The sequence below is a fragment of the Cygnus atratus genome, chromosome 1, assembly GCF_013377495.2.
Source record: "Cygnus atratus isolate AKBS03 ecotype Queensland, Australia chromosome 1, CAtr_DNAZoo_HiC_assembly, whole genome shotgun sequence".
Taxonomy (NCBI): domain Eukaryota; kingdom Metazoa; phylum Chordata; class Aves; order Anseriformes; family Anatidae; genus Cygnus; species Cygnus atratus.
This window is the reverse complement of record NC_066362.1, coordinates 103,429,342-103,572,690: the sequence shown is the minus strand read 5'-3', so window position 1 is coordinate 103,572,690 and position 143,349 is coordinate 103,429,342. Positions and strand designations below refer to the sequence as shown.

The 143,349-nt window shown below is 42.1% G+C and overlaps 3 protein-coding genes and 3 long non-coding RNA genes across 11 annotated transcripts in view; 3 read left to right on the top strand and 3 right to left on the bottom strand.

Moving 5' to 3' along the window:
* The window catches only part of LOC118247684 (uncharacterized), an 18,067-nt gene extending 7,115 nt beyond the window's left edge, over nt 1-10,952 (bottom strand). The window contains exons 1-3 of one of the 2 annotated variants that reach the window (XR_004778521.2): nt 10,783-10,952; nt 10,511-10,672; nt 9,812-9,898 (exon numbers count right to left, since the gene is read on the bottom strand). This is a non-coding gene — a long non-coding RNA (uncharacterized LOC118247684). Of the gene's footprint in view, nt 1-9,811; nt 9,899-10,510; nt 10,673-10,735 lie in introns of both variants that reach the window. The other variant, XR_004778520.2, reaches the window with a different exon arrangement.
* Nucleotides 10,953-40,545: 29,593 nt separating this feature from the next.
* On the bottom strand, nt 40,546-44,933 carry LOC118247743 (uncharacterized). Of its 2 annotated transcripts, XR_004778545.2 has the most exons (4): nt 44,574-44,933; nt 43,510-43,597; nt 41,792-41,989; nt 40,546-40,701 (listed from the first exon to the last, which is right to left on the bottom strand). It is a non-coding gene; the product is annotated as an uncharacterized LOC118247743 (long non-coding RNA). The 2 variants fall into 2 exon arrangements; XR_004778544.2 differs by lacking the exon at nt 44,574-44,933 and having other exon boundaries at nt 43,510-43,838.
* A 342-nt stretch (nt 44,934-45,275) lies between these two features.
* CCND2 (cyclin D2) lies at nt 45,276-86,943 on the top strand. The gene is made up of 6 exons (XM_035545974.1): nt 45,276-45,529; nt 46,601-46,821; nt 48,314-48,529; nt 51,213-51,372; nt 62,782-62,930; nt 82,105-86,943. Exons 1-6 carry the CDS (start codon nt 45,409-45,411, stop codon nt 82,258-82,260), a joined length of 1,023 nt encoding a protein of 340 aa, XP_035401867.1. The 5' UTR covers nt 45,276-45,408; the 3' UTR covers nt 82,261-86,943.
* An 8,460-nt stretch (nt 86,944-95,403) lies between these two features.
* TIGAR (TP53 induced glycolysis regulatory phosphatase) lies at nt 95,404-106,239 on the top strand. Of its 4 annotated transcripts, none has more exons than XM_035545930.2 (6): nt 95,404-95,511; nt 97,444-97,481; nt 99,276-99,397; nt 101,680-101,757; nt 104,189-104,299; nt 104,731-106,239. In XM_035545930.2, exons 1-6 carry the CDS (start codon nt 95,480-95,482, stop codon nt 105,187-105,189), a joined length of 840 nt encoding a protein of 279 aa, XP_035401823.1. In that variant the 5' UTR covers nt 95,404-95,479; the 3' UTR covers nt 105,190-106,239. The 4 variants fall into 4 exon arrangements, with proteins under 4 accessions (XP_035401823.1, XP_035401825.1, XP_035401824.1 ...); XM_035545929.2 differs by lacking the exon at nt 95,404-95,511 and adding an exon at nt 97,157-97,209; XM_035545932.2 differs by lacking the exon at nt 101,680-101,757.
* Nucleotides 106,240-118,855: 12,616 nt separating this feature from the next.
* On the top strand, nt 118,856-123,470 carry LOC118247710 (uncharacterized). Its single transcript, XR_004778525.2, has 3 exons — nt 118,856-118,959; nt 121,327-121,411; nt 122,554-123,470. It is a non-coding gene; the product is annotated as an uncharacterized LOC118247710 (long non-coding RNA).
* A 350-nt stretch (nt 123,471-123,820) lies between these two features.
* On the bottom strand, nt 123,821-127,546 carry FGF23 (fibroblast growth factor 23). The gene is made up of 3 exons (XM_035545928.2): nt 127,242-127,546; nt 125,218-125,321; nt 123,821-124,747 (listed from the first exon to the last, which is right to left on the bottom strand). The coding sequence occupies exons 1-3, from the start codon at nt 127,462-127,464 to the stop codon at nt 124,310-124,312; spliced, it is 765 nt and encodes a 254-aa protein (XP_035401821.1). The 5' UTR covers nt 127,465-127,546; the 3' UTR covers nt 123,821-124,309.
* Nucleotides 127,547-143,349: the final 15,803 nt, after the last annotated feature.

Sequence of the window (143,349 nt, the reverse complement as noted above, 5' to 3'; positions counted from 1 at the left end):
TTTTGGGAGGCCAGGAATCTTGGAAGACCCTTGGAATCGATTGTCAGTGAAAATCTGTGTGAGCTCTGTGCCTAGAGGATTTCAACGGCTCCAGACTCTCAACCTTTTGCATGGAAAAGGACACTCATTTGGGGGGAATTTAGCTCTTTGTGAAGAGTTTATGTGACAGTTCTGCAAATCTCTCTTTTCTACCAGGCCTTTTGGGACCTCTTCATGAGATCATTTCATACGTCAGAAATTGTCCTTCCTTTGAAAACTTTGTTGTTTGAAGGGGACTACTCACTCCACTTGAACTCCTCTTTTCCTTGAAAGTCAGTAGGCCTCACAGCTTCAAGCCAGCTAAACAGCACCACACATCAGCAGACCTCCGTGCCCAAGCAAAGTACAGATCACAAACAAGGAAGACATCAGCAGAGCATAACCTGGTGCTGGCCCTTTACCAAAAATTAATTCTGTCCCTGAAGTGCACAATGACAAAACACACTGCCTTTCAAAAGGGCCATCTACACAGCACTATACTAGGCCATATGGGGATAATCAAACCAGCCTGCAAGGCGGTCAGGATATCCAAAGCAATCTACCTTCTACAGTGCAGTGCTCGGCCTGGGCTCACACAACCTTCATATCAAAGAAATCCAGTCCTCTGAGCAGAGCCAATAAAACTGAAGAGGAGGGTAAGGTGTATGGTCTGTACCAGGCCTGACACCCATGCTGACTTAAGTTGCGGGATTCTTCTGCACAGCACTATATCACATGATTTTAGCTCTTCTGAGACTAGTACATCAGTAAAAAGGACACTGGAGCACCATCACCATCCATGCACTTGGCCACAAAAAACTGACAAATGAAAGCAGTAGGTCTTCTCACATGCAACATGCGTGACTGCATTTCATCCCTTTTGACTTGTCAACAGCTATAGCTAATAATGTCCTCTTTGGCTATTACCAGCACCACAGCAAATATGCACTGTATGATGTGTGCAGTGCTCTTGTAAAAGTTTTTTTGTGCTCAGTTTATCAGAGATGATACTATTGGTATGAGCTGCAACACCAATAAAAACTAGACACTTTTAGATAATATCATTGATGGCTGTTGTATAGTTAACACTAACTGGGTTCCTAAATAATGGGGGGGGGGAGGGTGCAGGAGGGGCGAAATTCTTGTAGCAACAGGATGCAATTGGTGGGGGTTAGACCATGCTTTAATTTGTCACTTAATACTCCCATGAAATTGATTGCTTGGGGCACATCAGAGAGCAAAAGAAGTTGCTGGAAAAGATGTTTCCCAAACTTCTATTCCTGTGACTTGCTCCACTGAAGCCAATGAAAATACCCACATCAGTGGTGGAGTTGTGAAATCTGTTTCTTCCTTTTGATTAAATTAGACAGAGAGGAACGTATGCTACAGGATGATAGTATCGATTCTCCAAAGCCAGCCACTTCTCCCTTGATATTTGACATGTTGGCTGGGTATTTTTGCAAGATTTCTTATCTCAGCAGCCTTTAGTCAATCAGTGGGAACTGGGAACAAAGACAACCAGGAAAGTGATGGTACCGTTGTTTCCCCCTTTGAATTAAAGTCATCTGAAAGGCTAGCTGATGGCTCAGAGTACGATGCTGAACTGTGTATTGCTCCATAACAAGAACAGCAAGCCTGAGAGTGTTTGCCTCTGCTGCAATTCAATCAGAGTGCCTTGCAGCTCGAATTGCTACCATTTTGTGGGTCACTACCTCCTCCAATATTCTGTGTGCCCTCTCTTGTTTTCTTTTCATTTGCTATGCAGGCTCGCAGACCTTCCTGCTAGGTTTTACTTGGGAGGCCCAGAACCCCTGTTCTGCAAATCCTAACAGGACCTTGATGGATGCTAATGTCTCTGCCTTTCATATCATTTTACCAGTGAATCCTTTGATCTGTCAGCAGTCTTTATATCAATGCAGTCATCTCATAAAATGGAAAATATGACAAAAATATCTGTTGTGTTAACATAGAGTATTCCCCCCACCCCTCATAAAAATGCAGCATTAGGGAGTTTACTTCAACATCTAGCAGCCAGATGTACTGTGAGGGTAGAACTGGGAGCTAAAACTTTATTTCGTTTTCTTTTTCTTTTTTTTTTTTTTTTTTTTTTAAAAAAAAAAAGCAGTCTGGTAAAGGAACTTGTAAAGCAACAAGTACTGTACATTATGATTCAGAGCAGCAAGGGACAGCTGGAGGGACTTGATTGGCTCCAGCCCAATGAAACAGAGGCTTCTTGTGACCAGCTGCTGTGCTGCAGCATGAATGACAAGGGTAATAATTGATTACTAACTGGCAGCTCAAAAGGAAGAAAGAATTAACAAGAGTGATGAGGTGCTTTACAGCTTGGTAACTGTAAAACCAGTAGAACAATTAGGGGAAAAAGAAAGGGTTTTCACTTCTTACCTTAGAGTTACAAGGACAGTGCTAGTTATTGTAAATTGCATGACAAGCAAGCCAGAGGGGCAGGTCAGTGAGTTATATGGGGACTTTGCCTGCACAAGGTCCTGCAAAATCATTCAGCAGATTTATCAGGAGCTCCTAAAACTCAGTCAAAAGCATCCAGCCATACCAATTACATTGGTAGTCAAGAAAAGGTCTCTGAGCCGTCAGCCATAATATCATAGTAGATCTGAAACCCCCAGCGAATGGTGCATTGTGACAAACCAATTATTTGCCTTTCAGTGGGTGCTCGATGGCACATACACTCTTTCTGCCCTGAGAATAAACACATGCCTTTTTCTTTTCCTTTTCGGCTTCTCTACCCCCCCGCTCTCTCCCCCCGCCCCCCCTTCCCCCCAATGGCTTTTGTGTTCACCAGTAAATGCACGGGATGCATTGTTGCTACACCTTTCTTCAAGGAGCTTGTACTGACCTCATGCTCTGGGCCATGTAAAGCCTTCTGGTCACTGAGAGCCAGGCTCTGCCCCTTTTTCATGCAGAGTAGCACCTCACTTTGGGCCAGATCATGGCCAGCATGCCAATGCAAGAAGTAAGGGGCCATTGCGTGTCCTGTGTCTTGCTTCTCACACACAGGAGAATAATAGCCTCTGCCGCCTATGCCCTTTCCTTAGCCCAAGTGGGAAGAAGGAGAACTCGATGGATCCCTCATTTCCTTTCCCAAGGCATCTGGCAGCAGGAAGCACGTGCTGTGCCAGCTACAGACCCATCATGGTTTGCTCCCTTCCCAAAGCAGCAAGGAGACAGGTCTGTCCCAGCGGTAGCTCAACAGTGTGTGGCTCCTTTCCTGGGGCTGAAGCACCACGGTATGGTCTAGCTCTCTGTGAGCAGAGCTGATAAAATCAATGGGACTAATCATGGGGAAAGATATCATTCAGCATTAGCAAAGCTGGCAGCCTCTGGTCTGACATATGGAAAATGCTCTTCTAGCTGGTCAAAGCCTCTTCAACCCAGCAAACTCTCACCCCTCCTCCCACTCCAGAATCTGCCATCCTTGTGCTTATAAAGTCACTTAAATATATTTTCTACTTTCTATTTCCTATTTTCCAATTCTTTCCTATTTCCTATTTGATATATTATATATTATATATTATACATTATACATTTTATATTATATATTATACATTATACACATACACATTATATATTATAAAATGTATAATACATATTATATATTACATTATATATTATATAATATATTACGTATTATGTATTAAATAATGTATATGTTTTATATTATATATTTTATATGTGCAAGATTCATCTCTCCTGTCCTTAGCTAAAATCTAAGTAATGCATCCAAAATGGATTTTTAGCTACCTTCTATGGTCAATGCAATGAAACCACTCCCTCCAGAGGTAAATTTCTACTACCGACCTCAAAAGCCTATTATAGGTTGGGCTGACTCTGTAGGTGCATCATCCAGGAGGTGCATCATCCATGTTTTCCACTGCCCTACGGACTTCTCTCCACATTTATTTAAGAGCTGACTTCTTATTTTTTGGAGGATAAATATAGGAGAGACATTGTCATGCCATGTTCAGGGTCTTACTCAGACATTTGAGGCCAACAAAGTCAATGAGTAATGCATTAAGGGGATCAGAATCAGTCCCCTCTGCAGCTAGAGGCATGGCTCCTTAGGCTGTGCGGGAGGATGGTGGGATCAGGTTGCTAATGTGGCGTCCCACCAGCAAGAAAAGCTGCCGTGACAGAGGGGAGCTGAACTGCTCCAGGGCAGGGGTAATTGGGGCTGTCCTTACTCACGCTGAGTGGAACACTGATAGAATGAATTTCAGACAGAGGATACTGCAATGGAGCTCAAGATGTACAAATGCAAATGGAACAAGAGGCATGTCTTCATTGGTCCACCCTTGAAGACTCCCCTAAGGACACTAAAGGGAACTTTACTAGAAAATCTACCAAAAATTCAAGGCCTGGGGGTGGGTTGGCAGGTCTGGTTTTTTTTGTTATTATATACATAGTGCAAAAATGTGCTTGACTAATCTAAACCTTGTGCTGCGTTCTTATACTGCTAGAGCAATTGTAGCTGAGAAAAAAAAATGGATAAAAAAACACATCACCCAATATGGAAATACTTTTTTTCATGTTTGACATTTTTACATTTTTACTGACAGGGCAAAGCCTATGATTTAATCGGTCTTCATTTCCCATAACTGCTGAGAAGGGACTGGCCCCTCCTCCACATTTCTCAAAGGGCTGATGATTAGAAAGAAGGCCATGCAAAACTCAACGAAGTTAACTCCATCATGTAGCACTATTGAACTAGGAAAAAAAAAAAAAGAAATACTTTCTCCCAAATGTCTTGGTGTTTGTACTACAGAGTACACAAAGATTGTGAGATTTTTTGGTTGGAATGGTGTCCTTTTGAAGAAACAAGGTATTTTTGCTATTCATTCAAGAAAAATGAGAAGCTCTTCTGCTTTTCTCTTTTTGAAGCACATTCTTTCCACACACATTTTTTCACTTACATTACTCTTTTTAAAAGCAATGCCACAGCCTCCTAGGAAGAATGAAGGAAAGAAGAAGACCAGGAGGCCCCACTTCTGCTCTTCTCAAAGGTGATGGACCCACCTCAGCATGTCAGGTAAATTGCCTTCAGTATGGACCAAATGGAGACACAAAGCACCAGAATCCTGGTCCAGAAAAAGACAAGTGACAGTGCTTCCTCTAGAGAAGGTGCAGAGAAGCATCTTCAAGTGAGAAAAATAAAATAATCAGGTTATCACAGATACTATAGAAACTGGAAACTGAGTGCAGATTTTGTTGTCGCTGCTGATTAAGGTTTTTGGAACTTTGAAAGAATTAAAAAGTAGCCTTGATCAGAAACTTATCTTCTCCATCCTGTAAGAGTACAGTTAACTTTTCCTTTCAGCCCTTCCCCATTCATGCTGGCACTATCCCCTTGTGCTGCTGTGATGTCTCACAGGAACAGGAAGGTACCACAGGTGACCAGAAGAGATCTCACCATGTGGAAATGTGGCATAAAAGTGCTGTGAGCATCTAGGGGCAGCCAGAGGTAAGATGCCTACTCTCTGTTCATGTGGAAACTCCTGATCAGCCACTGAACAGTAGTTTTAAGTGCTGTTAGCAGATAAGACCTTGCTTTCACTGGCTTATCTCTTCGCCACCTGACTAAGTTGGGGTTTTATCTGTGCAAGAGCTCTGGATATAATGGAGGGGGAAAAGGAGAGTTGTGAATCAGTATTGATTTAGGATTGAGACATCAAGTCTTGAAGGAAACTCTAGAACTGGATGGGCAGGAAAAGAGAGATTGGTTGAGAGGTCTGGAAAGGAAAACTGGAACGGTGATTCACTGACAGTGTGTCTCACAAAGGATAGTATTTATTCTTCTTTCATTTCACAGATGAGGAAACTAGGTCACAAGGACATTAAGTAACTTTTCCAAAGATATACATGTAATTAGAAAGATAAATTTCTTTGCATCTCCACTCAGACACATGAAGATTGGCGACTGCCGTGTGACCACCCTTCTTTTTGATACTGGCCTTTCATAATGAGATGAAGGAAACTTGAGTTTTTTCTCTGAGCTCTCCTGCTGACTAGAAAGCAGCACGAGTCACTCGCTTCAGCCTTCTGGGGTCCTCTTACTTGTGGCTGTCAGGACAACCTGTGGTACACCAAGTACCTCACTAAAGCACTGTACTGTAATAGACCAAGTCAAGCCCCAGAGCATGCCCCATCAGAAGGAAAGCAGTGAGTGAGATTTTCTCATTCGGTATTGACTGCTTACAGCTCAGAGGTTTCAGGTTTTGGTGCAACACCAGAATTCACCAAAGTAAAACAAACCAAAAAGAAACAAATCTGATAGTCTGTAATATTAAGGATCCTGAAGAAGAGAGCAAGAAAAAGAACTACCTACCTGCATATGTATTCTCCTACCTTGCACAGCTTTATTTATATAAATGGGCCTGGCTCATGTGGCTTGTTCAGACAGCTCCAGTGGGACTTATTTAGTGAAAGGACAGCACATGAAAAGATTTGTAAACTCTGGGAGAAACACAAATTCCTGTTTAAAGCATCCTTGAAATCTTTCAATAGCTTTCCAGTAACTTGTCCTACTCATTGCAGGTTTCTAAAAAAGCACTAACAAGGGGACAATAGCTTAGCAGCAAGCAGACTAATTTAAAAAATCATTTATTATTATTATTATAATCAACATTATCATCATCATCATCATTGTTACCATTATCATCACATTTTTATTCCACCAGATCTACCAATAGGGAAGGAAGGGTAATTCCTCTTCATAAATTATCAACTGCTGCTGTAAATACAATACTGCCTCATAGAAACATCCACACATTTACTCTACTTTTGTTATTATGTGTTAAATGCATTATGATCCACCATGCACCTCTCCAATTTCAAATTTATTTTGTGACTTCTGCTGTTCTACAAACATCAAATATAAAGCATTAGAAATATGCATGGATTTTGACAATAATATTCCATACCCCCATTTGGGAAAGAGGAGAATAATTGGGTATCATTAGATATTAGGAGCTTGTTCACAAGGCTGTGGTATAAAGTGGGTAAGTGCCTTGTTAGACTGCAAGCAGATTAAAATTTCTTGTGATTCAAACTGAAAGTAAAAGGCACTGATGCACTCATTGCTTGCAACTGAAATGCGCATCAAAGGGAGTTAACATTATTAAGCAAAACTGAAACTATTGCAAATGTAACACCTATTCTGCTCATCCTCTGGTTAGACATTCTCATTTCTTCCCTTCACCTACATATGTGCAGGGCTTCCCCTCTGCTGCCATCAAACTTTCAGAATAAAAATTATTACCTTTAAACCAATTTAATTACGGTAAAAGTTAGTAGCACTAAATATGAGACCCTGGGAAAACTGTTCTGAGAAAAACATTGGTACCGTAAGATTTTGGTCTTACGGTAAAGCACTGGACAGAGACTTCTGAAACAAGTGCAGCTTCTGGGTCCTTGGTAGGCTTTCTGTGTCTGATCAAGTCATTTAGTGCACCTGTGCTTTAATTCCCAGACATCAAGAGCGGGTGACACCACAGTGTTCCTACACTCAGTTTGATGGGACTGTCTCAAGTACATACTTTGCAGGTTGTCTGAGACTTCTGTTCTGCTTGGTCTCTCGTCTTCATGGCCATGTTGCCCCTTCTCTTGTTCATTGCCAAGGAAGGCTCACCTGGAGATGGAAAATGTCCTGGCCCTTAACAAGCTACTGCACATCCACAGTGTAGTTGTTCTCTGCCTGCACGCTCCCTGGAACAATTTACCATGCGTGCAGAATGAATTTACAGCAGAACTACCATGACTTGCCCTTGTGATCCTGGGGCCTACACAGCAAAGAATGGAGATTCCCAAGGCTAGAATTAAATCACATGGAGGAAGAAAGTTTGAGAATTAGGGCACATAGTGGGGTGGAGGGTGGGGGGAGAGCGGCTGGGGTGTGTGGATTTTGTCTTTTGCCTTGTGTATTTTTACATTAAATCATCAGCCTAATCTTCAGAGTAAAATAAAGGAACAGTCTTGGGAGCTGAGATGCATAGAATAACCTTTGTATTAACACAGTTTGTGACAGCCAAGCAGGTAGAACATTAGGTCAAACTAAGGAGTCTTGAACTTTTGAAGACAATGCTGACCCTGCTCCTTTGTAGAGTGTTTTGAGATGAGATCTACATGATCATTCCACCCTGCCTGCCTTCCTGAACTTACCCCTCTTCCAATCCTTCTGCTGAGCTGCCAAGCACATTTGTGCTTGTGTCTCATCCAGGCCAGGGAGATATATTTTGCTAAAGATCCCCCCCAATCCTCTTCCCTTCAAACAGTGAGAGCAGTAGAAAGGAGCCATAACACAGCATGGAACTGCAGCCTTCAAGTTTAAGACTACATGAGGAAGAATAAATCTACATTCACACTAGATTCACAGGAAAACAGCCTGAGAAGTCTGTATCAATTGATACTATGAATAAAGGAGGAATAAAAAGAAATACAATTAAGCTATCTGGTTGGGGAAGAAATAAAAATTTCATACAGAAAGGCACAGAGTATGGACAATGGCTTTCTGCTATTACTTGTCAAAAAGGTTGAGAGGCTAATATTAGTGGTAGGGGAATTTCCCCACCAGTGGGAAAACCGCAGCAAAATTTCACAAGGAGAGGATGTGCGAGAAACAAGTTCTGATCTTCACCACCACCTCATCACACCTTAAATCCCTCTCTTGGAGGAAAATCTCATGTCATGCAATGTTTTAGCATCATGAGGTCACGTGCAACAGGTAGGAAGAGCTACACACCAATTCTGGGCAGTCCCAGCCCTACAAGTGCCTGTGTGCCACCAAGAGCCTGCTCCATACTCTCTCATAGCCCTGCAGACCTGTCCCATCTCTAGTCAGGGGACTTCATGCTAACCTTTGGTCTCATGTGCTTTGTAATACCTGGCATCCCAGCATTTTTGTCTGTGAATGAGCGATATGGGAACAATATTCAAGACATTCAAAGAAAGAAATCAGATTCGTTGAACCTTTTAGAAAGGGATAGCTAATGATAAATGTGGTATTGCTTTGATTTCAGGGGCATCAACACAACCCCCTCAGACAGAGCAGCTGTACTAGGCTACTCAGGCCAGAGGAGCCCTGGCACCAAGCTGCAGGTCAGGATGGGGCTCCCTCTCTATCCATGGCACTGGTGGTTCTATAATCTCCGGGAAGAGGTGGCTGTGGGTATCAGGGATGGAATGGCAAAACGGGTGCATGCTGTTACATCAAGGCTCTGTGTGTCCGGAAGCAAACCCAACAGGAAGGATATGCTCTTGCAGGATACGTTTGTCATATTACTTGAGGTTTTAAAGACTAAATTAGGTGAAAGGCATCTCTTTCACTCAGATACTCCTCCATGAGCGGGGACCTCACGCTACCTCAGAACAGTGGTGCAAGCACAGAACTGTCTCAGCGCAGCTACAGAAACGCCACTGATGACAGATGCAATGTAAGTGAACACAGAGCAAAGCTCTTTCAGCTCATTAAAGTGTAAGCCTTGGAGCCTGAAAGAGGGGAGGTTGGAATCAGCCCTATGGAAAACTCCCATGGAATTTAATAGAAAAAATATTACAGATTTTGAAAGTTTATTGGGAATATTCCTTCCTCTGAAAAGGTTTTGGGGTTTTTGCACTGGTTTCCTTGAAATCTCTCCACACATATTTCTGTGGACCCTCCTGGTTTCATACCTATTACATTTCACTAGAGTTTTCCATGCAGACATGCAAACTGAAACCACAGAAAATATTTTCATGCACCCTCCACCCTCCAGAGCAAACCCACCACGCTCTCCCCGACTCCAGCGAGGTGTGACGTGGCAGCTTCCTCAGAGGTGCCAGCCAGCTGCAGCAGGCAGAGAGGTAGCACAGCCTGGGTGGAGGAGAATAAAGCCAGCTTTTAGTTTAAAAGCCTGCATTTGCTGCCTTTTTCCTTCTTTATTTTGCAGACTAGTGCTAAACCAATAGACTTGCAAGTCTGGGGAAGTTTATAAGCTGCTCTCAGCAGAGATCAATGACTATCCTTAACATGAGGTGTCCATGAGTGAGCAAATCTGGTTCTGGTGAAAGTGAGCGCACCTCCTATTGAGATCAGAGAGAGCTGCTCCCAATTACACTAATGCTGAATATGGCCCCATTACTGACTTTTTCTATTGTTGGACATTGTTAAAAAAAGACACTGGAAAAATGTGCATTCTATCAAGTGTTGTGAAACTGTGTGGGCTGGAGAAGGCTCGGTTTTTAATAAAGGAAACATTCATTGCATCCCATTTCAAGGACTTCTGTTAGATAGAAAGGAGGCGGCAAGCAGGCAGTTGAAGCCTTTCTCCTGCTAGTTCTCCTTTTGCTATCAAACAATAACAGTTTTAATACAAAAAAAAAAAAAAAAAAAAAAGGAGGCCAAGAGTAGGAAATCCCTTTTCTTTTTTCTTCATTCTAGAGACTGCGTACAGATATACAGGGAGGCCAGGGAAAGTTTCCTTACCTGTGCAAAGGTCAGAGCCTGGCATCACAGGCTGTGTGGGAGTGCTGGGTGCTCAGCTGGATCTGTGGTGATCCCAGCTGTGTCCCATGCACAGGAAAAGATGACGGACTAGCTTTTCCAAGTACTCTCAGATCAACTTTTGAAAGGTTCCTATGGAATTTGCTAAAACAAAAAACAACAAACAAAAAAAAAGACGAAGAATTTTAAAGGCAGATTTAAACCAACCTGAAAACTTTGCATACGGTCCTTCAGCCATGTCCAGGTATACCTACAGTCTTCAGCCCTATTATATTGTCAAAGTCATTTTCCACCAGGATGGCATAGGCTGCCGGAGTTTTAGGTATAGTTCATTCTTCCTAACTTGCCTCTACTTTGCTTTCCTCCTTACTGTTTTCAACTGCTAGTACATCCCCGCCTGATTTGTCATCATTTCATGTTGACATACTGTAGTAAGACAATTGCAGCTGCTCTCTCTGAAGAATGCAAACAGGGATCTGTCATCTTTCCCTCCCCTTCTCCCTTCCTCCCCCTCCCCCTCATAGCAGGGATGGATTTCACCGGGACCGACCAGACTGCTACCGAGCAGTCCCTGTGGTTTGACTGTACAGAGGGATGGCAGATGATCCCTTGTCAGTCAGATCTTTGTTTGGAAATTGCAGTTTATGCTCAGGCTAAATGCTCGCCCATCCAGTGTGTATATGTTTATGCAGTCAGCTCTGGGATGCAAACGGCATTCCTCTTATCATACAGAGAGAGGATGTGAGCTCATTCATAAGGAATCCCAGCTCTGGGGTGCCCCACTCACTTAATCCAAGCATCCCCTGCATGCCCCTTCTTCTGAGAGGGTGGAAGAAAAGCAAAGCACAGTGCTATTGGCTTTTAATAAGTGGGATAATATATTTCAGAGAGGAGCTCAGACAGGAGAGGAAATGAACTTGGCTAGACAGTCACTTACAATAAAAAAAGGGGGAAAGAACTTTGCAAAACTCATTCCATTATTTCATGTAAATATACTTGGCTGGGTTAAGACAGGCTGATATAATCATAAGATGTTGAATAAGACTAAAGGCCATTTCTCCCCTTTAGACAGATTTAGCAACGCAGCAACGTTTATTAGTCTGCTTGATAAAGAAACAAACAGATTATTGGCTTGGCAATTGCTGACTGTGAAAATAAGTAAAGCTTTAAATGCTGTACTGAGCCTCTGATCCTGCTCCCCAGGAAAAAAAAAAAAAAGCCCCAGGACTGGCACAGCACCCAAGCTGGCTCCCTGGGGCTCCAACCAGGCAGAGGGATCAGCTTGTGTGGTACACTTTGCAGGTCTGGGCTTAAAACAGAAGCGATGAGCAACTCATGTTGTAAGCATGTGACTCAGTGTGCACACAAGTATGAGAGTAATTGAGACAGGAAGGTTTTCTGCCAGGGCTTCGTCTGGAAAGCATAACCCCCAAGTGGTGAAGTAATTCATAAACGAGATTTAGGTGGGAGAACAACAAGGGAGAACAGGGAGAGATCTGTTGCCATTGGATGCGGTGTTCCTATTAAAACAGAGGACATTAGAAAGCTGAGAATGGTTCAGAAAAAAAAATCTGCAGTGGTCCTCAAAACACGCAATGAGATCAGAGCTGGCTATCACCATAGGCAGAGCAGGAAGTTACCAGCTAAGAGAGCAGCCAACCACAGGAAGCACCAGCTCTGCTCAGCTTGTGCCAAGCTGGCTGCTGCCACTGCTACTGCAGGAGATGGCAGGGCATGGCTGCGAGTGTGTTGGGACATACATCTCTCCTGCCTTTTTGGCCCAGCTTCAGCCCTTTGCTCTAGTCCTCCCTTTCCCTGGACAAAAAGGTCCACCTCTGACCCCCTGCTCCATGACGAGAAAGCTCATCTCCACATGCAGCAACACGGTGCCTTGAACTCACCCTTGCAAAATCGTTGTTTGACTTCAGTCTGTTTACTCTATCTGGATGATGTGTCCAGGCAGAGATTTCTAAGTGTCTGCATGGAAGGACCACACAGCTCTCACCTAACAAGACCTCAGATGGTGTCATATTTGAAAGCAGATATATTTAGGCTCGGGGTGAATTACCCACTCTAATGAGAGTTATCCACCAGAACAATGCACACAGGCATCAGGTGGATGCAATATAATGTGGTGTTTTTGAATCATGGTGACTTACTTTCCCTCCTCCAGGCATAGTCAAATTCAGCCTCTGGGTGTGAGGACTTGACACAGGAACTGCTGGACAAGGCATCTTTTTCACTATGATCAAGGAGCTCAGACAAGATAATTTCAAAAGTCTTTGGCGACTATAGTGCCAGAGAGTCTCAGAGCAGACCCAGTGGAGTTAGGACACTGTCTCAAAGTAGACATGTATGAGAATGTAGAGAAACAGAAGCTGCAGAATGTAGAAGAAACAAGGTGGTGTAATCTGCAGATGACTGGAAGACGGGGATGGTCAGAGCTGAAGGAGGCTGATAGTATCTCAAAGCGGATACCAGCACCACTCAGTTTTGCAGTGCTGAAATGAGGACAGAGAAGATAATGGGTGAACCTGCACCCAGAACCATGTTCACCCTGTATCCATGGTATCTGGTGCACTTTGCAAAGGGGTTAGTAAAAGGTTTCTTCCCAAATCCTGCCCCATTCCACCACTCCCAGCCACCAGTCCACAGGCAGTCCACTGGGGCATCTCCATCGATCTTCATCTCCTGCACTCTTACCAAAGGTGCTGTGAAGGAGCACAGGCACAGGGTTATGCTGTCACATTCACAGGTTTGTTCAAGATCACACAAGAAGCCTGTGTGAATTCAAAGTACAGACACAATCTTCTGAGCCAGTATCTAACCCATGGGGAATTATTTTTTCCATTGGGATTTTTTCATAAAAAGCATGCCTGAAAAGTTCCCTTCTTCCTCCTGCACAAGACAATGAGAAGTCTAATTACTGTCAGCAGAAACAGGACCATCTGTGTACAGCACTGAGTTAAAACATTAGAAATAGAGATAGCTACACGTTACAGTGAAGGTAATTTAGCCAACACATGGGATTTATCATGACTTCACAATACTTACTCTTCTGCTAAAATGTCGAGCTCCTGAATATACATGGTGACACAAGAAACTCATTGGTATTTTTTTAAGTGAATCTTCAGCTCTTGTTGATGAGAAAGCTCAAAAACATAACAAGAGATGAATGAAAACTGAAAAATGTGAACATAACTTGAACTACTTTCTAAATCTCATTTTTCAGCCACTCCTGTAAATACTTGTAGTCTGAACTTTTGGCTCTGGCAATATTTCTTATGCTTATGCTTTAAAGTGTTGGGTGCGGATTATAGTCTTTCAGAATTAATGGGAATTTACTATCACAAAAATGCAAACACCTTTTCTAAGACTTGCAATTTTGTAAGTGGTTTATCATTTTCAAAAATTACTTTTAAAACATTTTCTTTTAAATCTCATGATGAGATTAAGCTGGCCCCATTCTTGACTAACATCTTCTACCACATAACAACTGATAAAAATGATTTTAAATGAATCTGAAGGAAATATATAAATTGAACATGAAGATTATTTCAAAAATGTTAATCATATATATTCAATTTCCAAGTAATTCAGCTAGTAGTTTTGGATACTATTTTCAGAACCTAATCTTGAATTAATCAAAAGGAGCTCCATTGTCAGAAAAAATTCAGTTTCAGCTGTGAACATGCAGCACACAGAAAATCTAGTCCCTCTGAGGTATCACATTATGAACAGCTGGAAGCAAGACACAGAAGTTCGCTAGTCCATTTAAAAACTCTTACCCATAATGAATTGCTGTACTTATACTGTGTAAAGGGCAGAGGGTTGAATACATTCATGCCATATTGCTTTTTTAATGTACATAGTTTCTTCAAATTCAAGCCAGACTTGCCTCTAGCAGGACACCACACATCTGGGAACACCTTTGACAAATTTGTAATTCCAGCTCTTAGCCAGAAAATGCACGTGGTAGTAGATACATTTTCCTGAAAGCATCTCTGACAGTATTTGGGAAGTACTCATGGGACAAGGATGGTGAACATGATGGACAATCACCGGAAGGTGGAAATAGCTCTCTCCCCACAGCAGAGTTCAAAAGTGGATGGTAAGGTACAGGGCTGTACAATGACCCTGGTGATAAAACAAATCCTGAATATCTGCCTACTGTGCAAGCATGGTGGGATGGGACTGGATGTTCATTTCTTCAATCACTTCCCAGCCCTCAGAGTACCTGCATTTGGTCACTATGGCATTTCTTTTCTCATAGCACATGCTGAGAATAGATAGCTGAGAAGAAATACTTCCCCCTTAAATAAATAAATTAATAAAATTGACAAAGTAACTTTGGATTTTCTTGTTTTCATCAAAAAAAAAAAAGACTCAAACATTAAAACATTATACTCTTCACTCTGGGGAGAAAATCCCATAAGCTTTCTAGAAACAGTTTTTGCATCCAAACTTCTGCAGAAGTAATAAGCTGCTCTATCAAATACATTTTAGTAGATGATTTTCAACTGTATGCTCAATTAACACACGTGCTTGTACACAAAATGGTCCATATTTCTACCCAGTTGTCTTGCAAAAGACTAGAAGGCTAGTATCAGCTCCTTTGAATGCAAAACAAAGGGCATTGCATCCATTTTACAGATGTGCAGAGAGATTAATCAGATTTACTCAAGGACACACAAGAAGTCTGCACAACAGCTGGGAAGAAAACCCCAAGCCCTAGTCATGTGCTTTAGCCACAGAATTATCCTTACTCTTGGAAAAGCAGAGGGGTGCTTTTGTGGAAAACAATGAGTTGTAAAGCCTGAGGAAAATAAACTCCCCCAGGCTTTTTCTTAAGCAGGGCTGAAGAAAGAATTTGTCATAGAGAGGTTTCTTGTAGGGATGTTTAAATGCAGATTTTGGTCCTGTTTGCAATCTGGTTTGCTTTAGTAAATAAATATGTACATGTGTTTAGGTGGGCTTGAATAAACCTCCATCAGTGAAAGACTCCTTCACAAAACCACTGGTGCAGAGAAGAGCCCAGCTTCTCTCTGCTCGCATGCAACTCCACGCCCATGCCACCCCACTGACGTCATAAATGCTAAATTCTTTCATAGTTGTTTGAAACAAGACCTCCATTATAAGCCCAATTTTGACTCTCCCTGTAGACAAAAAATAATCAGCCTGAACTTTCACAGTCATGATATTATCCCAGGGTAGAATGTTCTTTTAGGAAATCTGAGGCTGACTGAACAAAGTTTTCAAGAGATTTAGGGTAAGTGAGGTGGGGGAGGAGGAGAGTGACAAGGAAGCATACAAAATTGAATAGTTTTTGTTTTCCTAGCTTATAGTTTAGGAAAACACTTTTGGGCAGGAATAATATGGAGGAATAAGGCAGGTTTTCTTTTCCACGTGGAATCATGAGTTGCATACACTGCAGCAATAGCCGTAAGCTCTAACTGACCAAGTAACCCCAGAGCAGCCTACTCCAGGAGTGGTGACACAGGGTGGAAAACAGCCTTGCAGGAGCTAGAACAACCTGCACCAACTTAGAGCCGCTGACTAATTCAGCTGATGAGGGACCTCAGGGCATCCTGAACCCAACTCCTTGCTCAGAGCAGGACTAATTCCAAAGCTAGTTGAAATCTCAAAGGGCTTTGTCCAGTCAGTCTTGAGGCTTCACTGTCACACTGCATGGAAATGATGAGGTGTGACTGCAGCACGGCCTGATGGAATTAGAAGCAGCTAGCTACAGTGACAGTGGAGTGAATATAAGGACTTCGTGGACTTTGCCATGGGCTGTCAACTTAAAAGCTGCCTTTAGCAGGCTGGGATAGCCCACATTGTTGTTCGTGTGCTTGCTACTGTATTGACTCAACATACCTCAAGCTAGCCTGCTCTGGCTGCAGCTATGACTTCAGACACAGGGCACACAGTCATGCAGAGAGACACGATGGAGAGCAGAAAGGCAAATGCCAGTTCAATGCCCCATCCTTATAGTCTGGAAGGGGATCTAGAAGGACAGTTCTTCCTAGAGTTGGCACAGAAAGCACCTTCTTCTGCTTCTGCTCTGCCTAGAGCAGTCCCTCCCTATTTCCTTCCCAGGTCTCTCCACAGCTACTTCCAGTTTCCCAGCTTCAGTGATATACCAAACGGGTCAGATTCTAGCACACTTACTGACACAAATAGTCTCCCTGATCCAGCAAATCTCCCACTGCTTTAAGGGAGACCGTTTTAGCAGGAACAGCAGACTAAGCTCTGTTAACATTGGCTTCCTTTTTTTTTCCTTTTTTTCTTTTTTTTTTTTCTTTTTCTTTTTTCATAGAAAACTCCACTGGCATTTTCAGCAATGAAAACCAGCTTTGCACATGTGTAGTATCTGAAGTGTCTCCCCAAAGAGTTTTCTAGGTGGCAGGCTTTCCACCTTGCTCAACTCCATCATGGTCCAATGCAGAACTCAGTGTTACTGCAGAGAGATTTTTCTTGCAGAGAGAGAGCATGTAAAGAGACATCAGGGCAGCACAACTGAAGCAGGCAACTGCATAGCTCTGGAGCTGGCTGTTGTGCACCAGAGAAATAAACTGTGGTTTCTGAAGGCAAGGTGACACATGCCAACAGCTCAGTGGTATCACAGTTATCTACAATGTACTGCGTGAAACTGCCTTTCATTTAGCCCAGGGAGGGTCTTGGGCACCAGAGGTGGTTGAGTTGTTCAGTTTCTCCTCCCAGCTACAGGGTGGACAGAAAAAGGAGTCACAGTCAATATGTTCATGGGTGACAGTTAAGCCTTCCTAATAGAATTGCTTTCTGGAATCATTGATACAGGGGATAGCTGAAATAATAGCTCCCACCAGGGGAGCTGCCTGGTTCTGGATCTTAAGAATGGAAGGAGTCTTTTTGTGACCTTATTTTTCCTGCATAATACAGGCTGTAGGCTCTGACTGTAGGTGAGGACTAGGGCTTTGGTATCTCACAGCATTCTCTCCTTTTCTCAAATAGTTCAAGTAAAAAGTATTGACATGAGTTTTTGCATGGAAACCATAACCTAAATATGTCTGGTATGCAGTAGAGATAATCAGAGTAATACCGAAGCAACGTATGACAAATTTTGTCTTTTATGAATCTTTGTCTAACTCCCCAGCACTTTTGCTGTCTAATCTGTCCTCCACAAGAGTCCTGCCTAATCTCTGTGTTGCTTCACAGTGCCTTCTTTTAAAAAACAGAACTTGTCAGGGGAATATTTTTCTATTTCCTTCAAAAATAAGATACCCACACACCTTAAGAAATACAGCATCCAGAAATGGAGAAGCAGCAGTGTGGAGTCTAAGCCCAGTGGCAGACCGAAGACCTGATATGCTGCAGCAAATGACAACAGAAATCAGATCTTCCTTCTGCTGAAAACAGGGAATTTACAGATCCACAGCAGAGCATGTATCGTTTTCTTCTACCTCCAGAACATCCACTGACAATAGGCTTTTAAAAACACAATGTTATTCTGTGTAGAAAATCTATTTTAGCATTTTGTTATAGCTTTCTGACACACATCAGTCATAAGGTCTTTCTCCATCTGAGGCCTATCTTGTTAGAGCCCCAGTAAGTAAGGAAACGTGGCTTTCCAAACAATAGGTTATCTAAAGCTTTGTAGTCTTTGCAAGCTTTGTCAAAGTTTTCTATAAAACTTTGTTTTTAATAATCAGAAACGTTATTAACATGACCTTAAGGACTTATCAGCACTTCTACAGAACAAATCCGTACACTTTGTGCAGGTCTTCAACATCCATGAGTAGTAATGAGGCATCACCAGCCCTTCTGTAAGAGTTTGGTGCCAGACACCACTGTCATATATTTTCTCACTCTCATATATATGCATGTGTGTGAGAAAACCCCACCTTCATATATGGTATGTCTTTCTAGAGACATTTTCACATGAGAGAGGGAGGCTGAGGTAATCTTATTATCACCAAAACATTGTAAAAACAGCAGAGCATTGGAGAACTTTAATCCTTTTCTAAATTATGGACTGAGAACATTACAATCGTGCTTAGCACAAAGGCAGAGATGTAACTTGACAGGCTTGTATAATTTATAGCCTCCATAGTAAAAGAGGTGTTTTTATTAAATGACTGCTTGAATTTCTACAGCCATTTCAGACTTTGATGATACTGGGGAGGCTTGCATTCTGCTGCCATCATTCAAATCCTTCCCTTTCACCACATGAATATGGCTGAGAGTCCAGCCCAAAAACTTTATACAGTTATTTATCTATTACTGCTCATCAGTTCAGAGCTGAGGCTATTTATACATGTACTTCATTTCACACACCTCAAATAGATTTTCTTTCTTATTTTATAAAGCTGAGTTTTCATTATTGAATAAACATAAAACATTAACTAAACAATACACAAGATCCACTTATGAACAGGAAAATGCCCCTTGCAAAGAAAGCCTGTGTTTTATGTTCATTTATCCACATTTCAATTTAAACTAGGGTAACATATGACAAATAAAGAAATGAAACTCTTTTGCTAACCAAATATTCATTTGACGTAGATGTCTAACAATATTTTTCCCTTCTGCACTGTATAGAGAAGAAGAGTATTTGTACAAAGAAAGTGGTAAAAAAATATACTTTTATCAGCATCCACTACGGAATATTTTTGCGCTGATAAAATAAGACCAGGCAAATAGGGTGGGTGACTTCAATCTCAACATTACATTGCATACTCTAGAAGGATGTTTACACTGCTGGAATGAAAACAATTCATAACCAAGCTTTTAACTTAAAATAAGTAATATAAATATTTATCAGACTGGTGTTTTAGGGCCTATATTACTAAACTATTTCTGTATTATATTGGGAGTGACAGCTATTGTTAAAATTGAAATGCTTTTATAGCAGAAAATTAACTGAAATCCATTTAGCCTGCATGGAATTTTGCATTAGTGAATATACATCTTAGAAAACTCAGGTCAGAAGTTTTAGACAGATAGACCTTATCCTGGGAATGTTTTTGTCTTAGCTCGACCTCTTCTGTGGATCCCACTGATATTTAAAAGAGAATCTGCATCCCTCCCTCTTTCAAGGCAGATCCTGGGGGATGAATTTGGGATACCGTTCCACAGTACATAAGCAGCTGATGAGCTTTAAGCCTGTGAATGCTACCACTGACTCCAGATGATGACTCCACAGACGCTGTTATCCTTAACTCTGCCTCATTTGATGTGCAAACTTTTGTTAGGTTGCTTTTTTCCCCTCTGACTTTTCTACAGCTGGTGCAGAAATGCTGGTTTGAAAACAGGTGTTTGAGGAAGAGACATTAAAGGGAAAAAAAAAAAAAAAAAAAAAAAAAGAAACATTTTGTCAGAAGGGACAGAGATAAAAATGAAGAGCAATGATGTGAAACAGTGGCAGGAGGGACAAAATGTGCTCCTTGTGCATGACAGAAGAGAAGAGAATGTCAACTCTGTTATTATTTCCCTGACTTTACATGTCTAGATGGGGTATACTGCATGTTGTCATAAGCCAGATTACCTCTAGTGAGGCTTTAGGCAGCAATTTCTGTGACTTTTTCACCATTTAAGAATAAGAACTGCATGTAGATGGATGTGGATGGAAGAACCTTGCACTGAGGAATATACCCCCAAGCAACACCACATCAGCCCTTCTTTAACAGCAGGTCCACAAGCCCTAACAAAAAAAAAGCACTGCCATTGTAATCCAGGATTTACCAGCTACAGGGGAGTGTACCAATGCTCGTCCCAGTCAGCAAGATCTGTGTGCACTCAGACCCATCAATAACATGAAGGTGGTGTTGCTTAGTTACATCATGGATAATAGCTGGAAATGGAAGGAAATCTAATTTCAGTTTTAAATAAGCTGTTAAATCAGGAAAACTAGCATCCAGGACTCTAGTCATTTATTTATTTATTTTTATAGACTATATGCATATATGAATAAATATATTTATATATATATGGATAAGTAGTGAGTTTTAAAACAAAAAGGATTGAATTTCACACAGCATCTAATTTCAAAGACTTTCTATGAGAGTATTAACAGAAGAAAAAAATCTAAAAAATAAAAAATTCCAAACTGCAAAACAAATGTCAGAGGGCATTATAACTAAACTTACACAAAATTTCACACCAATTGGCCACCAGTATTAACAGAGGAATTTATGCTCCATTTTAAGACCATTTCATGACACTGCTCTAGCTTTGGAGTCATTTCAAGGTACCGCTTTCATGTGCTTGAACAGGGAGAATTGCATTTGCCCACAGAAAGTCACACTCCTGATTGCTTTTCCATGTGGCATCTCAGATACTGTGTCTGGTATCTAAGGGTGTCCCAAATTTCGGCAGACTTTTAGGACTCTTTCTATATTTGAGTCCTCTGATATTTAATAGAAGTTGAAGCTTTTTGGTTCATTTACTGTGATTGTCTCACCTGAGTGTGTCATGGTGGCTAATGAAGTATGAAGTCTTACATGGGTGTTTCCATAGGAGGTAACTTTTACAGAAGGCATTGTGTTGCAGGCTTCTTTAAGATCTTCTTTGTGCAAAGTTTATACTAATAGTTTCCCCCAACAGGAGGAAAAAAGGGGGGTAGGGGGGCAGTTCATGCCAAGAAAAGTGGCAGAGCATGAGTCCTCAGAGTAGCACAAGGACAGCATGTCTATACGACGTGCCTGAGTTTATAGGACAGCACAGCTTTTGGACATTTCACGTGGTGCTGCTCTGCAGCATGGGGATGTACAAGTTCCATTGGGCCCAAGGATACTTTTTGTAATATCTTTGCTATAGGACTTGGCAGGTGGTCAACATGTAAAAGGCAGCATTTGTGGGTTTTTATTTTCCCACTCCATGGTCTCTTTTTTTTTTTTTTTTTTTTTTTTTTTGTGGAAGTTTCTGAACAGACATCACTGTATAAGTTCCTGGGGATCTGCTTCATTCAACCTTTTGCTTGTTTTACACTTTTTCACATATCCTTCTTTTCTTCTGGCTTGCACTGTCAGAATTCTCTTCTGTCACAGGTCTGGCAAATGTTCCCACTGGAGTTTCCTCATCTGGCCTCACACAGTTTTGCTTTCTCAAGAACATCCTATTGCAAAGGACCTGCATTTCAGTCATGATGTATTGGATTAAGAATAGATTTCTCCAGAAATGATTTATCTCCTAATTGTTACAATAGGAAATCCTGGAAAGGAAAAACATTGTGAAGGGTTTCTTATTCCCCAGAAACATTATAGATAATTTTTAAAATCAGTTTTTAAATTCCTCAAAATATATTTTTCAGATGGAGGCCTGAAGGAAGCCTAAGCTCTGCCACAGGACTCTTTCAGAAGTCTGGTTAGGCATTCAAAGACATCTGTGAACAGAGCATTAATTATTCTAATGATTTTGGGAAGGGGAGGGGCCAGCACATCTTGTTTTCTTGTGATTCATCTCTCTATATGCAAAATATGAATTATAATCTTACTCTCCCATATTTGGTCTTTTTAGTCCACTTAATCTGTAAATTACTGAGGATGAGAACTTTTCTCTCTGCTCAGTGGACTTATGAAACTAACAGGAACTACTAACTGTGAAAAAATGGTTCTATAATTCTGTAAAAAAAAATATTAACGGCATTTTTATTTTATTCTATATTTTTCTTTATGTTGTCTAGTTTTTAGCCCTTCCAAAGAAACCAATATTTCTGTCCTAAATACTTCAACTGCTGAAAAATAGTGAGTAGGGGAGAGGGGGATTGCTTCTCCATGGTAAAAACAAAAACAAACAAACAAAAAAAACCCACACCTGTTCATAAAAATTTTTGTAATATTTTACAGAGAAAGTGTTTTAAACCAAAATGTTTCAAGAGGCCTCAGAATATATTTCAGGCCAGCAAAATGAAATAACAGTGACAACCAAGTCTTTTCTCAGTTTCCCACTCAAACGTGCAGGACAGAAGGTAGACAGATAAAGTCCTTATGACAGAATCAAACTGAGAGAAGTGCAAAACTTAGATGGCTCACCTGATTAGCAGGAAGATGAATTCTCCATGCCCTCTGTATAAAGAATAAGTGAGAAATAAATCAATTCAAGCCAGAAACAAGAAGAGTGTGAAGACAGATGATAGCATTTCTGCAAACTGTTTGGGTTCTCACTTGTTCCAGTCTCACCTCATCATGCTCAGTGTTGCAAGTCTCACCTCATCAAGCTCAAATCAATTGACCATCAGTCATAAGACAGACCTGAGAAGTATTAGAAGCGAACACCCAGAAAGCTCTGTAATCTCCAACACAGCAGACTACCAAAAGCCACCACAGAGCTGAGCTCCATGTTAGTGAACCCATTCCCTTGAGTGAAGACAGTAGCTTGGTGTCTCTAATCTAATCAGGGTTAACAGTGACCAAAAATCATTACTTGACAGCTGATTGCAAAATCAGGTCTATCAAGGTCAGTGCAACACATTATTGAGGAGTTAAATAATATAACTCTCTACAAAAGGAATCCAATTCCAGCCACCCCTTGGGGGCAGATATGTAATTTTTGAGTACCTAGTTGACCACAGCAAAACCCATTTTACCCCATAGTCCTTTCTGGACAAGACTTTTTTTTTATGGATTTTACTGTTAGAGGTGGACTCAGGCACAGTATTTGGAGGGAAAAGATCCAGAATCATTACAACCACAGTCTGAGACTGTTCAGATCTCAGACTACTGCACAGTTTACCTCTTAATCACAGACTTTTACTAAGTTTCCTGACTAAGAACTACAACTATTACAATAGTGTCTTTTATCATGTTTCCTGAGTCAGTGCGTAGAGGTTCATACAGCTCCTCTGGTTTGGGATTGCTGGTCTTGGAGGAAACCTGACAATGGTAAAAAGCACAATTTAAAACAAAGATGAAAGAACTGACACTTGCTGGTCTACCCTGGCCTATAAGATCCTTGCACATTTACTATCCTTTCACTTCCCTGCATCCCCACTATTTAAAGGTGGTAGAAATACAGAACATTCATGCAAAATATTTTCCAATCAGATTTGGTAACTCAGGCTGCCACAACACATTTCATGATCAATAGCTCTGATACTACCACTCCCTCCAAACCTGTCTGCTTTTATATCATAAATGAGGAGAGACACAAGTACTCCCAATCCTTGTAATACCAGGGCACCACACACATCTGAGAGAGGTTTCAGCATCATAATACCACCCCCTTTACAGACAATGGAGACATACGAGACATACCCCAAAGTCCCAGGGTCTGTAGCTAACTAAGGATGGAACAACAGCTGTCCACAACCTGGCTGAGGGCTAAGTAAGCCTGTCAAGGTGTTCCCAAGACCCATGACCATGATAGGCAAATACATTTGTTGTTCTTGTTGCTCTAGAGGTCTAGGTGATCACTGTGGCTGCACATGGAAACAGCTGCCTGGGATTCTGCTGCTGTCTTGCCCCCCGAGATGACTTTTTTGTTTACTCAGTGAAAAAACAGCTTTTTAAAATCAGTCATGAATCTCCCCACCAAGTCACCAACTGACCATGCAAAACCTGGGAGCTGTAATCATCAAAGTGATGTTGTCAAGGCAGGGTGGCAAATGTTGAGTTTTTAATGACACCAACTGCATGCAAAGAGCCATGGAAACCCTCCTGGGTTATCCACATGCCAACCATGACAGCAAGTGCCTGTCGTCCTTCAGCAGATGGGCAGTCCAGCAACCCCTCTGCTGTGGCTCTGAACCTGGCCCTGGAAGTAATTTTCTGGATGTAAAGTACCAGACAGGCTTTGGTCTGTTTGTATTTTAACACTGTTGTGGTGGCAGTTTGCTGCCTCCAGGAACCGCAGTGCTATAGACAATTAATCCAGTCTTCAGCTTTGAGAGAGAGAGGCAGCCATACACAAGCAGACCCAAGTGCTGCAGGCCTGCTTTGTGTTACCTCCTTGTCAAGTCTTGAATTGCCTGCACTAACCCTGGGATATACAAATGACCAGTTGGTCAAACATTTCAGGATTTTCTGCAGAAGAAGGGGCTGTTTGCCCTGTGCCAACCCAAGCAACGATACAGAACACAAGGAAAGCTCCTGTAAGCATGGAGCCAGGTAGGGGCCCAGGCAGGAGAAGTCCTCCAACATGCTACCTCCCCAGCCCCACTGCCACTTAGCTGCTTTCAGCCTGTGGCTGGCTGCTGGTGGCAGGGAGGACACCTGGCCAGCAAGGATGGTAGCCCGACTACCCTGAGATATTATAGCCCTCTGGTCCTCTCTGCCACAAGACTGGGGCCACTGCAGATAACCTCTTTGACTGAGACCATACTGAGGTTGTTAAAGGTTGTAATTTCACAGCCCACAGAGACTTTTTATTAAAAAAAAAAAAAAAAAAAAAGTTCATGTGTTACTCTACCTCAGGAAAACTGGCAGAAAAGTCTCACCTCAGAGGCAGAGGAAGCCCTTAATCACATCCAACCTGCCTGCCAAGGGCTGCTGTGCTTCAGAAACTTGCCGACTTAAGGATCTCTCTGTGCTTTTATCCCTGTTGTACTACTACAGCGGTGTTATTATTTGCATTACAGTGGTGCTAAGAGACCTCAGCTGAGGCATAAGTCTCATAGCACTAGACACAACACACTCGCACTGTTCCCGACTGCCCCTTCTCAAACACATCATCATCTAAATGGACACAGCAGACAAAAACAGGCAGAATAAAACACCAGTGAATCCATTTTATATGTGGAAAACTGATTTCCATTTGTGTCAAGGCCACTCTACATCACTGATAGCATCACAGTAAATAAGGCTCATCCCTACTTTCAGGACAGTTTACTGGAGTAAGCAGAGTATAAATAATAATCATATCCAGAGAAACTGAATAATTTATCTCAGGTCACACTAGAACTGTGTTGCAGAGCCAGGACTTCAAGCATTCAGGATGTGTTTCTGAAAGCAGTATGTTGTTAAGTACAGATGCACCATGCAATAGGATATGAATATATAAAAATATATAAACACTCCTCTTTCTTTTGATTATCACTGTCTATAACAGGGATACCCCAAATCAGATTGTAGCCATATTTTCTTGGGATACCCTACAAACACCAGGAAGCAACGTTTTAATTTCTTCTTTGCATAAATCTTTCTGCTGAGAATGAATTGGTTTCTGCACTGGTACAAAATGTCATTGAATATTTTGTTTTTATTAAAAAGAGTATTTATATTGTATTTGTGGAACATGATTTATTGACACAACAAACAACTCCCACCTTGGCTCTGCTGAGGCAATTCATACATCACTTCATTAACAAAAGCAGTAAGCGAGATCGGAATCTATGCTAAATCATCAAATGTGCAACAAGGGTCAAATTTTACCTTGTTTTACAGTTTAGTGTTTTATAGGCTTGATACACCAATCACATTTCTGTGAAGATGTCCTAGATTTATGTCGATATGAAAGTTAAGAAGATAAGTTCAGGATTCAGAGGGGAAGCACATATTTTGGAGGGCAGGAGAGGGAAGGGCAGGGTTTATACTTTGTACTTCTTCAGATTAAAGAACAAGCTGAGCCAAGGCAATCCTCTTGCCAAGTTTGATTTTTACTCCTAACACCTTTTCTGAATGAAAGATCAATAATACACCAAAGTGTGGTCTTCATTGTAAAGGAAGTGAAGACCACACTTTCAAGCCCAGCTGATCATTCCACATAGAAACCTGCATTTTTGTGCAGGAAAATTAACAAAACACTGGAGTGAAGACTGAATGGCCAAAATACTTTGCTCCTTCTGCTACATATGGGGTCCAGCCTTTAATTACATTCTATTTCTTGATCACTACAATAGAATGTAAAAATCCCTGTCCCCACTGAACTCAAATAGATTTGTCACCTTCCAACTGAGCTGCAATTTCAAAGATTTTCTTTCCTATTAGTAAGTAGTGATTCCTACTAGTGATTCACTCCTGAAAGATGCAGTATTATTTTGTAGGTATAGTATTTTTCACACTGTGCCAGTACTGATTTCATGACCACTTGTGACAGAGATGAGGCAGTCTTCCTGCCCTCCTCCAGACCTGTGTGCCATGAGCTCTGGAGCTCAGCTGACCTCCTGCTGAACTAACCTGGGGTGGGGTGAGGGAGGTGGTGGGAAACTAGTGCAGCTGAAACAGCTGAACAGGTTCTTTCTGGGTAAGGTCCCTACACTGGCTTGGTGCCTGACCAGGGAAACTCCACAACTGGCACAAGAGAGTTGGTGGGGTGATGCAACGGGGAGAAGGAGTGCCCTATTAGGTAGCAGCTGGCTGTTTGATCAGCTCAAAGCATACCACACTCTCAGGTACGCTAGCTTAGCCTTTTTCCAGTGGAGACAGTGATTTTTAATATTTTTCCAGCTGTAGATTTCCCAGAGGAGTGGTGAACCTCAAATGCAAACCAATGCTGAGCAAGCATTAGCCTGCACTGGCTCCCTGGAATTAATCTACCAGTGCCCCAGGTGGACATTGATAGATCAAAATGGCAAACGGTATCTATCATATGCCTTCAGATCAATGCCTGTCTCTTCTTCAGCATGAGAAGGTTGCCAGTGGGCAGAAAGCAAGCACACCCACATCCTGTGCCACCTCCTAGCAACCCTATAAAAGACTGGATATGCACAGCAGCGTAACGCAGCCCTTGGATAGTGCTCCAGGCACCCCACTTAACTCGGGCAACTCTTCCTATTTCATTCCGCACCTCGAGTACTGTGTTCCGCACCTCGAGTACTGTGTTCAGTTTTGGGCCCCTCGCTACAAGAAGGACATGGAGGTGCTCGAGAGAGTCCAGAGAAGGGCAACGAGGCTGGTGTGGGGTCTGGAGAACAAGTCTTACGAGGAGCGGCTGAGGGAGCTGGGATTGTTCAGCCTGGAGAAGAGGAGGCTCAGGGGAGACCTCATCGCTCTCTACAGGTACATTAAAGGAGGCTGTAGAGAGGTGGGGGTTGGTCTATTCTCCCATGTGCCTGGTGACAGGACGAGGGGGAATGGGCTAAAGTTGCGCCAGGGGAGGTTTAGGTTGGATATTAGGAAGAACTTCTTTACCGAAAGGGTTGTTAGGCATTGGAATGGGCTGCCCAGGGAAGCAGTTGAGTCGCCATCCCTGGAGGTCTTTAAAAGATGTTTAGATGTAGTCCTTAGTGATATGGTTTAGTGGAGGTCTTGTTAGTGTTAGGACAGAGGTTGGACTAGATGATCTTGGAGGTCTCTTCCAACCTAGACGATTCTGTGATTCTGTGATTCTGTGATTCAATATCGTTCAAATTTGGTGAGGGAATTTAGGAGCACAGTTTCAGACTTCAATTTCCTCATCATTGATTGTACCAGATGATCTTAGAGGTCTTTTCCAACCCTTATAATTCTACCTCTGGGCACAAAGCCTTATCTCAGCATACTTGTGTTTGCTATTGGAAAAACAACCAGACAGCAATATCATCAACAAACCCAAGACTCTCTGAAGTCTTTGAAATGCATTCAGCCAGGTGGAATTAGGTCATGTGGGAAACATCTTAGGCACATTAAGTCTGTATCTAGTCTAACTGTGCTGCACAGATACTTCAATTTACTAAAAACCAACAAAAGTATAGAGAAAGTCTAGTATAAATTTTGCAAATTTATTTTCCAGAAATCTGTGAGCATCCGTGATTTTTTAAAGTGATTAAAGAGACAACTCCAAGAGAACAGGGAGAAGTACAGCTCCATTCATAGCACTGCTACAGTCTCTCTCCATGGAAAAGGTCTCATATATGTATTATTTGACTGAAGGTCCATTGGTGGCATGGCACATGAAAGGCCAATGTATGCTACATTTTGTACCAGAGTCTACAGAGTAATGAAACAGTCTATCGGCCTAGATATATTTGTGAGTGGGCTTGGAAAACAGAACAGTACAAAGCAATTGGCCACGTTCTTGGGTACAATAAAAGTCACACTGCTGCCACTTACCAGTTAGATCTTGACTGGTACAATCATCCACCCACAGGAAGGCAGGGTAAAAGTTCCGTGTTTGGCTCTAACTCATTTCCCAGAGTTCAGCAATGCAGCCACAAGGTTGTATTTAAATAGGCACCCATTTAATCAAATGTAACATTACCTGATAAAAGGCTAAAAACAAACAAACAAAAAAACACAAAGTAATGACTCTGAGATTTAACCCGCTGTTTAAAGTCTTAAACAACTCTCTCTATGCTTAGAATAAATATTATAGATTTCTTCCAAGGTTTGGAGATGTCTTTGCAAACACATGGTTTTGGAGAGAAGTGGAACTGTGGTTTGGCATTCAGAGAAAGCAGATATGCAAAGATGCAAACAACTGCATGCCGGAAAATGAAATAATTTAGAACTTGAAAAGCGAAGAGCTAGAAAATTCCAACATCAGGAAAATATAATAATTGTCCTCCTGCCTGCAGACAGATTCATCAAATGCAATAGTAAAAATATTGCACAGTAACTGAAAACTTAATTTTGTCACTCCGTATCAAAACAAAACTAAAAAAAAAAAAAATCTGCATCCCTTGACGGATATGTTTTGACTGGTGTTGAGCTCATCTTTTGTGTTTCATTTTAAGTTACACCAACATCTATCAGCACTTTTCAGTGGTGCTAGGATGCTGCCTCCAGGTTCTCTTGCCACACGGGGTTGTGCAGTTCAGTGTGGAGCCTCTGTTGGTCAAAGTATCTGGAGCCACTTTAACAAATCAAACTATTCAAATTCAGGCTCACCTGAAACAGAGCACTGTTGGAAAACTTCAGATCTTTGTGAAAATCTCAGCAAAAAATCTCAGATTTAATTTTTCCCTTGGAATAAAAGCAATGTTTTGTGGTCACTGAATTGTTATCAAGTATGCAATGCAAGGAGCTCTGTTGAAGCACCACCACACATGGACAAAACTCAGTACAAAATGCCAGACATACAATAATCTAGTTTTGTTTCTCACTTATCTCTACCAGATAGTTTTATATCACATCATTGACCATGATTTGCAAAGCACCAAAAACATAGCTTTTTTTTTGAATTATTATTAAGATTTTTTGCTGAGCTTGATACCTGTTAAAGTACATTCCTCTTTCCATACAGTCTTTCCTTTTCCTCATCATTTGCAGACTGGCAGATTTTACAGCTTTAGTGGACCCTTTTGATTCAAGCTTTTATATCTCATCCTTCCTCACACTGCAGTGGCTTTTTTTCCTAAGAAACCTTTCTAAAGGAAGGGTTTTTCTTAGACAGTTTACACTCTCACTCCAAAATACGCATTTGCAGCCCTAGCTGAGGCATTGAGGCCTTTTTCAAGGTAGTTTTAGGTGTAACAATGTAAATAACATACTATTAGCCAATCCACCTCTGATCACTGGGTCTTTTCATACAGTCAGTGGGAGACAAATATGTCCGAAAGTGACAAGTAATTTTGTTCACATTCCTTTTGACTGCTCAGTGTTCATACCTACCCTTTTGAAAGTGCCTTTTGAAAAACAGACCAAGGATGACAGTGTGTAAAAGTACTCCAAATCACTGGTTAGTTGGCTGGGAAGTCTTTCATCTGGTGATGCATCCAGTAACACACCCTTCCAGGCAGCAGTCCTTCCCAGAAGGGCTTACAGCCCTGTGCAATGCAGAGTGGCCACAAGAATCCTTCATCCTGTAAGTCTAGCTTTTATCCAAAATACAGTATGAAAACAACTTGGGGGGTGGAAGAGGGAGGTGGGTGTGCATCATTAGACATCTCCAGGGTAACAGAATTGTAAGAAATAGGCAACAAGAAATTTAATTTTATTTTTTTTACCAGCCATATTTGATTAATTATTTGGATGTATAACACAATTAGTGCGTGAAGAGAATACAAGACATACAATGTGTTCAGATTTTAATAAAATATTTGACAATATGTCCCATGAAACCATCAGTGGAGAAATTAGTCCAAATTGGCTTGGAAAAAAGTATTAACACGTGGACTGCAAACTGGCTAGAAGACCAGAAGCAAGGGGTAATGATAAACAGCAATGAATCAAACTGGAAGTATTAAGGGTTTTCTTTACTTTCCTGAGGTGTTAGAAACAGTTGGTGCTAGTACTAGTTTTATTAAACCCGTATTCATGATGTGATCAAAGATGAATGAATGATTTGTGCTGAAATTAAGTTTGCAGGTAATCATAATTTGGAAAGAAATAAAGCAAGATATTTAAAAAAAAAAAAAAAGAGAGAGAGAATCAGAGGACTCAAGGAGTTTCTGCTGGAGCCTGGAATATAAGGGGGTAGGAGAAGAATCAGTGGGGATCTGGACTAGGGTTGTGATACTGGGGAGGATAACAGTCTGAAACTAGCAAATTAAAAATGGACCTGATGCCAGGGATGCCTAGCCTTCATTCAGGCTTCATGCCAGCAGAATTCCTAAGCAGGTGCTCAACTTTAGGCATGTAAATAGTTATTGAGTCACTGAGAATGAAACTAAGCCTTCTAAAATCTTTGCTGAATTGAGACCAGACTGTTCAGCACACTGAAGACTGAGTCTTCTTCCATTTTTTCCCCATGACACATCCTTCATCTGCTTGATACACGTTTAGGCTATTTCTGTTGGTCAACTCTTTTGAGGAAAATAAAAGAAAACAAAACAAAACAAAAAAAAGAGGGGAAAAAGAACCTTAGATTATGAAAGAATTTTCACCTTCACAAAGAAACAAACAAACAAAAAAAAAACTTGAAAGTAAAGCTTCAATGTTCAAAATCAAGAGGAATGAAATGTACTACTGCTTTTAAGCTCATGCATTTTGAGGGACCTTTGCATGTGGTATGTTAAGGTTGATGCTGGCAGCGTATTAACTATCACTCCAGGATGCCATCTAAAAACTTGCTACATTACTACTTTACCCTCAGTAGCTAACACTGTATAGTGTTTTGGTATCTCGTGGGCTTTATACTGTAGGATGTTGAAGAAAATTCTGGGCTTTGCTTGTCGTCCTGAATCCATCCACACCATTTTGTCTTCACTAGAATTCTGCTTCAGGATTTCTGAAGACCACAAGTGGTTAAGACACTGGCTACATCCAAAACAATGTGCCTTCAGGGGCACAGACACTATTTTTGTTTCTAATGTTTTAGAACCAACCAGAAGGAAGACAATTTCCAAATCCCTAGCAAGACTTCCTCAGATAACTGAAATTTTGTTTGTTTATCTCCCATCCAAACAACAACCAAGACCTACCTTGCTGGACTCCCCAGCCATGCAAGAAGGTACAGGTCAAAGGCATGAGGATGATCATTCAGTTACATTTTGAGAAAACTGCAAACAGTTAAAAGCTTCCTGGAAGGTTAAAAAGCACATGATGTGTCCAAGCTCCCAAGACAGCTTTGAAAATTTTCACTCATGGCCACTGCCCACATTCTAAGCACGCTGCAAGAGGACAAACAAACATTGCAGAATAAGATGTGCCCTTCCTCGATTCCTTCTGTCCAGGAGCAATAAAGATTTAAAATAAATAAATAAATAAATAAAAATAGCTTGCCCCCCTTCTTCTCTAATCCACAAGGAGTTTGAAACACTAAGAGGGAAAAAGAAACAGGTAACTAGTTCAGGAAGGCACAGCAGCAACCTATGCAACAGAACCTCCCTGGAATCTTTGGTGGTAGCCACCTCTCCTTCTGAGAGAGTAAATGAGCAGGGCAATTCTCAGTTCAAGTTCAAGACCAACTCAGTTTTCCCTTGCCTCCCTGCCACACTCCATCTCCAGTTTGGTGACAGAAGATAGGACAAGCCCAGAACATTGGCTCATTACCTCTGGGCAGAGGTAGCCATGCTCACTGGGAGCACACAGCTGGGCCCTGGCCCAGGATAACCCAACCCCAGCCCAGAGCTGCAGGGTTCCTGGCCCTGAGACTGCCAGCTGGGAACGCACCCCCACCTGCTGCCCTTGCCCTCTCCTGTCCCCACCAGAAGGTCTCATCTCCACCTGCTATCCTGAAGTCCCCAGTGCAGCTCTGCACCAAACTCCAGCTTGAATGGTGCCACCGCTCAAAGAAACCTTCACTGCTCAGAAGAGAACACAAGCAAGAAAGTCTTGACAACGTCTTGGAAGCTCTTTGTTCCCCACACCAAGGCAATTTTGAGTCGATGGTGACCCAAACTGTCATCGGAAGACTTCTCTGTAGAAGGTTTATGCAAATAAAGCTCTACCACCAACTATCCCTCCCTCAGCCACCAACAGGTGGGAGCAGAGAGCTCCCTCCCCAAAGCCCCTGCCAGTCCACCACTGCCTCACCACCTCCCCCCGGTTCCTGCCCATCTCCCAGGTGGGTATCTTCACATCACCCCAAGTACCAGCAGGTGCAGGCTAGCTACTGTAAGGCTCACAACGGATCCAGATTGTGATCAGTAAGTGGGAAATTGGTGCCATGGCACTACTAAGGCAAATATGGAAAAAGCTTTATCAAAAATGTTACACAATTAAGCACTCCAGGAGTCGCTAAGCCTGAGCAGGATGGTGTAGAGTCTTGAGGGGCCACATCAGGACACCTCTTCTTGTGCACTAAGTTTAAATGCAATCTACTCTTCCCATCTTCTTCCCTTTATTTCTCCCTAGATGAAGCCTTAGAAACTTACAAAGAGGAAATGATGACTAAATGGAAGAACTCCCAGAGGGAGAGAATTGTGCCTTCACATGCATAGTAGGAGTCCATAGATGTTAGCATCTCCGTGAGAGTTTGCAAGAGGATTGAATCATCCTTTGTTTGCACCAGCTGATGAGCTCTGTGCTTCCATGAAAAATGTTTTTTGCCTTTCCCTGATCAACCACAGCTTGAACAAAGATATGGGTCACCCTGCAGGGCTCTTCAGAGCACCAAAGCCTCCAACACTCCTGGACTGTGGCTATACTGACATTCTCTGAACATAAGCAGTCTTCTGACTGACAGAGCCTTTGGAAGCTGCTTGATGAAGACCCAATTTTTAGGATCAAGAGGGAAATAAAATTATCTGTTGGTGCAGGAGCTGACCATTCTGGCAAAGTCCTTGATCTGTCCCCCTGCTCTATGAAACGCTGTTCCCACGGCTTTGCTTTGGACTTTTCCTGCAGGTTTTTCTTACGGAGTGTTGAACAGCCTTCTGAGCTGTGGTGGAGTCATTGAGAATAAATGAAGGGTGAATTCTTTTGAGCTCAGTGCTTCTGTTCAGTGGCTTCTGATTTGCAGAGGACTTGCCCTGGTGATGCAGGTGATCCCTTCCAACCCTGTGCTACTTTAGAGTACTTTTCTTGCCCACTTATGAAGTACTGTGCTCATTAATAAGGCTTTATAGATCACAGTACTTCCTTGGTACAAAATATTTTCACAACAGTCACTCTGTAAGCAATCCCCCACAACATACTTAGTTTTCTTCGAGTGTGTAGCTAAGAACATTTTATGATGCTTGGGTGGTCTCTGATACTGTGTTCCTTCACCTTAGCTTCTTGGTTTGCTCAGATTGCTGCCAGATTTCTTAATTCCCCCTCATGCCCACTGAGATGATGTAGTATCTCTGGGCCAGTACCATGCTGCAGCCTGTCAAAAATGTGACGGAAGATGGCCCTGAATCCTTTCTTGACTTAAACTGCAGCTGTCATTTTCCATCAGTGCCCACTGTTTTAGCTTAGCTCCTGTTGGCACAGTATGCTGTGCAGAGTTTAAGCTGTGCTTTTTGCTGCACGTCTCCACTTTTTTTTTTTTTTTAAACAGAACTGACACTTTTAACTCTCTCCCACCTCCAGCCCCCCTAAAAAAACACATTCAGCTTCCTCTTGCTCCTCTGACTTTTCTTCACTGGTTCTGTTCCCTTTCTACTTAAGGTCCCAGGCAATTGTCTAACGTCATGCACATTGCCACATCCATGCTTTCATCACAATAGCCTCCTACATTAAGCCATCATTATTAGGAATAGAAAACAAAATGATAGAGAACATCTTCCTAGGCTTGCAGTGTCAGATGACAAGTATCTGCAATATGTTAGGGCTAGCAGAAACTTCTCCCCAGCATGAGATTCCACTCTTAGGATGACACTTCAGCACTGGCTAGGAAGCACTGTCCCAAGTGGGGCTGGTAACCACAGCCCAGGCTCCCACTATGGTACCGGACACACATGCAGCATTACGATGAGAGGCAGCAGGTGGGTCTGAACTGAAGGGCAGGGAGCCCAGGGAAGAAATTAGATGGTACCATTCAGCATGCTGAGCAGCAATCACAGGACACCAGATGCATTGCCACTGCCAAGTTTCTGTAGGGACTGAGGAAGAGAAAAGCAGCATGGAAAGGTCTGAGGTACAGTGAAGAGGTTCTGCTATGATTTATATGGAGCACTTTCCTTGTATAAGGAACAAAGGAGGATAAAACGTATACGGTTGGAAAATGTCCGCGGTGGACTAGCTATGTCCCATATTCCACAAACCCCTTTACCCTTCTTTTCCTCATCCCTTTCAGTTACATGTCTTCATCTCACCAATAAAAATAGGGGAAAAAAAAACTCTTCCAGAGCAGAAGCTGCCTCTCTGGCTTTTTATCGGTCTACATGAGAGCTAACTCAGTCACAGTATTTCAGTTTTTTTCAGTCAACCACAAGATAAATGTCTCTCAAGCCTGACTTTTCTCCACAAGGCCATAATGCTCACAGACCTACACGAACAGAGCAATGCGCCTTGGCAGGCTGACATCTGCAAAAGGCTGGCTTCACTGGCTTAAGCTGTTAAAATCATGTAATAACTTCACTCTGATCTTCTCTAAGCACTTCGTATAACAGGTGAATGCCATGGCCACCTTAACATTAATTTTTCCTTGCAGCTCTCCTGTTCCTGAGGAAGTAGAACACAGGTGTAAAATGACCAGCCTTCTCTAACAGAAGGTATAGCAGAACCCAGGTCTTCTTGCTGGCACATGAACACGAGTACATGTGTGTCTGACTGACTCACAGGAGTGCCCACTGTCTGAACTGCTGCACGAACACAAGTCCGTCGAATGATCTTTTCCCCAGCAACCTTGCAATATCACAGGTAAGAGACAGAAGGAGCAAGGCAGGACAACAATGGGATATGGCTGAGCCAGTTCAGACCAAGGACATGCCAAGCTCCGTACCTTGTCTACAGCTATGCCCAGCTTTCTTTTTACCTCCTTTTTCTCCTCCAGCATCAAGCCTGGGTTTGGTGCTCCCCCCCCACCTCCCAACCACTATGCTCACCCCAGAGCCCATCCTGGCAGTGTCCCAAGCAGCTGTGACACAGGGCTGTCTCACTGAGGCTGAGCAGAGCTGGGCATAACCCCGCTACTCTCCCTTGTCCATCTGTCTGCATGTTCCTCCCCCCACCCTGAGCCCACACTGTGTCTCCCTAACACACACAAATGTCCATGTTGGCAAAGCCCCTTGGCAGAGGGGGCAAAGGGTGGGCAGCTCTGTGCCAAACCCATCGTTGTACACCCTGGCCTTCCTCTTTCCTCCACAGAAAAACCTCCTGCACTTCAATCAGGATGAGCTGGCCAGGGAACCCCACATGGCACCCCCTCCCAGGGCACCAGGATGTCTTTGTCCTTGTGTCCACTTGTACAGAAGTGGACAGTGGATGGTGCCAGCTGAATGAGTCAGTCACTACTGTGTTTTGTTTGTTTTTCCCCAAGTGTGGAAGAATTACTTCAAGAATGGAAAAAAGTTCAGGAAACAGGGGGTGGAGGGGGGGGGGGGAGGGTGGGACACCAAAAAGCAAATAACGCTGATGTCCCCAGCGTCCACAGGCAAAAGCCAAAGCCCAGTGGCTGTAAGGAAACATGAGAGAGATGCGAGAACAGGACAAGTGTACGTGATATTTCCCCATGTACACTCCTATTACTATCCCACTCCGGACACAATGGCAGTCAGTGTGCCGGGCCGGGCCCGCCGTCCTACGCCTGCCAAACAGCTGGCAAACTTCACTGAATCGAGCCTCGTAACGCGCCCGAGATGGACATATCTAGAGATAGCTGTATCTTCTTTCCCTGCAGACAGAGGGAAGCTCTGTGATTTGCACATGTCAGAGCTGGAACCACCCGGGAAACCCTGACCCGCTCTTGAGCTCTGAACGCTGAGAACAGGACTCCCATTAGAAGGGAACACGCAAGTTAAACGGCAGATAGAAATGTAAGCATCGGGCTGTGAGATAGCATTTCCCTTTCTGTCACATGAAAGATTAGTTCATTATAGAACATCCTCTCTCAACCCTGCAGGGAAAAGCTTGGAGGTTCACAGATAAAACAGATTGAGTTATGTCTTCCTTCGCTTTAAGTGAAGTACAAGTACAAGGATTTTTATTGTCTGCGATGTTAGCAACATTGCATCGTCCAAAAGACCTTGTTCATTTATCAGCTTTCTTTAAAATCTTTTGTTCACAAGCCCGCTCGTGTGTGAACACAGAAAAAAATCAGCTCTATCTAGTATCAGCCTGCAGCTGTTCAGTGACAGAAGGACTCAAAAGCTACGGATATGAACATGGGAAAATCCACCCAAAGCAGAAGGAAGACACAGTAAGCAACAGCTGCATGACAAGAATATGCTGTTTCTGTAGTGTGAGAAAAAAAAAAAAAAAAAAAAAAGCTACAGTTACAATAAGCATAAGAAAGTTGTCAGCAAACATTATAATTGTGATTCAGTTTAGAAGGGAAGCAAAATTATTTCTCCTTCTAGCTTTCTCTAGGTATCTGATGCTCTTCTGGACATATGCTCTGATTCCCAGCAGGGTTTGGAAAGTCTGAGCCAGGAGCTGGGTCCTTTGAACCATCTTCTAAGAGCTGGAGTCAGCAGATTTCAATCTGTCCCTGACTTTCACAGGAAAAAGTACAAAATGGGCAAGAAACCCCACAGTCCCCCAAACCTGGTAAATCCTTTCAAAACCTGCTCCATTTTTACTCTGAATATTTATACTACTGTGTTTGGGTCTCAGCACGTTGGACGTGCTTTTCATGCTTCCTTACACCAAACCGAGTCACTGCTTTAAACAGTAAACGTCTACGAATATTCTCAGAGTAAGTGCCTTACCTCAGATACTTCATCCTGAGACCCCACAGCTAGAACTAGAGAATAACACATTGGCCTTCCTAGCTCTCCAGGAGTTTCAGCTTATATTTCTGCATGCACTCCACATTTGTGGGGCCCTGCTGCTTTATAATTTACCACCTCAGAGATGCAAAAGAGAATATATAGAGCTAAAAAAAAAAAAAAAAAAGCAATAGAAAATCCCATTCGTACTTCCCTGTCTCTGGTTCTTCACCATCCTTTGCCTCACTTGAGTTCTTCTCCAGGTCCTCTCAGAAAAGGCCTTCTCTCACACTTGCACAAGGTGTCTCTACATGAAATTGAAGTCTTTCTCTTGCAGCTCCTATTCTCAGACTCTATCTCATTAAAAGTACACACTTTTTGCAGAAGTATGTTTCTCTCTTCCTTTTTGTTTTTTTTTCCCTCGTTTTCAATCTTTCTTTGCAAAAGGATTCTTAGCCCTGCTCCTAAGGGGATGCTTTTCCCTCAGTCCCTGCCTTTCAGAGAAGCTGGGTAGCACTGACTTTGTCCAGAGCAGAGCAATTCCTTTGTTCTCCGAAGGTAACGAGCCCATTCAGGTGCTAACAGTCTCTAATGATCCATCCATTCATTCATGAACAGAAGAACTGGCACCACTCCCTTTTTCCCTTGTGCAATGTTTCTGAGATAAGGGCAAAACAAAAGACAGCCTCGAACACAGGGGTGGAGAGCGTATATAAAATGAGGCTGGGGTTCTGTACTGTTAATAGGTGCTTTAAAAATGCTACGAAGCCCACGCATGCTGATGAGGGAGATGTTTCTTTTCAGGTACTGCTCTAACATCGGACAGGCAGCACTACTGTGAAGACCCTGTAGGAGGTTGCTTTACATCCTAGTGTCTCAGCTTCCCATTAGTAAAATAGAAATAATGGTTTCCTACCCCACAGGTCATTGTGAAGCATCTGTTCTGAGAACGACGATTTCTACCAATGAGTTCTATAAATAAAAATTAGAACCCCACCCCAAAACAAAACAAAACCAACAAAACACCACACAGCTCATATGTTCATGTCTGGCCGTCACAATAGCCACTCAGGCAAAAGGTCCCCGAGCCCAGTGCCAGTGGACAGAAACTGGGGAACAATAGTAAGAGGAGGAGGAGACAGCAACATCGCCCCAGGAACTAACTCCCTGTTCAAGCTGGCTACTGCCATGTCACCATGAAGTGAAAGCCCAGGTGAGAGTTTCCACACACAGAGAAGTGAGACTGTAGGACAGCAGGGTTTTGCTGGTGGGTATATGTTTGCAAATTCAGGGATGAGGAAAGAGCATATAGCGCACAACAAGGAATGGAGTCAAGGGAGAAGACTGTGGAGGAGATCTGGAGGTTGCACTCTGCTCTCCTTCCTTGAAACATGTGCTAGTGATTTTCTCAGTTAATAAGGCAGTTTAGTTACATTTACCAATTAAACCCACATTCTCTGCCCTACATCCTGACCTATGTATTATGGAGCTATGTCAATGGACAGCGAGCACCTATCATTGTTTCTTGCTGTTTTTTGAATACTCAGGAAAATTTAAGGACAGAAGTTTCAGCCAGGCAAACACTGACTGGACAACAGGGAAAACGGTTTTCTTCCCTGAGAGTGGTGCAGCATTGGCACGGGTTGCCTGAAGAGGCTGTGGGATCTCCATCTGTGGAGATTTTCAAAACTTGGCTGCACAAGGCCCAGAGCAACCTGATGTAGTTTGGAAGGTTGCCCTGCTGAGAGCAGTGGATTGAACTAGATGACTTCCATAGGTCCCTTCCAACTACAGACACATTAGTCTGTGTCTAATGTTCGTTTCTCTCAGAGTTGTATATATTTATGCTCAGTTAGAGAGCTGAAGTACAGGTGAAGAGCATCAGATCATACATACAGAGTTGTGTCTGACCCTGAACATGAACTTCCAGAATCAGGGAAAACAACTCAGTTGCTGCAGAGAAGAGAGGAGATTCCTTCTGATGGCTGTTGGGAAGAGGTGACCCACAAATAACCAATCACCATTGCCTGGCTACTGCCAACGTGTTTTGTCCTTGTGGAGCATTGGAGGTGATTTGGGAGCCCTCCAGGAGCAGCAGCAGTGGATTTCACGCAGACCTGTGAGAATTTCTTTCCACTTCACCAGGAGGGCAGCGACCAGTTCAGATGTTTTCTTGTCTCAGTCCCTGCCCAAGAGACCTTCCTACCCATATCAGCCATAGTTTTGCTCAGACTGAACAGGAACATCTTCAGACTTTGGCTGTATCTGACAAAGCAGGCATGACTTTGACCATGTCTAGCAAGGCACCCTGGTCAGACAAAAACTACCTGCATGAAAATGGCAGGGGTTTACACCTGAAAAGGTTGTGAGTAGAGCTTAAAAGATGTTCATTGTCCCATTGGACAAAGACAAGTGGCTAGTCCCTGAAGTCTTCTGTCACTGTTACTTGTGCAAAGCCTAGCAAAGCTTCAGTAATGGCAACAGCTCCTCAAGAGCAGGGGTACCAAGTGATGTTAAGGAGCTCACAGGCGAGAAGGGTTTCATACCACCTAGAGATTCTCACTCCTTAAGAAAACTGTCTTCAGTAGCCATGCGGCACCTGGCAAGTGACTGAAGACTCCAGCTGTAATTGCCTCTGTGAAAAAGGGCACAGCCTTTTAAAACACTTTCATATCATGGCTAATGTTAAAGTGTGCACTTTTTCTTTTGTAGCACGCTGGTGCCAAGGCACACCATTACAGGAATAGTCATAAAATATTGCATTCCCAAAAGAGGAGGTGAGGAAAAAGAAGCAAGTAATAGCATTGCATTCTGGCAGTCATTAATATTATATGCAACATAATAGTTTAGGCTAGCATATTTTATAACTGATTAATTTTCTTAGGTGTGGAAGTAATTGACAAAGATCAGAGTGGTAAAATATCTGAACTATTTATCTGTGAGAATAGGTTTTAATTCAGAAGTTTTGCAATAGGAAATGAATAAGTAAAATTGTTTACATCAGTAAATAGTATTTATTTAAACTGTTTTATTTTGGTTTACTTTATTTTTTTTCTTTCTTTTAAATGTGCCTGTCAGGCAAGTAAACTCTTCATTACATTCACACTTGACCATGTTCAGAAGATCAAAGTCACCAGTTCTAGTGAGTGTCTTCTTGTCCCTGGAACGATGCAAAGGGAATATCCAAAATACTGTATCAATGATTATTTAAACCAGAATAGTTGTGAAACTAGTACTTCCTTACAGATAGTTTATGATGTTTTTACAGAGGATATAAGCCATGACCAAGGGGGAAAAAAAAAAAAAAACACAACCTAGCTTTTCTTCCATTTAAAAAATCCAATTCTTTTGACAACTCAGATGTTCTCTATCCACCTGAACCAAACGAGAAGCCCAATAACATTACCCCATAACAAGTTGTCCCTTAACACAGTCATTCATGTGGCTTCTAAAACAAAATTTCATACTGATGTAGCTCACTATACAATATCTTACTATTTGCCAGAAAATACATACCTAGTTCATTTCAAAAAACTATTCAACATGTAACAGGATAATTCTCTTACTGGAGATTAACAAAACCATCATATTTGCCTTTAAAATATAGCTGCTTGTGGGAATAACTTTCATGATTATTTACCAGCTCACAGCAACATGAGGACAACCAAGGCATGAAGTATCCTTCCCAACTCCCCATAAAAGCCACAGTTTTCTCTGAAGGTTTTCCTTCCTCTCTTGTTCCCTGTTTGTGATAACCTGGGCATACTATACATACATGTACATTAAATATAAAATCTTTGCTTCAGTGTAGACAGAAAGAAAACAAAAGGGAATTTAAACCCCACATTTGTCTTGATAAGAGTGAAACCATGTATATTGGATCAAGACTTTGAGACCACTGAGAGAAGTCAGATCATTACTTTTGAAGGAAGGTGTGTGACAGCAAGATGCTTCAAAGTCAAAGATCAGCTGAAGGTTTGGGGACTGAGTCTTTTATTAATCTCTCATTATAGTCTGGGAAGAAAATAAGGTTGAGCATTTAATGTTGAAACCATCTTTGAACTAAGAACAACCCAGAGGGCAGGGAAATCACACAACGGAATGCAAGAAGTTAATAACAGCAAAGTAAATTTCAAGTAGAATAGTGCAAAAGAATTCAAAAGCAGAGCAAAGGAAAAAAAAAAGATTCTGTTGCCATGAATCCCCTTCGTACTACTGCTAATGATAAAAGAAATATCAACGGTCCATACCTGTAACTCATCAGAATGGTTCTTGCTCTTTCACATTTCTCCTTCAAAAACCAACTTTTCCACTTCACAAAAAAAAAAATGACAGAGTTTATGTAAGGTTCTGCATACCAGGGGCCCAATCCGTTAAAAATATCAAGAGCTCTCCGTTTCAATTGATTTCCTGGTGTGTGGGAGGCACCTGTTATGTGTTCCTGCTCCCTGTAAAAGAATGGCAGCCTTATCACTGGGTTCACCAAGGAAAGGATCAAGTCTGCAGCACTCACTGGAAAGTACATGGCACCAGGAGAGTTAAGTAATGCAAAAATTTCCCCGTGTCCTGTATAGTGAGAAAAATCATAATCCTAGACCTCCAGCTACAGCAGAAACTTCTTATCAGTTTCAGTTCCCTTGCTCCAGGAAAAACTGCAAGATATTGCCCTAATTCTGCATGTACCTGTGCTACTAGAGATTATAGGTTCTACACAGATTCACAGATCCAGAACATTTAAGGACAGAACACATCGCAGGGATTGCATATCAGATTTGTGTGTGTGTGTGAGAATGGTCACAGAACATCATCACATAGTAACTCCTCCTTCCACTCTGACTGCGATTTGTTGTAATATATACTTTTCAGGCTTTAACCTCATTTTAAAATGCAGCCCTAAATGAAATATAGATGGATTAATTAAACCTACAAAATTCTTTTTGTTGTTAGCCTAAATGTATCCGTCACCTCTACTTTCCTAACTTCCTCTGCTTTTCTTTCAATTTCTCTAACTATGTTAATGTCAGACCAAGGAGTGTCTTTGGGCTACCTGTGGTGAATTTACAAAGTCTTTAAGCCTGAAACATGATTTCCAGGTACACAATCATTCTTGTAGCTCTTTTTTTTTTTTTTGAGTCCCTTCCAAACTCACCTAATAAAGAGATTTATAAGTGGAGTTGAGCACTCCTCCCACTGTACACTGCACACAGTTTATAACTATTCCTCTCAAGAAGTTAAAACTAAGGAATGAGAAAGGATAATGAAGAAACTTTGCATAACAGAGAAAGGAGCGAATAATCAAAAATACATTAAGCAATCACCCAGAACTCATTAGTTAATGCTGTAACTGTTATACCTGCATAAAATGACCCTCTAAAGGCAAGTGCAGTTTTATTACAGGATATATTTCACCTGCTCAGTGATTATGTTGTTTCAGGGGGCAGTTAATGATAAAGCTCTGACTACACAGATATTTAGAGTTGAAAATTTGCCCTTATAATTAGAAATCTGCTTGAAAATACATGGGAAACATGCAGCAGTTCCTTTGGTACCCAAATCCCTTTCTAACCTTCGATCAGAAACCAGAGGAAATAAAAGAATGATTTTTATCACTTTGTTCCTATTGTGCTCCACAGTATAAACTTTATCTTTAAAAAGATAAAAATCAGATATGGGAGAAAAAAAAAAAGGGGGGGGAGGGGGGGAGAGAAATCACCAAGACTGGCTGTTTCCAGTGACTGCAGCTGGACTAATTTTCTTTTGCATCTAATACATATTTTATTATTTATGGTGTTTATTTGCTTTTGGGGCTTTCCTCAGCTTGGACAGTGGAAATACATTCATCTGTTTCTTTTTTGGCTTCCAGTCGGTTTCACTTTCAGATTCTCGTGTTTCACACTCCAGTCTTCAGGTTTCAAGCACTGCAAGGGAACACTTATTTCATTTAAGCAAACAGAAAACCTGCGCTCACCTGGCGTGCACACACCATTGCTATTGGTCAGCGCTTCAGATGCAAAGCTTGATCCGACGCTGTCCCTGGAAGCATCTTCAAGATGGTTCTTTGGGATTTTCCAAAGAAAAAGAAATGAGCTAAGTAACAGTGATGAGGAAATGAGGATCTACCAAAAAAAAAAAAAAAAGGAGAAAAGAAGGAGAAGGAGGAGGAGGATGAGGAGAAGAAGAGTCACCGCGTTTTGCATCGCTCTGGGACTGACACTAATAAAATGCCATTACACATCAGCGATATCATGATAGCTGCATGTTGGATTAGCAATCAGGAGCCGTGGCATCGACCCCATCACCTGAGGAACCCGGGTCAGTCCGGATTTGCACGGCGCGGGAAAAGGGAAAAAAAGAAAAAAAGAAAAAAAAAAACACCGGCAGCGCTGGATTTAATAATTTACGCTTTTAAATGGCAGAAGCAGCGCGTCACAAGGAGGGGAGCGAGGGCGAAAAGTATATATATATATATTTTTTTTTTTTTCCGGAGGGAGAGTGATATTTAACATATGGCACTCGGTAATCTCTCCACGGAGGCTGTTAAAACATCTGCTGCCTCCAGTCGCATGCGGCAGTGCCCGTGGGCACGGGGACAAGGCGAAGGGGCAGCGCGGGGGGGACCGGGCGCGTTTTCCTTTTGGGAACGGTGACCCACCATAAAAGCGGTCGCACCGGGGAAAGGTGTGGGTTGTTTCTTTATTTTTTTTTTGTTATTACGTCGCTGCAGATCAGCGGCACCTCCGCGAGTGCAAAGCTGGCGTACTTCCATGGACTGATTTAGGGGGAGGTTATTCTTTTTAAAGGAACCCCCAAGCAAAGCGGCGGGGATGCGGCAGCCCTCGGGCGGGCGGATCTCATCGCGGGGTGCGGGGGCCTCACGTTCCCCGCCGGCGCCGTGCCCCAGACATCACCCAACTTCCCAAAGTCGGGGCTGGGCAATTAGGACTCCCGTGTCGCCCCCCCCCCTCCGCCCCGAAACCCCATAAATCACAATCGCCGCATTGTCGGGCTACAAAGCCGGACGGGAGCGCTTACGAATTTAAGTTTGGAGAAGGAAAAACGTGCGCTGCCACAACACGCTCCCTGTTCGCAGGAGTAGCCAGGAAGGGGAAATGAATGGTGGAAGTTAAAGAGCCTTTCATTGCGGGGCACGCCGCGCTGCTGAGGGTCCCTGACCGACGTACGGCGGGGGGTACCCCCCAGGCAGCCCCCCCCGCCTTCCCAAAACGCGCCCCCGTCCCCAACGAGCCCTCGCCTCGAAGGGGCGGAGGGGGCGAGGGGCCACACGCAGCGCTTCAAGGACGGGATGGGACAGGACGAGGGGCGTGCGACCCTTCTTGTAGGGCAACGCCGGTACTAGCGCCTTGGAAAGCCGGCTCCAGGCGGTGTCACCCGCCCAGGGGTCACGGGGCAGGGAGTCCCGGCAGCTTTTTGGTAGCCAAAAAGCCACGTTTTCCCCGACGGACGGGGAGATGCACCCGGCGGGGAGGGGGGGGGGAGGCAGAGACGGTCCCATCCCTCCCGTTGCTCTGCAGAGGGGCGACGGCCGGGCTGGGAGGGGGCAGCGCTGCCCCCCGTCGCCCGAGGAGGCCAGGTGAGGGGGTTGCTCTTCGCCCCCGCACCCCCAGGGCCGCTCTGGATGCCGGGCAGCAGGCGTCCTTAAAATATAATCTGCCCGGTAACAATCAGCGCGCAGCAGCGAGAGCCCCAGAGCTATTGGCTATGCAAATAGAGGGAGGGGAAGCGGCGCCCCAAACTCCGCACTCACACTTTTAAGGCGGTATTTCCCCCCCCCCATCCCCTCCCCTCCCCTCCCCTCCAGTCCACCCCCGGGGGGGCGGCCGGCGGCCCCCGGCAGCGTGCTACCCGCATGCACGTCGGGGCCGCCCCCGAGCAGCTCTTTCCCCCTCGGGAGCCCCCAGCCCGGCGGGGGCTGCCGCAGAGACCTCACAAAGTTGACGCGTTTTTCCAGCCGGCTGCTTTGCCCGGAGGTAGGCGAGGGAGCAGAGCGCGCAGCCCCGGGCTGGGGCAGGGGGCTCCCGCCGGGGGCAGCGGGGCTGCAGCCGCGGGCGCCGACGGCGGGGCCCGGGCAGCGCCTTGCCGGGGGGGGGAGCCCCCGGTGCGGGGCTCCGGCTGCCCCCAGCTGGCCCCCGGACCCCCCCGCGCCGTTTCCTAGAAAGTTGCGGCCGTGCGCTGCTGAAGCACTTCGCCTGCTCGCGAGGCGTGCAGACCGGAGGAAGTGGCGGTGGGATTGTTGCTAGATTGCACCCTGAAAGCATTGCCGAGCGCTCACCCCTCCAGCACCCTCGGCATATCTTACTTTATTTTATTTGCTTTTTTTTTCTTTTTTTTAAAAATATTTTTGCTTTTTTTTTCTCTTTTTTTTTTTTTTTTTCGGGTTTGCTCTTAGGCTGGAGCTAGCAGGGAGCTCTGCACGCCCCCCCGCTCAGATTAAAGGGGGGTAACGGAGGAGGGGGGGGGAGCGGGTCAAGGGCTCGAGGGGGGGGACACTGGACGTGCATATGGCGCTCCGCCAAGCAGGGGCATTTCGTCCTTAGCCCTCGCAACCCCGGTGGGTGCAGAGGGGGAGCCCGTAAGTCCCTTGCGGCCAGAAAAGGGGGGGGAAATAGACGAAAGGCAGGCTCCCGCGGGAGGAAAAGTGCGGAGCGGATTTCGTTCGGTCGCTGTAAGGGAGAAAAAAGAGAAGCTGTCATTTGTGTGTGTGTGTCCCTATACGAGGGCCTCCTGGTTCCTTGTTAGCTTATAGAGAGGAAAAAAAAAAAAAAACCGCGTTTGATGTTACGTCTGACCAGCTGCTGTTCTCCATAATAACAAGAGAGAGAACTGCCTGCCCTGGCGAGTTGCGTCACTTTGCTTCAACTTTAGGCTAGAAATCAAGAGAGAGGGAGAGACGAGTTTCAAGGAAGGCAGGATCGAGCTGGAAAGCCCTGCCGCCTTCCTCCCACCCACCTACCCCTCCTCCTTTACCCCTCTCCTTTCCCCACCCCCTTCCCCCCCCCCCCCCCAAAAAAAAAAAAAAAAAAAAAAAACTTTTCCATCAGAGAAAGAGGGAGATCTCTTTGGAAACATGGAGCTGCTGTGCTGCGAGGTGGATCCCATGAGGAGAGCTCTGCCTGACCCAAACTTGCTCTACGACGACCGCGTTTTGCACAACTTACTAACCATCGAGGAGAGGTATCTGCCCCAGTGCTCCTACTTCAAGTGCGTCCAGAAGGACATCCAGCCCTTCATGAGGAGGATGGTGGCCACTTGGATGCTGGAGGTTCGTGTTTGCTGGCCACCCTGGCCCCTCCGAGCCCCCTGCCCGCGGGGTCCGGGGCACAGCACCCCTGCCTCCCCTCCCCTCTCCTCCTGCAGCCCCTCGCCCCCCCGGTCACCGTGGGTTTTTTTTTTTTTTTGGGGGGGGGGGGTTCTTTCTCTTTTTTTTTTTCCTTCTTTTTTCTTTTTTCCTCGGTGCGGTGGGGGAAGGGGCGCGGGGAGCATCTCGCAGCCCGCCCTGGCAGTCGCCCTCCCAGGGGGCTGCCGCTTCTGCAAAGTGGGGTGCAGCGAGGGGAGGAAGTGGGGGGGAGCTGGGCAAGTCATTTGCAAGTAAAAAGAAAAGAAAAGCCGCCTCCGGCTGCAGGGCGGCTGGAGCGCCTGAGATTGAGGCTTTTCTGGGAAAGGGAGCTGCGCCCGGGGCAGGGCGAGGGGTGGGGGGTGACCGGTGCCCCCCACGTTTTGCCCAGCGAGGATTTCATGCCCACGTATGCAGTGGTTAGGACGTGCCTTTTTTCGCCATGTTGAGCTGCGTGCAACTGCTCGGAGGCGCTGAGCCCGTCTTCACCCTCCTTTCCAAGAAGGGGCTCGGGGGGGGGCCCCGCCGCTGCACCCCCGCCCCCCCAGATGCAGGCGGGGGCTGCAGGGAAGCCCGAGCAGGCAGCAGACACCCCCTGCACCCCGATCCCTAGTGCGGGGCGGCAGCGGGCCCGCAGCCCCGCAGGCTTGACTGCCTTGCCCTAGCCCCTACCATCATCATTTGCCCCCTTCGGATCTCCTTTGGGGGGGACTTTTTCCAGACAATCCCCCCCGGGTTGGAAAGAGCAGACCCTCCGCTTGATTTTCATGTGCGATTTGTGCGTTTTCTCTGCACCTCCGATTTTTGGTAAATTTTTGAAATAATTTTCTCGCTCGCTCCTGCTTTAAGGATTCAGGCTGCTCGGGCTCTCCCCACCCCACCTCGCCCTCACTGTGTCTCCCGTCCTTCCCCCCCGCACCAGATCGGGGGCGCAGGGCTGGGGGATGCCCCCCGGGGGAATTTTTGCAATTGTCGGAAACGATAGGGGACCGCCCCGGGATGTCACCGGCACCAAAACCGGGACCCCCAGGGGCGTTTTGATATTTTTATCGATTTTTTGAAAATATGACGAAATCAAAAAAAAAAAAAGAAGAATTGGGTCGCAAAAAAAAAAAAAAAGTCGGAGGCTGCTCATTGCTGCTGGATGGGGCTTTTCGGCTCTCCCACACAGTGTCTTGAATTCATTTCTTACTGAATGAACTAAAGGAATGTGAAAGCCGATTGACAGCCTTCCCAGCCTCTCCAGAGATCTCCCCCTCCCCCAAAATTTAGCTCCCCGGGAAACAAAAATAGCAGGAGCTGCAGCGCAGAGGCAGTAGTGTGTTTTGTGGGGTCACTCATTTATTCATTTTTTTCCTTCTTGTCTCTTTCTCTGCCCCCGACCCTCCCATCCTCCCCTCCCCACGCTCCTTGCTTGCAGGTCTGTGAAGAGCAGAAGTGTGAAGAAGAAGTTTTTCCTCTGGCAATGAATTACTTGGACAGATTCTTAGCTGTGGTGCCCACTCGAAAGTGCCATCTGCAACTGCTGGGGGCAGTGTGCATGTTCCTGGCCTCCAAGCTGAAAGAGACAATCCCCCTCACAGCAGAGAAGCTGTGCATATATACGGACAATTCCATCAAACCCCAAGAGCTGCTGGTAAGCAGCCCCCTTCCACCTTCAGCACACCCATCCTCTGTGTCAGCTCTCGCGCTGACAGCTGTCCCCTTCCCTCTCCCTCTCTTCCACAGCCGGCCACCACTTTTGCCACCCCCGCCCCCCCACGCTCCCCCCTTTTTAAAATCATGCTTTTCACTTTTTTTTTTTTTTTTTTTTAATTCCACGCGCTCTCCTGAATTGTCAGAAGTGCTTAGAGACACCCGTGTGATGGAGAGGGACCGCCCCAAACCTGCGAGTGCACCGTGCCCCGGGCTGGGGGCTGCTGGCGGTGGCGGCGGGGGTCCCGGCCTCCCTTCCCGCAGCTTCTGCCCCCACCTCCGGCACCCCCCGTGCAATTCCCTGGGGCTGCCCGGCTGCTGCTCCTGCTGCTCCCGCATTTCCCTGGGGGAGCCCCGGCCCCACGCGTGTGCTTGCCCCGCGGCGGGGGCGCTGCTGCGGGCGGCGCGGCACGGCTCGGCCCGGCGCGGCGCTGCGGCGCCACCTGGTGGCAGACACGCGGAGCCGGGCATGACTTCACCCCTTGAACCGCTGCCAGGCGGCCCCAGGGAGGGAGCGGGGAGGGAGAGAAAGGGGGGGCGCAGCCGGGTTTGGGGCCCCGTGGCCATCCTCGCCCGGTCCTGCAGTGGCGGGGCGCTGCGGTTAACTGCAAGGCTTGCTTAGCTGCAAGTGGCGGGGTGCCGGTGTGCAAGGTTGGGGTGCCAGGTGCTGTGCGGCTGATGAGCGGTGGGTTCGGGCAATGTGCTTGTGGTCCTGGGAGGTGGCGGGTTGGTTCGTGCAGGGCTGGTGGCCAGGAGGTTCTCGGCAAGGCAGGTGATGGGATGGGAGTTCGACCCACGAGTGAAAGGGTCTCGGCGTTGGGGAGTTCAAACCAGACACTGGGAAAGCAGACACAAAAAGAATCACGATTATTCAGGGGAATACTTAATATTTGCAGTGGCATAGAGCGGGAGTTTGGAGCAGATGATCTCGGAGGTCTTCTCCAAGTGTAAAGACTCTTTTCAGCCTGTCAGTGGGATGCATGCTCAGCCCGGTAGCTTTGTTCTCACAGACCCTGGTGGATATGCATAGCGAGCCGAATCCCACGAGAATTTCTCCTATGAATCACTGGGTGAAGCCAGTGGGAATTCCCCCTGGGGAGGGGCCAGGAGCTCGTGCTTCTGCAGAATAAAGAGCTCTGTGCTGCAAACCCTGCCGTGGCTGTCACAGGCATTAGGTGTCCCACTGGTGGCACTGGCTGTTACAAGGAAGCGCTGTGGACCCTTTGCAAGAAGAGGGAGAACAATGTGCCTCCCTCTTTATGTCATGTCCATTTAAGCTTGCATTCCCTCTACCCAGTCTTCCAGATTGCACCATTATGCGCTTTTCTGGATCAGAATCTGTTGTGTTGGGAAGATTGGACCTTCGTTAACGTAATTGCCATTTTGTTAAAACATCTTAAATTTTTTTGGGGGGGGGAAGAAAAGAAACATCTAGTTTTTGGGCCCTGTAGGAGTAGGTACGTGAATGTGAGATTTCCAAGCTATGGAGGGCTCTGTCATAATCCAGTCGGAATGTCTGTAGGAAAGTAACTTGCTGTTAGAGCAGACATCTATTCAGAGAAACGACTGCAGAAATGGCGTTGTGGGGTCCATGTTTATGGTTTCTCAGCAACGCTGGTTGACGTTTCCTCGGCTGCAAAATTAAAGGACGTTTTTTTCAACTTGCCAGCTCTACAAACTTAGCTGGGGCTTCCCGCCACGCTGGGCTCCATCAGGCTAACGCATCATCAGGACTCAAGAATCAGTGCATGGAATTTAGTTAATAGCTAATGGTTGATGCATGAGACAGAAATGAGTCCAAGGCCTGAGTTCTGTCTGCTCTGCGGGGCGCTGTAAGGTATTCAAAACTCATTTTAAACGTTTAAGTATGCAAACCTAGCCCCACGGTCAGATCTGTTGATGAGGTACTGTTCATGTTTGTCATCACATTGCAGGGAATGGCCAGTAGTTACATAGGCGCCCGAGTTTTCCTTTGATTTCACTGGGAGTTTTGGGCGTGCAAAGAATGTGGGACTGGATCCTACATGATTTATTGGCATATAATTTACACAGGCTACTTCTTGGCTGTGTTATGTGCATTTCCTTTCTGCAAAGCCTGTCTTAGAGTAGTTTAAGCACCATCAGATTTATCTGCAGGAGCTTTTGAATGCGGTTTTGGAGAGAGTGCCATCAAATGAACTTCCCCTGTTTTGAAAAAGAATGTATATCTAGGTTATTTTTGTGCGTGGTTATCTCGAGGGCTTTAAATGGCTATAAAGTAAGGACTATAGCCATTTAAAAGAAGTTACTAGGAAAGGACCACAATGACCTTGGCAATATCTGATTGCAGGCTAAACTTTCTGGGTGGGCATTGAGCACTGGATACAAAAAAAGTAAAATCTTGGCAGGAGCTGCCAGGTCTCATTATTTTCAGCAGTGCTTGACATTTGCAGTGGTTTAAAAAAAAAAAAAAAAAGAATAAAAAGAAAAAAAGCCAACAACTTCAAAGCAGTAGGGGCATACTGAAAAAAATTGTTTGATCAAAACCAATTTAGCAGTGGTATAATTACAATCAGATAAATAAGTGTTTTCTTCAGACTTGCTTATGGCTTTTCTTCTTTTCTTCCCCCCACAACCTCTTGCAGGAATGGGAGCTGGTGGTGCTGGGGAAGTTGAAGTGGAACCTTGCAGCAGTCACCCCGCATGACTTCATTGAACACATTCTACGGAAGCTGCCTCTACCTAAAGACAAGTTGCTTTTGATCCGGAAGCATGCACAAACGTTCATTGCCCTTTGTGCCACAGGTAGGCCAAGGTGCCCTGGGTATGTCTGCTTGAGATGTGATGGGAAGATTAGTCACTGGTGGCACGAAAGCTTTTCATCCCCTCCGTCCTTAGTACGGTGTGGGAAGAGCTGTTCAAGCCAGTGGGACTTTTGCGAAAGGTGTTGTGCATCAGGTCCTCATACTGTGTATCAACAGTATTCTTGTAAAGCACTTGCAGTCCTGTTCCTACGAACACACATGGTGTTTTTGCTGTAAAGCCAATAAGGCTGAACACAGTTGATTTTCTACTTTGCCTCATTCAGTAATGTTTTTAAAGAGCCACAGGTCATTTGTACGGACAGATACGGGATAGCCAAAATACTAGAAGCTGTAACAGCACGTTAGCCCAAAATGAATGTTGTGTTCTGTAAAATGTTGTTAACAGGACACTGGTTAACCAGTGAGATAGAGATTGTATTTTAACATATATGTGATCTTACTACAGTACTGGAGCATAGGGAATAACAATTTAAAAAAGTAATTACTTTTTTTTTAAAAAACAGTTGGATTCTTTCTCTTAACTTGACTCCAAGCAAGCAGTGAAACTACTCCCTTTTGTAGGGAACCATTATGCTTCCCTTTTGTCATATTTTTGACTGAATACAGTTTCTGAAGGCTTAGATAAGAAAAATGGCTCTGAAGGAATAGAAGCTTTTAATATATATTTATATGTAAAATGCTATTGTTGTTATTTTCTGGTGACTTTTAAAGGCTAAGTGTACTTTAATTTTCAATCCAAGGATTAACAGTTAGACCATTTTATAGGAGCTAGACCTAAAGCAGATGAGCAGCATGCCATGTTTTACAGGGGTATTTCAAAGTAGTATATGGCTTAACATTTTGACTCTCTACTGTTTGATATACCTAACTCTTTGTGATGGGATCTGTTCATTGTGAGAACTGTTTCCCCCTTGTGTTTGCAGAGGCAAAAGGAAAATCAGATGCAGCTTTTGGGTAATACAAGCGTATGACTGTTTACTGCTATTTCTGCTTTTCAATGTTTGAGACTGTTCTTACAATGTAGGTCAGTTTTTGCTACCTCAGTAGGTCTGTTTTAGAGAATGCTTATATGGACTTTCTGAGGGTAATTAACTTTTTGGTTACCAAGATGCTGAAGCTTTTCCTTCTTTTCCCACTGCTGTGTGATCCTTTTAAGGCAGAAGGCCACAGAGCTCAACAGAAATATTGCTCAGTGCCTGCAGGATCACTCTTGGTAATCCATCAGATATTTCTGGTCTAATTAGTAACTTATTTTAGTACATCAGCTATATATTGGCTTTGCATTTTCCCCCTACCTAGGGTTCATTAACACTGCTCTTTTCTTCTGCAAAAGGTGGTCTTTTCAGGGGTCAAAATTATTAGGATCATCATAACATCAGCTGTCACTCTCCCAACATATTTGTGTGTTGTCTTCTATACCAGCCCAGTTTTCCCTCTTCCATTGTTTTCACTTCCTAAAACAGCGTTTTGTTTTGTTTTAAGAGGACATTGTCTTGAGTAACGTAGATTCCATTATGATTTAACTTTACAGATTCTAGTCTGTAATCCTTTGCTCGTGAAGTTTTCCAAGTAACCATACCATTGTAGGAGTGTGGGCCATGAGGGAGTTTCCAACGGCCATGGCTTCTTTCCATTCTTTGTCCTTGAGTTCCTTGATGGTTGGTTCCATGCTTTACTAGTCCATTTACTGAGCTCCAGAACAGCATTCTCTTTCCGACCCTTGGTCCAGCCATGCACTTGTCCTGTGTTTCCCCTGTGATCTGCTTCTCATGGTATCAAATGCATGAACTGAAGTCCTCTAGAGTTTAAAGAAGCAACAAGTCAAAGTTTCCTTTTTTGCATGTGAAAGATGTAGGTATGGAGCTTCCTGGAAGAGAGGGCACCATGGCACTGGCTGCAGTTTTTCTTTTCTTCACGCCCCGTTTTCCACAAATTGCTGTGGTGACATTTACTTCTGAGGCGGACCCACAGCCCATTACAGCTTCAAAAGCAGATACCTTAACCAAGCCCCTTTTTCCAGTTTTCTACCTTATTCTCAATTTACTAGCAAGCTTCAACACTATTATTTGCATTATGGAAATGCCATGTTATTATTGCTTTATTTCCCTTTCACTACCACTCTTCTCAAAGCAATTCTTAGCCTCCTCTGTGAAAAAATCCCCTTCTCATCAAACTTCCTTCCAAATCCAGTTGTCATTTCCTTTTCTTGTCTTATTTGTTGCAGAGCTCTCTTCATCAGCCGCTGCATTTCTTCTTTCCCTTTCTCCCTCAAAGCTTCTGCTCTCAGCCAGCTTGGGTTAAGCCTGTTGTTTCATTTCCCCATTTGCCTTCTTTCAGCTAGATGACCTCCTTTGACATGTGGATGCCTCTTCCTTGCTCCCTCCATGCATGTGTTTAGCCCAGTTTTGGCTCTTCAGTGTTACCAGACTTGACCTTGCTGGCTGGCTAATGGCTTTAGTCTTGGGCATGGCAGTGTCTCTTCTTTTACTTCCTGATTCATCTCAATGTTGCTTTACTCTGCTCTCAAGTACTTTTTCTTCTTTAGTGTGTCGTGTAAAGTCTGACATATTTTGATCTTTTCTCCCCTACCTTGAGTTCTTCACCTACTGCTCCGTTTTGGTTTCAGCAAAAGCTTTATACCAGAAATTCCCAAGTGTTCCCTGCCTTTGCAGAGCCAGCTGTGGTCTCAGTCCTGTGAGACTTCATGTCAGCAGAGATGGAAGCAACCATTAACAGTTCTGGGAAGGGGCACTGATGGGTTGCTGGGTTGAGCTGGATGTTTAGGATCACTTTAATATTGATTTCTAGTCTGATTTCTGTTTGAATACTACACAAAAGGAGAAGACACTCAGTTCTTTTGTATTCTTAGTCATGTTTTATCATTTTGGTGCTCTCTGTTTGTCTGTCTTCATTTCAAGCCCGGTTTCTGAAACAAGCTGCATGAATATAAATCCACAGCCTCTCCCCTGTCATTGTAGTGAGTAATGATTCACATGAGCATGACTGAAACTGGAACATATCCCTCCTTGCTTTTGGTTCCATCTGAACTTATTACTTCTAAGCAAGACAGAAGCTTATTCCTTGAACAAGAAGTTTTCTCTTTTCCCTGCCCTGCCCTTGTAACACTTTCTGAAGCCTCGTTCTCCACCAGAAGGATCTGAAAGTGGAGCCACCCTCGGCCCAGCTCTGCCTGTACTTGCAGAGCTGTGGCTGTGTACACAGGGTACTGGCAAGTGAGCAGAGCACAATCTCTTGACTGGGAATTGCCTGTGCATAGGACAGCTTTCTTCAAGCTGCCTCGCTCACTGCACGATGACACCGTATAGACTGATACGTGCTGACATACCCTCGTCTTTCACAGTGTCATTTGTTTTCTTACCCTGCTGGTGGCTACCTATGTGAGCTAAACTCTTCTTCAGGAGCCCTGTGGATTTTAAAGGCACTAAAAAGTTAGTGCAGCAAGACTCCCTGCCCTTACAATATAGCTTGTTAAAACAGATGCTTACCTCTTTTTCAGCTTGAGAGGATCCTGTTTATCTGCTTGTCCAAAAGAGACCATTCTTCTTTTTGCTCTCTTAAGTCATTGTCATTTGCTGTTCTTACCCTACCTCCTGTCTGTTTGTTGCTTTTCACTATTCATTTGTCCTGCAATGGGCTTACCTCTGTCTCTTCCCATAGCACTCCACAGTTTGGAGATGTTTCTATGGGGTCATCCATTTGCTTGTGTGTGTTGCTCTCCAAGTCATGGAGTCACTCCTGGAGGAGCAGGAAAATGCCCTGGCTGCAGAGCTGCATGCAGAACATGCCACGCTGCAGATGGAAGGAGGACCGTTCATTATTTCCTTGACTTCAGCTTGCACTCCATTTCTTCTTCCAGGTTGTTCAGAGTTGCAGATGCTTGACTGCTTCCTTAAGTTACGCTCTCTTGTTGGAGGCCGTATGTGACACTGTTTTGGCACAGGGTATATATATATATATGTTTGTCTCAGGACCTACAAAAGAATGGGTTTTGAGGGAGGAGAGGCTGTGCAAACCAGGATTCAGTAAGAGGAGCTGTGCTTCTCTGGGCAGAAGCAGTAATGGAGAGACTAATCCCAGGAGGTTCTCGGTGTTTTATTTAAGTGGCATGGAAAACTTGGAAGCAGAAAGCTTCGTGGACTTGCAGAGACAGAAAGCAACTGTGTAGATCCCTAGACTCAGTTGTTTGCACATTCTCTTTTGTGCTTCAGCTGAGTCCTCTGGCAGGTGAGATGTTGCCATAACAAATACAATGCAGCATCTCATGACTGGTGGCTTTCAAAATTTGTCTAGAATGAGCCTAAGAAACAGGAGGAAAATTTCAGCTTTAAGTCAGTTTTGTACTGTGTGCCAAACCTCTGCCCACTGTTTCTGGGACATTAATAATCTATATTTGAAAGCTGAGAAAGCTTTTTTTTTTTTTTTTTGAACTTCGGGGCCAAATCTGGGATCCTTACTCAGACAGAAGTTCTGTGGAAGTCAATGGGAGTGTTGTATAAGCAAAGACTGCACAGTGAGGCCTATAGCCATGCTGATCTAGAGGGTAACTACACAGAATGCTGTGTAACACCAAGAGGCATGTTTGGTCCTCAGGAGTCCTGCTGGGCAATGTGCTATGCATCCTTACCCTTTCAGCCAATGTAAGACTTACTTGGCTATGTCTGTGGGGAAGACAAAGGTGTGCTATGCATTTTAGCCAGGACCTGTTCTTCACAGAGGGGAAAAAAAAAAGTCCACAGAGGCTTTGTTAGATGCATTAATCTCATAGAAGGAAAATACGCATTGTAAAGTGATGGTGGTTGCACAAATGCTTCTTGCATTACACGTGTCAGAAGAAAAAATAATCCGCGTGATTTTACTGCCAGACAAAAGAAGGCTTTTGCTTGTTCCTGGGAGAATATCAGTATAACAAGCTCTCCAGCAGAATGAGGACACAAGAGCCATCACAGCTCCATTAGCAAGTAGGCAGGGCCTGGGGAGTATTTCATATGAGCAGGCTCGCTCCTTAAGTTGTAGGACCCAACAAATCTGGAAAGATGAGGTGGAATGAAATTGAGGAAGAGAGCCTTTGCTGATACAAGCTAGTATATTTCCTGGCTGTAAGATAAGTTGTCCTTCTTCCTACCAGCTGCACATCTGATCTTTTGATGGTTCAAGTGCTAATATAATCCTGATCTTGATTAAGCTACCTTATTGAAATTGTAGAACAAATGGCAATAATAATCAGTACAAATAGTTGTTCAGAAATAGTTTATGATTTAATCTGCAGCTAATCAGTGTGCTGAATTGAGTGCTTGTATACTTTTCTATGTAGAGTGTTCAACAAGTTTTCCTATCTATACTTCAGTCAGAAGGTTATGTGATAACGTTAGCATTTAGGATACTTCAAAGTGTAAAGTCCAATCTTTTTAGCCTTACTGTAGCCCAGGAACAGAATTAGGTGTCTTCCCTGCCACCTACTCAATGGATAGAAGCACTTACATCTGCATCCTATTTTACTTGATAGTTTTTTCTTTTGTCATTCTTGGCACTGGTATACCTTTTTTTTTGTTTTTTGAAGTGCTAAGGAGTCAGTTGGTTTTGCTTTTAAAAGCAGAAATTGTTAACATTGGGAAAAATTGTTGTGTCGCAGAATTACAGGAGTAAGAGATAAAATGGGCAGTGCAGTTAAAGCCAACTGGATTAACACGTGAACACAGGAAATGCATTTGGATCAAAACAGGCAAGAATTAAATGCGTGACTTATATTGTTTCCCTTACAACTTTATTTTAAACTTACCTCCTAAAATAAAGATCCATGCTTGTCCTCACAGTAAAATCATCGGCTGTGTGACGTTTGACGCTGAATGAAATTGGGCTGTTAAATTTTGATAAGCATTTAAATAGCAATTTATAAACTGATGTTGTTGAGGGTCATTGTTGTGTTCTCCTGATGGAGATAACATTCCTTTTTTTCCTCCCCCTGTGATGCGCCCCCTGAGAAGCGTTGCTTTCCTCTAGGCAGCGCTTTCCAATTCTGCATTTGCAGGTCTGCAAACAAACCTCTATCAAATCCTAGAGATGAAAACTGGCTTTTAAAATAGCAACCTGCAACCAGAACAGTAACAGGGATCATTGTGAGAAGGTGGAGTTCCCACCTGGCTTTGGCACACGGAGCATGTCCAGCCTGGGTGTTTGTCAGTGCTCTTTTCCTTCCGGCAGTTTTCCTTAATTGGCTGCGAGTTATGGCTTCCCCTTGCAGGACCTCTCTGGGTTCCTGCCTCTCGTTCTCTCCTGCTTTAGTCTGACTGTCAACCTTTCATTTTCCTGGCTCAGAGGTAGTGAAGTCCACTGGATCTGCCTGCAGGAGTGAGCCAGCAAAATAGCTCAGCTGTAGCGTGCAGGGTCCTAGCACCTGACCGTCAGTCACATTTGCTGCACGTGCAGAAAAATGATCTTGGCATGTGCATACATTCCTGCCCTGGCTGTCAGTTCTAGCTTGGGTGCAGAGTACGCCGTCTGAAAGAAGAGTGCTGATTGTCCTCAGTACCCTGAATTTGCTCTGGTTGTCTGGTCCAGAGGTGGCTGTGTTTCAAATGGCACTTTCTTGTATTTGCTTTTTTTTTTTTTTTTTTTTTTCCTCCAGTACTGAAGTTACCTGTAGGAGTCAGTGGGGTTGTGCAGGGTTGGTCCCAAGTTTTTAAGATCCTTTACGCAAAAAGGTGGCATGGAAATGGTGATGGGATGGTTCATGGCATTTATTGCCTGGAAATAGAAGGCAAAACAAGTCCTGCTTTCTAACAACCCATTTCTTTCCTTGAAGTGTTTGCATGTTCTTATTCTCTTAGGCTACGTGTTGTTGCACTACCCCTCTGACTTTCGAGACTCTTTCGTACTTTGCTATGGAGTTGCATAAATCACAGCAAAGTTAAGAGCCAGAGCTGTACCTTGAGTGAACGCTCTGGGTTCCCATTAACCAGGGTTGCACGTAGGTCCATAGCCATAGCCTTGCTTCAGGTGTACAGTGCTTTTTGTAACATTGCCCTTGTAATTCAGGGTTCATTGTCTCCAGCAAGAATTTAAAGTAAAAGTATATGTCTCAAATGTTTTAAATTCTCTCTCTTCCCCCTTTTATTTTGATTTTTTTTTCTTAAATGTCAAGGCAAGCTTTGGACTTAAATCTGGGGGCAGTTTTGCCTATGAGTGAGGATGGTGAGTTTTGGCTGTTATCATGTGGGAAGTGGGACAAGAGCTTATAATCGAGAAATCATATATAGAAAACTTGTTTTAAATTTCTTGATGGAATGTAAGAGACTCGGAGGGGGGTTCTGCATCCACTCAGATATGGTGTTTAATATTTATGCTTTCATTGCACCTTGACAAACACTTCACGTAGTTATTGCTTTGCTTGAATATGGAAATATGTTAATTACGGCCTTTATTCCACTGCCTGCTCTTTTCCTCAGCCTTTTCTATTCAACCCTCTAGGTGGCCCAGCACAATGTGGCTTCTTTTCTTTCAATGAGCTCTTTCCACACTAATAGGGTCCAGGGTGATGTGGAGAACCATGTGCACAAAATTGGTGCACCACCCCCCATCCCTTTGTGGGCATGTCAGGTTAAATTCATATCAGCAGGAGGGTCACTGCCATGATTTTCAATAGCGCGAGATGAGGTGATGACTTCAGACAATGGCGCCACACTCTCCAGTTGGAGACACTTGCCTCACCAGTTGCAGTAGTTAATTAATATGCTAAAAATAGGAGCCAGTGATACAAATCACTGCCTGTTGTACAACAAAGACTGGGCATGTGTAGCTTTGATAGCCAAGTTTATGGTGCTTGTTATGGAGGGAAGTTAGTTTAGAGCTAGAGGCAATGTAAGACTTTCTGGATGCTGAGCTTTAGTCACTCTGGGCCTCTGGCCATTCGCTCGCTGTCTCATTTGCATTATGAATGACATTAAGGGAACTAACAAGGTTATTGGGCATAGAAACGTTCTCATGTGACCCCACGTGGAAGCAGACCTACAGCAGTGCTAGTTGGCAGGGGCACTGTGGCTCTTTATTCAGCTTCCTAGGAAGACGGTTTCTGGGAGTACATAACTTGTAGGTATAAAATCAACCACGAGAAGACCGGCATTCGAATAATGTGGAGGTCCTGATGTAAGCCCCTAGGAGGCAAGGAAGTGCAGAGGGGAGGCTGAATGCGTGTTTTTCGCTCAGCTCATCGAGCCTGGGCTGTGACGAGCGTTGGGTGTGAGACCTAGGAGCTCCCTGTTGATGCGATCTCCTCTGCTGGCCACTGAGAGCTGGGGGAAGCTGCTCTGTGAGGACACTTGTGAGGCATGGGTCCACCTGGGCCTCCAAGGGGATCTGTTTCTCCCAGCTGCAGACACAATGGGTGGGAGCAGAGGCATGTTGTTCTTACCCACTGCATTGTAGTTTCTGTATGGACTGCCCAGACTTTGTTGGAGTTATCTTTTTCCAAAAGATAACCACGTCTTCCCAAAAAATTGTGGCAAGGAGGGGTAAATTATGGAAAATCCATGGCCACTGGTAGGTCTCTAGTTCCCATGCATAATTAGGACACAGTTTGGTATGTCCAAAAACCAAATGCTGGAGTTATATTCCAGCTTATGGCCACATTAGTCAATTGCAGCCTCGTTCACGCCACCATAAGCACACGGGGTTTGCACTTGCCGTGTTTCTTGTCTTCTTCATTTTATGCTCACATGTACTTCAGCAAGCATTGTGCCACAGCCTGCTTTGTCCCCTGTGGTATCACCCAGGAGCACTGTTAGTTCCCATGGCTTTGTGCTGTAAATGGAGGTGAAACATGCTGAAGTCAAAGGGCCTGAACTCCTTGTTCCCAGTTGAGGAGAGTTCCTAGCAGAGCTAAACCCAAGCAGTTGCAGTATGTAGAAGGGTAGAAACAGATCCGTGGAGATGCATCCTTCTTTAATTCATCCATTTCTACAGAAATTAGTGGGGTTGCTCATGAGTTGCTGTGTGGGAACAGATTTTTAGGATGCTAAGTCTGTTCCATAAATGTTGTTTGAATATTTTAAAATGTTACAAACATTTGTTACTTGCTCCATGGACTGGGAGAAGACTCTGGACAGTAATTAAAGCACATAAACATTTACGAGCTTTACAAAAACGCCTCTTTATTGGAGTCCTGGAACTGTTCCTGGTTTTCATGTTGGACTTTGTAAACTGGTGGCCCGTTCTTCTTCCACGGAGCTGCTAGCTACCGGATTAGTCCACAGGAATGAGCTACAGCAACAGTCACCCAGAGCTGAGTCCTGGGGCTCCCAGTAGGTAGCAGTGAGTAAGAAAAGAGGCAGCATAGCACAAAACAAGGGCCATTTTGAACATCCGTTTTCAAGCAGGATGAAAGAAGAAATGGTGAGTTCTGGTTAAAATCCCACTGTGGTTATGGCCTGCTCTCAAGGTCTGGCCCAGTAATAACCACAACAGCAGGCAGAGGCACTGAGGATAGCACAGGCTCCTGCTGAGAGTGCATGTGCTCTGTATCGGGTAGCACTATTTGTTCTCCCTGGTCACCCACTTACAGGCTGGGTGGGGCTCTCCCTTGCAGTATAAATTCACATGAGGTAAATATGAAAGATTGATTTTGATGGTGGAAGTGTAACTCCTTTTACATTGGTGGCGTCATTTGTGATGCATGCTGAGATCAGCATTTACCAGGCAATGTCCAGCACTGACAAGTAGGGGGGTCAAGACTTTCCCGATGACTTAGTTGTTAATTTGGGCACTATTATGATTTCCAAGGCCATTTGCTTTCTTATACATACAGTGGGTTACTACTACAGTAGTGTAAAATTATTATTTTTATAATAATAGCAGTCCACACTAATTGTTTTTGTCTGTGGGAATTTGCTCATTCAGAAGTGTTTGTCTGTGTGTGATGTCTGCTGAGCTTTCCTGGGAGGAAGGACATGGGGACATCAGTGGTGGGCAGTGATGGGCTTGCAAGTGGTCATCTCCCAGTGGCTCCATGAGACAGATAAGTCTGTGTGAGGGTTTCAGCTCCTCCCTTTTCTCTCCCCGCTTCTAGCATTCCTCCTCCAGTCTGTATGGTTGAATGATATGACAAGAGTTCCAGTCTTAGGTGAATTCTGCATTCCTCTTGGATCCCAGGTACATATTACAGCCTGGAGAGGAACATGCCATCTTCAGATCTATTCCTGTGTCTGCTCTCTCAGCATCTGGGAGACTGAGAAAGAAACCTCTGTGTGTTTAAAACTTCTTTGGTTAAACAAAAATCAGCAGGATTACAGAATTTGTGCTAGCTGAAGAGAGGAGACTTGGGATGTGCCCTTAACGGAAGGGCAGTTTTCTGTGATATGTCTGTATAAATAGAGTGAATATACTGATAGCATTTCTGTTATATTTTTATTGGGATTATTATTATTTTAAAATTTTGGGAAATACTTGGATTTTCTCTTCTTTCTCCTTCAGTCCGTACAATCGAAAAGTGATAGAGAAGGGTTTGATAATGAGTTACTGTTGAACCAAACAACTTGCAAATCAAGTTTCAATTTAGGAAGATATTTATAACCTAGAAAATCTGGGAATGGTGTTTAGTAAAGGAAATACAGGTTACCAAGCATCTGTACAGTATGAAAAAGCATAAAGTGGCCTTAGAAAGGTCACAAGAGCATTCAGTTTTATTTTCATTTCTCTCCTGATCTCAGCAGATGTGTGAGAACTTTTGAAATGCATTTTCAACCTGGTTGTTAAAAAGTAGTAGTAATGACAAATGTGATCTTTGTTTTTTCTTTGATCATATAGCTATGGGCTGTAAGTGTTCTTGCTTACTAATTGCAAAGGTGTTGAACATAGAGCAGTAAAGATGAATTGTTAATTAAAATCTCTTTCCCGGACAGTTTGTTAAATGCTGGAATTAATTAAGTCTTTAAAAATTGACGTGATTAAAAAAAAATCTCAGTTCAGTCCTTTGTGATACCTTATTCCAGTTCGTTTTCTGATTGTACATAGAGCTCTAGTGTGACCAAGACCCAAATTTCTGACATAAATTACAGAAAGCCTCCCTCTTCTTTTTCCTTTTTTTTTGTAAACTAAGAAAAGACTATTAAAAATTGTCCAGGTTTACTTTATGCATCAGTGAGAATAAAAGACCAAGCTGCATTTCCATCTTAATTTGTAGATCTGTTACACCTCCTTTGACTACTTGTGATGAGTAGTGTGACTAATGAGCTCAGTCGGACCAAAAAGAGTGGCACTTTTCTCTTTCTTCTACTTCCCTGTTTTTTATTCTTGGGTGTGGTTTTTATGTTGATTGCCTCTGATGTTTTGCAGCTTTTCTGGTCCAGACTTGGACTAATTCCCGGATCTGTTCTTGCAGATTTTAACTTTGCCATGTACCCACCGTCAATGATAGCAACTGGAAGTGTGGGAGCAGCCATCTGTGGCCTTCAGCTCGATGATGGGGACAGTTCACTCTCCGGTGACAGCCTAACAGACTTCCTGGCCAAGATCACAAGCACAGATGTGGTGAGTGTCCTGGATTCCTGTTCTTGTTTCACTTCTGAGAGCTCTGAGGAAAACTGGGCCATCCATCAAATGGGGTCTGATCCTGAAAGCCCACTGGAGTGAATGGAGGGAATAGCTCCTGGAGAGAGCAGGTTGTAGGTGTGGGCCCAGTGCCTTGGTGGAAGTGCTCTGGACGTCCAGAGTTCCTTGGCCTCCTGTGAATCACTCTTCATTCGTGCTTTGTTCAGCAGCTGTGAGGGTAGAGCCTGCTCTGCCTTGGCTGGTCTGAGTGCTTGGACCCGCTCTGCCTACCGTGAATAATGCTCAGACTTGCTATAGTGGGGAAGCCACCTTGAGTGCCCTCCAGGCAATGGCATTGGAAGGCAGACGGCATCCCTGGTGGCATAAGGTAAACACAGGGACAGTGGTCCTGTGCTCTCAACCTTGAAACTGCTGGTCTGTCCCTCATTGAGCCATCTCCTAAAAATCCTTGACTTAAAGGAAGTGAATTCTGAGCTTATCTAATCCTCCAGCACTGGCAAAATATGAGGCAGGTGCAACCCTGGCCATCTGGGTTTCTGTCTATAACCTCGCTAAGCGCTCCCCCTGAAGGGAATTTCTTGTATTGTCAGAAAATTTGGTTATCAGTAGGAGAGGTGAATCTGATGGCAGTTCAGTGGTTCCTGACGAGTGAGTTTAGCTTCTGGTGAGTACCTATGAAAAACCCAAACCAGGCAGCTCTGCTTGGCAGTCTGAGCAGAAAGCTGAGAGGACTGAAGGGAGTGTTCAGGGCACCTTTCCCTCCAGTTGTAATGCCGTGTTGGTGGGTGGCTGCGGGTAGACTGTATGCTGCACTACGGGATAATCAGGAGCTTCACCTCCCGGTAAGCTGACAAGTTCTGCCACAGTGAAATACACAGAAAAAGAAAGAAATTGAGCGAGAATTTATGAAACGCAGGACACTAATAATGCGTTTTTACCATAAAAGTATCAATTTCCAATGTGTCAGCCTTAACATGTGTTAACCATAAATCATTTTACTGCTTTTGCTTTGCAGAGTAAATACCCTGTGCAATTATTAGATCTGTGATACCATTGTCAAAAGAAGGTTTGTTTTTTTTTTTCCGACAAACGTTCTGAATTTTGGTTAAAAAGGAATAGTCCAGTTTGACAAAAAGGGAATTTCACAATTTCTTTTTTTCTTTCAATCAGATTGAGCCTAATTTTAAAGCTCATTTTTGGATCTGCCCATTTCTTTTGATTGGAAATGAGTTTTGCAAAGAAAAAGGAACATTTCCAATTCTGAATGTTTATAATGTCAAGTATATGCAGAAATTTAATGAACACTCATTTCATTGTAAGTGAAAATTTCACACAGGTGATTTGCCATTTTGCACCTGTTTCATAAGGTCACAGAAATAGCGCTGGTATATTGCAAGAAGCAGCACGAACATACAAGAAAAATCGTATATAACAATTAAGACTGAATGGCTTGATGCGAGTAATTGCACAGTGCTCATTTGTACAGTTGTTCTATTTTAGCTTGAGTAAATCTATTACATTTAGTTAATATATGTGGAAAACAAGAATTACCAGTTATTGATATTGGCAGTTATTGGCTGACTGAAATTTTCTCTTTGGATGTTTTTTGATTGGATGAAACACGGTAAGTTTTGGTGTTGTATCCAGCAAATGTCAGGGAGGACTCTAGACATCAAGTGGATAGATGTAAGCGGGACATTAGAAACTGGGCAGAGGAAGACCAGGAGTTATGGAGATACTAAGATTTTGTTAACACAGGTGCTGCTTCTGGCCATACTTGTGAATGTCCACATAATATGGAAAACAGTTGGTGCTAGCCATTGAGAGCTTCTTGTGTAATTATCAGTGGTCTTAATGCCATGGGATGTCTGAGGGGTTGATGCCCCACTGCCATGATTTTGTTTGCTGCACAGCAAAACCATATGAATTTTGTTTCGTGGCTGAAGCTTCTGTTGAAGCTCCTTGGCTGCTGCTTATTTTCATGCTTGCTTTTGCTGATGGATGCCCACACAACTGTTTATGTCCCTACTTCAAAACCCATCCTGGAACTGATTGAGCATAAAGAGGGAAGGATCATTTGTTGTTTTGGAGTTGGTGGGGGGAGTTGCTCAGTTTCTAAGAACAGCCTGCGTGATCAGAGTCAGAGAGCTATACAGATGCAATCTTTCCATCACTAGACTACGTTCCCCATACTGGTGAGCTCCAGATAAACTTTTAATACTATCTCCGCTTGTTGGAGGGGAGATGCCAGGGTAGCCCTGCTGATGTGTTTCTTTGAGATGTATGTGGTGGGTTTTTGATCAACCATTGAGTAACTGGGCTCTGTCTTTCTGGAGATGGCAGGGAGCTGTTCAAGGTCATTCTTCATGTCTTCTAAGAGCTTCTCTTTGCAACCACAAGGATCTTTGTCCTTGCTCTTTTTCAGCATGGACAGGAGGTTTGGCTTGCAGAGACAACAGGCAGCTGACAATACTCAGGTGAGGGGAGGCAAGCTCAACATGTGGGCCACAAAGGCTGCATCACTGGGATCTGGCAAAGTACTTGGCTGTACCTAGATTCCACAATAACAGGGAAGAGAATTTACCACCCTCACCAGCTTTTTTTGCCAGCAAAGAGGTTTGAGCATCACTTTATGATGCAGCCCTTGCCGCAGTAATCTGGTCCTTACTCACCTTTAGATTGGGTAATTTGCAGTTCATGCTGCATGGGGCGTATTTAGATAATGTTTAGAAACTCCAGTGAGGCTAGATGCAGCTGCTTGCTTGCACAGTCGATTGTCATGGTAGGGATTAAACTCACAGGTTTTCCTACTGCACCTCTCCATGTGTTTTTTTCTGGTTACTGGCTGGTGCCTTGCTGTGAAGCCCTCCTTGAATCAGGATCCCAGCTGCTGTAGAAGCTGGCTCTTCCCATGCTCTGTTTGTGTACCGGGGATGTCTGCAAAGGCTTGTAGAGACAAATGAAAAGTCACAGTAGGGTGTCCTTCTGGTGGAATTTTCTTTCTCCTTGGTTTGGTGGAGCCCCTGTTTAATTAACTTTCAGAGAATGTTGCAAGGATATTACACAAGACCATGTTGGAGGGGGAATATATGGCTTTTTTTTTTTTTGCTGTCTTGGGAGTTTTTTTCTGGATTCTCTTCATTTGATATTTATGGATATACATTTAAAGCTCATTTTCTTTCTTATAGGAGATATTTGAAGCTTTCTCAGGCTTCCTGATACTTCTTAATGTAATGCCCTTTTGCAACGTCTTGCAAATTGGGCAAACTTTATCTCTCATGCTGAATTTTTCTATCCTGATTGTTTCATTCTGAAAGAAAATACCTGCCAGAACAGTTTAGTAGTTCTTAAGTGTTTAGAAGAAAAAAGATGTTATTTGTCTCATTGAAAAATTCATCAGGCTTTTTCTTTGAAATTTAGCAGATGGCTTTTTGTCAGAAATGTGCTTTTTGCCATCCTGCTGAAAATCTTCCCAAATCTGGCTAAGCTTAAATGCCTTTGGGTAAAAGAAAAAATCACTCACCCCAAATAACAAAGAACTCTTAGCATTTTACTAGTCACATCCTCTCCAAGAGTCTGTCGGCACTGGGTAGAGACAGGCTTTCTTCTCTTTGCTCCTAGTCTCAGCCCACAGCAGCACAGACTTCTATGGAGACTCTCACTCAGCCTCCAAGTCAAAGCACACTCAGTACAAAAGGAGCTTCTGGATAATTTAGTCACTGAAAAAAATCAAGTCTTTAAAGAACTTAGATTGCTCTAATTTTTCAAGATACTTCCACGTGGCCAAACTTGGAGGATTCTCACTGTGGCTGAGCTGGCCCTAACTCAGAATCTGTCTCCTGCAAAATTTGAAGTCTCAGATTAACCAAAGTGAGCAAGAATTGTTAACTTGGGCAAAATAGTGTATTTTTCATTAGCCAGGTATTTGGAAATATTTTGGTAGATATTTTTCCCATGACATTTTTGTTGGAATCAGGCCCTGAGCTGGAAGGTTTCATCCCACCTGTTAAAGCTTAAGGGAGCGATAAACAGCTGAAAATAGCTGAAAAACAGGGTCTCAAAGAAGTATCAGGCAGTCTTAATAATAGGTGGTAATATCAGCCACAGCTGTAAAATGTATTGTTGGTAAAAATGTACTGGCTGGATTGTGTAAGAGTCACCCAAGGCTGTGTTAACGAAGAGTAAAGACTATTGTACTATATTTTATGCTGGCACTTAATTAAAGTTGAATGAAAAGCTTCAGTTCTCTCACTTCCTAATTTCTGATGGCTGAAAGCTGTTCCTGCAGCAACACAATTAATTCATCGTCACTGTATGAATGATTTTGTTTTCAAGGGGAGGTTAGGGAAGGGCAAGAATCTATAGCTCGGAGGTTTCAGGAGCATCATGCAGTGGAAAAGTGAGGTAACTCGCAGGGGTTACAGCTCTGCAGGGGAAAAGTCTGTGCCTTTGTGCCCCTTGTGCCTCCTCGTAGACCACAGAATACTGCACGGGGCTGGAGGAAAATCTTCCCGACGAGCAGGTCCTGAGGGCAGAGCGTTGCAGAGTTCTGCTGCCCCACGAGGGGTGCCATGGTGTTTCCTATGGGGTCCCCTGTGTTGCAGTTGACCTCCTAGCTCAGCTTGTAAATAAAATGAACTTTCCTGCTGCTCAGCCCAGGAACTCTGAGGAATGCAGGGACATTTCCTGAACTAGCCACCCTGGATGCTTCCGATATTTGAAACTAGTTCTGAGTTGTTCAGGAGCAAAGAGGTGTCTTAAAAACCCACATCAGCAAATGGGGGTGGGGGAAGTGTTGAGAGAGAGAGATCACAGCGTGGAAACACATAATGGGACGTTTTCATGAACTTAAAGAAAAATGTCGCTCTCTGAGGTAAAGCATATGAAAAATTTCAGCTTCAAAGTTGCAAGCGTATGAAAACATACTCTTGAGAATGATAATGAAATCCTGCTGTAACTAAGCTGCACTGAGCTTTTCTAAACTTTTACTGTTCTACAGAGATAATTTGAGGGTGCTATCTGTTTGCTAGGAAATAGCAGCATAAACCAAGAAGCTGAAATCAATGGAGTTATTTTAGATTTACACTGGTGTAACTGAGAGTGGAGTTTGGCATATAGTGCTGTAATGTTTTTAATGGGTGTTTCATTAAGAATTAGACCAAAAATATGCTACTAATAAACACCATTTAATTTAGAACCCTGCTGCTGGGTAAGCAAAGAACCAACATGCTAGTGTTTATTTCAAAAACACATGGATGATGATTATCCTCGTATGAATGCAAAGTAGTGCTCTGGGCTTCAGACAAGATAGTAGTACAAGGCATCATGCCAGTATCGTTTTAATGATAACAGTGATTTATGATAAATAGCTGCCCCGAGCCATTTGTTGAAGGTTGAATCACAGTCTTGAAGAGGCAGTGACAGCTAGCCCATGTAAACCTCAGTTTCATTACTCCTTTCACCTACCAAAATAATCATCAGGGAGTAACTCTTGGAGGAGTTTGAGAATGCTCATCAGTGTTATGAGTAGCGAAAATAGGCTCTGTATGGCATATCTGAATGGCCTTTTCTGATAACTGTTGTCCCAAAGAGTTGATAAGATCGAGTCCAGCACAGCTTGATGCAGTTCTGCAGGATGGGGATTGCACAGTGTGATCTGTTTTCCTGCCAGAGGGTGGGAACATTTCCTTTGCTGTTTCTTGAAGAGAAGAGGCTGGTAGGCAAAGAGTTAACAGAGCTACTCACAGGAAGCACACAAGCTCCCTGTGCATCTCTTGGAGGATCATTGCAATGGAAAAATAAACAACTCAGGAAGTCACGAATTTCCAAAGCATCCCAGACGAGCACTCCAGTGTGCACAGTATCCTGTTCCCAGTGGAGCCAGCTGCTTCAGAGGAGGATACGAGCATTCCTGCTGTGTACAATTACGGGATATGAGGAAGGATAGCTGAATGGGTAGGGCATAAACCTGGCATTTTGAGACTTTGAGGTTAATACTCTGCCTTGCAACAGACCTGCCTTGGTTAAATCTCTCTTCACCTCCTTGGAAGAGCAGCCATCAGTTCAGTGTGTCAGCTTCCTAGCCATGTGTCTGGAAACTGCCTCTCTGGCCTTGCCTGAGAGCATTCTCATAAATCATGGCACACGTACACATGATTTAACCTGGTTATTGCTTGCATTTCCCTTGAGTCTGTCCAGAGACTGCCTTGCCTGCATGTTCTGTTGTGCCCCAGATCTCCTCATGGAGGAGAAGTATACTGAGGATTCCAAGGTGCTTTAGAAACTACTGCAGTGGTAGGTAGATGAGCTCTTCCCTGTAACCTTGGAACAGAATTTTATAGGCAGAAATTAGTGAGAATTAGGGTTATCTTTAAAACATAGTTATGTACGTGCTTTGAGCAAAGGCTTATTTTAAATGACCTCAGCAGGTCCCTCCGCAGGTCCTTTCCAACCTCTTAAGTGCACTGAAACACAGAAATGATTATCTCATGTTAAAAATGTGTTCAGATTATATCATTGATAAAAACTGGCAAGGTTAGATCTAAAATTAAGCTGGTTAGCAATTGCTTGTGGAAGAAACTGTGTAAAATGATAAGCCAGATAAGTTGGCCAGGTTCAGTCTGTGCGATAATGAGGTTTATGTGCACACATCTTCCTTCTAGAGCCCAGCTTTCAGGGTTGCAGCCCTGAAATGACAAAAGTTGTTGTCCTCCCCTGCATCAGCAGTAGGGGAAGGGTTTTCAGGCAGAGCCAAATGTAGGCTTGTATGCAGGCACAAGTCCCTTTAAAAAGTCTGTTCCCTGATGGGAACTGGTGTGTTCTGAGTGGTTTTGAAAATCCAAAGCATATTTAAGGGCCCGAGGTAGAAAGAAAAAGGAACCAAGCTTTTCTTAAAGTCTTGTCAAAACAGCTGGCCATGAGCCCTTGAAAATGTGGAGTCAGGCTGTTTTGAAGACTGGATCCATAATAAATTACATTTAAAATATCTCCACTTAAATGTGCTGCATATGTTAGTGCTGGGATTTTTTTCCCCCAAGGTCTGAAAAGTTCCTTCATAAAGATCCTTGCGAATCTTTGCACAGAAATGGCGTTTAGAACCACCATACTCACTCGAGAATTCATTTTCTGTTGAGCTGCCGTATAAAATCATGGAAATCTATCTTGAATGGATAGCATTTGAACATTGTCCCTAAAGCACATACACCATTTATTCTCTACTTTGTAGTGTTCAGGGTCTGTGGTTTTGGAACCAAGTAACAGGACTTGCTGTATCTTATCCTGCCTTATTTGTTGCAGACCACATTTTGTATGCAAGGAAACAACAGACAAAATAGCCTCCAAAGAAAGGAAGAATGAGATAGTTTCCTAAGTTGTCTTTGCCTGAGTTGGCAGCTGCTCTGGTTCATTCAGCTTTTTGTTCCCCAGTGAGTGCTGTGCGTGTGTAGTAACAATGGGGTGATGCAGTTACACTGTAGGCTAATAGCGGAGTTCCGTCAAATCCATTCATAAATGCAGAGGAGGGTGCAGTGCTGTGAGAGCCAGCCAGCGCACAGAGGAAGTGAGGCCCCCGAATAATGAGCTCCACATCACAAACATAGCTGTCAGAGCTCAGGGGCTGGTGATAGACTGCGATCATCTGGTTGGAGCCTTGCCCCAGCCTACTCTGCTGCAGATGTGTGACCTGCTCAAGTTGACAGGAGAAGATAATAGCGGCCGGCAGATTCCTTTCCGTACGTCCTCTGCTCTGATGCTGCTTTCTGTAAGGCAAGCAGGTTATTACAGCTTTTTCCGAAACCTCAGTTTTTTAATGTGATCACAGCATTTAGTACAGCAGCGTAAAAACTAAATTCACAGCTCTCATCTGACAGTTGCAGAGTATTCTTCGGCATGTTGGAGAGAGATTATCAACTTGAAATCTCAAGTCACATTAAGCAAGGCGTATAAATTCAAGCATGGCATCTGCCCCTGGATCACTCTGCCAGTGTTTTGGCTTTACTCTCACTTTTTCCAGTTCTGAAAACATTGTTCTCTCCTGTTGCTACGAGAAATACCACACCAGCAACAGGAAACCAGCGAACTGGCTGTTTAAGCAAACAGTGGAACTGAATCTAGAAAGTATACTGTTGAAAGTGCTGAAAAGACTGAAAAATTGCAGAGAAAAGTGTGCCATCTTTCAGATGCTTAATGCTAGCCATGTTATATATTGCATTGTTACAATAATGTAACAATAGTGAGTGAAGAAATTCTGACATGGATATGATTTTTTTTTTTCAAGTGAGATGTCCTCATTAGTCTGCATGAAATGCCCTTTGGAACAGCAAATTACTATTCTCTGTACTTTGTAGATGGAAAAACAGAGACATAGAAGCTTATCTGTAATTGATGCTATTTGTTACAGTAGCAAAAATAGGCACATTTAGGAGGGAAAATATGTCTGTTTTTAAACTGCATCCATTAGATGTGAGATCACTGAGATACAATAAATGTAGTAAATGGGCATAATATTCCTGCAGCTGCTTTTCAGGCTCTTGTTTGGGAGAATGTCAGAGAGCTAAAGGACAGTGTTCTGCAAACGAAGGCTCTAGTTTGGGAAGGAATCCCTGTTTATGTCAACGATGAAGCATGTGCTTTGGAGAGGTTTGAATTGAGGCCTAAATGTGAACCAGCAGAGGAATCCAGCCCTCTTTTGTATCTAGGAGTACAGATGACATGTTCCACACTGGAATTAATGTAAATCCCAACTTTTCAATGCATGTCTAACTGCTGCTTTCTTAAGTTATCCAAGCAATGATTTCATGACAAGTGAACAGTGTTGTCACTTAAAATATCTCCAGCATCCTTTCCATTTATCATATCAAGTCTTGCACCTAAAAACAGTCCTTTACTGGTTTCCTTTTTGCAATTAGTTTTAAGAAAGAGGAAGAGATCTTTAAAGTAGTCATCAGGGGCGTTAACAGTTATTTGTGAAGTTGTTAATCTATATGTAGAAAGCTCTAACATACAAAAAAAGCCAGAAGAATTTTGCAGTGTTCTCAGCTTTGGCAATTTCAGCACACAGCAAAGCATTCAGGGTTTGTATCCAGGCTTCTAAATCTTGTCAGGAGATGCGGGAGCATAAAGAAGTACCCGGTGAAGCTTTAGCTCAGTATTTTGGATTATTTGTGTGCATATGTTACATATATATATAACAGCAGCCCTACTGTTACTCTTCTGCTCTTGGTTTTAAAAGAGAGTAAGGCTGCTGTTCGGTTTTTTGAAGTCCTTCAGAAATGACGTGCTCCATGATTTAGTGAGATTGCCCTCAGCCTTGTCATTGCAAAGGATTTAATGAATCTCCCTTGCCATTGACCTAAGCTTGGTGCAACTTGGACTGTAGTAGCAATGGCTGACATGTTGGTCCCTGTCAATTGGAGCTGTGTTTTCACTGGAGCTGCCAAGCTGTGCTTTTGACAGCTAGATGTCCATACTTCCCTGGTAGGATTCTGAGATAGTGCATTGCTTCTCCTCAGTCATTTCCCACTCGTCTATCAAAGCTATTTAACTGAACCAGGCTTCTGCTGGTGCTGGCCTTGCTCTTGGACTTCATGGTAAAGCTAAGATCTTGTCAAGAGTTAGGTAATATTTAAATTTAACAGAATTAAAATGGAATGTTGTTGAACAATAGTTTTGCAGTCTGGGTTCTTTTTTAAATGATGCTGTAACACATCTTCTCTATACATTGGTATTTCCATATGAATGCCATCTTGGATAGGCAAAATGGTGCAAGGTTCAAACCAATTTATGCACACCCAAGTGTTTCCCAAAATTTCATTGATAAAACAATTAAACCAATGTTAGGAGTCTTGCCAGGGTAAGGCTAAAACTGTAGTGCAAAAGGGAAATCTGAGAATCACAATATACAATGTATTGTGTCCTAAAGCACTGTGGAAAAGACAGGAGCTAAGTTCATCACCAGAGCTTACTTCTGCAAGGCATGCCTTCCTGCCTGCTGGAGTCAATGAGCAGCAAGTCTGAGAGAAACTCTGATGTCTGCTGACACAGGGAGCTCAAGGCTTGGCAAAACTGGGTGTTACATGACCAGAATGGATCCAGGGGTGCATTATCATTTCTCAGCCCTGCCTGGCTGCAAAATGAGTTTAGTGGTTTAAATATGTTTTAGAGTGGTCGTTATCATTGGAGTAAGTGCAATGATAGACAACCACAGTTACCTTACAGTCACAGAAGCTCTGGATTGATTCAACACAGAGAAAAGATAGAAAAGATGTATGAATAAAATAAGTTACCTTATTATTCTAATGGTCCGCTATTGGCATTTGAGAAGAGTGGTGTTTTCCTTTGTGGAGAAGGTGGTACACTGCTACACTGAGGGATCTGGTACAGAGACCATTATCGTCCAAAAAGTACAATCTATCAACTTCAGTTTGGACATGGTGCTGTGGACAATTTGAAAATGTCTATATAATGTTTATGACAGAAATCCAAGTTAAGTTACTAGAACAATTACAAAGCCCTTCAAAATCCCCTCTTCTCTCCCCCCTTTTTTAAAAAAAATTATCAGTCTGGTCATGATCTTGCAAGATGGAAAAGATGCCTTGCATCTCTTTAACTCAGTAAAGTTAGGTGGAATGGGTACCCCATGTGAACAGGCTGTTTGGGTCATGATGCGGTGATTCTGGAGATTGGAGCAGTCAGAACTGAGAATCCCACTGATTACAAGTGCAAAGTGAGAGAGAGCCTGTTTGCTGGGTCAATTTGAGTGGGATTGCTCAATGATAGCTTGCTAATTGCAATCATTTTCGTAATAACATTATAAACATTAGTTTAAAACTGGAAGCTGGGGGGCAATTTAGGTCACATAAATTCATGATGTGTTGAAAAGTTCAAGAAAATGAATTGTGTATAATATTCTGCATGATCTTTACTACTGCTTATGCTTTCTTTCAAGACTGTCATGCATGGAAATGGAAATTTTCAATTATTATTCGTTTGAATGACCAGATCCTGCCATAGTGCTGGTGATTCCTCCTTCCAGTCATTTTCACTACCAGCATTTCTATCAGAGCCATGAAGTTACCCTTCATCGCACACAAGAAAGCATTTATGTTCTTTCAAATGCTTTTCAGGTGTGCTTGTAAAACCAGCTAGAGTTCAAAAATTCTTCACGCCACTCTACAAAAACAACAACAACAAACACAGAAAGCAAATACAAAAGTTAATTGCTTTTTTAGTTCTATACATGCTGAAGTAAAAATAAAACTATGGAGTGGAAAGTACCTGAACTATTTTCATCATTAAAACTACTAGACCATAAAGAAGAATGAGGAAGTTGATCCATGTGACACACTTAAAAAACAAAACCAGTCCTACAGTATTCTGAAGGATTGGCCCAATCCCTATGTTGCAAAATCTAGGGCCATTACTTCTGTCATTATGTTGTCTTTCAAGGAAGATCTGCTGAAAATAGTGAAATTCATATTTTTTTTCTTCAATAGATTTTTAAAGCTTGAATTTTCTCTTATCAATACTGTCTAGAGTTTGCAAAATGAAAGTCCTCTAGTAAAATGAGTACACATGCAGCAAATTCACATGAAACTTCAAGGGGTTAATAACACTGTCTCATGGGAAAGCCGGGTTGTTTTCCAGGATATTTTTTTTTTCCTTTTTTGTATTGTATTACTTAACTTTGGATTGTCAGAAAGTTCCACTGAGGCAAACAGAAGCAGTAGCCCCATCTATAAAATGAGCCACTTTCTATATCACACTATTGTAATTGGGTGATAAGACACTCATTAATAAACTCATCTTTTCCTCTCACCTGTAACATTATCATCCATCGGGTATACTTCATAGTGCTTAAAGCTAGTTGCACACTGAGGCTGTGGTTCAAGTGCAAAATGTGTTTTTAGGATTTGCTGTGTAAGAATTCAAGCAGTTTGCTCACATGTCATTGGCCATCTGTAAACTTTGTCTGTTAACTCCAGTTTATTAAAAAAAAACAAAAAAAAAAAACATTGACAGGTTTAGTTAGTAACTCATCTGTCAAAAAGCATGTTGCTCAAACGTGTCCACGCCACTCTGACTGTGTTGTGTCAGGTTTCATCTGTTGTCCTGCAGATAGCATGTTGAAAAGACATCATGTGGTCTGATTACCTTGGCAGAAGTGGTCTTAGGAACCTGTGCGTGATGTTCACAAAATCATCACGATTGGCTGATGGAATAGTACGCAGATTCAGGATTAATGGTTGCACAGCCACAGCCTCAGGTGGATGATTTGGTTGTACCTCAGTCATCAGTACTGAAGAATCTGGACTAAATCTACTGTTATGTTCCAGCTCATTTTGCTGCATGACTGAGATTCACTCATGAATCTGGCATTAAGGTTTTTCTTCTTACTAGATTTTGATTGTAGAACTTGACAACCTGCAAAATAAAGTGACATCATTTTTAGTTAATGCTGGCCAGCCAATTTCAGCTTCTGAATGGATGCTTTATAGGCGAGACTAAAAAGAATGTTTAACTCAGATTAATAAAAACAGAGTTCTAGCATGCAAATAGCAACCTTTATATATATATATATGTATACACACATATATATTTGGAAGCTATTTCGCACTAAATGCAACACGCTGGTCATCTTTCCATAGTTTTCTTTGTTTTAAGGACTCCTGTGGTACATTATTTTATATTCAAAACATAAGTGTAGACCAGAGCTAACATGTGACAATAAATACATCAGGGGCTTGTGGGTCCCCATGTAAGGTAAAATTCATGCAAACTGTGGCAATTTCAGTCTGGACTGCTTTATTGGTTTTATGTACAAAATGAAGACGTCAGAAATGGCCATTTTCTGTATAAAAGTACTAAGAGACTTTAGCCTCTTCATAAATTAAATGAAGCATTATGTTGACCATTACAAGTTTTTACAATTACAGTGTAAATTATCATGTGTAAGGAGCATATATATATATATATATATATATATATATATGTAAACAGGCAAAGCTGGCTCCAAATGCTTAGGCCTTATGTTTTATGTGTCACCACCCTTCCTTCCCCAAGCCTGGCTGTAAGGAAATTGCCTCATTAAGCTCTCTAGTCAGTAGCTGCTTGTAAAAAATCTGGCTTATTTTCAAAAGGCTGTGTTATTTTGAAATTTTGCACCACTGTGCTTTAAGAGATTCTTATACAAAAAGAGCATTAGGACTATAATCTGTTACAATAGTCTACAAAATGGTGGCTCTGCTCTTTTTTCCATTTACGGGTCTGATCCTGCTCAATTTGGCCATCAGCTTAAATGGGAACAGGTTCTGGATCTCCTCCAGGGAGACTTGCTGCAGCTGGAAGTGGCAGCCCATGGGCTGTGACACACTCATGACTCCCCCACCAAGGGGATTCGTCTGTATCAGCTGGGATTGGGTTGTGCTATCTCTGTGACTGAACCTCTGCTTTCTGAGAAGGGTAGCTCCCAAACCAGCGTCACAGAGTGAGAATCACTATCAAGTGGAGCTGCACAAAACCACGTCTGATCATGTGCAAGGTGCCTTTGGCAAGTACATTGCAGAAAAAAACAGTGTAGGTAGGGGTGCTTTGCTGAACAGAGCAGAGCCGCTCGTAAAACATTGATTAGGTCTCTTGCATTTTCTCAGACTCTGTTCAGGAAATCTCAGCACCTGTTCCTACAAGCAAGAAGCAGTTTCTACAAGCAAGCGGCAGTTTCAGTCGTACACACGTAACTGCCTGCTAGTGTAACCGCATCATTTCTGTACCCTTGAAATGACTTGCTGCTGTTGCCATCTCACAAAGAGGTGAATGATTGCAATGGACCTGAAACCCACCCAAGCTAATAGTGGGGAATTTTCTTTATCTGAGTTTCTGATAGCTTTTGGCAGTCAGGTAATTTGGAAGAAAGGACAAGGAATTTGTCCAACTCCCATCATTAAACAATCAGTTCCAGTACTAGGAAATCACTAAGCCCCCAATAATAAAAGAGCAATACCCAGCTATAAACAACATTTACCTGATTAAATAAAAGTACACATTCTTACCTTAAAACAACTAGATAGATTTGCCAGCAGCAAGAAAGTGGAAACAGAGGGAAGCCTTTCTCCTTACCTTCTGTTAAAATGACAGGAAAGGAAGAACCCTATGAGGTGATGCATGCTAAAATCTTGCTTGTTTGTTATGAATCTCATTCATCACCAGAAAAATCCACTGTGCTCACATTTTATTGCATCTTCAAACACATTTGTCTTGTCCTCTCACTTCTGAGGCTTCCTGCTCAGCTCCAAGCGAGCTAGATATTAAAGCTTTCCTTCTCTCCAGGAGTGGGAGTTCAGCAGACTGCAGTTCCCTGCCTTCTGGTGGGAGCCACGCACAGATGTGAGTGCGGGCAGAGACAGGCTGCCCAGTGTCCTGCCTGCCAGACAGCTTTGGGAGGTCGGATTTTAGGCATACCCTCCTCAGTCCTACTCAGTCTGTAATTAAGCAGATTCATGAAACATGTGTTTGGTAACTGTGTGTTTTTTTGATTAACCTCCTGCTGACACGGTTGCCACATGAGGAGTTTTGCAACGTGGAGTGCTGGGAAAGGCAGCAGGCGCTGGTGTGGGACAGAGTGTGCAGTGGGAACCTGTATGGGAAGCCCAAGTCCAGTCCACCCAGGGCTGGCACTGGAACGAGCTGGTGTCCTGTCTCCAGAAAGTGGGAAGTAGTGATCAGGAGACTTCCAGTGTGGTGAAGGCACACAGAGACTAGCATTTTGTAATATAGCTTTCTAGCCTGGGTGCTGCTGTTTCTCTTGAGTTCTCATTTCCATAGTACCCTGAAAATCCCTGCATCTCTCTGAATTTACTTGGCATTTCAGGTGCTCCATGATTCTCAGTGCCACAGTTATCTACTGGGTGGCAATGACGCTAATTATGCATTGGCTGTGGTAGGCAGTGGTTGTGCCCGTGTGATACCTGTGATCTTCCAACTGCATCATTCTTGCCCAGAGTGTTGGGATGAACTGCAGGAGTAGCAAAAATCAGGGCACCCCTGAACAAACTCTGCTCTCTCCAGAATAGGGGAGAGGCATAACTTCTGCCTTCCTCCAAAGCATAGACCTTCTCAATCTTAAGGTCTCCAAATGAAGTTCACCATACTTGCCAACATCTGTGTTAGAGTAGCAAGACTTTTGAGACTGTGCTCCCAGCTTCCTTCTTGTGCTGTCCAGAGCTAAAATTAAGCCGGTGCTGTGAGAAGGGAGCTCCCATCTGCTTACAGAGGGAAACTGCACTTTCATTAACTGGCAGATGAAATTGCTGAGCCACAGTCCATGATATTTGAGAAGTCATGGCAGTCCAGTGAAGTTCCCACTGACTGGAAAAGGGGAACCATAAACCCCATTTTAAAAAAGGATAAAAAAGGAAGACCTGATGAATTACAGGCCAGTCAGTCTCACCTTTGTGCCTGACAAGATCATGGAGCAGGTCCTCTTGGAAACTATGCTAAGGCATATAGAAAATAAGGAGGTAATTGGTGACAGCCACCATGGTTTCACTAAGGGCAGACTGTGCCTGACAAATCTAGTGGCCTTCTACAATGCAGTTACAGCGCTGGTGGAAGACCAGCTGAGATCAGCTACCTGGACTTGTGCAAAGCATTTGACGCTGTCCCACAGGCATCCTTGTCTCTAAATTTCAGAGACATGGATTTGATGGATGGACCACGTGGTGGGTAAGGATGGGTAAGGTGGGTAATTGGATGGATAGTCACACTCAGAGAGTTGTGGTCAACGTCTCAATGTCCAAGTGGAGATCAGTGACGAGTGGCATTCCACAGGGATTGGTATTGGGACCAGCACTGCTTAACAGCCTGGTTGGTGACGTGGGATTGAGTGCACCCTCAGCAAGTTTGCCGATGACACCAAGCTGTGTGGTGCAGTCAACACACTGGAGGGAAGGGATGCTATCCAGAGGGACCTAACAGGCTTGAGAGGTGAGCCTGTGCAAACCTCATGAGGTTCAACAAAGCCAAGTACAAGATCCTGCACATGGGTCGGGGCGATCCCAAGCACAAATACAGGCTGTATAGAGACTGGATTGAGAGCAGCTCTGAGGAGAAGGACCTGAGGGTGATGGTTGACAGGAAGCTCAACATGAGCTGGCAAGGTAAGCTGGCAGCCCAGAAAGCCAACCGTACCCTGGGCTGTATCAAAAGAAGTGTAGCTAGCAGGTTGAGGGAGATGATTCTCCCCACGATGTTCTTATGAGACCCCACCTGGAGAACTGCATTCAGCTCTGGGGCCCCCAGCACAAGAAGGACGTGGACCTATTCAGGTGAGTCCAGAGGAGGGCCTTGAAGATGATCAAAAGGCTGGAGCACCTCTCCTGTGAAGACAGGCTGAGGGAGTTGGGATTGTTCAGCCTGGAGAAGAGAAGAATCCAGCAAGACCTTTTAGTGGTTTTTCAGTATCTAAAGGGGGCCTACATGAAAGATGGAGAAGGGAGTCTTTGTCAGGGCCTGTAGTGATAGCTTCACAGAGGGTGAAGCATGGAAAAGTTCAGCTCCAGTGACTGAAACTCAGGAAAGTTGCTAGCTTATTGTGGAGGTTTTTTTGGGGGTAGGTACAGTACAGCTGCAAACAAGTGAACTTGACTACTAGTCAAGTTTTTCTTGAGCAGTCTTGCAGTTCCCTGCTTTCAAAACAAAAGACAAGGATGGGGAAGACACAGTCTGACCCCACGCATACACTGTGGTAGCAGAATTTTTTAGTATCATTATGCTCTGTTTCACCATGGTTACTCGCTGTGATAATTCCTGCTGAGGGAACAAATTTCTGGGTCTGACTGCACACAGGTAATTCAGATACTCACATTTCAATGACATCTCTTTCTAGTTGAGCAGTGTTGGTTTTAGCTTGTGATCCACATCATTTAATAATTTTGTCTTTAATACAGCCAGCGTCCCATCCAACCCCTTTTTCCTGTTCAGTTTGAAAAGCCATCTTTCACAGCCTGTCTTTAGCAGATGCATCTTCAGACAAAGGTTGTGATACTCCATTATAGGATGGCTTCATGACAAAGAGAGGACATGACTTTACAGCTAGCAGTTGCTGACCAGTAGGCAAGAAAATGGTTGTTTATGACACACCAGAGCTAATTGCATGCATCACGAACGTAAATATCAGAGGAACAAATATTCTGCATTTGACATGTTTTCCCAGTCTGACCAGGATGACAAATTAAACTTACATACATGAATATTTCAAACTCTCCTTGAATAACTTGATACTGTGTGGAGAAAGTGAGTGTTGTTGCTGGTCAGAGCCGTGCTCCCCAGAGGTGCACTCATGTTCTGTATTCAGTTCCTGGGCTGACACAAGTGCCTGTGTGACCTGTGTGACCTGTGGAGGTCAATGCCTGTCTGTTCTTCAGCATCCCTTGGTAAAAATAGCAACGTCTCTGGTCAGAATACTTTCGAAAATCCATACTAGCCAAAACTGCATTTCTCTACTGCATGAAGTCTTTGGGAGAGACCCAGTCCTTAACGTGTCAGAGCTCTATCACATTCACATAAGGCTTCAGTGAGTTCATAGTATTGGTACCTTTCTGAGTATTTTAGAAGGATTGTGCAAAACTGCTTTTAGAAAAAAAACCCTTTATAGTAGCACCACCTGCCCACATATGCAGTGTGGTGTTGATATTCAATCCCAGCATGCTACACATAAGTGTCATTGTGTTCATACAGTTATGGCTTTAGTTTTATTTTTCAGTTGCTGCTAAAACTTAAGAGGTTGTCAATCTTTTCTCAAATTTCTCTCTCTTTTTTTTCCCCCCAGCAACCCCATTATTTGGCCTTCCAACATATTATCAATGTGGAACATCCTGTAATACTTCAGCAGTCTTGTTCTTTGTCATTGTGTCTGGTATTAGTGTGGTGAATCCTTCCCATTTCTTTATTCATACCTCGTGAATGTTGCAGGACTCATAATGTACAAGGCTCCCAAATCTGTGTTGCTGTACTATATCCTACTTTTTTCCCCAAGTGTTGTGTGCTGTAATTTGTAATGTAGTCATATCTGAGGCTTGTTTATGCATTTTTGACTTACATCTTTTTATTGTATCTGTCTTTGCTTCAATGTCTTCTGTGAATGATTACCAGTGACTATTCCTAAGGATGTTAAAGTAGCCCAATTCCAAGAGTAAAGGTGTGGGAGGGTACACTATACCTCCTCCTCCTGTGCTGCTGAAATCACCTTTTTTCTCTGGAATGTGTTCAGAGAATAATAATGCTAGCAAATTTGTGGATGCATGTTTGGGGCTGGATTGTTAGTTCCCTTGTCATGAACAAAGCCTTATTTCCCTTCAGAGTGCCCAGCTACTGTGCAGCGTGATTTGCTCTGGAATTAATGTTCAATTGCCTTTTTCGGAGACTTAGCACAGAGATGGTTCTTTCTTGCTTCTTCAACAAAGACTCTTTAAAGGAAAATAGCAAAATGGCATGAGTTGATGACCTGTGCCACGCCATGTTGGAATATATTTGGAAGCAGTACAGTTTAACTCTGCGATGTTTCTGTTATTCTGGACCTTCTCTTCATGCTTAAATTTTCACAGATACACAGACCTTTCTTTTGCTTTTGCTTCGGATACACGACTGATACAGACACTGTGACAAGGAACTGCACTTTTGGGGGGACCTCAAAACTCCTGCTTGACTTTAATGTGTTAAACTTGCTTGATGGTAAAAGTGAAATGCCTCTGTCTGCATTACATTGGTATAGTGCATGTGGTTATTTCAGAAGAAAAACACATTTTGTTTTTCAGTGAAGACCCAGCCAAGTCATTTAACCTTGCATAGAAGAATGCACAAATTCATTTACCCTGCCCTTTGTTTTTCACAAGAGTGCTGAGGAGTACTTTGAGTTCTTGCTCAAGACAACACAAATGAGCAAGGACAGGTAAAATATTAAAATTTGGAAATTATAATAAATGTGGAATTATCATTGTTTAAGCCAAGAGAGTTTGTAAACATTGGTGGTTTTTGAGAATTCAAGGTTATTTTCTGTCATAGCGGATGTTCCTTAGCAGTACCCATTTGCTGCTTTTCAAACTTTTACTAGCTCAGTACGGAAAAAAGTAACTAACAGATCAATTTGCTTTTTATCCTTTAGGACTGCCTTAAAGCTTGTCAAGAACAGATTGAGTCGGTGCTAGTAAGCAACCTTAGGCAAGTCCGGCAGCAGCAACAGCAAAGCAATCCTTCTAAGACGGTGGATGAACTGGACCAGGCCAGCACTCCTACAGATGTGAGAGATATCAACCTGTGAGGACATCAGCACAGAAAGTCATGCTTGCTCCCCCAGCCCTTTTATTTTTGTTATTATTTTTAGAGTGAAATCTTTTTTTTTTTTTTTTTTTAATCTGCTCCCGTATAGAACGTATTTAAAGTTCTTTTAGGTAAAAAAAAAAAATACAAAAACTGAATAATGAAAAAAAAACATTTGGCGCCCATGACGTTCTACAGAAGGGAATCCCACAATATATTTGGTAATTGCTATTTGATTATGTATCAGTGATATTAAATGCTTATAAAAGCATACAAGTAGCTAGATAAATGTAAGCCTGCATTTGTGGGAAGAAAGTAGAGTATACTTGTCTGTGTATTATGACCTAGTGCATACACCCCTTTTTTAGATTTAAGAAAGGAATTGTGTGTGCGATTTTATGGCTTGACTAGATTGCAAAGCAATAGAAGAAGGGGCTAGGGCAAAGTGGGAAAAGGTCCCTGAAGCAATTAAACCATTTTGAATGCAGAAGAGATTTGCTGATCTGTCACCTCTGTTATTAGTCAGAAGTGTTTGTTGGATCTCTGTATGTTAGTTTTGTTTACTCTTGCTGTCTGTGGTAGCTGCTACCTAAGAAAGAAGATGCTTTATTTTGCCAGCCGGAAGAGCAGGTGTTTTTTTTGTTTTGTTTTGTTTTAAATTCTCCTCTCCCGTCTGACTTTTTCTACTTTTCCTTCAGAAATGGTTCATTCTAAACACAGCAGCATCTTTGGCATAAGGGCAATCCTCTTTACCCAACTGTGGGCCAAGCCAAAGTTATCGAGTGCTCACGTTAGATGGGGGAAATGAACCGATTAATTTCGACCAGTCGGCTAATCAGACCACCTCCGACCTTTGGATTGCAAGATGCAGTGGATCATCTGTCAAAAGCATTATATTCCTTTACAGTGCTAATGCTTCACATCAATGTTAACTTTTGACAGCTCCTTAGCTTGGTGTAAAGACAATTAAATGATGCTCTGTCCATCTTCCTTTTTAACATATCCTCACTGTGTTAAAGAAGATGAGGTTTGGTATGATCCCTCTTCTGTCCACACAGCTTCCCCCACCGCCCCATCACACCTTTTCAGCATTTCAATAACTTTATTGATCCACAGTGAGCGTTATTATAAACCATTTCATTCGAAAAGCACTTTGAAAATTGTTCCTAAGGGATTAAATGAAATGGTTTATGACGATTTTGCCAAGGAAAAAAAAAGGAAGAAAAAAAAAAGAAAAAAAAGAAAAAGTCACAAAAGCAAAGCATTATAGCTTTTTAGAGTCAATATTTTCCAGTATCTGGTGTACTTTGTTAGTTGTGGTGTTGCTGGAAATACCAACACCTGCTTCAGATGACATTCCTGTCATGACATTCCGGATAAAAGCCTGACGATTTGTATTGTTCAGTGTCACAGAAGGATCTTAATACCACCTGCATGCTTATCCATGGACAATGAAAGAAAATTGCTGGTGCACAAGACACAAGTGGTAAACATCAAGGTGTGTGACTTGGAGTTTTATTACAAAGGTGTATTCAGTGTACTTGAATTTATTTTTCTGCTCCATCTATAAAGAAGAGGCATTTAGATGGCAAAGGAGTTGGAGCAATTTTTTTTTTTTTTGCACAATTGTATTAACAGTTTGCAAATATACAGAATGAAGCTGTTGGTTGAAATGTTAAATGTTTGCATTTTTCAGACAAAAATCCAGAACGAACATGCTACTTCGAAGAATATTATATGAATGGACTCAGCTGTATTTGGCTAGATGAGGGTAGAAAATGGAGTAAGATTCTAAGGTTTTGTTGGTTTTTTGTTGTCGTTTTTTTTTTTTTTTGCGCTGCTAAGAAGCTATGATTTGTTTCATTCTTATTCACATTAACAGTACTTAGCTGTATTGTTTCACTGAGTGTGCTGCTATTTTATAAACATTTTTATAATATATTATTTTACTGCTTAAATTTCAAATCCTGAAGTAGATGGTTAAGTGGAGATATGATGAGTTCTTTGATTTACTGGAAATGCCCTGTACAGGTTGTTTTTTTTTTCCTAATAGCGTGTTCATGATTTTTTTTTATTTTATTTTATTTTCCTTTTATTTTCTTTCTTTTTTTTTTTTCCTTCCTGATCACATTCTGCAAAGATGGTATACTTACCTCAGGTTTACTGGACAAGACAAAAATGGTTCCCATTTTCACAATACCTCACAACGTGACAGTTACTTTCTCCCCGCCGGGAGCCTCAGCGGAGCGGTCGGTGCAAGCGGCAGCTCTTGGGGCCTGCACTTTGGTCAGCGGAGCATGGTCGCGCCGGCTGCGTCGGGGAGAAATTGCAGCAAGCAGGGGCATTGGCTCCCTTTGGTCTTAGGTGTCCTTTTCATAGTGGAAAAAATGCATTGGTCCAAGCGCCTGTCCAGGAGCATCCCCTGCGCCTCCAGGCCGTAATCCTGGACACATGGATGACATACCTGTGGTGGCTATGCATCTCCCTCCCAGCGCCCCTCTGGGCTGTCATTACAGCATGGTGGCCGAGCCCTTGGTGGTGTCTGCACAAGACAGGGTCCATCACGGTGCTGTGCGGCCCCTGCAGGTTGTTAGGTGGGCAGCAAGGCAGCCACTGGGGTAGCCACTCACAGAATCCTGCTGTTCAAAATGGCCATCACCTTGTGGAGGATCAGGCCCAGCTGCCCCACTGCGCCCCAGTGGCCAGGTGCCAGCCCTCTGCCAGTCCCCTTGGAGCTCTCGGCTGTACTGCCCTGCAGCTCTTGGGCGCACCACAGCACGCTGTGTGGAGAAGTCTTCCTCTTGTTAGGTGACGGTAGCTGACGGTAACTGCTCTTAGTGAAGTTCGAGGGCCAAAGTGCTCTTCCCACTGGTGGCTTCTGGGGCTGCGGCAGCTTTGGGGGCAAGAGTGGTACCTTACAGTTTGCCAGAGCGGGTTTCAAAAGGGACAAACAGCAGTGTTGCTGGAAAACGGTGGGTGGATGGCTTTGTTCTGACAGCGGTGGCTTTTCACACTGAGAGCATGTGAAATTCAGCAACTGCATGACTCTTAGATGATAGTTTTGTGGAAACACCATGATAAGCAAGACTCCAGAACTATGTGCAGCACACATATGAGGTGATGTTTCCTGACAGATCAGGTAATTCCATGTTAGTGTTTGCATGCACGAATTTTTGTGCTAATCAGTGTTTCTCGGGGAAGTGCACCAGAGGAGTCTGCGAATCATGAGCGAAATGCTACACATGCTTGATGTTAGCAGAGCTGCATGCAGAAAGTGTGGGCACTGCATGCATCGCACTTAGGTGCTTTGCTCCCCTTTGTTCTTCCAGTCAGCATGGCTGAGTATAGGCAGGAGTAGTAGCTATGGTGCCTGCCCCTACTCTTGAAAAGTACAGAAAGTTTTGTGGCATCTTTAAGACAGCCATTAGAACATTGGCTTCTTGGCCCAGTGAAAACACAGGCAAGTCAGTGGACTGAAGCTTAGCGTTTTGCCCCATTGGGGTTTATTTGGTTGCAGGGGGATGATAGCCCACCCTGTGGTGTCCTTGTCCCCTGCGGGGCTCCCCACCAAGGCTTGTCTCTGCTGTGTAACCTCTTACGTGGGTCCGTGTCCACTCACAGTTTCATAGGTTTCATTGGAAATCAGTGTAAGCATTAAGGTCCACTCACCTCACCATGGTGGTGAGCGCAAGAAGTGGGCACAGGAATTGGGTTGGAAGTGGCAGCACCAAGTGGCAGCCCTTCATGTGGCAGGGAGACCCACGAGCTCACCACGAGTGCTAGGAGTATTGTCTTCTGCAGTGATGTTCTTAAAAATTATGTGACATACTTGAACATTTTCACAGTAGCACCCAAAACAAAAATACTGCATAGTACCCCTTTTAACAGATGTTAATACACTGTTATTGCAGATGAGGTGTAAGATTTCTCCCCTGAATTGCAGATATCATAAAAACTTCCTATGGATCAGAAATATATGTATATATAATATATGTATATATTTCTGATTATACTTTAAAAGTGCTAAATGACTGGCACAACTGCTAAAACCATTTGTGTCAGCTTTCTGTTGATGGTACTTTGATCTTCCCCTCCCACCCATTACTGTAACGTAGGAGCACTTTGTAATTGATTTATTTATACTCCCAACATGCTTGTGAAAGAGAAAAATACTGAGTCCCATTTTGATGTCAATGATTTATGCTTGAGTAATTGGACAGCTCTATACTCAGCAAACCACCTGGCCACTGGATTTTTTCCACTATGTTTATTACCATGTTCTCATGTACCTCAGAAATCACTCTCAGTTGCACAGTTCCTGTTTTCATACTTTTTTTTTTTTTTTTTTTGCTTTAACGAGTGTGATGCCATATCAAGTCAGCTATTCTCTCACAATGTGCTCTTTAAGAGGTGTGGATGTTTATATGGTCAGGGGATGCTAGAAAGTGTGGTAGTAGACATGATCAATGTAAACAAAAGTATTTAGAAAGTATGTGAGATTGTTTTTGATGGATAAGACTCTGATACAGTGTAGTCTCGATTACCTTTTAAAAGGTCTTCTCTGTTCAGTGTTGTCATTTTTATTAATAACCCGTTGTTTTGACTAGTTTAAAGATGGTTTTAAGAAAAGTGTTTTGGCAGGATTAGGTATGCTGTATGGACAATAAACTCACCTTGACCTAAATTTGCCTGTCTTGTTTTTATTCATTCATTGTGCAAAAGATGATGTGATTTTGGAGCCTTTTATCTGGATAGATCATGTTAGCAGGCACATAAAATGGGAACTGTTTAATGTTGCAGTCCCAGAAGTTTTCCTCTAAAAAAAAAAAAAAGCGTTATATGATTGCCTACCGTTTAAGGCAAATTCTGTCTGTTTCTTCCATGAAAAGGTCCAGGTGGATTTAAGGAGAAGAAAGTCCTAAAAATGGTAAATTGCTAGATTAAAATATTTTGTGGAAATTAAGTTGAGGTTGTGGAAAAGTGTTCGTAAGTACATGGAATGCACATTTTTGCAACTAATTTAAATTTTATTTAAATATCCAGTTATTTGATGTATTTTAAAGGCTACTGCAACATTCTGTAGTTTTTCTTTGTATAAGCTTTGGGTAAAAAGTGAGGGAAAGAGAGGGGGTTTTGTGGTGAAACTAGTGGGAAGAAACCATGCACTAAGTCTTCTTTAGCCTTTGATCAGGTGGCAAGACAAACCCTCTCTGTCTCTCCCATTTTCATCACAGCTCATGCTGGTGAGGTCAGCCTTACTGTAGGTTGACCAACTTCATGCGTGACATGTTTGGCCTGCCCTTAGTCTCTCTCTCTTGCTCCACAACACTGTAAACAGGCACTGCCAAGACTGCCCGGTCTGGTGTAGGTGAAATTGTCCACTGCCATCAAGTAGTGTGCTCATTTCTAATGAATTTCAGGCTTTTGAGTGCCCTTCAGGAGAGCAAAGAGGCACTGAAGAATGAAGAAGTATTTAGGCAGACACTGGAGAAAAAGTAACACCATCATGAAATGAATAATGCTACAGACAAAAATAGAGAAGTGAAATGAAAGAAAAGTGAAGAGGAAAATGAAAGCAAGATGTATTGAACAGGGAGAAGGAAAATACTCAAAGGGAAAACACATGTTGCTAAAATGAAGAAACATATGACGTATATATATGGGGGGAAGGGGGTAATATGTTTCTTCATATATATATATATATGAACAAATAGAAGAAAAAATCATGGATGGGATAGAAAATATGATGGAAATTGTGAGGTATGAGTCAGGAGATAGAGCCCCTTCTAGTCATGATCACACAAATGAGAGCTGTGGTTTACAGCAAGGTCTTTTAAATCTGTGGAAATTGACCTGTGAGTCTTCATTTCAGAGGTTATCTGCACCAAAGATTTTAGCGCATAATGAGTCACTGTGTTCCTCTGGTACCACTTTAACATTACCAACAATCTGCAGCATTTCTTGGGCCTAACTAAGGGCCAAAGAACTGGAACATGTGAGAGCTGTTCTTACACCTTCCATTTGTGTTTTAAAGCTCAAAGAGCCTGGCCTAATTACAGGTCTTGTCAGATTAATTTTTTTCCCTCTGTAGTGTCACCAGTAGTCCTCCTGAAACATAAGGGATGTGCTCTGCAGCTTTGTGTTTTAGAGGTTTTACTAAAATAATATCTAGCAAAGAAGACATTTTCTGTTGTAGATTAAATAAATGTATGTTTTCAAAATTAGTGGATGTAGTGTGCAGAAGCTAAACTGAAAATAATTGGAAAAAAGCCTGTTCCCGTTCTCTAACGAAAGCGGTCTGAATGCTGAGAAGCCACACACAATAGGGTTAAGTTCCATTATGTGGCCTGTGAAACTATTTTGTATTGTCATCTTCCTACCATCTGCAAACAATATCTGCCCATCATGATCCTATACGTTATATAAGGATAGCCTGAGGATTTTAAGGAGGGACCACAAAGCAAAATCCTGCTTTAAAACAACTGCATGCTGGACTGACTTTCATGTTTAATAAATAAATAAAAATTAATTTGTCCATGAACTATGGAGCCACTTTTTGTTCTGCGCTGCTCTAAAGAAGCAAAAAGCCCTATAAATCTAATGCAACCAGTACAAACGGAATGAAATTCTACCCCTGCTAAAGACAGTGAGAACTCCACTGTTGACTTTTAAAAGGTTCAATAATTTTCCCACTAACCTCAGTTCATTCTGAGTTATCATGAGTCCATCTTTCTCAATACAGAGTTAACCCCTGGGCATTTCAATGGTGCTTTATCCTATTAAAATAAACACATACGACTGTCTAGGTCACTGAACCTCACTGTCAGCAGTCAGAGGCCATCAGCCATTATACTTTGTCTAGAAGGATGCACAGAATGTCTCCACACTGTATAAATTACAGTAATTTTCAAACCTACTGCAAATCAAATGTTTCTGGGGGAAAGAGCAGGAGAGATGAAGAGCATGAAATGCTGTATCAAGCTCATGGACTGCTTAATAACAATCTAGATAACAAGATAGAAAATGTGCATTTTAATCTTATGTTTCACAGGGAAGAAACAGGCCAGGCAAGAGTATGGCCCTGCTCATGCAGGTGACTATTGCTGATATAGGTTTGTAACAGTCTACAATTACTTGCAGCCATAAACATAAAGCAGTTGCATTCAGTTTTTACAGAAATTATACTAGAGCCTTCTTCTGCACTGCTTTGCAAACCACAGCCAGCCAGCTGGCACTAAGAGAAAGAGGCTATGCTCTAGTTCTTTGCCCCCCACAGCACACTGAATCATTTCTCCCAATTAAGGGAAAGTTTATTTTAAAAAGACTGGGGATCCCTTCAGATCTTTCGAGAAAGTTTGCTGCACCACGCTTACTTTGTACCTCCTTGAAATATTTTAAAAAACAACAACAACAAACAAACAAAAAATCTTCCATTTTTCTTAATGTCATGTTGTATTTAAAAGGATTCCCAAAGGTGGTTTACATTTCAGCTGTGTGTGGTTGCAGGGGCACAGGTACCACAATATTTTTACACTAAAACCAGGGGAAAACAGTGAAAATTGTGGGTATTTTATTACAGACACATGCAAGGGAGAACATCAGAGCACTGTTCAGCATAGGCTTCAGGTGCACTCTGTGGCTTCTGACTGTTCAGAGCTGCGTGGGGAATAGTAGTTCTCAGTAGCAGACACATTAAACCTAGACCTGTTAACTTAAAACATGAAGATGAATAAAGCTGAGGTATTTATAATGAGGTACGAGCTCTACATGCAATATGCTTGGCAAGAGGGGCTGTTCTGTGTTCTGCTGCAACCTGCTAGAGAGAGAGAAAGGAGTTGATGGGCAGTACAGTAAAAGGGAAAAATGTCTGTCTGCTTAAATGTCTGTCCTGTAGAAATTATGTGGTGATAGCTCCATATTAATATTGATTCTTCTCTAAAAATAAACTGGGATGTTATTTGAGCTTCTCCAAAACATAACATGCAGAAACTACGAGAAGCATTAGGACAGAGCAGTGAAGGAGAGAGAGAGAAAGATCAACCCACTGGCCACGTTTGGAGCTACAGTTGCTCAGATTATTCAGTAATTCTTCTTAGAGCAAGACCTCTGTTTTGTCTAGCTGGAAAGTAACAAGCATCCATCTCTGAAGAGCAACAGATTGACCTTTTTGATGATTAGGGTTTTTCAGCACTCGAACAAAACTGTGATCTGGACATAACCAGCTGGAGGCTAAGGAATGAATCAGGACTATTACTCAGCACTCCCAAACAAAAGTAGTTTCCCTCAATTTTTCCAGCTTCCTCAAGTTTCTTTGGATTTGCTTCTTACATATGGCAAAGTATTGATCTTTCTGGAGTGCCCTGAGAGTATAATGCGTTTCCGCAATTTTAGGTATTAAGGTTTGGCCTCACGTCATAGAAACTTGCAACAGTAATTTGTAAAATCTGGATGTGATTCTCCTTGATGGCTAGCAGCACTGGAGCAAACGATTAAATACGTAATCTGAGTGACATGCAGAACTCGAATGGGAACCTGACTTGGGCTGTAAAATCGAAAGGTGCATATTTCACGGGGGCCGCTAGATGGCAGTAACGTAACTCTCACAACTGCGGCTCCGTGGAGCTCCTGGAGGAGATGCCGGGCGCTTCACAGCCTTCCGGAAATCAAAATGTTTCACTGAAACTTCTCGCCTACCTTACAGCTCGCCTGAAGGTCCTCATCCTCATCACCCAGAAGGCGTGCAAGTGTAGCCTGCACTTTCACACTTCCGGGTTTGTGCAAATTGGCCTGGAGTGCTGTTGCAGGAGCACTGGATGTTTTCTGTTCAGCGGGACAGCCACATGGGGCTGGCTCTGCTCCCTGTTTGCAGCTGGTATATATCACTGAAAGCCATCTGAAAAATAATTAAACACTTTCCTGAAGTTACTTTGCCATGAAAGCAATTAAGGTAGTTGCAGAAAAGGTATTACACAACCATATTCTCCAGCCTGACAAATTTAAGAACTGGTGAGAGCACAATCTCTGTGCTAGGATTTGACCAAGTCATGAATTTCTTCATGCCAGCATGTCCTTGAGAATTGTATTATGGAGCAAGAGGGGTGGGGGAGGAAAGAACTCTGCAGAAGTTCAGTCTTGGTTTCTCCTGGGCTGGTGAACTTGTCAGAGCAGGAAGGAAGATCAGCTCCTGAAATGATAAGTGGTCTGCAGAGAATACCGCCCAGATGATGACTTCAATTTTGCATATTTTAATTGCTAGCTCTTCTTCCAAGGAGACAAGTTTTCCTGGCCTGCTGATATTGTCTGATGTTAGTGATGTGCAATCCATGTGGTAATGACTTTACCACACGGTCAACATTTTTCAAAACTGATTTTTTTTTACTAGAATATTTCCTGTTTGAAATTTTTCAATTTCCAGCACCACAAAATATTTTTCTTCCTAAGAAGAGTTCCTCGAAATACTGTTCCTCATTTGAGGAGTTTCTTTGTTTGTGTTAGCAGTTATGCTTTATAGACACTTTGTTTCAGTGGGTCAATTTAAAACATAGGGTCATGATCATAGGTTGACATGATGTGCTACAGCAGATAAATTACTGAAAAGGAAGAAAAGACAAATAAGGTTAAAACACTCAGGAAAAATATATATATGTGTGTGCATGCTATGAAGATGAAGAAGACAAGAGCAAAGATAAGAGTATTAAACAATGATAAAAGGAAACATTATCTAGTAGCCAAGCCATGAGGCTGTAAGTCAGAAGTCTCATGCTTTTCGAGCTGTTTTCTCACAAGCCCAGGCTATGGAACTTCAGACAAAGTCTCTTAAAACTTTGCCTGAAGAGCTGTCACTTTTGCCAAGGGACCCGTACCAAAACATGCATTTATAAGATGATAGATGATAACAGTGTTGACTCACATTTGTTTCTTGTACTTTTAAAACATGCTTGAAACACAGCTGGGGGCTTACCATCGTAGCAAAACGCAATTGTTTTTTAATGGTGTTACAATAGAAATAGGTCAGAGCTGAGTCATTTGGCACTGGATCATGTAAAGGCTAGACATGTCACTAATTTCACCCATTTAAAATGTCAGTTCTGAGGCACTACAGAAAAACAAGGTTATGCCACAGTACTAAAGGAAGATAAAAGGGGAATGAAATAGACCCAGTGCAGTATTAAACATTCAATTTATCATGTGGTTTTAAAATGCTAGAAAATGAAAGAATTATGCTTTAGTCTTTATTTATTTATTTATTTTTTGGGTGGGGGGTTAAGACACAAATTGGTTTCAAAGTTAGGTCAGATGTCTGGGCAACCCAGAAAAATTTCTCCAATAACTGATTTTTAGATAAAATTTATTTCTTTCTGTTGTGAAATCCTAAAGCAAATACACTCAGCTCTCTGAACAACTAATATTTTGGTTAATTAGATCATCTGTAAACCATAAAACTTCAGCTTTCTGAGGTGAAAATGATGATCTGTGGTTGCTTCTTCTGTAACTTTGTCCATTTTACCAGCAGTTAGGTCATTGCTCATTGCTTATTATAAATCATCCTCAGCAAAATGATTAAAATATTAATGTTAAATACTATTTTCTCAGTCCTTTTGTGTTATTATAATTTCTTGGGTGTTTGTGTTCACCTTTAGGTGACTTCTCCATTTCTTTCCTTGCATTTGGAAACCATAAAATACATATTACCTGTTATCCTACCCTATATCAATAACAGAGACACGATTTGACCAAATTTTTATGGTTAATTTCCCAAAATGATAGCAATTTAAAATCCTTACTATTTCTGGCTAGTAGGACCTTTCCTGGGGAGAATATCTTATTTCTGTGTTAATAAAAACATCTTCTATGTAGTGTTGTTGCAGTTTGCCAAAATGTATGTGTATTTTTTCATGATTTTTTTTTTCAAAAACAGGAGGTAAGGAAGGAACGGCAAAACAAACTTCTATTTTTCTAAGACTTCTTTTCTTTTGCTTTGCTCATCCATACTAGGAAAAGTGAAAGTCAGAATGGCAAATCCTAGCAACAGAAGAAAGAATCCCTTTACTCACACAGGGAGCAATGCATAGGCAACAAGAATGTCAACTACAAAATGAAGATGCATCTTCCCACAAATGCTGTCAATTGGCCCAGAAAGAATACCACTAGGCAACAGAGCTGATTTGTTTTATCTAGATCAGATGTCAGTCTTACTCTTAAGTCTGCAAACACCACTGTGATACAGGGTGTGGGTGAGATGTTGGTAGGTAGGTGGGTGGCCATGTTCAGTTTAGTTTTGCTCTTCTCTCTGTCCTTCTTCCGAGTTCCTCTTCTCTGCTATTTCTCAAGAATGATGGTGGCTGTGGAGCAAAAGTGATTTCCATCCAGCAAATCAATCTGCAACAGTCTTAATATGAAATTCATCCAAGATTCTGGATCCCAAAATTTTATTCCACCAATCTCCCATCTAGATCCCAGGCACTGAAATGATTTGGGTAAATAGGGCCTGAAGAAGATCACAATCTGTCTCATTTTTCAGAAAATGTAGGGAGGCTTTGGACTGCATGAAAAGAAGCAAGGACAGCAGTTTGAGGAAGGTGATTCTCTCCCTCTTCTCTGCTCTTATGAACCCCCACCTGGAGTACTGCGTCCAGCTCTGGGACCCTCAGCACAAGAAGAACCTGGACATGTTGGAGTGAGTCCAGAGGAAGGCCGTGAGGATGATCAAAGGGCTGGAGCATCTCTCCTGTGAAGACAGGAGGGTTGGAGTTGTTCATCCTGGAGAAGGCTCCAGAGAGACCTTATTATGGTCTTCTGGTGCCTAAAGGGGGCCTATATGAAAGATGGAGAGGGACTCTGTAGCAGGAAGTGTAGCAATAGGACAAGGGGTAGCAGTTTTAAACTAAAAGAGGATAGATTTAGATTAAATATTTGAAAGGAAATTCTTCACTCAGAGGGTGGTGAGGCACTGAAAGAGGTTGCCCAGAGAAGTTGTAGATGCCCCATCCCTGGAGGTGTTCAACTCCAGGCTGAATGGGTCTTTGAGCAATCTGGTCTAGTGGAAGGTGTCCCTGCCTATGGCAGGGGGGTTGGAACTGGATGATCTTTAGGGTCTCTTCCAACCCAAACTATTCTACGAGTTGTACCACACAAGGCCAGCTTGGCCCCAGTTGTTGTGGAAGTCTGCAAACGTGCCTGTATCACCCACTGCTTTGCCTTGTGAACTGCCGGTCTGGAACAGTTGCTTTGAAACCAGTCCTCTCTCTGCTGATGATCACTGAGGAAATATGATTTGGCTTCCAAGACTTCTAACCAAAACTTGTACCAAAGCATAGTTTACCCACTACTGATACTATGAGCAAAGTCCTGTTGTTGAATAGTGTTCTTATTTTAGTTGATAGAACAAGTCTGAACATCAGCAAATACTGCGTCTTTTGAAACCTAGTAAACTTGTCAAGCCTCTTGTCCTAGAATCATGAGATTACGTGAAAATCAGTGTTTAAGATGAAAGCCACCTGATTATAATTGTAAAGTAAGAATATGTGCCTTGAGACCTTAAAAGATGTTTCAGACTGTATATGTATTCGATTTAATTGTTAAGGCGATTTGTTAAGAAGAAATATTCTACATCCGTAGCATTTTAAGGACTGGTTGGCACAGCCCACATCTCCACTAGATGATGTACCTGCTGCCTGTAAAGCAGCCGTTCTCCCCAAACACACTTTCTTCTGCCAAACACAGGTTGAACCTGCATCTATCCCCACAGTCCCTGCCAAACGTTAAGGTGATGAATGCGCTGGGGCTTCCAATGTATTCCAAGAGGTGGAAAAAGCTCATGGCTGAGGCACGAAACTGTGCCTCGGTGGCGGTTCTCCTTGCGGTGGGTCGTTGGAATGGAGGCAGAGAAGTTTTTAAGGAAAGAAAGTTCGTATAGAAAGTGTTGCTTCTTTTTTTTTTTTTTTTTTTTTTGGGGGGGTGTTTATTGATTGATTGAAGGGGTGTGTTATATTTATTTATTGATTGATAGATTTAGTGAAACGAGCCGAAGGCTTCCCTCAGGAGCTACCTTCCCGTACCGCTGAATCTCAGCGGGTCGAGCCGATAACGGCCGCCAACTACCGCCGGTGGCACGAGGAGGAGGAGGAGGAGGAGGAGCAATGGCGGCTGCCGCCCCGTGACGTCACCGCCGGGCGCCGCAGTGCGGGCCCCGGTAGCCGGCGTCGTGGTCGTGGGCGGTCATGGTTCGCTTCGGGCTGACCGTCGTCCGGCAGTGAGTACCGCCGCGCCGCCTCCTCCTCTTCCCCCTTCAGGGAAACAAAGCCTTTGTCTCCGCCGCCAGCTCTTCTCCGTGCGGGAGCTCCGTCAGCCCCACGGCCCTCACCTGCAGCCGGGGGGGGGTGCGTTGACGGTGCCCCGGGCCCCGCCGGGGACTGTGCGGCGCTGCCGGGGCTGTGCTGGGTCCGGAGGTGCTGCTAGCGCCGGCTGGGCATGGCAGGCTGGCGGAGTGGGCTTTGCTTAAGGCACGCTGTGTCAGGGTGGTTCAGTATCGACCGAGTACGGTGTTACACGTAAATTTAGTAAGGGCTATTTATGAGCTCTTAGGTCTTGTGACCGTCCTCCTGCCAAAAGTTCTCTGGTGGGGTGAAAAGTTCGTTTAAGAAGGGTAGGCTAACATTTCTGTTGTGAAATGTTAAAGAACTGGTATTTGTGGCTTCTTCAAAATCACTAAGGCAAGCTTCTCTTTCAGGCTGTCGGGGATATTGACAGAGACCAGTGGTTAACGGGACTAAGTAGCTCCAGCTCCCTCCAAATGAAAGTCAGCTTAATTTAAGTTAGCAGTTACCGAGCTAGCTCCAGCTCCCTCCAACTGACAGTAGTTAGCTGTTTAACTTTATGAAAACCAAACTTTCTTTTCATCTTCAGCATAATATGGCTTAATAGTTGATTAGTGCAATTGGAGCAACAATTTCCTTTTTCTAATTTTCCTCTTAAAAAGAGTTATTCTTCCCTTCCAGACCTATATCCCATGACTTGGTGCTCTAGTTGCAGCCTTACTCTTACATCATTTAGACAGCACGAAAGCCTGAAACAGTTTGTTAAACTTGAGATCTTCAGGTGGGACTGTAGGAGGCACTTCAGAAAGATACAAGTCATTCATCAGGAAATGGGTTGGTGTTAACTTCGGCTGTGCTTGTGTATGCTGTGCTAAATTAGTGCTCCTTGGAAATCTGCAGATGCTGCTGTTTCCCACCCCCAAGTTGATGACCAGCAGGATGGACTCCATCCACCCTGATGCATTTTCCTCAGGAGGCTGAAAACAGCTGTCAGGGTGTGGATAGAGTCTGAGGAATTAAATTGTTGCCCTGTGCACAGGGATGTTTAGAGTGTGCTGTAAAAGTGTTCTCTCTTAAAATGCTTGCTTTCTGTGATTGGTTATCTATTTGGGGCTCGTCTTAAGGACTTCTGCCCAGCAGTGTTGATAGGTATTTAAAAAGCAAGCAGCATGTTTGGCCCTTAGTACTGCAAAAACTTAAGCATGTGACATTTCAGTCAGGTGAGGCGTCTCAACAAAGCATGCTTAAACTTATTCATGTTAAGTTTTTCCTACTGAATATATCTTCACGTGGTTTTAGTTGTTCTTCTCTTGCAATATCCCCAGTTACGATTTTCAAGATTAAATATTCTAATTTTGAAAGCAGGTTATGTTCATTCTAGTAGTTCTTCTACAGCTCCGGCATCTTATGCTGTGCTTCTTCGAGGTGTGCAGGCTGCTCTGCTGTCAACTTTGATAATTGCTTGAATTGGCTTCCCTCTAAAGCACAGGGGTCCAGTTGAGTAGTAAATACCTCTCTTAAGAGGACTACAGAGTCTTCCTACTTCTCTCTCTCTCCAATATGACACTGTAATAGATAAATTATGCTGCATTTATGATGAATTCAAGAGATTGCTTTACTTCTCTTTGTTCCAGGTAGGTTTGTCTTAGTAAATATTGATGGCGTGATTGAGGCTGATTACTTGAAAATTGTTTTGTTCTATGGTAAAATCTTCAAATGCATCTGTTTTTGAAAGGAGGCTGTGCTGTACTGTGCTGTATGTCGTTTTTGATATTCAGAATCTTCTTCTCCCTTTTTTTTTATAATATAATAATGTTATTGAACTTTGACTAAATTATTGAGTCACTTTTTTGTCTAATGTCTTTCAGTGGAGAAACAAGATTCAACAAAGACAAGATACTGCAAGGTTAGTGTCAGTTACTCTACTAGCTTCTTGGAGATTGAGAACTACTCTTCCCTACAAAATGAAAAATCCCATAATCAACTGCTAAATATTATGACAGAATAATATTGAATACCTTAGGCTATTAAAATATTTTTATTTGTAGATGGGAATATTAGCTTGATAACTGTAGAAGACTACAAAGATTCCATGTCAGTCTCTGCAGAATGCCACCGAATAGTGGTACTTTTCTGGTATTGACAAAAGTGTTACATTTCCTTTTGCCAAACAAGAAAAAAAAGTTACTTGTAATTGAATGAAGTGATAGCAGCACCTGTTAAGGATGCCAGAATGTCACAGACCACTGTCTTAAGTCTCAGTAGTTAGTATCAAGCCTGAGAAAAGGGCTTATGCGACTTGCATGAGTAGTGAGAGCAGCAGCTCTGATGAAGAAGCAGCTAGGTGCACCTTCATGCAACGACTGGAGTTAGTAAGGAAGAGGCAGGAATAAAGGTCATGTTGTAAAGGATGTTGTTGCCTTGAGGTGGTAATCTGTCACCTGCAAGGAAAAAAGAAAAGTGAAGATTGCGTAAATGTGCTTGAATGTTCAATCCCAGCTCTTTCTATGACAACAGTTTTTAGAAAAAGCATTTAATTAATGCTGGCTCACTCAAAGACCCAGAACTGAAAACTGTGAGCTGTTGTAGGAAAACTGAGGCTTACAGCTACAAAGAACCTTGGAGGCTTTTACTCTGAGTAAGTGTATTTTATTCAGTGCTATGTGCTGTGAAGAATTGTGCTTCTGGATTTTCCTACCTCTATTTTGACATTGCAACTTAAAGTAGGCAATACAAGCGTGGACACAACAATTTCTTACAGGTTGGTCCCTCTGCCACAGTTCTGGGTGTATGAATCAGCCAGCACAAAGGAGCACACCTTTGTCATTAACGTTGGGTCACCAAAGTGCTTGTTTTCTCAGCACTGTCCTAGTGCTCTGTGGCCAGTTAGCTTCACAGACTATTCTATCTGAAAACCATTTTTGTAAGGGTTACTTTTCAGCTAGATTTGTTAAATCAACACACTTGCTATGCAGCTGTGTGAGCATTAGTGTCAGTATGCAAGGTGGAGCAGGGGAGAGGAAGAGGCCACAACAGACTGTGTTTACATCAACTCTAAAATTCTTGTGAAACTGTGTCTTTGGCAAAGAGTGTGTGCTGCTTTCCACATCACACAAAATCCCATCTTGTTGCATCATTTCTTCAGGGCATTGTTGATATTGGAATGGGGAGGAACTGCCATTTCATATTTGTTAGGACTTGCCTCTCCTGATGTGTGTGTTTTTCCATGGGTGTATTTTAGTATCAACAGTTGTATCTCAATTGTATTGTCTGTTTTTTCTTATTTACAGTGGACAAACATTTTCAGTTTTAATTTCACTTGAGACTGACTCCTCTAGCAAGGAGCCTACCAGAGCCTACTCTAAAAAGGACAAGTGATTTGAAATGACTACTCATGTTTAGAAAGTGTAGGCCTCTGTCTTATGTTTAAAAGTTTTTTAAAAAATTTCTTATGCGAATACCTTAATTTCAATATAATCAGTAAATGATCCTTCTGCCTTTCTAGTGTGTGCTCCCTTTCTTTATACTGTGTGACAAAGTTTAAGAAAGACCAGAGGAATAGTCACTTTTACAAATGGTTGACTCTGCTGAAGGAGACGCATTTTATAATGACTGAGCAGATTCTCTCTGCCAGGTTTTCTAAGCTGATAAATGACTTTAAATTTACTTGTCTTAATGTTGATGGGTTTTTGTTTTGTAGGTCAAGGAGTAGATGAGCCGCTCTCTGCAACTGGTTTCAAACAAGCAGATGCTGCTGGTTTATTTCTCAGTAATGTAAAATTTACTCATGTCTTTTCAAGTGACCTCCTTCGAGCAAAGCAGGCAAGTGCTTCTTGAGGCTACTGAATGTAAATATTAGCCTCAGATTTTGGTGTTTATTTGTTATTGATGATACAAAAATAATACAGTGAAGGAAGGCCAAAGGCTATTTTAATAGATTTAAAACTGAAGTTTGAGTTGTGTAGAATTCCAGAAGGCCTCTGTGAATAAGGGAACCAGTGCAAACAGCACACTGATGAAGGCCAGCTTGCAAGATGACGTCGTGTTTTTGTTATGGATTTTCCGTTATTTTGTGTGTGCATAGACTCTTGTTAAAAGTGATTGGGATTCAGAGGTAACACAGACCAAAGTTGTTTTTTTTCTTTGAAGAAACAAAGCAAATTGCTGTTTGCACTGTCTTATGTATTGTAACTACTTGTGGTTTTTTTTTGAGAAAGGCAGACCAATAAAGGCAAGATCAAGTCTTGCTGTAAAGTCAGTGCAAGAACCATTAAATGTACAGAGCTGTTGGATTTTGGCAGGAATGTAATACCATACCTCTCACCTTATGTACTATTTTAATAGATTATTTAAAGATATAAAATAGATTATTTAAAGAGGAAACAATGTTAGTAACTGAGTGGGTTTACGTGTGGCTTTGTATACAAGATTACAAAATGTTCAAAAAAGTTAGGGAAACAGAACTTTTATATGTAGAGGTGTCGAGCTGCTAGCTGTTCTAGGAAGGTCACATCTCCTATGGGAGTCCTATCCTTAATTCTGTTTCCTGTTACTGATTCTGTGATTTCAGGAGACATAAGGCTTCACATGATTGAAACTAAGAAATTTATGATAGCCCTAGTTTCTTGCTTTTTCCTCAGTTGTACTGCTACAAAAGTCTTTGAAGCCTTGTAAACCAGATCAACGAAATCTAGGATAAAATTTCTTCATTTTAACACAGATCATCTTGCTCATCTGTTTTTGCAGCACATAAACTTGTGAGACCAGTGACTCATAGGCTTGTAGCAGCATAACTTAGGCAGAAAACAAACTAGAGAGGTAGGGAGGAGTGCAATAATTAAATATTTATAAAATGCATAATAATGGCATCTTTTATTAGAGAAAGCCTTTTCCATGAGAAGTGTTCGCGCACTTCTAAAGTAGAAAGCAGATCTGAATTTGTCCTTTGCATAACAGCAACATGTTTTGCCATTCTTTTGGAAAGCTATCCAGACTTTGCGGAAGCTTTTCCAAAGACGTGAAGAGAGCTTCAATTTCTATTTGCTTGTAACTCCCTTTTTTGGCAGCTGCAGATCTATGAAGGGTGCCCTTTACTACACTGTCACTTCATTGCTCAAGTATGAGAGGAATGTACAAGTTCCTTTGAAAAAGGGGTGGGGGTGGGGGAACACTCAAGCCTGAGCAGGGTAGGAGAAATTGGGGATGTATGCAAAGAGAATTGTACTAGCTGGGCAGGGATTTTGAGCACTAAAAGAGATGCACAGTGAACAGGTATAGGACAGGCAGAGAGAGAGAGGCTTTGCAGAGGAGCATGTTTGACAGAGTTAGCCTAGTAAGGAGGGGTCAAAGACTAGCTCCAGAAATTAGCAGTGTGGAAGAGAGCAGACAGACCTGGAATGTGAAAATATGAAACTCAAGACATCCAGACATTATTAAAAGCAAACTGAGCCCTTTGGGTTTTCTCTCTCTCTTTTTGGCCATGCTGTCAAAAAGCAGGTGAGTATAATCCGTTTTTTTAAGCATATAATCCAGTGTGCGTCTCTTTCCTGAGCATCAAGACTGACACTTCTGTATATTGCCAGCAAACACCCTCCTTCCTCTTAAGTGCTTCAAGAGTATTTGATTTCTGAGGTGTATTAAGTAGCCATTTTCCAGAAAGTGATTTCATTCAATAGATGTTATATTGTTGGCAGTTGGAGTAACTGATCAGTTTTTAGGAATGGGCTGCTTGCAAGCATGACCCACATACTACAAGTATGTGTTGGCATGATTGCTTTGTGAGTGGCAGTATACTCAAGAGGAGATGTGGCTTTTATCCCAATAAATCGTGCTGCTGATATGCGTCTAGCTGCCCACCTTTCATGGGTGCTAAGTGTCTCCAGTTATTATGGACTTTAAATTGGGAAAGAACTTCCAGAAGATTGCAACATTTCTGCCTTTTGTGGCATGACACAGGCCATATATGCAATTCTGACAGACGCTATTAGCTGGAAAACTTTTAATCTTGTGTACTTGGGTTTTTGGGTACTATTAATGCAATCCACTTAGACTGTGGTTTTGTAAGATGGTTTAGGTGTTGATGTGACTGTATATTCACTTTTTAGACTGCTGCCACAATTATAGGAAAAAATAAGTTTTGCAAAGATTTGGAAATCAAGTATGATGCAAGACTTCGAGAGAGAGTAAGTGTCAAAAGAGTTTGTTTTAATATTGAACAATTTGAAAATGCAACTTACTGCTGATCTTGACTTATTAAATAGTAGATTTAACAGTGGAGAGCACTATATGATGTGTACTTAATAATTAAGAATTGATTTTTTTTTTTACATGGGGTACTATAAATAGTTTGCCTGACTGCAGAATTCTGAAGCAAAGCCAAAATCTAGTGGTAGTGCTGTAACTGTGGTGTTCTGGTGATTTCAGTATTGAATGACTTGCATGTGGAGGGAACTACCTGAAATGTAATAAAAAGCTTAGCTATACATTCTAGCCCCATATATAAAATGTTAAAGGTGTTCCCTTTGCCTCCCTTCTCTAGCCTGATGGCACAACCTGATGTGTTTTTAATCTGTTTATACCTTTTCATTTGCATGAAGACTATTGGAAGACTTTCTGCTGGTCATGGAACCATCTGCTCTCCTGATTAGCCCCTTTATCTAATTACAGGCGTAATAGTACCTCCTGTCTGTTTTTAACTATGTCTTGATCAGAATAAACTCAGATGCTGGCTGTTTCTGCTAGTATGAGTCACCCTTCAGATGCTACACTGACTGTGTCAGCTGAATTTTAAATACTGAAATGCTACAAAAGCAAAAATTGGGACTGCATATTGCCTGCAGGCAAGTAAGTGTTTAAAGAGCAGAACCTGATTGTAGCATTTCCCATTTTGATCTCTTTCTCTGACAGAAACTCTGGTTCACCCCCTGAAATCAGCAAGTGACATGCCTCTCAATCTTCTTTAATTGCTTAACCACCGGGTGTTTTCAAATATATCATGGGCTGTGATACAGTTTTACAAAGAATAATCTTAATTTTGTTACTTTTTTTTCCTTTCATGGTGTTTGGAATTGATGTATAGAAATGCCAATATGGTTTCTGCAAGCCACAAATTGTAAGGCACTGCTCTGGATAACCGAAATTAAGTTCGAATAGCATGAGAAGAAACTTAAGCTTAAAGGAACAAATGTCATTGATCCTATTAAGAAAGCTTTATTATCTTGTGCCTTGCTTTCATGGGAGAAGTCTGGAAAAATCTTTTAAGATTAGGATTTACTTTTTAGTAGTTTCAGAGCTTTTGTTTCTTCACATCGTAATGTTCTTAAATTGCAAGCTTCCCTTTAGAGAAGGGAACTGAGAGTAGACTTGTTTCAGTACACTTAAATTCCTAAGACTGTAATAAATTATTATGGCTGCAAATTCCATGTCCACAGCATGGAAATCAAAGTATCAGTAATAAGCACGTATTTGTTTTCCAGTTCTCAGTGTCTGGATCTATGGAACGTAGGTAACTGAGAGTTTGGCAGTACAGCACAAGTCCTTACTTTCTCAGAATACTCACAACTGTACTGTTTTCACTGTCTTCAGTCCTTCTAAGAAAGGACTAAAGCTTTCTGCTTGAATGTGTTTTTCATCTGTTAGTGGTAGTGAGGTATTAATCTTTAGTGGGAGAAGTATTAATCTGTTTTGCCACTGTTGAGAGATGTACTTTGGAAATATTTTCAAGGTAAAAAATGGTAGTAGACATCCACATGTATATCTTTTAAAATATATTAGATGATAAATATTAACTTATAATGTGACTACTAGTGGTCCAGAATGACTAGTTGGTATATATGGGTTCTTTTTGCTGTTTCTCATATGGGCTTTGCATTTGGAGGTCTCAGGAATAAGTGTGTCATTCAAGATCATTAATTGCATGTTCTGAGTCCATTAGCATATGTTCTTAAGATCATTTTCTCCTTCCTTGTTTTCTAAAAACTCTGTCCACAGCAGTAATGTGTGCCCTGAAAAAATAGGGGGGTGGCCCTTTGGTTATTTTTAATAGATAAAGTACTTATGGTGTTTTTTTCTTTTACTCTTTGTCCTTTTCAAAAACTTTTTTTTTAAAATGGATTAATTCCGTCTTGTGGCAGTTACAGAATTCTGTAGATAAAAATATTTTTTGCTTGTGAAAAATAATTCCTTGTAGTATTTTTGCAAGTGAAAAGTACATGGAGTTTATCCTCCTGTGAACAGCTATGTACAGGGGTATTTGCAATGCAACCTCAGTTATGAAGACACATGAATCTTGTATACTAAGAATGAGTGTCAAGAATATAAGAAAAGAATCTCTAGTCAAAGATCAGGCTGAAAGTAGTGTTTTGAATGCTAGCCCTTTAAATGAGATGCTACTCTTAATTTATTTCTCTACCCAATGTATATATACTTCTAACCTAAATAGCAGATATAAAGATACCTTTTCCCCCAACGTTGGGATTAAATGTAAAAAGTAGTTAAACCTGCACATTACACTTGAGAATCTAGAAAACAAAGCTGGTGGGAGATGTTTGCATTGGAAGTGATAGTGAAGACGTTATCGTGCTAAACCTAGTCTTTGTAACTTGCCTCTTACAGAAATACGGTGTTGCAGAAGGAAGGCCTTTGACTGACCTCAAGGCTATGGCAAAGGCTGCTGGAGAACAATGTCCTGCATTCACACCTTCTGGAGGAGAAACGCTAGATGAAGTATGGTATTTATGTATTTGTGCCCTGGTTTCTAGGCTATTTCATTAGTGCAGATACAGCTATTGATTACTTAGGAACATTTCACTGAAAGTTTAGTCTAACCAAAGGACTTTTTCCAACCATTTTTCCAAGCTAAAAACACCACTTGACCTAATGGTTGTCCATTAGGGAGTCTCTTTAGAAGTAAAATATTCATTCTGAGATTGACTCTTCATTAAGCTCTCATATGCAGAAGGATGGTGGCAATTGCTCTCAACCTTGGCTTTGAAGGGCAGAGCAGTTTTCACAGCATTCACTAGCTTACCTGTGCTTTCAGAGTCTTGTCTGTGATGTTTGTATTTTATCTGAAATAGTTGTATCTGTGTTTTCTGAAAGCTAAAATCTCTTGCATTCTTCACAATTTACTCTTCTGACCTTTATTTTCTCTTTAGGTAAGAGAACGTGCAAAGGATTTTTTTGAATTTCTATGTCAGCTAGCTGTTGAAGTGGAACAGAAAGAGCGAGAGATGCATGGTGCAGCAAGCAGAAGCTCAGGAACATCTGAAGAACAGTCAGTTTTCCCTTGGACAAATCACTGCAGTCAGCCAGGACTTAGCTCTGATAATGGTGGAGCTTCTAACGTATTAGATGCCAATATCTTAGTGGTGAGTCATGGAGCCTACATGAGGAACTGGATTGGTTATTTTGTTTCAGATCTCAAGTGTACTTTACCAGCAAACTTAACAAAGTCTCAGTTGTCTTCTGTCAGTCCCAATACAGGAGTTAGTCACTTCATTATAAAACTTCAAAATGGAAGTAGATTAGAACCTGAAATCAGGTGTGTTTGTCTTAATCAAGACTCTCACTTGGTGGATGTGGGAGCTGAATGTGTAGCTCAGAAAGTGTTTTAAGAGTTTTTATAGGGGGGAGTGGTTTTCAGTCACCATTATACTAAGCTTGGGAAAGGTATTTATATCGACTGGAGTTATTGGCACTAAACTGCAAGATTGAAGACACGCAACTGCCTACCATCTTAAAATAACATTCAGTTTGCATGCTCCTAGTACATGTATAAGTTGGTGCTGGAGGAACAACACATGTTCTTTATGAACAGTTACATCCAGTCACTTGCATGCCTGCTCCTACAGTGAATACTTTTAAACTGTTTTTTGTTAGTCCATAAATATTTTAGTTATCTTCAGGTAAAGCAGTTGGGGCAGGGGAGGGTAACGGTACCTTAAAAAATGAACTATACTGTATTCTTGTTTTATTACAAAATGCTATATTGTAGTATTAACACTTGTTATTTTGAAGTAATTTTTTGAATGCAATAGTATAACTTAAAAAGGGGTATTGCCTAGTGGAAAAGGTTGGTACAGAGTCAGATGACACATTCCTGGTTCTGATACTAAATAACTGTGAGACTCTGGGCAAACCTCTTCTCCATTTTCCCAACAGGGATGATGATATACCTACCTCGCAGGAGTGTTTTGTAAGAAAATGTTAGTGTGGTTGAGACCTCTGTTGCAGAGCACTGTACACAAACAAAGTACTTATTTTTAACTGTAAGCAGAATGAGGAACCTCATGCGCACATAGTTGAAACAATGGCCTCTATTCCAAAAAACAACCTTATCAATATGGTAAACTGTACCTGACTGGAATCCTGTTGTCTGTTGCAGTCATATACTTAATGGATGAATATTTTTGCCTAGAATTTGGCAACTTTGATTGCTTGATTGTTGATGACTGATTGCATATAGCTGCTGTTAGTGCTGCATACCTTCCCCACTGGGGTGTTTGTAGCGTTACTGTGCAAGCTTATCTGATTTATGTTATTTATAATCTCCACATACCTTTTCTTCATTTGCGTATTTAAGCCTGTAAAAATGAATTAAAGGCTCCTGAACAGAACTCAATTTTTTTGTATTTACTTTGAAATAAAAGTTCTTGTTAATAATACTCTATGAAGCCTTGCTCAGATAATATAGCTTCTGTTTTTTTCTGAAAAACTCCAGGCTACTTTTTTAATAATTAAGTAGAGCACTTGTTTACTCATGAAGGGCTGATGGATTAGTGCTAACCTAACTCTTCACAAGAAAAAAACACTGGTGTTAAAATGGTAGAAATACACTTAAACTACTTGCAACTGTATGAAATTAACTGTTTGACTGAAGTTTTAATTTTGTGTATTTTTTTAATGTGCTGTCGCATACTTTAACCGATTTGGCTCCTTTGTCTTGAAGCAGACACTTGAATTTTAAGGAGCAAAGAGAGGTTGCCATTGTTTGGTTGAACAGGTCAGTATGTATACTAAAATGCTGTCCTGCTGAAAACCAACAACAGAACTGTTTAATCTGACTCTCATGACTGTACTTTGCTTCTTACATTTCTGTGACTGTGGTTCAATAGGTAAATGGTCTTGATTCCTATGCGAACACTGAATAGGGGTCTGCTTCTGTTCTGTGTTGTTTGTCCAATGCTAATACTACCAAAATGTGGAGGATAAAGTGTGAAGTGTTCTGCCTTGTGATAATCAGAGTTAGTGTTGTATGGCAGAGTTCTCCAAAACCTGGAAACAAACCTAGGGCTTTCACTTGCAGTAGGATTTGTTTATCTAGTAAATGATGATGAAACCAGTTAGCTGCTGCTGTGTCTGACAACTAAACCACAGAGGGGAGAAGCAGTGTGCCTGATGTGTGAAAATGGGTACCAGTAACACTTGTCAGCAGGGATTAGCCTTTTGTCCTGTAAGGCATTACATAATAAGAACTGGACTCTTAAAGTTGGATTGGTAAACTTAAATCAGAGGTGCATATTGAACTTCTGCATTGGTAAACCTTGTTACTGATTGATCAACTGCTTTCCTTTATTTATAGGTAGAGGGGAAAACCTCTTCTTATGGCTCTTATTTTCCAATTTGAGGCAGTTCATAAATGTACAAGTATATCTGGGCACAGTTTTATGAGTAAGGTTGTTCCAGCAAAAAAGAAACCTTCATAATATATGATCCTGGAAAACTTAAGGTTTCTCAATAACACAAAAACAAGCTTTAGTCAAAATGACTTTCATATAAGCAGTCTTTGTTCAAAACAAAGGTGTTCTTAAGTGTTTGGTTTCAGTGTTATTCAGAAGTAAAATTTTTTTTGAATTCAGATTGTCACAGTAAAATGTTTAGAAAATAAGTATTTTTTTCCCAGAAAGCCAGCCAACTGGAAAAACACTTGGTTAGCTAGCCATTATTGAGATTATACATGAATACCACCTGAATGGTAAACTTGTATTTGTGAAATTATAAAGGGCCTGTTTCAAAAAAAAAACAACAGCAAAAAAAACAACAGATATGCCAGTGGTAGCTTGAGGAACTGCTCAAGACTCTTATTAAGTGTCCAAAGATTTTAAAAGAAATAGTTCCTGATTTCTTGACATAATAAATGAAATATGCGATGTACATATGATGGAAAAATGGGAATGTGGGCTTTTGCACAAAAGCTTTTTGTGAAACGCATCTTGCTAGATGGCTCCTGAATACTAGATCATCACAACTGAAGAAGATGGGCAAGTTTTAATTATGTTTACTAACAGAGTTTATGAAAGAGGGTAGAAAGAGAGTTCATTCTTAATTTGCTTGTCTCTGATAGTTCATGTTTATTTCAGGGAAGCTAGTTACGTAGTGAGAGGCTATCCTATTGGTGCTTTAAATAGCTTGAACTTTTCTGTAATTGCCATGTCCTGAATTTTGTCAGCCATTTCCATTAATATTTCTTTGAACCAAAGTAACGAAGTTAAAAACGCACATCCTTCCACATCTAGGAAGTGACTGGGGACCCAATACACTTTCCTCCTAAAGTCAGTATGTTGGATGTTTTAAAATATGCTGGTGAGATGTGCTTTCCTTAGCCTAGAAAGGCTTCTTTTACTTTCTTGCTACCCCCAAGCTTAATTACATTTTGCCTTTGCTGATGAGGTAAATATCAGAAAATCTACTTACTGGTCAAATTCCTTGCTACTTCTTGTGTAATACTTTTCCCTTAGAGATTTTTGTCTCTATCTCTACAATATATTTTACCATCTTTAATGTATTTGCAGGTGTTTGAAATGTAGTCCTGTGCTGTTGTTGGAGACAGGATACTGGCCTAGGTGATCCTATAGCCTGTCCTAATTTTGGAACTGTAGAATCACAGAATGGTTTGCCTTGGAAGGGACCTTAAAGACCATCCAGTTCCAACCCCTCTGCCATGGGCAGGGACACCTCCCACTAGACCAGGTTGCCCAAAGCCCCATCCAGCCTGGCCTTGAACACCTCCAGGGATGGGGCATCCACAGCTTCTCTGGGCAACATGTTTCAGTGCCTCACCACCCTCTGAGTGAAGAATTTCCTCCTAACATCTAATCTAAACATACTACCTCTTAGTTTAAAGCCATTATTCCTTGTCTTGTCACTACACCCCCTGACAAAGAGTCCCTCCTCAGCTTTCCTGTTGGTCCCCCTTAGGTGTTGTAAGGCTGCTATAAGGTCTCCCTGGAGCCTTCTCCAGGCTGGACAACCCCAACTCCCTCAGTCTGCCTTCCTAGGAGGGGTGCTCCAGACCCTTGATCATCTTCATGGCCCTACTCTGGACTAGTTCCAACAGCTCTTTCTGGTGCTGGAGGCCCCAGAGCTGAATGCAGTGCTCCAGGTGGGGTCTCACAGGAGCAGAGTAGAGGGGGAGAATCACCTCCCTCAACCTGCTGGCCATGCTTCTTTTGATGCAGCCCAGGATACAGTTGGCTTTCTGGGCTGCAAGTGCACGTTGCTGGCTCATGTTGAGCTTCTCATCAACCAGCACCCTCAGGTCCTTCTCATCAGGGCAGCTTTCAATTCTTTCTCTGTCCAGTCTGTATCTGTGTATATAATACAGCAATACTTTTTCTTTCACTGTTGTTACATTGAATGCATGCATTAAAAAGTAAATCAGTAATTTTGATAGCTTCTGAAGTAAATTCTAAACCTTTTATCTTTACATCTGTGTATAGTATTGGTCTTTTTAAGTCTTGAAATTGATGCTAAGATTAAATCTTCTTTTTGTAAGAAAGTCGTCTTGTACATTTGTACAGTAACTGTACAGTTTATTGGGGTAATGGGAAAGGAGAGTTGAAGTTATAGATGGCTCCATTAGGAATACTAGCAGAACATAAATATTTGAGGGATTACTCAGTAGTGGAAAATGAATGTTTTGTCTTTGTGAAATGCCAGTCTCTAATTAGCAGTGGGAGACAAGGCCTTAACTACAGGTTGGATTTTCAGTAGTAGCTGCCAAGATGTAAGAGGGGCTGTGAAAACAGAATGAGCTATTAAAGAGGTTACTAGCATGATGAGGATTTCAAGTGATAAGGAAAAGTCACATTTTTCCTACTTTTGTAGGAAAACAGAACTGAAATAAATGTCAGAAATATCTCAGCTTGCCCATTTAATGGCCTTTAGTGAGCTCTGAGAGAACTGATGATTATTTTAAATTTATCTTTTAAACTGGTGAAGATTAAAATAAAAGCTGTCTTGGCAGCCTTTTCCAGTTGAACAACAGGAGAAGGAAAGGGTGACTACGGCAGTTGCCAAGATCAAGAAACTCAGTCCCCTCTTTAAGCTAATGTTTTATTTTGCTGTTTATTTGTTCGATGGTACTCTACTCCCAAGAAAGTGATGCTTCAAAATGTAGGGAGTCCCTTGTTCATGCTTAAGCATTGCTTTATAAGGCCAAGCTTGATTTGGAAAAGGTGACAGGAGAGACAAAGGTGAGTTCAGAGTTCCCTTATGAGTTCAAAGTTCCACTTATTCTTTAGTTTGGGCTCCAGCAACGCCGTCTCCTAGCAGGTATGCTAAATGTCTAGCAGTCATCAGGCATGCACTTTGGCAGAGTGTGCTGATAGTATCACGGTTTCCTTCCTCTAAAGTAAAGGCCTTTTTTCAAGATACTTGCTTTATTCCCACAGTTCTCTGTTGGTGTTGTTTTCCAGACATAGCCATGTCCTTGCAATAGTTTGGTTCTCTCTCTCTCTTTTTTATTACAGAATTTAGATCAGATGCATTCTTTATCCAGGCTTTTGGTATTTCATGGGACTGCCTCAGATGCACAGCCCACATGCCTGGGCTTGAAATATGTCAAATTTTCCCTCGATGTGTCCCTCCTGTGAGCGCTTTGGCCATAAGCCTGAGGTTTTTGGATATATAGTAATCCCAGCAAATAACAGCTGCATGAGCACAAATCAACTGTGCAGTATGTGAACTGTTTCCCTGACACCTGTGGATGTGACAAACCTGTGTGGATGATCTGTATGTGCGTGGTAAATCTAGCACTGTTCAGGCAGGTCTCATGCACTGAGATAGCTCTAATGTCACTTGTAAACATCTCTGTGATTCCCTAGCATGTAGAAGGCCATGTTTGAGTCTTAATATGTCCTGCCTGAACACCAGAAGCTTGTAGTGGGATCCGTGAGAACACAATCAGAGGTTAATAGCACAGGCCTTGAGAATACAGGCAGAGGGTGATACCAGCAGCCCCAAGGATAAAAAACATGAGTTGGGAATAGGTAATTACTTTCACTGAAGTAGCATATTGAAGTCCAAGCAGAACCCATTTGGGAGCATGATGGGACATGCTAGTCTTTTACAGTGGCACCAAGTTGGTTTATCAAGCCATAGCTAAACAGAAGTGTGATGTGGTAGACTTAGCACAGTTAAGTCATGTATGTAGCCTTGGAGACCTAACTGAATTCACTTAAATTAAAAGATGAGGTAAGGAAGATTTTATTTCAGAAAGGGAAACGTTGCAAAATTAGTGAGGTCAGCTTAATACTTAAGAGCCTTAATTGGACATAATATGGAAGAAAGGGGAGAAAGTTGTTTAAATAAACTGAATGTAAAAATTACCTAGAACTTCTGTCCCAGTTGTCAACAATTATGAGGAAGGTCTTTAGTCCCAATTAGATGAATAATCATTTCAGAAAGAGTTACTAATAGTGGGAAGAGACCCTATAAAGTGTAGGAAGAAAGCTGTATCATGCAGAAAGATGTATCTTAGATATGAAATTATGAGAATTGGCATAATGCAACAAGTAGCAAAAAGAGCTTGAAATACGCATATAAATATAGAGCAAGGGAAGGAGTTCCTGAACTGTTGCAGTGTGTGGAATAGAGATTAGGTAGTTTTGAATTATATCTCCAAAATGCATTGCTTCATTTACAGTAGTGTTGAACACTAGGGTAAAAAAAAGATGGATAATGGGATTGAGGATAGGGAAAATACCACGTTTAAAGCCAAAAACTAAAGAATTTAGCATGCTTCTGTCAGGGGAAATGACTAATCTTTATTCCAGAATTCTGAAAGCACATCTAAAATTACATGTCTGAAAGCAAGAATTTTAAATAGATCTGTCAAGCTGGGTGTGGAACTGTATGACTAGAGAATAGGAAATAAAATATTTTTTATTAGAGAACAGAGGACAAAGTAATCCTACAGAACAGTTAGTTTGACCTTAACATCCAAAGCTTTAGAACAAATCCTGAAGAAGAATGTAATCACAAGCAGAGTGGTACATGAAACCTGGGATATAATTAAATAAGGTTTTGCCATAGGTAGGTCACATTAAACTGATAGTTCTTTGAAATAACTGATGTCTAGGCAAGGGAATAGTGATGGAATATGATCCAGGTGAATTTTAATTGAACACTTGGTACAATGCAATGGTGTGAACCCTCAGCTCAACTGGAAAAATATATATATATTACTAGGGAAAGAAAGTGAAATAGGTATGCAAGCAATTTCGAGGCATATGATTAAGTAGTAGCATTTGAGGTCAAGCACTGAGAGTAGGTTTCTCATGGGACTTTTTTTTAATGACTTTGAGTAAAAATATAGCAATGTGGAAATGTGGGGAGGCATTATTAATAAGTGGATCAGAATATCACGTAGGGGAAGAAATGATGAAATTGAGGAGTGGGGTTAAGGAAATGTTATAAAACCAGCTACAACAGACTGCAAGTTCATGCACTTTGAAACCAATGACAAGAATGTCCACTACGAGCTGGAGGTTGCTGAGAACAACAGAGGAAAATAATTTGTGTAATATAAATCTGACTTACTATGGGTAGTTGGTGTTGTTGCATTTAGAAAGATAAGCCTGATCCTGAAAGATGACTCCTTACCTTGACCAGAGACATTAATGCCATTGTATGAACACTGATGAGATTGCGCCTGCAACATTGATTTTTGTCACCTTTGAGGAGGAGGTGAGAAATGTAATTCTACCTTGAAAATTCAAGCCAATGATCCAAGTTAAACCAAAGCCCTTTTTAAATTAGATAAACACCAACAACTTTTCGTAAAAGTTTGCCTCTTATCAATAGGTCCAGGAGTTGGTGTTTAATGCATGATTAGTTTTGGGATGAGTGGGTAGACAATATTTTGCTCAGTCAGATAATGACAGGAATAGGGGAATGGTTTTAAATTAAAAGAGGAAAGATTTAGATGCGATGTTGGGAGGAAATCCGTAAATCCCTCACTCAGAGGGCAGTGAGGCACTAGAACAGATTGCCCATAGAGGTTTTGGATACCCCATCCCTGGAGGTGTTCAAGACCAGGATGAGCCTCTGGGCAACCTGATCTAGTGGGTGGCATCCCTGCCTATGGCTGTGGGGTGGGGGTGGAACTAGATAATTTTTAAGGGCCATTCCAACCCAAGCCATTCTATGATTTCACATAAGAAAGCTCCTCTTTCTAAACTGTACCTTCCTAGGCGAATTGCTTACCCTGAAAGCTAAGACAAGAATGAAATTCACTGATGTGCAGATGAATATTACAAGTCTTGCATCTTGTTTACATGCTCAGAATAGGGTTGAAGGAGAGGCTTACTCTGCAGAAGGATTTCCAACAGTAAAGCATCAAAAACCATAGAAATTGAGGTTATCTTTAGTTATATTGCTGATCTTACTACTTCTTGTGTCTTAAAATCAGTCCTGAAAATATTTGTGCTGTGTCTAGGATTGTTCCTTTGCCTCAGCAAGCGGTCTCCTGGCTTATGCACCAGATGTTGTTCAAATACAGTGAAGAATTGTTGGGGATGAAGTTTTGCCCAGAGTTCTGGAACAGGTTTGTGCTTACCCAGTCTGCTGTTTGCAGTATGGAGCTTTCCCTTGCTTCAGCAAAATCACATTTTCTTCAATTAAGTTAATAATCAAATTCTCAGATTTCTGTAAGTTATTACCCAGATCAAGCATTTATCAATGCAAAGTAGAATGGGATGTGGTAGGTTAGTGAAGACTTAGAGAATTAAAAGAATAAAGGAAATACAAAAGTTCTAGTCGGGCTGTGAATCTAAATCTAATGCTTTAGGATCTAAAACAATGTCGTCAGGGACAGGAGACTGAACCAGGTGTGAACTTTCATGCTTCATCTTCCTCTGCTGGAAGGACAGCAACTCCAAGTAAAAAACTTCAGGGTTCTCATATTTGATTGAGTAGCCTCATTACCTTCATTGGTATTGAATGAGGCCTGTGACTAGCAGGCTTTTTTATTTATGTTGCTCTTGATTTTGATTAATAAGAATAAAACTTCATTCATCCCTGTGAAAATCACGTGTGCTTATGTGATAAGGCTGCAGAAATGTTTTTTGTCCTGCAACTTCAGCATAAATCCTCCCAAAAGCCTCTTCCTTTTCTCCTAACTGTGGACTTTCTCAGAGGGTCTGTGGTCTTCTGAAAAGCACAGAATCAGGCAAGTAATCAAAAAAGGGAGTGAATCCCTGTTAGATCAAGGTAAGGGTGAAGACAAGGGTAGGGAAGACAACAGTATGGTGGGTGATGAAGAAAACTCAACCACAGCCTGCATAGCAGGCAGGAGAGCAGAAATAGTGGCTGCAGGAGATTATGTTTTATGCTCAGCAGGTGTGACTCGTGCTAGGAGGTACTTAGTGCTTCTTTATTAGTCCAGTGCAGAGCCATAAGGACAATTAAGGGAGTTGAGCATCTCCCTTATGAGGAAAGGCTGAGGGAGCTGGGTCTCTTTAGCTTGGAGAAGAGGAGACTGAGGGGTGACCTCATTAATGTTTATAAATGTGTAAAGGGTGAGTGTCAGGAGGATGGAGCCAGGCTCTTCTCAGTGACACCCAGTGATAGGACAAGGGGCAATGGGTGCAATCTGGAACATAGGAGGTTCCGCTTAATTATGAGATGAAACTTCTTAATGCTGAGGGTGACAGAGCACTGGAACAGGCTGCCCAGGGTGGTTGTGGAGTTTCCTTCTCTGGAGACTTTCAAAAACCTGCCTGGATGTGTTCCTGTGTGACATGATTTAGGTGTTCATACTCTGGCAGGAGGATTGGACTAGATGATCTGTCAAGGTCCCTTCCAATCCCTAACATTCTGTGATTATACCTAAAGCAGTAACAGCCTTTGATCTTGTGCTGGCAAGTCCACCAGCAGCCTAGCGCATATCAAAAGGAAACTGAGGGGCTTATCAATGTTTTGCAAAAACTTTTTGTTCTGGGCTTTATGCAACTGTCTGTTATTATTATTAAACAAAGGATGAAGGAAAAATGTTGAAAGTCGTACAAGCTTGTTGCTGTATTCATGTTGAAAGTTTGGGAAGAGGAAAGGATTACGGGATTATTACTGAAGAGTAGTTTGTAAAATTACACAATTTGCATTCAGCAATAGAGAGAATAGCTAGGGGCTGTGTAAGCGCCTAGCTTAATCCCCTCTGCTCCGTGCCCTTGCATCTGCGTCTGCTCTAGAGAAAAGAGCACTGGCCAAAGGCAATACGAGGACCTCTAGAGAGAAGGTAGAAGGTTACATCAAGCTACTGTAATTCCAAAACCCCACCCAGGCAAATGAAGTAGGCCACTTTATTTTTTTCTCCATAAAAGGGTACTTTAATGCAATACCAAATGTGAGATTCTGCCTACTTTATTCTGGCATATCCATCTACCGGAAGCAGAGCCTGTACTGCAGACATTAATTTCGTAACCCAATGTTGAGGTCACAACATGGACATTTGTGCATTTGTATTTCACTTTAAGTGGGTCCAGATTCATCCCAAACACTGTGGAACAGCTCAGAACATCAAATTTACTTTTTTTTTTTTTTTAAACCAGCAGGTAATTACTTTTCCCTCTGGTATATCAACTTAATTTTCCTCTGTGTTCGATAGCTTAGAAGAATTTTGCGTCATACAGCACATCTGCAACTATCCTGTGATTTTCATCTAAATATTGGTCATTTATACTAAAAGGAGTCAAACCACAGAGAACAGTATGGACCTCAGCATGACTCTTATTTCATGCGTTCTTCTCAGCTGTGGTGATCTTGGATTGTGACAGATATTCCTGTCCATGTGCTCCTTATACCATAGTCCCTGACTACTGCACCCTTCTTGAACCTCTACAGCCTGCTGGTACTGATGCTGTGTTCCCTTCCTCAGATTTCCATGCTATTTCTCTCATTTCTGCTTTCCTGTCGCACACTTACTTCATTCCTTCCTCCTTCTCTGCAAACTATTGTGCTCCAAAGGCAAATCCAGCTTGAAATTGTCATGCTGCGACAAACTGCCAAGCTCTATGTAATACCATGTGATCAGATGGACACCTGCCATTTGTCAGCCACTCCTCTTTCTTCTCCTTTTTCTCCTTGTCTTTCACCATCATGTCAGCTCTGTAAGGAAGCAAGGGGTAACTTCACATCAGGGTGATCACGCCCTGTGGTAGATATGGGGTCAGGCTCCTTGATCTCCTACTTAGCTGACAGCGTTTTTGCTGCAGGTGATAGTCTACACAGCAGTGGTATGTGGGGTCTTGTCCTACCAATATGCCCCGAAAGCACCCAGAGTACTGTAAAACCTGTGAAAATACTATCAAAAATTTCAAGCCTGTAACAAAACTGTTTTAACTGATTCATACATGAGGAATAAAAACAGACATAAACCACAGCCATGGGACATAGTCCTGAAGGAGCTGTTGACAAGAAACAGTATAAGCAACTGATGTCATCTGTCCAGACTTGTGCAAATCATTTGACACAGTCCTGCATGGCACCCTTGTCTCCAATGTGGAGAGAAATGGATTTGACAGATGGACCACTCAGTAGAAAAGGAATGTGCTGAATAGCTGCATGCAAGGAGTTGCAGTCAACAGCTTTATGTCCAGGTAGAGATGAGGGATGAGTGGAAATCCCTCAGGGGTTTCTGTTGGGATTGGTATTAATTAACATCTTTGTTGGCAACTAGGACAGTAGGATTGACTGCACCTTCAGCAAGCATGCAGACCATAGAATCATAGAACAGTTTGGGTTGGAAAGGACTGTAAAGATCATCCAGTTCCACCCCCCCCACCACTAGAATAGGTTGCTCAAAGCCACATCCAGCTTGGCCTTGAACACCTCCAGGGACGGGGCATCCACAGCTTCTCTGGGCAACCTGTTCCAGTGCCTCACCACTCTCTGAGTGAAGAATTTCCTCCTAACGTCGAATTTAAATCTCCCCTCTTTTATTTTAAAACCACTCCCCCTTGTCCTGTCATTGTCTGCCTAAGCAAAAAGTTGCTCTCCATTTTTTTTATAACTCTCCTTTGAATATTGAAAGGCTGCAATGAGGTCTGCCCAGAGCCTTCTCTTCTCCAGGCAGAACACCCCTAGCTCTTTCAGCCTTTCTTCACAGGAGAGGTGCTCCAGCCATCTGATCATTTTTGTGGCCCTCCTCTGGACCCATTCTAACAGCTCTACAACCTTCTTGTGCTGGGGGCTCCAGAACTGGACGCAACACTCCAAGTGGGGCCTCACAAGGGCAGAACAGAGGGGGACAATCCACTCCCTCGACCTGCTGGCCACTCCTCTGTTGATGCAGCCCAGGATGCCGTTGGCCTTCTGGGCTGCAAGTGAGCACTCCTGACTCATGTCAAGCTTTTCGTCCACCAGAACCCCAAGTCCTTCTCTGCAGGGCTGCTCTCAAGGAGTTCTTCACCCAGTTTGTACTCATGTTGGGATTGCCCTAGTTGCAGCACCTTGCACTTAGACTTGTTGAACCTCATTAAGTTCACGTGGGTGCACTTCTCAAGCTTGTCCAGGTCCCTTTGGATGGCATCCCTTCCTTCTGTTGCATTGACTGCACTACTCAGCTTGGTGTCATCTGCAAACTTGCTGAAGGGGCACTCGATCCCATTGTCTGTTGTTGATAAAGATTTCAAGAGTACCAGTCCCAAGACAGACCCCTGAGGGACACCACTCGTCACTGGCCTCCTCCTGGACATAGAGCCATTGACAACCACTCTCTGGGTGCAGCCTTCAAGCCTATCCTTATCCACTGAATGGTCCAACCATCAAATACATACCCCTCCAATCCGGAGATCAGGATGTCATGTGGGACTGTGTCAAATGCCTTACAGAAGTCCAGGTAGATGATATAAGTTAGTCTTCCCTTCTTATCTGATGCAGTCACTCCATCATAGAAGGCCACCAGAGTAGTCAGGCGCGTTGGGGTTGCTCAGCCTGAAGAAGGCTCCAGAGAGACCTTATAGTGGTCTTCTGGTGCCTAAATGGGGCCTATATGAAAGATGGAGAGGGACTCTTTATCAAGAAGTGTAGCAATAGACAAGGGGTAACAGTTTTAAAGTAAAAGAGGGTGGAGTTAGATCGGATATCTGGAAGAAATTCTTAACCATGAGGGTGGTGAGGCACTGGCACAGGTTGCCCAGAGAAGCTGTGGATGCCCCATCCCTGGAGGTGTTCAAGGCCAGGCTGGATGGGGCTTTGGGCAACCTGGTCTAGTGGGAGGTGTCCCTGCCCACAGCACAGGGGTTGGAACTGGATGGTCTTTAAGGTCCCTTCCAACCAACAGCATTCTACGTTATTCTAGTATTCTGTGATCTTATATGACTGTAAGAAAAACATAAGGGAAAAAAAATGTTCTGCCTAAGATATGAAGATCTGAAAAACTATGTTTCTTATACACTGGCACACTCCTGCCTAGAACATTTTAGTGCTCTCCAGAGTGGGCTGCCAGGATCCAGCCTAGATTCTGAGGGGCTCTGTATCAGCAGCAATGGTGTTCACAGGAGGTTTGGATCTTCCTGTAGGACAACCCCACAGTGAGAGGCAGGGAGGGTAAGCATCAGGGCTCCCTCCTTCCCCATGTTCTCACTGCCTTTATCATCTCTTTACATCACCCCAGAGCCTAGGGGTCCTGTTCTGTGAACACTGTGTTATGTTTGATTTGAAGCTACTTGGGACAACATGATAATCCGTGGTAAGCATGTGGCACATTGACTCATATGACCTGACATGAGGCATGTTCACTGTGCACATCCGTGTGACAGGCGGGAGAATCAGAAGAAATACAGTTTAGATTAAAGCCACATTGGGTTAAATTTCCTTTCATCCTTACATAAGTAAATAGATGCTCCATTCAATTCACAGTTGTATAGAAGAAGATAAATCCACAGCTGAATTTATGTGGGAGCTGTTGTTCTATGTGGGCTTGTGAGTAATCAATAATGAACAGTGAGAAAAATGCTGTAAGACTAATTAGGTGATTATTGTGCCACATTATCCTTCTCAGACACATCAAGGCTGAATTCTGCTGAGATCCGGAAATAACCCAGGGGGAACAAAAGACTGGGAACTGGCAGATGCCATAAACTACACAATAGACCAGTGAGATGGTAAGCCTGAGGTGGGATGGGTTTCCTTCTCTGTGTCTGGTTTTAGAAAGAAAGTATGCATGGTGCTGCAAAAGGAAGGAAGGAACCGTGATGGGGGAGATGATGTGAAAGAAGGTTCTTTGAGAGCTGAAGCAGTCACTGGTGAGTGCCTGTGGACATAGAATCACAGAATCCCTAATCCTCTGCCACACTATTCCTGATACAAGCCAGGATGCCGTTGGCCTTCTTGGCCATCTGAGCACTGCTGGCCCGTGTTCAGTTGGCTATCAACCAATACCCCCAGGTCCTTTTCTGCTGGGCAACTTTCCAGCCACTCTTCCCCAAGCCTATACCACTGCATTGGGTTGTTATGACACAAGTGCAGGACCTGGCACTTAGCCTTGTTGAATGCCATACAGTTGGACACAGCTCATTGATCCAGCCTATCCAGAGCCCTCTGCAAAGTCTTTCTACCCTCAAGAAGATTGTCAGTCCCACCTCACTTGTTATCGTCTGCAAAGTTACTGAAGGAACACTCAATCCTTCATCAAGATTGTTGATAAAAATCTTAAAGAAAACTGTCCCCAGGACTGAGCCCTGGGGAACACCACTTGTCCTCTAACTGGATATAACTCTATTCACAATGACCCTTTAGGCCCAGCCATCCTGCCATTTTTTTACCCAGCAAACAGTACATGCATCAGCAGCCAGTGAGCAGCCAGTTCCTCCATGAGAATGCTATGGGAAATAGTATCAGATGCTTTGCTAAAGTCTGAGTAAACACCAACCACACCTTTTCCCTTGTCCTGTAAGCATGTCATCTTATCATGGAAGAAGATCAGGTTCCTCAGATTTCCTCTTGGATTATAAGGGCTTCATTCTTCTCCCTGTCTCTTTCAGCTGAGTGGGCTGGGTACCACAAGAACAATTAGTCCTACTAATAAAAACTGATGCAAAGAAGGCATTAAGCACTAGAGCCTTTTCCTCATCTCTCATCACTATATTTCTCCCCACAAACAATAAAGGATCTTTGTAGTCCTCCCATGTTGTCTGCAACCTTCTTTCAACTTTCTTTTTCTTTCTGAGTTCCAAAAGAACTGCAAGGATGCTCTTCTTCCTCACCAGCTTGTCTTTTGGCACACAGGGACAGCCTGCTCCTGTGCCTTCAAGATTTCATTCTTGAAGAATGTCCAGCCTTCCTGGATTCCTTTGCCCTTTAGAACTGCCTCCAAAGTGACTCTGTCAACAAGGTCCCTAAATAGGCCAAAAGCAGTCCTCCAAAAATCCAGAGTTCTGCTGACCACCCTCCTTGCTTTCCCAAGGATTGTGAATTTTTCATCTCCAGATCACTGTGCCCAAGATCACTTCCAGCCAACACACCCCCACAAGACCTTCCCTGTTAACAAAAAACAGGTCAAGCGGAGCACCTTCCCCGGTTGGTTCCCTCTTCACCTGTGTGAAGAAGTTATCCTCCATACATTCCAGAAATCTCCTAGTCCATTTCTTCTTCACGGCATGGTTGCTCTGCAGCACGCTTCTTTTTATTTCCCTGTGCACACCTTACTGTGAATGAGCTTGAAAGGTCCCAAGTCAGTACTGAGATTCCAAATGTGTGGGAAACTAAATGATACGGGCTGATTTTTTTATGAAGTTTCTATAAAGTTTCTCATGTGCTTCAATCCTTATTGAATATTTCTGCTGTGCTTCTTCCTCCTTTAAGTATACAGGCTTAAATTTATAGCAATGGGAAGAGAAAGGGGTCTTGGAGGAGAGAGGAGAGACCCCCACCTACCTGAGATCTCTCTCCCACTGAAGACCACTCTCTTCTTAGCCACAAAGTGCAACAGTACTGTGGTACATAGTAATGTGATGCTTCTCTTGGTATTGGCACCATGGAAGATGCAAAGGATGCTACTAATGACTATCACTAACATGGAGTGTACAGTACAGAGAGCCACAGAGTGTCTGCGGTGAGGGAGCACTACAAGGAAATAATTTATCAGACCCATGGGCCCTTTGCCATTTTGAGGGTGTCTGTTAAGTCTTTGTGGGCCTGGATACCATTGCAGAAAGGGAGTTTCTGCAATTTTTTCAATCTGTGACCTGTTTGCTGCAAAACAGCCTGATCATGGCCTTAGGAATGGAGAAAGAATACTTTGTATGAGCAGCAATAAGATAGAAGTAACAGTAATTTACCTAATGCCTTTTATTATGAGATCGAGTCAGGATCACAAGCATTTCCCAGCAGGACTGAATTACTAGACCAGCAGTTTTCCATTACTTTTGCGTTGCAGAAGCAGTGTCCCAGTAGAGGTGGCAATCTCTTCACAGTCAGTTTAGACCCACTAAGGCTTTGATTTCTCATCATCTTTCACACAACTTTCACAGGTGTGGTGCATGAAACACCCAGGAACCTGTAATCTATGAAGCTGAGAATCACAGAGGACAGTCGGACTCACATTATCAGACACAGGTAGTACCATTTGTCCATTCAAGTTTTTTCTGAAATGGGGGGCTTGAACAAACAATGCAAAATCCACCACTCTGAGAGAAGGAAAAGTTTATTGGTATTTTATAAAAGGAAATGGTCACTATAATACATTGTTATAAATATTTATAAATATTCTATGGGACTTCAAACCCACCCAAATAAATAAATAAATATTGAAATATTAAAATATAGAGTAATGCTTTCTTACTAGCTGGTGATGGCCAGCATCTCCTTTGAATAACTAATTCTTTTGACACATTCACTACATTTCTTTGTAGTTACAAATATGTTTTTGATGCAAAAATTACTGTGCATTCACTCTTAGCATAGGGACTAAATCTCCTGGCTACTCGTGGAGTGAGCAACCCTTCTTACTTTGTTATGATGCATGAATATAGAGATGGCATAGAGATATAACCCCACAGGATTTTGTCATTAAAGCTTGATATGGATTGAGACAGAATTTTTCATGATTAAAACTTGTAAATCTGTCGACTCATAGTCCTGGAGAGCTCTCTGGAGCTTAGAACAATTTATGCAAAATTAAACTTTTGCTTCTGTAATTGCAGTCCAGAGTTCTCAAGGAGAAAAGCCAAGAAGAATGGTAAAGAAATCAAGTAAAAATATTAAACTAAACCACAAATAAAACAATACCTGTTCACCACATAAACAGCAAGGTAAAAAGTCTTGTGGTATTTTGAATAAGAAAGAAAATACACAACTTATCCCCCTGCTCTTCAATTCTCCCAGTCCATTAGAATCACTTATTTTCCTTAGAAACTAATTATAAACATGATGAGTTTAGAGGATGAAAAATAATAAATTGTGAGACACAATTCTTGGTCTAATCCTAATCATTTGAATTGTCCTGTGCTCCTAGGTACTTGTATGAATTGCGAATCATGCCAAGTGGCAAAACTATTGTAGCAGCAGAATCAGGCCTTATGATTATTCTAACATAACTACCTGGAGGTTGTAAATAAATAAATATATTGTATGTATATCACTATATATGCATATATAAATAGGTTTTAAATGCTGTCAGCAGGACAGACCCTGTGCTAAATCCAGAATTTCCATGAAAAAAAAAGAACTTAGTGGGTCTTACTTTGATCTTGTTACAGTGATGCAGTTCCAGTCACTTCAGTGAATTACTTCACCAGACAGTAGGAAGAACAGGACCAGAATCTAGCCCGACATCTTTTGTGTTATTGCCAAGAAAACTGGCCAAATGTACCATTTTCAGAATGGTGTCAGACTGTTAAATATACTAAGTAAACAAAACAGAAGGTTCTGCACCTTGACAGAAAGCACATGCACACCAAAACGTAAAACCCTTCTCATATATCTACCACGCTGGATTTTTCTCCAGCTGTTGACTTCTGATGCTATTGATTTCTGCTGGAGCACATCAAGAAAAGCTTTTTCAGAATTACTCAGATTTAGAATTCCAGGAAGATGGGATTAAAAGTAAAAGGAATAAAGGAGAAAAATGACTAAATATGTATACAATTTTCAGAGTCCTGAATATAGCTCCACTAAAACCAGTGAAGCTATACTGAATTCTACCAGTTAACAGTTTGACACCTAAATTACAATGAAAGCTCTGCTCTGCAAATATCTCATCTTAACTAAAGATTCGTAAATGTCAAATGGATATATTGAGGTCATATTTTGACAAATAAACTTACCCATAGTATATTCCAATCTAGATGTCTAAGTTTTGTCAACATTTAGAGATTCGATCATATTTAGGTAATTTCACTCTTACAGACATAAATCATCTGATACCTGCTCAGAATTAGATAAAAACATTGATGCCAAACTTTTCTAAATACACACCTCATTTTCACTTATTAGATGAGAGTCTTCATTAACTGTTAATAGTTTAATGTCTATGAGGCATAATTTGCAGGGACTTTTTTCCCCAAAATTCAGCACTGTGCAGAGTTAAACACTGTGCAAAAACAAACAAACAAACAAACAAAAAAAAACCCCAGCCTATCACTGTGAAAAAAAACAACCCACAACCTATTTGACACACTATTGGTAATTAATATTTCTGTTACTTATCTCTCTGTTGGAAATATGCAAAAGTAATGAATGTTTCTACATTATATTTCTATAATGCGTCATTACAATTAAGTGAATAGAGAGGTGTGATAGAAAAGGACTTAATAAATGGTGATATCAGCTCTTCTTTTTCTAAACCTCAGCTTGGAATCAATATGTGTCAGAAATGACTCTTTCTAGACAAAATTATTTGATCCTTGTTCTCCTGTCAGTTACTCCAGTTTTCCTTGTGTGCTTTTTTTTTTTTTTTTTTTAACAGCAGAGTGGTCACTTTTCAGGCATGAAAAGAGATGAAGTTCCAATCTTAACAGCTAAAAACATATATCATAAGTTTTAGATAATAATATAACACACCATTGGTTAGTTAGTCTGCTGTGCTTGCAAGTGAGCTGGTAAGAGGATTCTCTGCTTCTGCTGGAATCTCAGTTGCTCCAGGGCCCAAGTCTCTTCCAAGCTACATCAGTAATACAACATCAGTTTCCCATTCATTCCAGTGAATTTTGTTTCTCACTGATGCATACTAAAGGTAATTCAGACCTTAAAATATTTGGTTTCTATTATTCTTTTTGAAAATATATCTTCTTTCCAGTAAAGCAGAGTGCAACTCTTTTTTTTTTTTTTTTTTTCCCTTTTCTTTTTTTCAGTGAACTATCATCTGTAAGGACAAAATTTGAAATAAAGGATTTTTTCCCAGTATCTTTCAGTTTTCTAATAGCCATCTTAAGAGTTAGAAATTGAGTGTGCTAGGCACCTCCTTTTGTCTATTATATTCACTCACGCATGTCATCAATTTGCAGGTGGCCCCAGTTATCTTGTAGTATAAAAGCGAGGACTTGCGTACCTCCTGGCATCCATCATGGCATGTGGGTCATCTGGGTTGACCACATCATTCTGATTGATTCTCATGGGTTCCCTGGGCATGTGGGAAAAGTCTGTTTGTAGCTGCAGCTGAGATCCTAATGCGGAGACCTTTCTCTGTGGGACCAGGATCTGGTGAGGATCCATTGGATCAATATCTGCACTTCTAGTGTTTCTGTGGGGCTCAGGTGTGTTGAATCGAAACAAAGGGATTTCGTTTCTCCTGGACAAAAACTGGGAGTACGGTGGTAGATTCATACCAGGGAAAAAAGCTTGTTTAACTCTGCCTAAGCTAACCAGAAAGTTGTGCTTGGGAGATTGGTACACATCATATCCATTTTCCAGTGTCCTATGGTTGAACACACAGTCCTCTTGACTGAAGTAGTGCTTAAAAAAAAAAGAAAAAAAAAAAGAATGACAACTGTGATCGAAGGCATTTGGTAAAAGACAAGTGCCAATTAAAGATGGAAAGAGAAATGAGATCTTTCAGCAGAGTGTTTTCTTATCTGCCAGCTCTGTAACTCAGGCTCAGTTAAAAGTAAATCTATTATGGATGCCTACATTTTCAACTTAGGTATTACTCAGATAACACTTATTTCTTTCAGAGGGCTGCATTGTTTCAGCTACTCCCGACCTGTGGATCTACACTACAGCAAGATTGTAAGATCTCATTGGATCTCATTCTGCTCTCATTTATCCCGACAGGAATTCAAATTATTTTTGTCAGCTCTACAATTCAATACAATCAAAAAAGAAATTTTAATTTAAATGGCAGGTTGTCAGCTTGCTTAAATCTGCATCCTCCTGCTGTAGTTATACAGATTTGCCCTAGCCGAGTCTTAGTAAAGGTGGCTCACCGATCCAAAGATGTTTCCTTTCATGTCCATGCATAGGTAGCGTCCACTCTTCACACCTGTGATTATTACACAGCCAGCACCCTCAGACTTGATCATTAAGGCACCTGTTTAAGAAAACAAAGATGTCAAATCCAGGACCCAGTTTGACACTGCACCCTTGCCTTACTGGTCCACAGGAATGGTGTCTGGAAGCGTCCTCTGAGGAGTCTGAACCCACTTCCCATGCGAATTGAGACTATTGTGCACCCTAGATATATCTGTGGCTTCGTCTGAGCCTTGGACAGCTCCCAGGGTGGAGATGCTACCACCTCTCTGGTTGCCCTGTTCCAGTGCAACAATAGAATCTCAAAGACATTTTTTTTCTAACATCCTAATTGAAGTCCCAAACCCCAGTCTGGGGCCATTGCTCTTTCTTCTGTCACTGGCCATGACAGGGAGGAGTGTTGCAATACCAATTAAAGGCAGAAAAGTAACTTCACTTGATCCACTCATCACAGTAGATGGTTTGTCATCTTCTCAAACGGAGTGTGCTGCATTTGATTTGGTGCCTACTGTAACCCTTAGGTCCTACCCAGGAGAGCTGTATACACCCAGCCTCCGCCCAGTCTGTGCAGCACTTTGGACTTCTTATTTACCTGGCGTCTGAGTGGCGCTGTGGTGACCTGGCAGAGATTCAGTCACCTTCCCTTTCATGACCTCTTTATCTGTCTGATTTCCACCTTTCCTATTCTACCATTCCAAATATAGGTGGTTTTGTTTCATGGCAGATATTGGCAAAACATGATATTTTGCTGGCTGTTATTGTCGACAATCTCTCCCTGGTTCTTGACCAACATACTTAAAAGTAAGTTTTATAAAACCTATAAATACGCAGGAAGAATAGCAGCAAGACAGCACAGGCATTCTTACAAGTGTTTCATCAGTAATTCCTTAAAAGAAAAAATAGTGAAACTTGATCCTTTTTTCTCCTTAATAAATTACAACTTTTCAAAATACCTTTTTTTCCCTTATATAGTTCTACACAAATATCACAAGATATGTTTACATTTTTCATTGTGTTGGTGAAGAACATGCTATGTGGTAATGATATAAATGACTTTATGGTGCATAGCTACTTGTGATTTGAGTGATGCTAGAAGAGAAGTAATTTTGGAATCCTATGAAACAACCCTGTGTCTTAAAAAAAATATGTAACAAACAAATAAACAACAAGAGCAACAACATTTTTTCAACTAGTTATGCTGTTTGGGCAGGCATTCAGCAAAGGATACCTGAATTTTCCATGAAAATAAACTATGATAGAAGATTTTAGTTACAAAAGGGGATGTTTACTTCTCATGAACTCCAAGGGCATAGCACTTCATTTATGATGGTCTGGCCTTCTGCAATTTCCCCCCATTTAATCAAATGTTTCATGCTTATTTACTCATGTTCTATGCACAGTTGAGTATGTGCCACGCACCTTCTTTAGACATAAGAATTTGAAGGTTGCCTTACAAACCAATTTTAAATAAAGAGAGCTACTGTTATATTTGAAAGGACATGACCTAGCTTTAGTATTTAGCAGCTCTCTACCCCAGAATAAAGATTCTACGGACACAATCAGTTCCCCAACTGGTACTGCGATGACTTTCTGCAGTAAAATGCTGTCACTGCAATGTGAAGTAGCTCTTTGGGACATATCACCAAACTCTAACAGGAACTTCCATAAGAAACTGTGGTAAAATCATGCAGTGAAGGATAATTCAGGTTGTTTTTGCTTGAAGAGGATTACAACAACCGTAGAAATGTAGTGCTCTGAGACAATGAAAGAAATTTCCCACCTGCTATATTTCTTTGAAGCAATTGTATTTGTTATACAAAAGGAGCATTATAATTGTGTGTGTTTTCCATCCCATAGCTACACTCCTCTGTCCCAATACCTAACAAGAGGATGGAATTTTCTACAGGTAGCGAGAAAACAAAAGTCTTGTCCTCCCTCCCCTGTTCCTGTGAAGACTGAGGGTCCATAGTAAGCTACTTACTGTATATGGTTTGATGAGGAACACCATCAATATAGCCATCAGCATTGATTTGGAGATGGAAGCTGTTCCTCTCTGAAGATGTATACAGGTGCATCAGGCGATCTCCATTCCCCCAGCTGGGATTCAGCAGTGGAGAGGAGTTGGGAAAGGCGACTGTAGCCTTCAGGCTACAGAGTACAAGCAGCATGTGCTCCAGGCAGCTGTAGGGACTAGTCTGTGGCATGGCTCTCTGCTCGTAGCGGCTGGTTGGTATCTGAAACTTGATACTTCTCTGTGCTTCTTGCTTTCCCTTGTTTGCATGTGCCTGGAGTGAGAATTCTCGGATAGGTTCCCTTCTTCTTTGCAGAGGCTTATAAAGGGCAGCAAAATGACATCACACAGGAAAAACTTCTCCACATCCTTGATTTTTGTCAAAGCAACATTTTAAGTGTCCCAAAACCTCAAGGGAAGGAAAGCACGTAGGATCTCTGGGTAAGGTGTGGGGAGGAAAAATGTAAGGTTTCTAAAGACAGCTCACAACAGCTAATCATATGTTCAAATGTTATCTACAACCCTGTGACATCTGAGAGCTTCCCACGCCCCTACTGTTAAATCCAGGAGGAGCACTTCACTGTACTTTCTGTGAAGAGAAGGGAATGACCTTTTAAACTTGAGTTATCTTTTTTTTTTTTTTCTCAGAGATGTTTATTTAGATTCCCATCTCCCTCTCAGTTTCCAAACGACATTTTGATTTGGTGAAAATACCGAATGGTACTAAAAATTTCCACAGCTGTATCAAAAGCTGATATTAGGTTGGTCTGGGCTTGATTCCGCCTTCATTGTAGTATAAGTTTAACAATGAGCTTTTTGATTGATATTTGTGTTTCCCCATTTAAGCAAGTGAAACTTGAAGTAAGTGGAGCCCATTTCAAATAAACTCTCCCTTTTATTTCTCCTATTTGAGTCACCTAACTAATTTGAAGTTGGCCAAACATTAGCTGCAAAACTAATTAAAAATTAGCTGCAAAACACTTAGAATCTGCAAGAACCTGCATTGCAAATCTAGCTGGCAGTCTTTTATAGAGCCATATTGGTTAGTATGGCCAGAAGATCTCAGATCTGAATCAAAACTAAAATCATTCTTATTGTCACATTTTTATTACTTCAGGTACGGCAAGAAAGCTTGGAAGAACTACTTAGAGACATGACCAAACTGAAAAGTAATAAATGTAAAGCAATGTTAAAAAACACTCCAAGATATTAAACTTGCTTTTCAGTTGTCCTGCCAGCATACTGTGGTTTTACAAACATTTTTTCTGATTAAAAAATATATGGTTCTGTTTATTGTAAAAAAATGCTGTACTAATGGGAAACTGGGTATACAGGTAAAACAATGATGATAGGAATAACAGGTCACGAAACTAGGCAGTGTTTAGATTTCTTTTAAAAATGAATATAGAACTGAAAAGAGTACTAAACAATAAATTGGTCACTTTTTTAAAGGAAACCCGAGGATTTTAAGTGTAGCAGTCTTAAGTTCACTAATTCCAAGCACAGATATCAGTGAGTTAGTCTTTAGTTAGACACAATGTACAAAAATTTTAGTTCCATGAAGAACCTGTGGAGCAATGCCATCATCACAGAATACGTTATAGCTTGACACAACTGTAAAGGTTGATGTGATTTTTTTTTTTTAAATCAGCAAAATACTTCTGCCAAATACTTCTGTCACACCTGTGTAAATCTAGAGGCTTGCATCATTGTATATACACCTGTGTAAATGACAGCATTTTTTAGCCAAAGTGTATAAGGGTCAAAGTGTATAAGGGTCTTAAGCTGAGTAGATTGACAAAACTGTCTTCACTGAGAGCCAATCTAGGCTACAAATCTTTCACTGGTTATAACATCTGAAATGCTTTGCCATCTTAATTGAAAAAATAGCTTAGAAGAAAAGGAGGTGTTTTGAATGTTTTTTTTTTTCCCCCTTTTTTTAAGTGATGCATCTGTTTAGTGTTGAAATTATCTGCTGAAGCTTTTCAGTCCAGCATTCAAACAAAAGTATTTTTTGTTTGTTCATTTGCCTTTTCCTCCCTTTCATTAGACTACCATGGAAATGTGGATACGGATACTTCAGAAGTAGTTGCAAGATTTTCCACAAGAGGCACATATAGGATACCGTGTCCTCTTGGAAATTTTTGTGATTTTTTTGTTAATGCACTTTTTCTGGCTTGATATTTCATATTCATCGTGAAGTCTTCCTGTGTTTACCATTATGCATTCATCTGATCTCTCTCTGGTGTCTTAGCTACAGAGAAATGGTTCTCAGGAGTTTAAAAAATGTATTCAAGCCCTGTGGTAGCACACAGCAGTTGTGAGAACCTGATTCTTTTTTTCAGTGTCTCAAAGAAGCGAAGAGTTCTTTCATATGCTTAAATTGTTAGGCATTTTCTAAAGCTTCTTATAGAGTCAGCAAAACCCCTGAATTGGCTGAGTTGTGTATTAGCTGCTGGGCTAAAGTGAATATATTAAACTCTCTACTTTTGAGGATGATAATGTAGGTTTTACCTTTTCATTGACATTTCTGTTTTAAACCTATCAATGTACACTGTCAGAGGTTTGTGCTTTTTTATTCCTGGTTGATTCATTTATTTTTTCTTTTGGTATGCTGCTTAACTTCTCCTACCCATTCACCTGTTTGCTTAATTTTTCAGCTGCATCTGTTAGAAGTACTAACCACCTTATTTCTCTTTTATCATTATGCTGTTATATCAGTAGTAACAATATTTGTGCAACTTCTACCACATATATTGATATTGCTTTTTTAGCTCTCTGTATTGTTCTGAGATGTTTGACCAACCAAGACAGCTTTTGTCGGTGCCTACAGAATTAGCTTCAGTCTTACAGATTTTTCTAGTTTTAGAGGAGAGAAAAAATGGAACTGAATTTGAAGACCAAAACCACTTCAGCAAACTTAGAACTGCTGTTCTTCTTGAGCTGCTTCTTTAATCCAAGTGAATAATTCAGCTAGTGTTAAGTTTTGTTCAGTCATGTCAATAGGCTAGTCCCTGCTTTGAGGAGCCTACACTTTTATGCAGATAGGAAGGAAAATGGGTGCTCTGAAAACAACATTGTGAGCACATGTGGAGCTTAGGGTGTGCTGGTGGGAAAGAACAGGGCTGGCATATGCCTTAGAACAAAACGCAGTCGTTTCTACCATGAGGATGGCCACATTGTGCTTTCTACTCCTCACTGCAGGGATGCTACACAGACAGTGTCAGGTGGCACGGGGCTTTCCTTGGAAGCATCCTGCAAGGGCAGTCAGGAGATGCTGACATCCCAAGGTACCAGCCATCATGGATGCTGGGGACCACTAAGATAAAGTCAAGAAATTCTCACTTCAGAGCAAGATTAAAAAGAAGGGATGAAAACAGCAGGGCTCGGCTTCCAGGCGTTTGAGAAAATTGTTGATGCTCAGCACCTTAATGGGTCCCTTTCTCCTCCTTCCCTCTGCCATGCCTTCATCCCAGGCCTGCTCCTACTGCCTCCTTCCTGCAGAGGCAGCACAGGTTCGACTGTGCTAGGTGCCTCAGCTGTAATGCATGAGTGCCTCACCAGTACAAAGTGTGCTCTAAGCACGACACCAGCACATGCAGCAAACAGTGGACAGAAAACACTGGATATCTGTAAATGAACAAGATAACTTTCTGTCCTGAGTAAAGTAAATGTGTGGTGGAAAGTTCTGTAATTTAGGTAAATTATACACAAGACTGTAGACAAAGGGAAGTCTGTTAGGTTCATGGGAGCATCCTAAACTCTGACTTCCCCCTAGCCTAACGATGTCGTGTTTCAGCCTTAGTTTTTTTTTTTTTAATCAAAATTTATGTGTTCAACTCTATAAAACCCTGATCTCAGCAGCTGTGTGTCATCTCTTCTACAGCTGCTACCAAAGTAACTCCTTTCCTTTATTGTTTATCGCTTCAGTCAACTGCAGAGGACTTTCAGGGGAAAGGCAAGCTTTTTATTACAAATTTAAGTTACTACAAATTTTTTGCTCTCAGTTACCTTTTCCAGACACCTTGGAAGTGCTTTATGGACCATCAAAAATTTTCACATTAAAAAGAAGCTTTTTAAAAAAATCGACATAATGTGGTTGCCTTCCAGGACTCTCCTATAAGTAAAGAGGCATGTTCCCTCACAGTGCTAGACTACCTTGATCACGTAGGAGCACCTGTAGCACTGTTGCTTAATAAAGCATATTGACCCGTATTTAAACAGGTGTGTGGCTTGTCCCTTTGTAGTACTCTGGCTATCTAGGGACAGAGGGATGTTCACCATCCCTATTCACAGTCAGCCTGTGTCCCTAGCTAGGAGCCACGTGGTAAGTGTGTGAGGCTGGGCAGGAATTGCCCCTGCAGTTCCCAGGTATCTCAGATGGTCTCAGAAAGCCTCTTGCTCTCTGCTGTTTCAAAGATTGCAAGGGAGTTTGAGTTGACAGATTTGAAACTACCTCTGCTTTTAACACTTTTATTTACACTGCATCACTTCAAAAAGGTGAGAAAAACTGGGGCCTCTTTCCCTCCCTCCTCTTCCTAAAATCACTGTAATAACTGGCTCTGGGACAATCACATCTTCAGCATTGAAAGTACAAGGGTGGAGTGGCTCTCTAGTAGTTATTCTAGGAATAATGACGCACCAAGTCGACAATATGTACAGTGGATGCTCTGTGAGTATGTGTATGCGTGAGCCTTCGCCACAGACTTTACCCAGCATTGTTAAACACATCCTGAGGGACCTTATTTGGACATCCCATTCTTGTCACACTGCCCACGACTAAAGCAAACATCCTGGCCATCTTCACCTACGTGAAACAAATGAAGTAAGCACAGCCCACTGGGTCTGGGACCACAGCGTGTACTAGCAGTTTCTGCCATGTACTTCCAAATATATTGTCTTGGCTCTTCTATTTTTTCCCCTCAACCTTTTGTCTACATAGCAGACATTTTCAAAATCCGTTTCCAGTTGCAGAAGTGCTAAGTCACGTGCGTCTGAAGCTCTGGAGCAGCTTCTTTGATGCCTGTGTCCACATGATGCAGGATATATGGTCTTCTTGAGGACTGCTTGTCTTTTCTTCTAGCCTCTTTTCTTTCCAGTTAGACGGAAGGCTGGCATAAGCTTTCAGCTCTCATTCACAGTTCCCAAAGGGAGGTAGATTTTTACCAGTGGCTTTAGAGATTATGGGTTTTCAAAATGTAATGCTACAAAGATGGTCAGAAGGAGAAAGCCCCAGTACTTCACTATATTCTGAGGAGGAGGTCAATAAGAAATCAGACTTCCCAGTCTGTAAACATTCCAGATGGGCATTTGTGATGTTGTTTGTGCTGCTTTACTCTAACTGACTGAAATGAAGGGCCTCATTCCTCCCCCAGCTGAAATCGTTGGCAGAACTCCCAGTCAAAGCAGAACGAGTCCCTAAAAGGTTGTGTTTTCTGAACAGGGAGTGTTTCTGTCATTTTAAAGGGTCTGAATTTTCTTAGGTATTGCGGAATAGAGAGTGGTCCCAGTCTGAAATGACAGCTGCTGATACTCTCCATTTCCAACGAGATGCTTCCAGTTCCTGAAATGGAGTCTCTCAGGCTGTGGTATCTGTTCCTTTGGGGGTGGGAAGACCCTTCCATATGCAGGGACCTGCTTCTGAACCTCAGGTCAGCACCTGGCCACAACCAACCCAGCTAATATTCTAGGCGGTAGGTAGATGAGAGGATGGACTTGGCCTAGGGTGAGAGACATGAGAAAAGTTGGTAGGGATTTGAGGGTGAGCCCCAGAACGGGAGTATGTGGGAGGCAAGTGTTCAAAGTGAGCAGTACAAGTGTGAGGGGGTACACCAAGAAGGAGAAGGCAGAGAGCACAAAGACAGACCTCTTTTCATATTTGGCTGCAGGACCTGCTGCTCTTTGTACATGAGCAAACTCTGAGGTAATCTGCTTGAAGGACACAGGTGGCCGAACTGGGTCTAGGTGTCCTTTCCCAGTGTCTTGTGGTAGTAACTTCTGATAATCTGTGGCTTGAAATACATATATATATATATAATATATATTTACTAAAGATATGTATTTTGATTCCTCAGTGTGCACCCTGTAATTTCATATAAAGTACCATAGCAGTGAAAGTCTTTCAAGTTAATGTTGTTCTGACACACATACTTGTAGTAGCTCTTGGGTGTTTTTTCTCCTCAAAACTAGACAGCTAAGTCAATTCGAGCTCTCACATGGAGATCTTTGTGTGCTTCCACTGAGTGTCCTTGGATGGTTGCTCTTACTCGCTTCCTAGTCTGAATACTTATCTTCAGTTCAGACCACCCTCTATAAAACAAAACGCTCATGCCCAGCAGTAAGAAACTGAAACATCTGTCCATCCCTTGTTTCACTTCGTGTTCAGTTCTTCCCAGGATACATCTCTGTTATTTCCTATATTCTCTACTAGTCCAACTTAACTAAATACATGCTCTGGAGTAGCTGATTACTCCAGGCAGTAATGCTCAGCCAAGAAAGCCTGAGCAGTCCAGGAATCCCAAGCAAAGCCGGAGCAGAGCTTTGTACATGTGAGACAAGACAGCAGAGTGCCGCAGGCTGTGGGACCTGCACAGGTGGCCAAAAGAGCTCACCCGTGGGTGCAAACTGGGCTGGCTGTTGCTGGCAAGGAGGCAGTGAGGAGCTGAGGTGTGAGAGGTGGCTGGAGGAGGAGTAATAAAGCTGTCTTTGAGATACGCAGTTTTTAAGCTTAATTATAACTCCCTCATCCCCCCTCCCCCCCCCCCCCCCCCCCCCAGATAAGTACAATAGCCTCCCTTTCATCTACAGGGCTGGGGAGCAAAAAGATACACAGCAGCCTCCAAAGGGCTCCTTTTGGATACACAATAGTATAAAGGCTAGCGCTGAGCTCTTTGTGAAATGTTTTGCCCCCAAAGGCTTTCACTTCCATTCTTCTTAGTACTGGAAACAAAATCAGTATAAATAGAAATGCGCCCATGGAGAATCCTCCTTTTCCTGTGCCATTTTCCATACTTGATGTAAAAGCATTTGAGTGCTCAGGGCTAAAGGGCTTTGTTGCTTGATGCAGTTATCACATTTAGTGTTTGATTACGGATGCTAAATTGAATCCAGATCCTCATAGCCAAATGCTACTGAAATAGTGTTGTTATTAAACTGGTCAAGGATTATTATTATTTTTTTTCCCCCTGCATATCAGCACACATGAAGTAGATAACTCAGTTTTCTGGATACTTGCTTTGAGGTGTGAACTTGTCTCTCTTGTAAAAACCTATTGGGGTTGTTGGCACTTAAGTTGGAGTCCAATGTTATAAAATGCAGTTTGCTAGCACGGCAAACTTTTTGTTGTCTTTGAAGAGCATTTGGATTCTCAGCTGCAATACAAGTTTACACTTGAGGAATACATACTCTTGCACATGGGGCTAGGAAGGATGGAGATGGCAGCCTTATAAGCAGAAGCAAAAGTTTTACAAGTTTTTTTTTTTTTTAATGATAATTTCTTATTTTGTTTCTAAACCTGTTTTGGGGAGGAAAAAAATCAGCACACTATTCACAAGCCTTAAGGTTTCAGCTTCACAGCAATGATATTTGATCTAGACATAGCTGAAGGTAGTGTCTGGGCAGCCCAAACTCACCACTTTATCTCTACAGATTTGCACCTGAGTTTTAGTGATTATGAAGGTTCTGATTTATATTTTTTTTCCTGAAGAACAGCTAACATTTTAAAAATGGACCTATCTAGCATCAGGTTGGTTTCAGATGTCAAGAAGCAAACAAGATCCTCTCAAAATTTAGAAGAAAAACTGATATTACAAAAGATTTTGACAAACAAATTTGAAATGCAACTATAAAGCATTTTTGAGTAGTGGTTGCAAACCAAAGTAAGTAGCATTAGGTACTGAAAAGAGGAGGAATCAAAACTAAATAAACCAGGAACAGAACACACAACGTAATTTTTAATTTGGTCTGGCGGAAAAAAAAAAAAAAAAAAAAAAGTAAAGTAATGGATCCCAATGATCTCCATGGATAATGCTTTTTTTTTATTATTATTATTATTTTTTTCAAATGGTCTTCTCTAACAGTCCTTTGTAATGGACAATTTCTGTACAAAAACTGCACATTAAAATCCATTAAGTTTCAGTCTATTACGGTAAAATATACTACACAAGTTGCAAAAATGGAAATTTCACTTGGAGAGAAATTCAAAATTCTTCCCATAAGAGTGATGCAGCACTGGAGCAGATGCCCAGAGAGGCTGTAGCCCACAACCCTGGAGATATTCAAAAGTTGTCTGGGCAAGGTCCTAAGTGACCTGATTCAGCTTGGCAACTTACCCTACTGTGATCTTGGGCTGGACTAGAAAGCTCCAGTGTCCCCTTCCCACCTAAATCCGTTTGTGATTCTGTGACATTGGGTATGCTAATGTATGCCATGACATTTACTGACAGCCTCAAATAATAGGATAATTTTCCTTTGTTATAAAGAAGACGAGAATAGACAATAAATTGTGTTCTAACCTAGTTCTAAACTTACATCAGTCTCTTTGGTTCAGGAGTTTCATTCCATTGATTCTGCATTCTGGAAGAAGAGATGGAAAGGCTTAGGTCAAAGAAATGACTGGAAAATGCAAAGAGGGAGGGGGGAGACCCTGAAACTGTCAAGACAAAATACATAGACAACCTCATTGTCAGCCAAGGGCCTTTCTGCTCTGTGACAGTGATGACATGGCATGCGACTGATTTGGTTAGAATTGCTTCAACACAGTTCCATGTGTTGTTCTTTAGCTCTGAGACATATTTTTAGTGGGATCTCTTTGAAACTAAATGCTGGTTTAAGAAACATTTTTTTTTAATAAGTTTTAAGAGTTATTTCTGAATCTGAAAACCTGAGCAGTAATTGATGAAAGTCATGACTAAGCAAATCATTGCTCTTGTACCCAGTATTTCTAATGCAGGGAAAATAGAAAGGCTTCACAGGCTACTGCAAGACTAATATACAGTTCTGGACTCCTTTAAAGCAACATGAAGATCCAAATTCATGAACAGCAGGAAAAGATGTATAATAGTGACTTCATCTTTCTACTGGGAAAGTGCACATCAGTAGCACATAGGCAAGGACTAATTAGGTTGGATGGAAATCTGTCAAAGATGTGTCTTGAACGCTGTCCTGATTTAGGCTTTAAATCACAGAATGACTTTACACGTAGATTTACACCTCTCTGCAACCACAATATTTCTTCATGTTGCCTTCTCATCATGCTGCTGGCGAGGAGGAACTTGGTGCCCTGGATGCAGAGGTTCATCAGCTGCTGGGACACTGATCCTGCACCTGCCCCCTGCTGATCTTTAGCCATTTTCACAGCTGGCATGGTCTGGTGTCATGCCAGGGCTGGTTGGGAAATGCATTCTGTTTCAAAGAATAAAAGCAAGCTGGTTTTTATCATCTTTTTTGAAGTTTTGGCCTCTCACCAAACTGCTCAGTTTTCCAAAAACAAAGAATTGCTGGCTGACATGTTTTTTAAACTTAGAAACGTAACATGCTTTTTTAAATTATTTTATTTTTTTAATATTCCTTTTTTTTGCTTTTGTTGTCTTTTCCTTTGCCCCAATGAACCTTTTTACATGTCAGAGGCTGAGTAGCCCACTTGCCTAGCCCAAACATGACTGTGTGTCTGACACAGTGGTCCCTTCAAGACCCTTTGCTCCATGGTTCATTACCTCTCTGACTTCACTTCTGGGGAAAGTGATGAAAATGAACTTAAAGGATGGAAACTTAAAAAAGGATGGAAATTAACTCAAGTTAGCACTTTGATGTCAGCTGATGACCAGCTCAACAAAAAATTGAAGTTGCGCAGAATACAAATATACATAAGAAATTTCAAACAAAAGAAATTTCACAGTAACCCAAGGGGCTTTTAGACCTGCACGTTGACTGTTGTAGGGTTGTGAAAAATAAATTCTATTCAATATTACCCTTGTCTTCTTTTGAAATCTGCAAGTTTTTCATTAAAATCCACAATACATGTCCCATACATGTCATTTTCTTTGCAAAGTGTTGTGTTTTGGTGAGTTGCCATGGAAAGTCTGCAGCTTCTCTCTCTGAATTCTCTGATTCTGAAATTTGCCCTATAGTACAGTTTGTCTTTTACTGGCACATCCAGTATTGCTGACCTGCCTATCTAGGTAGTGTGTCTCATCTAGAGAAGTATATTCATTCTTCTTGTGTGCTTGCTTCTAGGTCCTCAGGAATACTAAAGATCCAGATATGCAGTCTCAACAAGAAAATCAGTTCATGCATTCATCCCCTAATGTACTGCGCTGCATAGAAGCTAAAGATAGGCTGACAGATTGTTTTGTTTTGGGAAAAAATCTTTGGTTTACTTAAAGTTTCCTAACATTGCTGTTCATTTAGCACCAGGATTTAGCACTTTTGCATAGGGTTAGCTACATGGTTATATTAAAGTGCAGAAGTACTTAACATTTCACAATAAGGGTCTCTGGATCAAGCCAGGCAAGATCATGAGGTTAGAGTCAAATAATCTGCTTGCGCTACTTGTTATTCCCGTCAGCTCAGCCTGAGATCTGAAGGCCTGGCTGCATGGAAACATTGCCAAGAGCCAAGGTAGGGTGAGGATCTGTCAAGTGCCCTGCTTGTATTTTGACCCTGGGGTAAATGTAAGCTAACTTGTTCCTCACTGGATAACTGAGATACTTAAAGTGCTTTTGAAATAAGGTGATGATCTCACTGAATGACACCTATGCTAGTTATCATAAGTACTTTCTATATATTTTAGCAGCAGACCTGTTGTCCGTTGAATAAACTGGAGGATTTTTATTGGCCTGGAGAGCTCTGGATCATGTCACAGATGGAGTAACCCCAGAAAAAAACAGGCTCTGATCACCTGGAACGACTCAGAATATATCAATTTTCCTAAGGAATATTTAAGAGAAAGTTAGGTGCTTTTAATCAGGCAGCCCTGCAAAAATATAACTGCAAACAACTTTGTTGTTTTATACATTATCCCTAATGATTTCTCATCTGACGTAAGTTGGTATGGTTGTATTGTCCTTGGAGGAGCTATTCTAGTACTATGAGTTCTGGCCCGTGAAATCACAAGAACACAGTAAAATTCAGGACTGTAAACAGTTGAGTTAGGGGACAGAAATTTAGTCCCAATCAAGGCATTTTACTCCACACCTTGTAACAAAAAATAACCAATTGTATGCATGCATGCAATAAAGGATTGAATAATATGTTCTTCTCATGATCCAAGGGCACAGCTTGTTCAGCTCATCTGGACTTATTCTCCCCTTGGATTTTGGCCAAACTCTTTTCAGCAGACTATGGCTTCCAAAACAAACATGCTTTTGGGTTGAGCTGGATGCAGAGGTTGGCTGCAGAGAAAAAAAGAACTCTCTGCTTGTGGCTGCATACTTAGTTGTTTGTTTTTAGGATTTTTTTCCAGTGACAGCTCTTTCATCAGTCAGGATTGGTCACTGCAATTAAATGTACATCCAGTTTACGTTATGTGTAACAAACCTAGAGAGGCCCACACTGCTTGTCTTAACCTCAGTCTCTTCCTCAGTTACCCAACAACTAGAAGAGATTCTTGTTTCTTCTTTCAGTCTTGCATTCTGGCAAGGAAACCAAATATCCTCTTTGCTTCTGCTGAGTCATTTGTGACTCCAAACCTGAGGCACTTGGGTCATTTTCCCAAAGAACAAAGTCCTCCTTAGTTAAATACTTGGGATGTAATTCTGTCCTTCTTTGATTAAACTGATGCAGAACATTCAGCAAATGACACAAGTAAAACTAGGGGTGGGGGTGGGTAGAGAATAAAAAAAAAAAAGGGGAAAGAAAAAAAAAGGAAATGCAAAAGAGATTTGAGGCTGTTTTTTTGTTTGTTTGTTTTTCGTTTGTTTTCCTTTTATGAGCATAGCTTGTTACATGGCCATTACTGACCAGCATTCTTGAGTCACTGAAAGATCACGGCCTGCAAATTTCTGTCAAAGATCCTCTGCTTTCCTTAGCAACGGTGGGAGCAGAGCAGATCATTGCTAACCCTCATGGGGACTGGATTGTTTCACAACAGTTTAATTTCTGTTTGCAAATCGCCTTATGAAATCCAGACACTAACCTCACCCCATTGTCATGCTGCTGCACTGAACTGTCTTAAATGAATGTCTGGTGATTCCCTTGAGAGGCTGGAGGGGGAATCCCCAGTTTATAGACTCTCTGCCTTTACCAGCCCATAGCCTCTGAGACTCCTTAGTTTAAGCAAGACTATCAACCCAACCATTAAAAAAACAATGGCATATTGGGTTGCATTAGAAAAAGCATAACCAACAGATTGAAGGAAGTGTTTATTTCCCTTTTGTGAGGGCACGTCTAAAACAGTGTCTGGTTTGGGGCTCCATGTTGCGAGAGAAATGTTAACAGATGGGAGCACACACAGCGAAGATCCACTAAAATTTCTGTGGACTGGAGAATGATACACAAGGACATGTTGTTAGAGCTGGATTTGTTTGGCCTGGAGAAGGAAAGGGGTGAAATCTAGTTGGAGTTTCAGTACTTGAGGGGCAATATACAGAAGACAGAAATGATATTGTTAATATGTGAAAAATAGATGGCTGAGGTAGTTGTCATACACCATTTAGATCTCCCAAAGGCTACTCCATAATGCTATAAACCTTTCCGTGCTGCCTTTTGAACTACAAATCTCCATGACGGACCTTTTCCCAGAGTTGTCTTTCTCCTCCATTTTTGGAACCAGAAATGCAATTTGTACAGAGTTGTGAAAATTCATGGTAATCTCTCTAATACTGCTAATTTCTGCAGAAACATTGTTTTTTAGAATGATGGTGATGTATCTCAATCCAGCTTTTACATTTGTGTCTCATATGTCTGTGCATGTGTGTGGCACGGAGTATCTGGAAAATGCTTTTTCTGTTGTGTGGAACACTGGATACTTTGCCAAATGCATCATCAGAAGATACTAAGAAGGAAATTTCTTTTCTCTGAAGCATCTGGCATAGAATCCTGCTAGGACACAACCACCGGTTTAAAAGAACAAAGCACATCTCTTTTCTGTGGATCACTCACTAGAAGTCACTGTGGTAAACAAGTGTCAGGGACCACTGTGGGCTGGGTCTGCTCTCTAGGGGAAGAGGAGATGAGAGCTGAGAGGAAAAAATAAATAAAATTAAATTAAAATAAAATAAAATAAAATAAAATAATATAATATAATATAATGTAATATAATATAGTATAGTATAGTATAATATAATATAATATAATATATAATAAATCACAGGCATAGCAAGTCAAGGCCTCACCAGCCAGCAGCTGTCCCACAGTACCCAAGCTGGGGCATAGAGCAGACACAGAGATGGTGGCCAGGCCCAGACAAAAGCCCAGATCACAAGACAACATCATGGTGACAAGAAAGGTCTAGGACCTAGACCTGATCTTCCCATCAGAATCAGGTCCAGTGAAATCCAGGCAGGTCCATGTGGTGACAGTGCTGTGCTAAGGCCAGGCTGGGAAGTCAGCCCATGACTGGGGTAAAGATCAGTGGGTGCCATGACTGAGCTGAAGATGACCACTCTGCTGGGGCAGTTCAGACATGCAGTGTGTGATGCTTGTCTCTCATCCTAAGCTCTGCTCTTGTGACTAGGTAGGAGATGAAGACTGATCCTGCCAGCCTCACCAGGCAGCAAGACCATTGAGTAGGCAGTCCTAACCTAGTTCTGACAAATCAGAATCATAGAATCATTCAGGTTGGAAAACACCTCTAAGATCTTGTAGTGCAACTTTTAATCTAGTAGTGAAAAGTCCACCACTAAATCATGTTACTAAGTTCTACATCTACATGTTTTTTGAAGACGTCCAGGGATGGTGACTCAACCTTTTCCCTGGGCAGCCTGTTCCAATGCCGCACAACCCTTTCAGTGAAGACATTTCTCCTAATATTCAACCTAAACCTCCCCTGGCACAATGGGAAAACATTTTGTCTTGTCCTATCACTTGTTGCTTGGGAGAAGAGCCTGATCCTCACCTTGCTACACTCTTCTTTAAGGTAATTGTAAAGTGCAATAAGTCTCCCCTGAGCCTCTATCATCTATTCTAGATCATTGCTAAAGATATTGAAGAGAACTGGCCCTAGTACTGAGCCCTGGGGGACACCACTAGTGACCGGCCCCCAGCTGGATTTAACTCCATTCACCATGACTCTTTGAGCCCGGCTACCCAGCCAGTTTTTAACCCAACAAAGCATACACCCACCCAAGCCTTGACCTGCCAGCTTCTTTAGGAGAATGCTATGGGAAAAGATGTCAAAAGCCTTACCAAAGTCTAGGTAGACCACAGCAATAGTCTTTCCCTTGTCCTGACACCCTGTGTGTGTTCTGTTGGCAGGCACATTTGCAAGGTTGAGTTTAGCTGACCTACAGCAGACTCAAGGAATCCTGCTGCCTGTGCAGGACTTTCTTGATCTGTGAGAAACTGGGTCTAGCTCTCACCTTTGCTTTGGTTTCTCATTGTGGTTCCTAGAAGACAGGCTCTTCAGAACAGCTGGAGACTCTGAGACTCCCTTGACTTGAGTCTCCGGACTTGTACACCAAGATTAAGTGAGAAGGAAAAGAGGACCAGGAAGCAACTAGGCAGGTCCCGTGGGATTTCAAGATTGCATTCCAACTGCTTATCCTGCTCCTAGGATCAATGCTGGGATCCTGTGCAGAAACTCACAGAGGCTGTGCTGTGGGCTTAGATTAAGTACACCAGGCAAGCCTGAACCTGCTTTCTACCTTGATTATAGCAGCATAGGTAAGCTCAGGTAAGAGAGTTCATCCTGGTCCTTTCCTCTCAGACTGTCACAGACCCACAGAGTCACACAACGGCTGAGGTTGGCAGGGACCCCTGGAGTTCATCTGGCCCGACCCCTGCTCAAGCAGGGTCACCTAGAGCAGGGTGCCCAGGACCACGTCTTGGTAGCTTTTGAAAATCTCCAGGCGGAGAAATTCCACAACCTCTCTGAGCAAGTTGCAACAGTCTGTCACTTCCTGTTGGATTCACTTTTAAAACAACAACAACAACCAAACCAAAACAAAAAGTGTAAGCACTAAAATATCTCACGTATCTATGGTTTAAATTTGGTGGGATTTTTTTATTTTTATACAACAGAGAAAATATGAAACTATTAAATGAAACTTTGTTTTCTGCCATGAACTTTCTTGATCTGAAAAAGAAATGTCTGAAAACTTTCGAAAATCAAAATGTTTTCAGGTATCATCTTTCCAATGTACCCATTCATGTGTTCTAAAAAAAATAAATATCTTACTGGAAAGTTTAAATTGAAAGTATATTTTTATTCCTTGAGCAAAAGATCTAGTTACATATTTTTATGAAACTCTACAATATGAAACTACAGTACGAAACTCGACTGGATTCTATAGTGTGGAACTACAGTACCTGTCACTATTCTAGAAAAAAAATTGGTCTGGCTCAGTAGTTGGTAGAGAAGTGGCTAACTTTTCTATGACATTATAAATTTTACTGGCGAGATAAATCTCTGGTTGGTATATTTCTTAACAGCATACTTCAAAATAATTGTTTCTAAGTGTATGAGTGACCCTTCCTTTTTTTTTTTTTTTTTTTTTCCTCAAGTTGTCGTTTCTGCAGGTGGCACACTGCCCCCTGGCATTCGGAGCATCAACATCTTCCCTGGGGCTCCTTGTGATGCAAAGAGCATCTCTGGTAGCAGATGGATACTGTATCAATTGTGAACACTTATGGCCCCACAGCACTATGTAAAATAATGTGCTCAGTGAGATAATGGAAGGAAAAGTTTTCTCAATATGCTTTCAAATTTCTGCCTTCAAAATAATTTGGAAAAGGATGATGTATTGTGCTTTCCTCCTGAAGGTGCTCCATGCTGCTAAACGGTATTTCCTGTCACAGGTATCTTCTGGGACAGCAGGGGTGTACAATCAACCTTGTCATTTTATGTCTTTTAAACTGTATCTTCTGGCATTGATTTTGATGTGTAGGATCAGGCTTCACATTTGCAAAAACCTTGGTAAAT

What these genes read in the sequence shown, in the direction of transcription:
- CCND2 (XM_035545974.1), top strand. Translation starts at nt 45,409, where the DNA reads ATGCACGTCGGGGCCGCCCCCGAGCAGCTCTTTCCCCCTCGGGAGCCC. An exon ending in TGGCCACTTGGATGCTGGAG is followed by an intron (nt 46,822 to 48,313) that starts GTTCGTGTTTGC and finishes CCTTGCTTGCAG; the next exon opens with GTCTGTGAAGAGCAGAAGTG. An exon ending in AGATCACAAGCACAGATGTG is followed by an intron (nt 62,931 to 82,104) that starts GTGAGTGTCCTG and finishes TTTATCCTTTAG; the next exon opens with GACTGCCTTAAAGCTTGTCA.
- FGF23 (XM_035545928.2), bottom strand. Translation starts at nt 127,464, where the DNA reads ATGCCACAGACTAGTCCCTACAGCTGCCTGGAGCACATGCTGCTTGTA. An exon ending in TCCTCATCAAACCATATACA is followed by an intron (nt 125,322 to 127,241) that starts GTAAGTAGCTTA and finishes TTTCTTAAACAG; the next exon opens with GTGCCTTAATGATCAAGTCT. An exon ending in AAGGAAACATCTTTGGATCG is followed by an intron (nt 124,748 to 125,217) that starts GTGAGCCACCTT and finishes TTTTTTTTTAAG; the next exon opens with CACTACTTCAGTCAAGAGGA.
- TIGAR (XM_035545929.2), top strand. Translation starts at nt 97,169, where the DNA reads ATGATGAATTCAAGAGATTGCTTTACTTCTCTTTGTTCCAG. An exon ending in CAAAGACAAGATACTGCAAG is followed by an intron (nt 97,482 to 99,275) that starts GTTAGTGTCAGT and finishes TTTGTTTTGTAG; the next exon opens with GTCAAGGAGTAGATGAGCCG. An exon ending in ACCTCCTTCGAGCAAAGCAG is followed by an intron (nt 99,398 to 101,679) that starts GCAAGTGCTTCT and finishes TTCACTTTTTAG; the next exon opens with ACTGCTGCCACAATTATAGG.